Below are 110,061 nucleotides of genomic sequence, written 5' to 3'. Positions count from 1 at the left end.
ACCAGCCACTACCTGTTTGCGCTGGGCTCGTACCGCCTGCTTTACCTCTTGAACTGGCTGTGGCGCTACTTCAGCCAAGGCTTCTACGATTTGATCGCTTTGCTCTCTGGCATCTTGCAGACTGTGCTCTACTGCGACTTCTTCTACCTGTACATCTCCAAAGGTGAGTGGGCACTTGGGGGGTTTGCTCGGCTCGGCTCGCTGACGGACAGGAGTCTTAAGAGCCACGCTGGCGTCCCAACACCTTCCCTCACTTTAGGCCCTTTTTGTTTTTGTGTTGTTTTCTAGTTCTGAAAGGGAAGAAGTTGAGTTTGCCTGCCTAGGACCTCGCAGGCCTTCGTGGTTTATGGGGGAGTGTGATGCGGGGATTCTGAGGAAATCCATCTTGTAGTGACGTCGGAGGTGAAGACTGCATCTGGACACGCATTTCTTCTTACTTAATGGGTGGGATGGGTTCAAGGCTGGGGGGGGGGGGTGTTTCTACTCTGGCATCGGTGGGTGCCCAGTCAGGCTCGTGTCCAGGGGGTACCCACACCTTTCTAGTGTTAACCTTTCCGATGTTTCACTCTCACTCCCCAAACCAGGTGCCTGCAAAGCATCTCTCCTTGGCCCTAGGGGGTCCCTGTACTGTACTTAATATTTACTTACTCATTTATTATGATGTTTTATTAGCAGCTCAAATGCATTTAAACAAACGAATCAACTCTTGCAGGAATAAGGTGACCATTTAATTTTATATTTTTTTGTAATGGGGTCTCATGGTTTTTCTAGTTTTGTTTCTGGACTCCCAGTAAGTTGCAGTGCCCTCTAGTGCTGAGAATTGGAGTGAACGGTTTGGCCTCTCTTGTGAAGGGCCGGCCGGGCAGTAAACGGCACTCTCTGGGTGAAAAAGAGGACATGGTGGAAATGGACGCTGTTAAGACTTGGGATTTGGTGTTGAGCCGCAGCTGTCGGGGACTCTCAATACATAAAACAACTGCTGGACTGTCCTTAACGCGCGTCCACTTGTTTACGCTCGTAACACGGGGGAATGAACAACTTGTGTGTGACCCCCGATAACAAAGCCATAGCGAAGCTGCAGCCCGAGCTTGTTCTCTGCCACGATCAAGTCGGCCCCCTCTATCTCTGTCAGATTGACACTACACGGGGGATTCTCCCCCAAACATTGTAAGCCGTGCCCCGTCGTCCACTCTGTCCGGCCACACTCCACATGTCCACTGCAAGGCTCCACTATCCGGATGGGCGAAGGGTTAAAAGCCGAGCCGCGTTTCTAATCCCCCCCGACGGTCGGGTTTGTACAGACGTTTGGATTTTTGTGAACTTTAATAAACTTGACACGATGTTCTCTTTTTTTTACTCGTATTGTGTGCACATTTTTGCAGACACGAGGCCTCGCAGATTGTGCAGAAGAGCAGGTGAGGCAGCAGTGGGCCGACGTCACGTGATAAGCAGACCCCCCGAGCTGCAGACGTCAGTCGGGCCTTGGAGCTGCAGGAGCTTTCAATTGAGTTTGTCTCTCGGCTTCTTTTCCTTTTGCAGGTTTGAACTGTGAGGACTGGGGGGTTCAAAGCGCAGGCCCAACCCCCTGTCTGTTTGGAGCTTTCACTTCAGGTTCCCAAAATCCGGCTGTAGGTCACATGACTTGTAGTCGGAGGGGCCGTTACACTTGACAGCTGCGGTTGGTGATCTCGTTGCTTGAGGGTCTTGACGAGAAATCGCACAGCGCGACGAACTCTGTGACACCTTTTCAAAGTCTCGCAAGCTCCCCCCGTTTTCTGCCAGCCAGTGTGCTGATGCCTGATGGCGCCCATGTCAGGGGCTTCCTTCTCCTCTGTGGTACATAAAACACGGGCTGTCGGACCAGACAGCTCTCTTCTCAGTCTGCGGGGTCCAAAACACTCGGCTTCCAGCTGAGCACTCATTGGCTGACGCAGACACAGACTCCGCCCCTGACAACTTCACACAGTCAGGCCTGTTTGACTTTGTTGGGGCGACTCAGAGACGGGTTGGTGGGCAAGTCGGACGACACGACAGGTGGTCACAGGAGCACAAGCTGTGACTACCCCCCCACCCCCCAACTTGCTACGATAGAAAATCGCAGGAAAAGTTGTGCAATGTGACAAGGCCTTTAGGTGGTTCAAGATTGGCTCTGGGTGGGCGAGAGACCCCTGCGATGTACAGGTGCCTGATGATGCCCAGCCTGCGTCCCTGTGAGGTTGTGTGGCAGCACTTGGGCATTCCACACCCTGAGTGACATGGCAACGTGCCACATCAGCCCTTTTAACATAGCTGAGGTGACACTTGTGACGTGGTTCAGGAGGTGGGGGGGTCCACATCCGAGTATCTGTCGGTCCAAACGAGTACGGCGCTCACAAGATTTGATGCCAGAGCAGGGAAGACTTTTACTGAAGTTGATCTTCGCATGCAAATTAGAGTTTGTTGGTGGCACTGGAAGGAGACGAGGGTCACAGCCAGGGTCCTCCTGTGTCTGTGGAGAAGGTGGACTAAGCTGGTCCTGTCTGTATGTGTGTCCCCCCACCGTGGTGGGCTGCCATCCTCTCCAGGCATTGTTCCACTCGGCTGCCTCGTGACCTGGCTTTGGAAGATAGATGGGTGGATGAAGTCCGAATCTGAGTGTCCTCTGTATGTGTGACAGTGAGGACCACGTGGACTTGTATCAGCCACTGATTACGGGGGTCCCAGTGTGTGCAATTCAATCCCTTCACAATCTGCCCGCAGGCCCTCGTTATGTGTCTCCTATGTGACAGACCCCTCTAAAGTGCCCACTCGCTTTACTTTAATGGTGTCAGGCTTGAAGGTGTTCATCGTTTTGTGAGACCTCCAGTGTGACGGAGGGGCAGAAAGCGGAATCAGCACATTGGAATTCTGTATTTAGAGTGAACGCCTTCTGCTGTACCAGCTTCCTCCCAAGTGTCGGGGTGGTGGGCATTGGATTGATGGGCGATTCCAAATCCGCCCCCCATGTCTGTGCTTGTACCTTTGAATGGACCATAATGGCCACGTCTGCCCAGATAGGCACCAAGTCGTGCATCCATGAAATGAATGAAGGGTCTTAGACGGCAACAAACGAGAGACACTGAGAGTCAGAAAAGCCTGCGGCCAAAATGAGCTCGAGATCATTCAGGCTCACCTTCTCGATGTAAAGCTCCGGAGAGGACAGCTAGAGTGGCACACACGGGCACAGGCCCACTGATGTGCCCACCTTCCTGCCTTTGGCTCAAGTGGACCTGCGACTAGACTGGGGTGCAAGTTGAGGTCACCCTTCACTGCGCCACCACGCCACATTCACAGAAGACGCCCGTAACACAAATGATAGCCCACTGTGGTTGACTTGCACGCCCATACAGTGCCATCTTACAAAAGAAAAACGGCCTCAGCCCAAACCAGATAGACGACCTGCGTGACGTCACGGCTGGATGTTGGAGAGCAGCCCAGTGGCAGTTGAGCAGCGCCAGGGTGTGCCAGTCTGCACAGTCGGGTAGTGAGTAGTGAGCGATTCCTACCCGCCGGCTGTCAGGCCCCCTTTTAACAGGTGATTGTTGAACTTGGTGGAGCAGTTCCAGGTGCACCTCACCAGTCCTGTTGGCACGGCGGAGTGGCACACAGGGTACCTTTTTTTTTTTTACATCCCCAGCCTGGGGGCTTCTGTGTTGAGACTGCGTGGTCTCCCCGTCTCCACAAGCGTCCCCTCTGAGCGCTCCAGCTGTTTCCGGCGTTCCCACTCATTTATGTAATACGGCCCCCCCATCACAAACTGTGCGGACCCCCCTTCACTTTGTCATGTTGCAGCCTTGTGCTGAACTCGTTTCAATTCTTCTTCTTTCCCCTCATCAAGCGAAAAACAGGAGCGTAGAAATTCATTCCAATTAAAAAACTGAAATCAAGCAGGCAGACCCTTTACTCAGTACTCTGGGGTGGGTGGTCTTCTCTGCAGATCCTCTGTCAGCCTGGATGGAGACCACCGGTGGACGGCTGATGCCAGGCCTCTCCATTCAGGTTCATCCAGGCTGTGTTGGAGACATTCGGCGAGTTGACCCCCCGCCACCCCCGCGTTGTCTTTGTGGTCCTCAGGTGTCCATTAAGGTCGGCTTTCCCTCGGCGCCCACCTGTTGTATTGCACAGGGTACTGAGTGATGCCCACTGTCCTCCAGCTATGACATCAGACCAGAGAGGCTTGTTATCTCCTTCAGGTGGGCTTCACTGAGGAGCGTCTTGTGTCCTAAAGCCCTTCTGGATGTCCCCCTCGTCTCCACACCGGGGTCTTGATCAGCTCTCTTCTCCCCCCCCCAAGTTTCCATTGACGGATTATGAAGACCACTGAGCTCTTGGGAGTCGTCGGTGCTGCTCGACTTTTTGATTTTGCAGCCTTCTGCAGCTCCACACAATCCTGCCCCCGAGATCAGCAGGCAGCCCCTCCGTTGGCCATCCAGTAGATTCAGCGGACCTCAAGTGAGGCGACGACCAGCAGAGTGGGAAGCAAAGCAGAGACTCTGAACGCTCGTCTTAATACATTTGGGCTCGCTTTGTCATTCCGGGGTGTTGAGTGTCGTCTGATGAGGGAAGACTTGAATTGAGAAGATTTGAAAACAAAGCAGCAACACGACAAACTGTGAAAAAAGTGAAGGGGGCCGAATACGCACTGAAACAATATACACTGTCACAGGAGGCTGAGGGTGTGGGGGTTCAGAAGATGCCTGGAAGGACCGGGAGGTGGTCTATAGGTCCCCCGGGCCACAAGGGGGCAACCACCCTGGATGATGAGGGGACCACGGGGACGGAGCAAGGAGGCTCAAACCCACTGGGGTCCGTGCAGCCCGGGAGATCGACACGAAAGTGCAGGAAGGACCTTCCAGTGTAACGGCCGACCCCTTTACCCAGCCGGCAGCTACACCTCCAAGACCAGTGGCCTGGATGATTGACTGAGAAATAATCTTAACTATCAAGCCGTACTTCTAGCCAATTCAACTTTTCCCCCATAATCGACTGAAAAGATAAGTACAAAAACAGGATGTAAAATTAAATGGATTAAATGAAACAAGACATTCAAAAAATAGAAAACATAAATATAAATATCCCTCCACCCCAGCAACAACAAGACACCCGCAAATATAAATACAACAAAAACCCCCCCTTGTCCCTGTAACATATAAACACACAACACGAATAACAAGAATTGAATGAGATATGGAAATGAATGTGAACGCGAGTCCGGTAATAAAGAAACTGTCCTGGATGCGGTTGACTGAATTATGAAAATGAGTCGTTTGATTCTCCCCGGAAAAAATGGAGCAGCCTCACCGTGAATCCTCTGTGTGTGATGGATGATTAACTCCGACCCCGGGGTCTCTCGTGATGAGGTCCTTGAAGCAAGTCCGGCGGATGGAAAAACAAACTGGATGGAAATGTGCGATGTGGAAAATAAGAGGTACAGATGGCTCGTGGACGTGAATGTGAAAAAACAAATCTCCTTCTCCTCCTGCTGGCTTAAATAGTCCTGTGACGGCTGTGATTGATTAATTAAGGACAGGTGTTTTCCAGGTTTGCCGCTGTGGTCACCTTCCATCATCCGTCCCCCTTTACGGGGACGGCATTAACTGATACACATACAAACAGTAAACGGGACAATGAAATGAGACGCACTCAGAACTGACATTTAATACTAACTATGTGGCCCCACTACACCAGGAAGAACGTCATCAAGCACCTGGAGCACATCCGGGTGGAAATAAAAGGGGGCCGCCTTCCTACAATCGGGGACCGGGAGCAGGACGAAGCTCCCGTGGCTGGAGGAAGAGAGGCGGCCCGTGTTGAGGGTGATTGGTGCTGGGAGCACTGTGTTGTGTTGGGACTTTATAAAACACACGATTAATTTACTAAATAAAGAAGTGGTGTTTGTCTGATGGTGTTCGGACCCGAGCTCACAATGGCATCCCAGATGGGACCCTTAGCCTCCTGTGACAACATGTACAGTGGGTATAGACTAAAATGTAAGCTTTACTTACTCAGTGCAATCTCTAACACATCACAGCTACAGTTCAGAAAAATTTTAAAAAATCAAAAACAAGAAATCCTGAGATGAATAAAGAATCCAACCCCAAACTCAATCAGGTGTAAGTGCCCACCATTCCCATTGCAGACCCTGGTTACTGGCTGTGATCAGTTGTAATCAGTGTGATTAGTGAAGCTGTTCCTGGACCATTCATCACCTTGCTTGGTAGTGCAACTGACAGCAAACAACTGACTATGGGTGGCAAGCCACTTTCAAAAGATCTCAGGGACAGAGTTGTGGACGGACATAAGGCAGGAGATGAATACAAAAACATCTCAAAGGCTTTATCAATCCCAAGGATGTTCAGTAAAGTCCATCATAAAGAAGTGGACAGTGTTTGGCGCTACTAGGACCCTCCCTGGATCCTCCAAACTGGATGGAAGAGCAAGTAGGAAACTGGTAAGAGAGGCTACCAAGACGCCAATGGCCACTTTGAAGGAGTCACAGGATTTCATGGTCATTAATGGTGTGCAAGTGACAACAATTTCACACGCGCTCCACAATTGTGGCTTGTTTGGGAGGGTCACAAAGAAAAAGCCACTTCTCAAGAAAGGCCACATTAAGGCTCGTCTGAGCTTTGCCAGAATGCACCTTGAAGATTCTGATGCCAAGTGGAAAAAGGTCTTATGAGGTCAGATGAGACCGAAATCAAACTTTTTGGCCTCAATACCAAACGGTACACCAATGCAGCTCACCATCCACAACACACCATATCTACAGTAAAGCATGGAGGGGTCAGCATCCTGTTGTGGGGGGCCTGGGGCTCTTGTTAGGGTAGAAGGAAAAATGGATGGGGCAAAATACTTGAGGAAAACCTGCTACCCTCTGCCAGAAAGCTAAAGATGGGCAGAATGTCCACCTTTAAACACGACAATGTGCCGAAGCACAGACCAAAATTGAGTGGCCGAAGGAGAAAAAAGTGAATGTCCTGGTGTGGCCAGTCAGAGCCCAGACCTAAATCACACTGAAAATCTGTGGAAAGATCTTAAGATAGCAGACCACCAACGCTCAACATCCAATGTGAGCGAACTTGAACAGTTCTGTACAGAAGAGCAGGGGGCAAATATTGAGTGGGCTCAATCTAGATGTGCAAAGCTGATAGAGAAGAATCCCAACAGACTCAAGGCTGTCATTAAAGCAACAAAATGACATTGAAATGGGGGGGGGGGGGAGGGTGATCCTTTATTAATCTCAGTATTTCTTGTTTTTGATTTTTATCATTTTTCTGAACTGTAGCTGTCATATTTTTCACTTGGATGTTAGAGGTTGCATTGAGTAAGTAAAGCTGGGAAGAAATATTGATTTGTGTCTGTTTTCATTCAAGGCTGTAAAGCAAAAAAAATGGGAATATTTCAAAGGGGGGGGGGGGGAGTCTTTTCTATACCCACTGTATGTCTGCACCTGTTCATGTGATTAATTATTTAAAAATTATATTTTGTTTTAAATTCGCACAGATGGTTTTCAATGGCGGAATATTTTGGATAAAAACAAATGTATTATGAAATGTGAGAGTAAATTAATAACAATAACTATAGAAACGTGTCATGACGATTTGTTTTTGTGGCTTACGTCTTTATAGATTTCATTATTTCTTCATTAATTTCCGTGACTCCGCCCTCCTGACGAAACACCCAAAGACATGAAAACTGTCACTTTCACTCGTCAAAGTTGCGTGGGCGGGCTCTTGACGTTTCCTGCGTTTTGATTGGTGGGATATCCGCAATGGCAGTATGCGCTTTACTTGACTTGGGTAGCGTGTAAATATTGCGCATGCTCAAAGTTCAGTCTGCATCAGAAGTGCCTGCTGTAAATGTGCCACTTTATCCTCTCTACGGACAACTGATCAATCAAAACACAGGAAACGCAAGCGTCCGCTCCCTCCACCCTGAAAGTGAGTTTCATGTTATTTTATTGCCATTCCATGTGTTCGCGGTGTCCCTGAAATAAATCAAATGAAGAGATAATTAAATAAATGCATAAAGGAAGACGCCACAAACAACTGAAGCCTATTCCAGGACCCTTGTAATTACCGCTGCACGTCGCGCTGTTTTTCTTCATGTGTCGTTACTTTTCACGGTACTTTGACTCGTTCAGTTTCTCCGCTTTGCCAAAGGCTGACGACTGGCGCGTGTATTCGGCGCCCTCTAGTGGCCAGGAGTGGGAAGTGCAGCTAAGACGCAGACGAGAAGGCGCGTCTCCACGCGGAGGCTTTTGGGAATTTGGAACAAACTAGCGAGTCGTGAAGCTGAACTGGAAACTTTGACGGCTTCTTAAAGGCATCTGCTTTAGACAGTGGGACAAAAAACAAAACAAAGAGCCTTTGTGACAAGTTGGCACAAACGGGCAGCACCGAGTGACATCCAGTCGTCGGTAGGCCTGCTGCTGTTCTCCCAAACACGCACACTGTGACCCGCGTTCTCTCTTTCTTGTTTTTGCTATTAAGTAACAAAGGCTTCGCCCTGCGACATGAGGGTGAGTGACAGCTCCGGCCGCCAATCCCCGAGCCAAACGAAATGGCAGCAGACGACCACCAGGTATAAAAAAAGGCACACAACGTGGATAGCAGGCAACAAAGTGCTGAGTGCCCAGGGTGTGCCCGTCTCTGCTGCCAGCTCATAGACTCCTACTGGACGTTAGCCCTTCTTATTTTTTACTGAGGTCAACTTTGGGGGTTCATCTGTCCACATACTGGCCCACAGTCTGGGGGGTTTATGCCAACTGCTGCTGGGCAGAGCGTGTTGTGGTGCCCAAATAAAAAGTCCCCGGCCCCTCCATGTCAGTGGCACACCACTGACCACGGCTTCATTTCACTCCTTCACTCACTCACTCCTTCTCCATCTGCGGTACTACCAGGGGCAGGTGCCTGTTGGCACTCGACTACGACTTCCATGTCCTTCTAACCCTCTGATTTTGTTTTGACCGTGAGGACTGGCTGATGCCATGGACCCCCACAGTGACGGGGTCTCCATCCAAATAAAAGCTTCTGAGATGTGCTGGAAGGAGCTTTGCAGAACAAGCAGGCCCACCATGAGCTTCTGAGCACACTGGCTGGCATCTCCATGGCGCCCTCTCCACACCTTACTGAGTCCATGCCAGTGAAGAGAGGCGCCAACTTAGTGCCTAATAAAGTGGCCGTCACTACACAAAAGGCGCTATATAAAGTCATCTCCGCTCACGTAAGAAGGAGCTCAGTTAGTGAATGTCACTTAGTGGGGACAACCGGCCGAGAGTTCAGGTCTCTGCCCGGCAAAGTGGCATCCACTGCGGAAAATCACAGAATGGCCAGTTACTGTGGGATGGCATGATATAAAGTGCTAGTTAACTATAGAATGGCACTATTTAAAGTCACAGAACTAATCAGGTCTGTGTCTGTGTGGCACGGAGCGAGCGGCTCACAGATTACATTACACACGTAAAGTTAGGTGGTCTTCAAAACAAAAAGGGGCTACGTAAAAATAAAGATTAGGCATCGGACAGCAAGTCCCTGCCATTAAACCACAATGTGATCCTGAGGAGGCCACGTCACCTGTAAGCAGTGACATCGGTGACAAATGGAAAGATCTGTGTGAAACTGAACGTGTGTGTGTGTGTGTTTTGGGGGGCTGCTGACGATAAAGTAACATGGCTGGTAAATAATAATAATACATTTTATGTATATAGCGCCTTTCCCATGCTCAAGGCGCTTCACAGAGTCTTAGAAATAACAGCAGTGTATCTGTGACATTGGATACAAGTGTTTTTCTGAATAGAACAATGAAACAGATAACAAAGCATTAAATAGAATAAAGGACAATAAAACACTAAATTCAACACTAAAAGAATAACCTAATTTGTGATATCAGACACACACATGATCCTTAGCACCTGGACAGAGAGGTAAACTGAAAGAAAGGGCAGAATGTTGAGTTAAGTTAGACGCCTTCCTGAACAGATGAGTTTTAAAAGAATGAATGGAGTCCGCTGATCTCATTAATTTCGGGATGTCATTCCAAAGTCTGGGTGCTATGGAGCTGAAGGCCCTGCTGTCACCCACAGAGTGCAGGTTAGTGTGGGCCACAGCAAGATAGCCAGAATCAGAGGACCTTATTAGGCAAACAGGAGCAGAGCGATGGAGAAGGTCACTGACGTAGTCCGGTGTGAGGCCACTTAAAGCTTTGTAGGTCATTAACAGAATGTGATATTCAATCCTGTAAGACACAGGGAGCCAGTGAAGGCGAATCAGGATGGTTGTGATGTGCTCGCTGTTGTTGGTTTGTGTCAGGACTCTTGCAGCAGAGTTTTGAATCAGCCGGAGCTGTGATAGAAGATTAGAAGGGACACCTGCCAGCAGCGAGTTACAATAATCTATATGGGACGTGATAAAAGCAGGACGAGTTTCTCAGCATTAGAAAAGGAGAGGAATGAGCGAACACGGGATATGTTACGGAGGTGAAAGTACGAAAGTTTGTTAATGTGATTTATATGGGCGGAATAAGAGAGGGAGGAATCAAAAATGACACCAATGTTCCTTGCATCAGGAGAAGGTCAAGAGTGACTGAGAAGGACCTCATTTTCTTAAGTTGTGCTTTAGTGTCAGTTTGCAGGAGTTCAGATTTGTTGCAATTTAATTTTAAAGAGTTCTGCTCCATCCAGGTTTTAATTTCACTGAGGCAAGTTGTGAGCTGAGAAAACTTTGATGAAGTTCCACTTTTGACATTGAAATAGAGTTTTGAGTGTCATCTGCATAAAAATGTCCCAAAGCTATGAATGATATGGCCAAGGGGAAGCATAAAGATACAGAAGAGCAGAGGGCCGAGGACTGAGCCCTGAGGAGCTCCTTGTGTGACTGGCGCCGTTACCAAGACTACCAAACTCTTGTCTACCAGTCAGATAGGACTTGAACCTCTGGAGGGCACTGGGGTGTCCGGCTCTCTAGGTCCACGGTCTTTAAAACTGTGGTATGCGTACCACTGGTGGTACTTCAAGTCATGCCAAGTGGTACTCGTGTGGTCCTTTATTTTCCACAAATCGATGTTGCTAGAATGCCAATATGCTGCATATAATCATATATAGTAGAAGTATACTACTGTAAATGTGTGGAAGACTCCAAGCCGGCTTTTATTAGCGTGGGCACCCATTTCCTTAATCAGTTTAATATCACTTTAACGTCATAATTATAGTCATTATAGTGATTATAGTGACTTTTTCTGCAAAACAACACGGGCGTAAATTAACGATTCATTGACAGTGTGGCACTTCAGTTTACTGGTCCTTGTTCAAAAAAGTTTGAAAACCGTGGCTCTAGGTGACACAGGCAGGCACTTCGCCATCTTGGAACAGCTTGTCGAGGCATTCAGATCCAGCCTCCCCTGGTCACCACATAAAAGTGACAGAAAACACAACACTGCCTTACCTGACCTGGCAGCGCGGGTGAGGTGGCATGTGCTCGCAGCGTCAACTGTCAGAGTTAAATCACAAAGCTGGTCCAGGATGAGAAAACTACCTTCACTGACAGTAGAGACCCCGTAATACGGCTAAAGCATGAACCTGTGGTAAGGTGCCCTACAACATCAGCACTGGCGATGTGACCAGCGAGTCCCGTCACCTGCCCGCGTTCGACACAACGAGTCTGTGTGACGATTACCGTAAAAGCGGCACGTGAGACCCCATATGTGAGTGACAGCCGGTGTGCGTAAACTGCTGGGGCGTCTCGGGGGGCTTCCACAAGTCAACGAACACGAAAGAATGAACAACGTAAGGGTCCACACCAAAATGAAGACTTGTGGTGTGCGTGCGGTAGGAGCGTGAGCTTTACCTGGCCGAGCTCAAAGAAATGAAGCTCCTCGGCAATGGAGGAAGGGCTCTCACCAAAATAAATAAATACACGCAAATAAATAAACGGTACGATGAAATGTAGCAATAGATAAAAACAAACATGAATCGTGAGCACAAATCATTTCACGCGCAGTCAAACATCTTTTTGTTGCTCATTTCTTTGCACATCTATTTGTGTCAATGACGGCACAAGCACATGAACAACGCAATGAAATGAAAACCGAGAGGGCGGGCCCTAAGCAAATACTGGGCTTTGATTGGTGGATCATCGGTCTTCAGACGTCAAGCGCTGCGTTTTTAGGCAGATGGCCACACCAACTCCTGAGAAGTCCTGGAATTGAGGAACCGCAGCTTTTGTCCTGAACTCTCGTCCTCCGCGTGCCTTGGAAATCCCGCAGTTTGTGTGGAGCTGTGGCCAGAAACAGACAGAAAGGCGCTATATACGGTAAAAGACAGACAGAGAGGCACACACAGGACTGCTGCTGTACAGACGCGCCGCTGCAATAAACTCTCAAGGCGGACGAGACCACCTGAGCTTCGTGACACCACTGGGCACAAGTCAGGAATCGGACGCCAGTCTCAAATCAGCAATGCAACATAAAGGATGTTCACTTACAGTGGTGTGAAAAACTATTTGCCCCCTTCCTGATTTCTTATTCTTTTGCATGTTTGTCACACAAAATGTTTCTGATCATCAAACACATTTAACCATTAGTCAAATATAACACAAGTAAACACAAAATGCAGTTTTTAAATGATGGTTTTTGTTATTTAGGGAGAAAAAAAAATCCAAACCTACATGGCCCTGTGTGAAAAAGTAATTGCCCCCTGAACCTAATAACTGGTTGGGCCACCCTTAGCAGCAATAACTGCAATCAAGGGTTTGCGATAACTTGCAATGAGTCTTTTACGGCGCTCTGGAGGAATTTTGGCCCACTCGTCTTTGCAAAATTGTTGTAATTCAGCTTTATTTGAGGGTTTTCTAGCATGAACCGCCTTTTTAAGGTCATGCCATAGCATCTCAATTGGATTCAGGTCAGGACTTTGACTAGGCCACTCCAAAGTCTTCATTTTGTTTTTCTTCAGCCATTCAGAGGTGGATTTGCTGGTGTGTTTTGGGTCATTGTCCTGTTGCAGCACCCAAGATCGCTTCAGCTTGAGTTGACGAACAGATGGCCGGACATTCTCCTTCAGGATTTTTTGGTAGACAGTAGAATTCATGGTTCCATCTATCACAGCAAGCCTTCCAGGTCCTGAAACAGCAAAACAACCCCAGACCATCACACTACCACCACCATATTTTACTGTTGGTATGATGTTCTTTTTCTGAAATGCTGTGTTCCTTTTACGCCAGATGTAACGGGACACTTGCCTTCCAAAAAGTTCAACTTTTGACTCATCAGTCCACAAGGTATTTTCCCAAAAGTCTTGGCAATCATTGAGATGTTTCTTAGCAAAATTGAGACGAGCCCTAATGTTCTTTTTGCTTAACAGTGGTTTGCGTCTTGGAAATCTGCCATGCAGGCCGTTTTTGCCCAGTCTCTTTCTTATGGTGGAGTCGTGAACACTGACCTTAATTGAGGCAAGTGAGGCCTGCAGTTCTTTAGACGTTGTCCTGGGGTCTTTTGTGACCTCTCGGATGAGTCGTCTCTGCGCTCTTGGGGTAATTTTGGTCGGCCGGCCACTCCTGGGAAGGTTCACCACTGTTCCATGTTTTTGCCATTTGTGGATAATGGCTCTCACTGTGGTTCGCTGGAGTCCCAAAGCTTTAGAAATGGCTTTATAACCTTTACCAGACTGATAGATCTCAATTACTTCTGTTCTCATTTGTTCCTGAATTTCTTTGGATCTTGGCATGATGTCTAGCTTTTGAGGTGCTTTTGGTCTACTTCTCTGTGTCAGGCAGCTCCTATTTAAGTGATTTCTTGATTGAAACAGGTATGGCAGTAATCAGGCCTGGGGGTGGCTACGGAAATTGAACTCAGGTGTGATACACCACAGTTAGGTTATTTTTTAACAAGGGGGCAATTACTTTTTCACACAGGGCCATGTAGGTTTGGATTTTTTTTCTCCCTAAATAATAAACACCATCATTTAAAAACTGCATTTTGTGTTTACTTGTGTTTATATTTGACTAATGGTTAAATGTGTTTGATGATCAGAAACATTTTGTGTGACAAACATGCAAAAGAATAAGAAATCAGGAAGGGGGCAAATAGTTTTTCACACCACTGTATGGCTTACTTATATTTGTCATGTCTTCTAACTCGCCTCCTAACTCCACGGTTTGTTTTTCCTGTTTTCGCTTATTTAAGTGGTTGGCTCTGCTGCTGCCATGCAGCTTCTGTCTGCATCCCTAACTGGCAGCTCCTGGCATGTCGTGCCTGGTGGGTAACTGGAAACTTTACTGGTCCGCTGAGAGCAGGGCCAGATTTTCCTATAGGCTAACTAGGCTTCAGCCTAGGGCCTCAAGATCAAGAGGGGCCTACATTCAAATTGTTAGCAAAATTTTATTATCTCTCATGTAATTTACAAACTTAAAAATGGAAGGTGAAAGGGCCTCATAAGTGGAATAGCCTAGGGCCTCTTTTCATATAAATCCGGCCCTGGCTGAGAGTCACTGGGCACAACAGTGGACTGGCACACAGGAAGCTCTGCTATGGGAATTCAGCTCGACTTTGCACATCCGTGAATTACGATTGATAGTTTTAACTTAAAATTAATTCATAATTCAGCATTTGCTTATTTGGTCTCTCCTGAACATTTCAGCTAGTTGTGCCAGAGCTCGTGGCGTCTGCCCTTCTCTCGAATCCCATGCCAGTGTTATGGCTGCCTGCTTTGCTTTGTTTCATATACTTATAGATAGATGGATGTGAAAGGCGCTATATAACGGACAGGCAGCACTTTATATTATAGTTCCTTTCTTAGGCATAACCAATCACAAAGTACTTGATGAATTTCTGCTTAATGTGCCCTCACTCTCACTTCAGCACAGCATGGCGGACCTAACAGTGCCAGGCCCAGACTGGCATCAGGTATTGCTTGGCTTCATGAATGTATTTGTGGACTGGTAGATCTAAAAGGCACTATATAATCAATTGACATGAAAGACACTAATAGATAGACAGACATGTCAGTCAGCATATGGTATGTATAGATAGATCGATAAGAAGGGCACTACATAAAAGATAAGAAAGGCACTATATAATAGATAAGAAAGGCACTATATGACAGACAGACAATCCGTTTCATCCGTGAGGGTGTCAGGTATGCGGCTGTCCGTAAGAAATGGAGAAGACGGACCAGTGAGTTTTTGTTTTTCATTTTGTTCCTTTTCTTCCCAGACTGCACAGCAGACCGACACGGCACGGCACGGCACAGGCGGCTCGACTTCACGTTCACCGCTGCGTGTCTCGACGCAGAGGCGCACAAAGCCGACGCCGTCCGCAACAGTGGAAGCGCCGCTCGTTACCCAGACGCGGCGCCCACGAAGGCACGGCGCTCATTACGCAACGGTTTTATCACGAAATATTCATCAGCGACGGTCACGGTGATAATAACAACAATAGCAGCCACTCATTCTCCCGTGGCTCGAGTCTCGCAACTGGGTCAACCGCAAGCCCTCAGCGCCCGTCCGTTCGCAGGCGTTATGCAATGGCCGGGCTGTGCATTTTTTCACACACTTTTTCGCTCTCCGGCTTCACAGGTGTGCAGTAAAATTCGCGACAGATTTTTCGCTCTCTCGATTAAGCCCCCCCTCTCCACAGTGATCCGGGGGGCGGGTAGCCACACAACAGTGTAACGCATACATCGCCACCCCGCCGACGAAGGCGCAGAGCCGCTCACTTCCACACCATCAGATATCTGCACCCCATTAGCCTCAGCTCGCTCCCAGCAGCAGCAGCAGATTGTAGGCGTGGCGGGTCGCTTCAGCCAATCACAACAAAGAAATATGGCCTACATGTCCCGCCTGCCGACCCCGATTGGATACTGGGCGAGCAGCGCGTAAACTGTGTAGTTTTACAACAGTCGGTGGCTGGGAAATATTCTTAATACCGGGGGTTGGTGTTCCCACTTATTGCCAACATGCCACCCGAATCCTGCGGCTGGAGCGCGTGTGAGTCAATGTGAGTTCGGTTGGCCGTCTCGGGTGTCCACCAATAAAAAACGAGAGTGAGAAAGAGACAAAGCAGCCAGTCTGGGCAGCCAGTTTTGATTTTTTTCTTCCAAGTCCGCATGGGGTATCAATTTTTGATGACATCACCTATGATTTTTTTTACTACATGATTAATCGGAGGGGACCAAAGTAAAAGGCGCCTGTGACCAGCATCAGGTAAGAAAACTTTGCCGACTCGTCCTCCTTTTCGGCGGGTGCAAATTGTATCACATCGCCGTCACTTGCGTTCCTCGGTAGTGGCAAACTCCCCGATCGGGGATTAAAAACGAGTGCCGCACTTTTTTTTTCTTCCTCTTTTTCTGTCGCGGTTTTACATTATTTCGCTTTTCCCATTTCAGTTAATAAATGGTGAACGGAGAGGCTGACTAACGGCGCTCGCGAATAGTGAAGCGCTTGTTGTTGGGAAACAGGTGTCCGACAAGACGGGGGGATCGCGGTGAGGAGCAGCTGTCACTCACAAGAAGAATTCGCCCTTCGGCACACGAAACGACGTGGAGGATTTTCTTCAGCAGCGTGAGGTGCTCTTGCACCCCTAATCATCTGCATGCCGAATTAAAGATGATCAAAACCCGCCATCTGCTGGAACAAATGGGGCATTGTCTGCCACAAGGAGCGCCTGCGAAAGTTTGAACAATGGCCGCAGTGTGCGCCTAACGCGCTGGATCGGCTTCGAATTCGGCCGTATTTACTGATGCGGAGGCGCACTCGCATGCATTTACACGGGCGGATATTCGATTAGCTGACAGTGTGCGGCTTCTCAATTGTGTCGCTGTAACGAGTCTGCAATACGGTTAAAGTCGGGGCTTCACTAGCAGCCCACTTTCTGAACGGGGTACGGGGGTCGCAGGAAAGCGGGCCGAGACAATCCAATCTCTGTTTGTTGGTCTGCGGTGAGAAAGGGTGGTACACTCAAGTCTACGATGGTGGGGCAGGGGTATGGGGGTGTCATAAAGTGGGGTTCCATCATGCGGTGCATGAGGTGTAAGTCTTGCGCGTTCTGAGTCTCATTCCTTAATCGCAGTGTTTTGGATCAAATGGCAGTGCCGAGAAAGGCACTATACATAAGAATGACTGATTCACTTGTCGATGTGCGAATGAGAGAACATCTTCAGTGCGGCGGCTAAGTGAATGTCTTCCTAATTTATGGTCATCAGCTCTTTTGTTATTAAAGAGTTATGTAGTGATGAAAGGCACTATAAAAATGGCTGCTTTACTTGGATCCGTGACGAGTTGCGCATTTTGATTTTGGACAGGACTGGAGAGACGCCCCCTTCAGTGCCGAGGACTAGTAGGCATTCATTGTTGTGTCGTATAGTGCGTTTGTATTGAAAGGCACTATAATGCGTAGCTTGCCATTCTCAAAACGGACTGATCCATTTCAGGACTACAGGGGGTGTGAAACTAAAGACATACAGACTTGAAAGTGTGATGGGTAGCGCCAATCGGACTCCCGAGTTTAGTGTGAGCTTAATTAATAATCGAGGTAATGCGCTATGAGGAATGTTTGATGACAGGCACTATATAATCGCCGACTTACTATTTTTGGAGAGGACGAAGTAGATCCCCTCATCTATTTGGAAGACTAGGCATTCGCTGTAGTGCTGTTCATCTTTACTGACACGTTCGTCGCGCAATTGAAAGTCGCTATACTGCAATCCACAACCCGGCTCATCCATTCCGTTCGATTAACGGGGGATTGTGGAGGGGCTCGAAAATACAAAGACATAGATTTGGAAGAGTGATGGTAACGCCAATCAGAATTCTCGGTTCAGCATGTACCCAATTACTGCACTGCTTTAGGTATTACAAAGAAAAGGCAATTACACCGTGGAGAATGTTTGATGAAAGGCGCTATATAAAAGCCGAGTATGTGACGAGGCGTGCATTGAATCTTAGCCCCCGCCGGAAGAGCTGCAGGACTTTCACTTGACCGTTAAACGGGTTTTCTGTTTTAATAGCTGAGCGCCGCTCGCCGAGGCGTTGCGCTGCTTTGAATGTCCGTTAAAAATACGCTCGCCATGAGCTGCACTGTATAAAACCGAGACTGGTCGACTTGGGCGTGGGGTGCGCGGCGCATGCGCATTGTCAGTGACAGGCCAGACTGCACTCCTCATTTCCCAGTCGACACTAAGCTGTGGTTTTGGTCTGACGAACATTTGTTGCGATATGAGGCACCATATAAAATAAAATGGTTAATTGATAGGATGTGTGATGGCTACCGCTTTTTTATTTTCATAAAATCAATCAAATTCATCGTAAGCACTAATATGTGCATTGAGCAATACAGCGCTCGTGATGAAAGGCACTATATGACATATGAGAGGCAGACTAAGCAGGTATTTTGGATCATTGTGTGCCTTAACAACGCGTCACAGTAGTGCGGATCCTCTAGGGAACAATTAATTGTGCAATAACGATAAAGGCCATTTATCAAATATTGTTTGACGTGAACGGGTGATCAGTAGCATTTTTAACGTTGAAGACCAAGTGGGCTTCTTGTTTCATTACGGCGGTTTAAATCCTGCAGGGAAACATTCATTAGGCTGTGAAGTGCTCGTAATGTAAGGCGCTATATAAATCAAGTCCAATCGAGTTCGACGTTTAATAGACGTTATAACACTTTCACAGTGCGCAGAAGACTCCTTACACGCTCTTTGGCTAATATTTCAAGTAATTTAAATCTTGGTGTTAAACTTTCAGTATACTGATGAAAGGCGCTATATAATAAAAACCACTGACGTAAAGGTGAGATGGGTAAGTGCACTCCTCAGTCCCTCATGCGCATTAGTGTTGCACCACCTTAAAGACCGCAGTAAAACTTCACTTCACTCTGCTCATTCGAAGGGTCGTGACGTGTCATTTTCACACCCGCTCACGTGTTGCTGGAGCCAATCCCAGTAAGCACAGGGCCCCAGTCCATCGCGGTATTATAAAAGGCGCCATATAAATCTATTGTTCATTGAGTTGGATGAGTGACGGTTAGAACATTTGTATATTCTGGTTGAAGACCAAGCTGTCTCATTAGTTTCTAGTGAGCGTTATTACTGAAGAATGCTAACGCTTGTAGTCAGTTTTCGTTATAAAGACGCTATATAATATAAACCTTCATTGACTCGGATGTGTGATTGGTAGAGCATTTTTCATTTTCAGTTAGCAGCCCCTCATTATTAACGTAGTACTGTACATCTTGTACACACTTTTCCTTATGCTGATAAAAGGCGCTATATAGTAAAATGCATTGACCTAAATGTAAAATGGAGAGGGCATTTTCAGTAGAATAGCAAGCAGACTCCTTTAGTTCCTCCTAAGTGTCACTATTGCAGCACTTCATATTTTAGTGAAACTACAAATTACTCATTATGAAAGGCGCTATATAAAATATATAATGATTTGAGTGTGTGAGCATTTTAATTTTCCAGCAGATGACCAAGTCCGGTGCCTCTAATTCCTCCTAAGTGTCATTATTGCAGCACTTCATATTTTTAGTGAGACTACAAATTACACATTATGAAAGGCGCTATATAAAATATATAATGATTTGAGTGTGTGAGCATTTTAAGTTTCCAGCAGATGACCAAGTCCGGTGCCTCTAATTCCTCCTAAGTGTCACTATTACAGCACTTCATATTTTTAGTGAGACTACAAATTACACATTATGAAAGGCGCTATATATACTAAATATTTAATGACTTGTGTGCGATGTGTTACACATTTTAATCATCGGGTAGACGACGAAGCCGCCTCCTCCCGAGTGTTTTAAATCTTGTGGTGACTTTATCGTTATGCTGACGAAAGGGACTACAGTATATAAAACCGTACCCTGTATTTGTGAGCATTCTCATTTTCTTTAGTTTCCGTGTGTCCCACCCTGAGGGTCTCGCGTTCTACACACAGCCTGCTGAAGAGGCCGTCATTTCCAAATGTCCCCCCTGCGAAGGCCTGTGGCGCCCCCCGTCTTGAGATGTGACATGAGCCAGCGCGCCCGTAATGCACACCATCTGTAAACTGGCGCTATTTAAAGCCCTGACTTGACCTAACCGACCTAATTACTTGTTCAGCTGGACATGTCTAATGCAGCCTGACTGTCTTCTGCAGATGATGAGTTGCAAAACGCCTCTCATAAATTCTGTGCCCCTCCGAGGTGATGCGTCTTACTAATTAGCCCAGGCAGGGATGGCGAGCAGATGGCACAGTGGATCCTCTAACATACGAAATCCACAAATGCTCACTTTTAATAGTGCCTGCTGCAGGATTTCCCGCTAGGTAGGGCACCCAAAGGTGCCAGTCTGTCAGGTATGGTGCCCAGCCGAGCTCACTAAGGCTTTGGTGTTGACCCATAACACCACGTGGGGTTGGTGAGCTGGCAGGAGTGGGTGTCATACATCGGGAAGATGCCCGTCGATCAGCCCCTGACAACAGTTTGCCTCCTGTCTCTTCAAAGCCCTGGTTCATTGCTAATGCCCAGGCGTGCCATCAACTTGTTGTCAGAAACTGACTCACATCCTGCACCCCTGGTCTGGAAAGCAATTACACTTGTGGAGCGCGCGGACATTAGGATGAGTGATGAGGATAATATGAGGATGCTGGGCTTCCATTATTGGCAAAGTGCTCCCCTGGTGCCCGTCGAGTGCATGAGTTCATCTGAGCTGAAGCACAGCTTGCTGGCTGGTGTACATAGGCGGCACCCTTGGGGTGTCACCTACAGGGGTAAACAAGAATTAGGAAAAACATTAAAAAGTGTTAAGCTGGCCTCATCTGCCTTGGGTCACATTTGTGTGCCTACTTCCATTCCAGTACAGGGTCATGGGGAGTAACATGGGCACAGTGGGTATCAACCCTGGAGCAAGAATCAATCAAATAAATAAATTAATAGAAAGGGCTGGGACAGGCGAGTAGAACTGTACATGAACACAGGAGAACATGCCAGTGCCACATAACAGAACATGCCAAGTGTACACACCAAGGAATGCCAACTTCAAACACCACAACTTGCCAGCTCTGGACACTAGAAGATGTTATACCAACTCCTTATACATGAACATGAAAAATCTACATGCTAGTTGATGCCAGCTTCACACACTAGGACATGATGAGTGCATGTTCTAGAAGATGCCACCTCCACATACCAGAACATGCCAAGCCTACATACGTTGATGCCAAATCTTTGCACTACAAAATGCCAGTTCCACAATCTCAAACATTGTGTCTTTGGATGGTAAAACTTCTCATAGAAGGCATGCCAGCTAAGAACTGAGCTGAAGTTCAACAGCATTGGGGCCACAATGTCACCTGCTGTGCCACAACACCTCCCTGGCCACCAGTTAACCCAGTATATTGCTTTTGAGTGTGTGTGGAAAACAGCGCACCACAGGGGCACAGTGAGAGCATGCCAATTCCACACTAATCAAGCCATGGTTCAAGTTTGGCGAGATGCCTACACTACTCATTGTACCCCCATGCCACAGTGGGCCACTTTAGTCATCCTAAAAGCCTTCCTAATTTTGTCACAATGGCACACAGGATACATCCCAGATAGGAATCAAAGCTGCTGCCATGCCAACATGACATTCTGTTATGTCAGGGCAGTTCAGAGTCCCCAACCAACCCAACAGCCCATGTGTGGATTTATGGGAGGAAAGCCAAATCTCTCTGCCGGTGAGAGAAGAACATGCAGACATCACAGAGAGGGCACTCCTAGTCTAACCAGGGCAACTTGGATTAACTGTTTCAAATTACAGCATACTGTGCACAGAAGCACTCAAGCTAGGAATGAGACAGTTTGTCACAGTAATGCCACCTGCTACATCACCACGCCACCCTGGGACAATTTAGAGCCACCCAATGGCCCAGACTCTGTGGGGAAGAACATGTAAAGTCCATGCAGCTGGCATTTTGGCAGGAAATGAAACTGGCATTTAAGAAGTGTGGAGCAGCAATCTGTCCGCCATGCCATTCAGTTAGAGTGGGCTACTTGTGTTCTGCCAGTTACACTTACCCCTTACCTGTGGGTGAAAACTCCCAACTATATTTAGAGCTGGGAAGCAAGCTGGACTCAAAGTGCTGTGCCACAATGCCAGCCTGTACGCTAGGCAGTCCCATGCTGGCAGCTGGTCTTTCTGTATCACACAGACATGAGTAGAACATGCATGCTTCATACCCAAGATCATCTGTCTGGTGCCCAGTGCCACATCATGCCCTTGCCAGTTCCTGTGAAATGAACCCGCAGTCAGTGTGAGGCAAGGCTCAGTATGCGTAATCAGCTCATGCCATCATCTCATTGGCTGCACTCGAGCGCCCTGACTAATCGGATGCAAGTTCGAGGGCGTATGCCAAGTGAGCCGCTGCGATTGCTGTGTGTAGGTGTGGGCACACATGGCGTGCCGCATGACTCACATATGAAGTGTTTCTTCTGATTGGAGAGGTTTGTGCAGTGAGAAATATTCACCTCACCGTTATTATTATTATCCACCATTACACCCCCTTGCATTTTCTAGGTCCATTTAACCTAATATAGGATGGCATGGAGTTAGAGGCATAATGTGGCAGCAATCGGCACAAGACAAAAAATAAACCCTGTGCCAGGAAATAAAAACAAACTCTTAACAAGTTGCCAAGCCATGACTGGCACCCATGTGCCGGTCTCATCAGTGGATTACGGAGTGCCATTGGGGAGAACATCTAAACTCCATAAAGAAGTCGCCCCACCTGGGGGTTGAGCCGGGGTCTCAAAGCTGTGAGATGGCATCACTACCCACAAGGTTCACCTTCTTTTCATTGCTATTATTAAACATGAAGTCTGACTGGCTGGTAAGAGTTTACTAGTGGCTAGCACACCACCAGGCTGGCACAAGGGCAGGGCAGAGCCTTCACAGTGGAGACAGAGTTGTGCGTATGCCAGTGATGGAGCACAGAGACCACCAGAAGGCAGTGTGCCTTTAAGGTGTGATTCTTGCCGAAGAAAGGCATTAGAAAGAGGCATCAGTGCAGCCTTGGCAGAAGTACGTAGTGCCTACCCAGCGCAGCTACCCCTTTATGATTGACTTAGGAACACATGGACACAAACAGCCACTAGAGGGGGGGGGGCTATAGTCTGGTGTCCCTATAGCAAAAGTAGTGACCCCTGAAGTGTGACAGTATGCGGTTTCAAAGCCACATTATGACCAGAGTTGTGGCAAAGGCTCTGCGGGTGCAAGGAAGACTGAGATTTGGTACCATGGTGGGCAAATTGGGCGAGACATCCCACCCACATATACAGAGGTTCAGGGCCTGTACAGTCAGTGCAGCATGTTTGCAGCTACTGTATGTTATTGTGCTCCCTGTAGTTCACTTTGTTAAGGGTTCTCCTTTTCTGTGCCCTTCTTGGTGGGCTCCTGGGCACAGAGGATGGACGTCAGCATGCTGTCCTGTCATATGGACATCTAGTTTGCGATAGAAGGGCGTCCTGTCCAGGGTCGGTTTCTAACTAGCACCTGATGCTTCCCTCCTCTATGACCCTAAATTAAAATAATGAGTTTATTTTTCGTGGTGACTGAGCCACGTTACACTGAAAGTGATTTAAATCCTGTTAAAAATCCTCCAGGCCCACCATAGTGGTTTGTACAAATTAGAACGGGGCAGATGAAGCAGCTTGGTTCAGGAGGGTTATAGGATGAGGTGACTTGAAGGAGCTGGCTGGCCTGTCACCTGCTAATTTGCAATATGGTTTGCAATCCCACATACTTGACAAGAAAGCCTCCAGCCATCACATATAAACATATAAACCAACACACCGGCGTGAAACCACAGAAAGCAGTCATTTTAGAAACGTCACATAGTGAGGAAATTCCTGAACACTGATGCTGCGTTCACGTTACTTGGTCTGCAAAAAAGAACAATTAAAGATAAATGGCACTTTTAAGGGATAATAAAGAGCAAAATAAAAATATGGTACTGAATATATCACCACACTCCAAATGCACTTATGGGCAGAGCAGGTAATACGTTTTATTTTAATTAACTGACTACGGTGAAAGGTCAGCATTAACGCCACAACTCCCGACAATTCACACAGCTTAGTTCTGTCTGAGTTGTAATTCCGAGTTCGTCGAGCACTCATGTGGCACTTCTGACGTCTGAGAGCATGTGAATGCACCATAAGACGATCCCCATAACTTCTACACCAGGGGTCTCCAACCCTTATTCCCCCTGAGAGCTACTTTTACAAAATAAAAAATGGCCGAGAGCTACTTATGTTTTCTTATGTTTATTCTCATCGCTTATTTCAACCCAAACAAAACTGAATGCGCTTGTTTTGCCTGAACATTTACAAAATCTTGGTGTCCACAACTCACATTTTGCATTAAAACATCTCAAAAAATATTGAGTTCACCTGCAAGTGCATTTTGTATGTCTGTCTGCACTTTCTAGTGCCTCTCACATGACTGAATTAAAACATGAATGCTGTCAAAACAAAACAATGCAATTCCAAATCCACAGATCGGACTTATTCCTTTGTCATTTTGTCACACGTCACTTTATTCACAGGTCCAGTCGCATGTGTGATGTGTGTTTTAGTGAGTCAGATGACTGGCACTGAGGTGTGTGGTGGAGTGGAGCCCCTGAGGTTCACTCTGATGGAGTCGTTTCAATGTTCGTCTGTCCGTCTTGTTCTGAACTTTGACTTCATGACATTCATGTCAGACTCACAGAGCTATGGAGACCCAAACAAAGCAGACACGTTCAGAGCTGCTTGGTGAAGATTCTTATAGTTATCAGGCTCTGCTAAGCTCCAATAATGCTGAGACTTTAACGGCACATTATTTTCAAGGTTTACTAATATATAATATCCAATGTCTGTCTGATTGGCTCCAGCAGACCCCCGTGACCCTGTGTTCGGATTCAGCGGGTTGGAAAATGGATGGATGGATGTCTGTCTGTATGTCTGTCCGCTTTTCAGGAGAGAACTACTTCACGGATCTTGATCGGGGGTTTTCTATAATTTGCTTGAACATTCCGGTTGTTTTTTTGCGACTTCCCTCATTTCACTATGTATCAGAATTCACTTGTGGTACCGAGAAACACACAGTGGGCCGAGGGCGGGGGGTGGTGTCCCTCCTCACTCACTCGCCAGCTTCGGGGTGTGGTCCTTAAATCCGCTTAGCTAGCAAACGAGAGAACAATTGAATTCAACTTTGTTTGATATTTAAAATAAAGTTACTTCGGTCTTGATGAGTTTGAGTCCACATATTTTGCCACATTGAAAAGATGGACTGCAATTCAGATTGTGGATCGTGATTTTGTGTTAAAAGGATTGTGATATGACTTTTTGGAAAGATCGCCCACCCCTAATGTGACTAATCAAGTTTTCAAATTAATGTTGGATTCATTAACCCTTTGGCCAGCTACTAGGAAAGGGGTGGCGAGCTACTGGTAGCTCGCGAGCGACGTGTTGGAGACCCCTGATCTACACACATATACAGTACACACACAACATGAAACTGCCCTCTGGCTTGGCCTTGTCTCCATACATGTGGTAGAAAATGGAACCATCCCAGGAAAATACTCTGAATACTAACAATAATAATACTTTGAGTAATAATAATAATAATAACACTGGAGTGGGAAAAGCTATTGGCCGACAAATCTCACATTCTGGGATCAAATCCAGCGTCTGGTTGTTGTGCATGTGGAGTCAGCATGTTCTCCATGTCCTTCCACTTCACTGAAGACACGCTGGCAAGGTTGACCCTAAATTGGCCGTTTGTGTTGCTTCCTGCCTTGTGCCCAGTGCTACCCCAATTATTATTACCAAGTGCCACTTGTAATGCCCCTGACGAGATCAATACGAGCCAGCAGTCTCCTCAGAGGGCCTCGGCCAAAGGGATCGAGTGGCCCCCAGCGGAGTGGAGCTTCTCCTCTCTCATGATAGTGCAGAATTATACGTGGAAAAAAAAAAGAGAGGGAGAGAAAGAAAAAATGCGGCGAAGCAATGTGTGCCGCTGCCTTCAAACCGAGCGATTAGCCAACACTAATTTGTAGTTACAGGATTTAAGTAGCTAAATGGCTTGAGCTTTTATTATCCTTATTAAAAAGGAAATGGGATGTGTGTGGCTGCAGATTTTCATTTGCACAGGAGATGCGATGAGCCACAGACAACCACATTTCTATTCACCGCGATAAATGCCAGAGCCGCAGCTCATCGGGCAGAGGCATTTACAGTAAGAGGCTGCGTTGTGGCTAATCACAGCTAAGCTCTCGCTTTCACCGTGTTCAATTAGCCCCGCTATGTTCATCTAAGTAACAGTAATGCGCAAATGGAACTTTGAACCGCTGTGCTGTTTAGGACTCCTGTGGGATTCATTTGTGGTAGGATGGCACCTGATGCCAGTCTGGGCCTGCCACTGTTAGGCCAGCCATGCTGTACTGAAGTGAGAGTGAGGACACAAAAAGAAAAAGTTCACCAAGTACATGTGACAACCATGCCTAAGAAATGCACTATAATATACAATACTGTCTATATGTTATATAGTGCCTTTCATACCTATCTACATGTACAATTATGAAGCAAAGCAGGAAGCCATAACATTGGCAAATGATTCGAGGGAAGGGAAGATGCCACTCATGCTTTACAACTGGATGATCTCTGGCACTACTAGCTGACCACTTCAACTCTGAAATGTTCAAGAAATTCCAAATAAGCAAATGTCTGGTTTACCGGTCAGGTGAGTGCTGCCTGCTCACTCAGTGGAGTTCTAGAATCCTTTGTACCCCTTTAGTATCCCCTTTAGGACATCAACCCTCTGTTAGCATTTTCAGTTGTGTGTAGTCACTTTGCCAGATAACTCTGCACTCCTAATGGCTGGGCCCTTCCAGGCCAGTGGGGCTCTCAACCTTACTTGGTGTCTCCACTTATGCCTCGGCTCACTGTGTCTTGAAATGAACTGAGGGATTTGACAAGGGAAGGTGCATCATGATATTAATGGCCATTAAGCATCTGGGACCTGTGTCACCACTGGTGTCCCATCCACGGTTAGCTCCTGCCTGCCACACTATTCTGCTGGAAAAGGCTTCAGCCACATTACAATCCTAAATTGGAATAAACACTTTTGGGAATTCTTGAATATGCTGTTAAGAGCCTGATTTTCACCTTCTTTAATGAGAACATCCTGTGTGGAAGAGGCTTTATACAGCAAGTGGGAAGTACTCACCATGTAAGTCGCTATATACAATAACAGCACCTGATCATTTATTGAACAATCACAACCTCTCATATTCAATTCTGAAGTTGAAAAGTGCTCAGTGTGAAGGTGCTATACAGTGCAGTGACACAGCAGTCAGCACAGTGGCCTCTCTCAGCTTCAAATCTCTCTGTGCGGAGTTTGAACCTTCTCCTTGAGCACCTAGGGGTCCCACCACCCTAGAGATGGGTGCTTCAGTGTCTCTGGTGTGTTCTGGGTGAGTGTGTGTGGCTGAATAAGCCAAGATAGGCTCTAGCACTCCATGGGAAGTGGCTTCAAAACACAAACAAGAAATTCCTTTTTATAAGGGAGATTGTGCTTACCGTTTCCTCTGGTTTCCTCCCACAGTCCAAAGACATGCAGGTTAGGTGCATTGGCGATCCTAAATTGTCCCATGTGTGTGTGGGTGTCCTGTGGTGGGCTGGCGCCCTGTGTTAGCTGGGATTGGCTCCAACAGACCCCCGTGACCCTGTAGTTAGGATATAGCGGGTTGGATAATGGATGGATGGATCGTGCTTACCTTCAAAGGTGCTATATTGGTCATGGACTGATGAATTACAGAGTCCCAGTTTATAAAGGGAGAAAGAGCTCATTGAAAGGCATAATATACAATTAATTGTGCTCAGCATACATAATAAAGATCAATACGTTACTGAATCATAAAGATGTGTTGTGTCAGTCTGGTAGAGAGTGCCATTCACATACATCTACCTGCAGTATACTGTATATAACTCTGTGATGGCCACTTCTTCTTTTTGTAATTATTGTGTTTGTTTTGGTAAGGGGGTGCCAAATTTCTGCGTGGGACGACTAAAGTGTTATCTGTCTAATTATCTAATATAGTGCCTTCTCACAGCTGGGTGTCTCTTTAATATAGAGCCTTTCATATGTACAGTATATATTACACTAATCAGGTGCTTTTCATAGCGCCTTTCACAGCTATTTGTCTGATACAGTGCTTTTCAATGCAATCTATCATACTGAGCCTTTCATATTCATGTATCTATATAGTTATTATACTATGCCTTTTATATCTAATATGGTGCCTTTCACATCTATCCATCATATAGAGCCTTTCATATGTATATATCTAACTAATACAATGACTTTCATATTTGTTTATCTATCTAATATATTGCCTTTCACATTCATTCATTATATACTGCTTTTCATATGTCTATTATATAATGCCTTTCATATGTATATTTCTAATATAGTGCCCTTCATATCCATTTACATATTATGTTTCATTTCTTACTTACTTAATAGAGTGCATTTCAAATCTATCTACTATTACATAGTGCCTTTCATATCTACTTATTTTATAGTGCCTTTCACATCTGTCCATTACATAATGCCTTTCATATCCATCTATCTAATAAATTTCCTTTCACAATCATTCTTCATACAGTATATATCTATCCATTATAGTGCCCTTCCCATCTATCTGTATCATATAGTGCCTCTCATATCTACCTCTACATCTATGGAAGCCTAATGCAGTGACCAGCTGTTTAATGTACCAAGCTAGTGACATCAGACATGGCTTGCCATGTTGTGGCCACTGGATGAGCCCATTTAATTTGTCTTGAGTCACTGTCACTCCTCACTGTACGGCAGATCGTACCTCATAAATGCAACCCTGCTGGCATTAAGCAGGCTGCTGAAAGACACAGAGACGTTCAAGTCGAGTGCTGAGCCGCCTGAGGTGCCGGGACAGAGCTCTACCAAGCACAGCTTCAAGTTTCTACAAATGGATGTGCTGGCATTGTCATGTCTGTCGTTGTAATTTCTTTCTTTCTATTTCAAAGACAGGCTTAAGTAAATCGGAGCGAGAGAGAGCAATCTGCCGTGCGCCCGTCCGGAATTAATAAGACTGAGGAGGAACAAGTGAAGCGTTTAATGAAGAGACAAGCTTTTTGACAAAGTTCCTAAAAGAGGCAGGCTGCCTGTCAATCAGAGCAGCGCCCTGAGCTGTCTGTTCAGACGCTTATCACAAATGTGACGGGTGAAACAAATCAGAGGGCACATGATGAGATGTGCGGGGTGCAGCCAGAACCCTGGAAATGGGCTTCTTACAAGGTAGTGTCCCAAAAACCGGTGTCACTAGGATGTCATCTCAGGTGGACATTTGGCTAAGTACTGATGGCAAATTAAGGGGGAAATTAGCTAAAAATGTATTTTTCCAGCTTTCTCATTGGCTGGGCAATAGACACCCACTACACCTCGTCCCTTGCCCCCTGTAGCCATGCACCAGTCCAAACATCAAAATACAGGAATCAGACTGTGGCACCACCTTACAGAAAGAGGAGCTCCACTAGAGGGCACACTCATTACACAGCCCTCTAGGGGGTGTAGTTGGGGGGCAAACAGAAGCTACAAAGTGGCCTGCTGGGTTCTAAGAAGCACCCCTGTTGAGTTTTCATTTGAATAATCCTTAAAACTGAATTATTCTCAAAGACACCATTGGGGTTGGGGGGGATGGGGTTGGGCACAGATGGAGATTACCCCAGCAGCACTGTATGCGAGGCAGGAGCTGACCCTGAACAGGGCACATTAATGTGCCCACATTCACACAGGGCACAGTAACCTAAACTAATTCTTTCAGAATTTGTAAGGAAAACCCACATAGACATAAGCAGAACATGCAAACTCCACCCCAGCAGTGACTAGAGCAGGATTTGATCCCAGGATTTCAGACTACTGCACCAGCCTCAAGCAAAACAGAAATAGTGCCCAATGGTAGTAGGCCATTTTGCATACTATAGAGTAAGCAAATTATTAGATTTGCATGTTTAATGGCCTCTAGAGGGCAGCACAAAAAGCTAAACTACAAAAGATGACCTGCCAGGCAGGGTCCGGCCGTAATGACCATAAGATGCAGCGGCACACCCAGAAGTCCTCCCTGACACGTCAATCAGCTGTCCCAACAGATGTATGAATCTGTGAGGGCCAAATCACTGATTTTAATGAAGCCCCATGTATTGCAGAGTATGCTGCACAGAGGGGCAACGATGGTTGGTGGATCCAAAGGCGGACTGGCAGTTTCTGCGACAGTGTCAAGGTCAATAATTTATGGTGTCACATACTGCTGCGCATCTTGGACTGCTTGTCACCACCTTCCATGGCTGGAACAGGGGGAGAATTTCAAATTTTGTATAAATCGATTCTTATTCACTGATACCTACTGTCAACTTAACACACAATCCGACTCGCGTCACTTGCAGCTACAGGGAGGACTGGCACCAAGGTTATTCAGTTGACCATTATAGGTTACAGTGGCTATGTGAGCCCTGTGATAGACTGGCACCAGTCCCAAGGAGCCTGAAGTGTGTAAACAAATTACAAAATGAGTAGACTGATGGACTACCTCGGGTTGGACTGCTTGAGGGTCATCTTGAGTCTTCTTTTTTTGGACTGAAAGGATTTACACCTGGTGTTGTGTCGTGCGATCACCTGTGATGTTAAGGGTCTGTTTAAGTATGGGACTTCAAGGAAACCCTGTCATTTTGTGTTAGATGCAATGATAATAAGGACAGCAGACATGTTGTGTTCCACCTGGAGGCTAAATGGCGGATGAGCCAGCAGTTACCATTGCGGTCTGACCCTCCTCTCTGAGACTTCAACCCCTCCTGACCACTAGAGGCCACACAGTCCCAGTAGGAGCCGAATGGAATAGTGAGACACCAGGAGCCACTAGGTGGAGCCCTGGCCTGTTGACCCGGCTTATTTATAGTAAGGCCATTGAGCCACAACTGGACTTAAAGACCACTGCAGGCCAGGGGGTCATTAAAAGTGGAACTGGGAAGAGATGAAGAGGAAGGCAGGAGGACGACACAGAGACACGAGACAGACAGGGGCCATAGCTTGCTGTCCTCTGCTTGTTAGACAAGGGTTCAAGGCAGGGGGAGGCAGCACCAGGGAAGGACTGTTAGTGTGTTAATTTTTTGTAGTCTCCCTTTGTTCATATTAAAGTCTTACTTTTCATCAATTTTGGGGCTACAATGGCTCCCCCTATCATTTATAGTGTGTGTACAGTTCTTTGAACACATCAAGTCTTGATACAAGAGGAGGTGTTTGACATCTGTAGGATCTGGAGAAAAATGCTTATATAGTGCCTTTCATGTGAAATCCAGCCACACTGCATACATCAGATGACAGTGACTTGTCTTACATCGTGTATTTCAATTGTTGCACAGTTGACCAACCCCCCCAAATCATGTACTTTGAATTTCTCGTGTTGGTGCACTCTGGGAAAGGCGTTGTATGGAGAAAAAGTCTGAAGACCTTCAGGTCTTTTATACAGTGTCAACCGTTTGGGGTGCTGATTACAAAAAACAGAAAGTTAAGACCCTTATCGGGCACTGTCTGTCCATGTGGAAACATTCTGATGGAATTTTCTGGCGCCTTTAACATTTCAGGGGATGTTATTTGCCCCATACAGCAGGCAGTGCCATGTGAATTCTGACCAAGATGGGTCATGCCTTGTGATGGTAAAATGGGGCTTTTAAATTAAAACACACTTACTGCTTATGAATAGTTACAGGCATTATACAATTAAAACACACTACATCATTTACAAAGTTTTTTTAGTGAATCTGAAGGTGTCGAAGCATCCCACTTCTTATCATTGATGCCTGTGAACTGTATGTGCATGAAGGGCGCTATATTGTCAGCAGAGCAGGTCATCCATCTGAGGCTAAGCATGTTTGGACCTTGGCCAGAACTTGGATGTGAAACCATCTACGAAAAGCTTCGGTTGCAGCTTGAAGAGGTGTAGGTGAGGCCAGCAGGGGGCGCTTATCCAGTGGTCTGTGTGTGGACCCCAGGGCAGTGACAGGGACACTGTGCTGTTAAAAATGGGACTGTCCTTCAGGCGAGATGCAAGACCAAGGACCTAACTCTCTGTGGTCATCAAAGATCACTGGGCATCTTTTGTAAAGACTAGGACATTTATCAATGCTCTGGTTCAAGTGCCCCCCACCGCCTGGCCACCTTTCCATCCCCTATTGATTAATTAACTATTTCTCTTTCTTCCTTCACTGGTGCAAAATGGCTGCCATCATATCATCCAGGTGGACGCTACTCATTGGTGGTGGTTGAAGCGGCTGCCCGCTTCTACTCTAGAAAAGTGCTATATAAATAATTCATTATTCAAATTAAAATGCACTTGTCATTTATAAATGTTTTTAGTGAATCTGCAGATTTGATTTCCCATCATTGATGCCTGAGAATTGAATGAGCATGAAAGGTGCTCTATAAAAGGAGCATTAATATTGGCTTTTACAAACGTGTGACATATTTTAAGTTCCCCAAATCATTTCCAGCTGTGGTGAACGTGTCCCGTTGGTTAATTCTGCTGCCCCTCAGCTCCTGATAGTGTATGGTCTGCAAATTCTCCCCATTTACTCCCAACATTGTGGGGTCTGTATGTTCTCCTTGAGTGCTCCTGACAGTGTGGGGTCTGCACATTTTTCCTGTGCACTCCTGACGGTGTGGGGTCTTCATGTTCTCCTCGTGTGTTCCTGACGGTGTGGGGTCTCACATGCTCCCCATGCTGGAGGTTTGTCTCTTACATCCCAAAGATGCCCCTGCCATGCTGATTGAAGACCTGAGGCCCACCCTGAGCTGGATAAGAAAACAGATGGACTGACGGATGGGAGTTAAGGCTGCATTGCGCCCCCTCATGGAAAAATGGCAGCACTGAAAGAAACTCATGGGAATTTTATTGGAAACGTTTGTATTTCGCTACTAATCTGTTCTTGCCGAATGTAAAAACGATGCAAGTCTGCTTGTGTTCATTTTGTCATTCATTATAAAAAGTTTCCGCTCCTTCTCCTTTCCTTTCTTTCTTCTTTTAAATCTGTACACAATTCTGATTGGAGCTTCGCCTCTGCCGGCACTCGATATAGCAAACTTATTGATATGCAAAGCACAGTCAGTTCTGCAGATTTTTGCTGCCATTAAAATTCATGTCATGAACGAGCGCAAGAGGAAGGGAGAAACCAAGTGAAGGAGAGTGGGAGGGAGAAGAGATGGCCTCGCCGGCTGGTGGGAGCTGGGACACAGGGGGGCGATGGCGGCCATGTGAGAAATGAGAGCTGAAATGGTGTGTCAAGGGGTTGGGGGGTTAGGGGGGGGGGGGGGGGGGGGGGGGGGGGGGGGGGGGGGTGTACGAGGAGAACGCAAGTGAGGGAGAGCAAAAACCCCAGATTGTCATGGCCAGCGTGTCGCTGCCGGCTTCTTGGCGCAGACTCCGAGCGGCTTCGATTGCGGAGAGAGAGCAGTGTGCATGCTGGGGGTGGTGAGGGCGTCACGAAAGCCCATCCCCGTGGAAACGGAGGGTCTGAGCCAGCGTTTGATACACAAGCAGCAAAAACAGGAAAAAAAAAAAAAAAAAAAAAAAAAGGAAAGCTTCTCTTCAGTGGTGGGGGGTGCAGGCCTTCGGGGGGCTTTGCCATAGTCTGGAGAGGATCTGCTCAAAGTCTAATTATATGAACAGATGAGGAAAGGTGCGCATACTGAGACAGGGGAGGGGGTGCTGTCTCCCAGTTATCTTGTGAAAAAGACAAACATGTTTACATTGACTTACAATGATCCCACCGCAAACACACGCACACACCCCACCACTGAGTAAGGATGATCAGATTATCACACTGCGCCCATTTATTGCTCTTCACTCTTGGCAGTCTCTAATGCCAGCCCATCCTCCACTGCACTTGTATATCTCCATTTGAAATATTCGATCATTTCGCCCGTCTCTCTGACTCCGCACTAATTAGAAACATTAGATCTTCCCTCATTTATCCACTCAACCACTTTCTGGACCCCCTTTTCCATTAAAGCGCAGCTGGGAGCAGGCCAGTGCAAGACTAGTATCAGCCATCACTGGGACACAAAGTCCCGATTTGTGCTATTTGTACTGTTATCATCATTATTAATATTTCTGATAGACCCCCGCTGTTGGTGATCACATCGGGCACAATCAGAAAATGGATTTATTATTAACAAATGGGCATTGTGACCAACAGGCAAGGCATTAGATGTGTTTGCTGTGGGGAAAGGCATCTGCCATTTAAGTGTTATCCATCCATTCATTTTTCCTTCTTCTCATATTATTATTATTAATGTTGTTGTTGCCCATCTACCTGTCCATTTTAAAAACTCACTTCAGTTTAGAGTTGTGGGGTGCTACAATGACTACTGCTGTTATTATCCATCCATCGATCCATCATCCAAACCCACTAATCCAGAGCTGGTTCACAGGACCACTGGAGCCAGTCCCATCAAGGAATTGGCACTAGGCAGGAATGATTTCTGGACAGGGTGCTGACCATCGCAGGGAGAACACTAATATCTTCTTCCATATCTTTCTGTCGTATGCATCTTATGTTACATCCATCACCTGCATGTCCTCTCTCACCACATCCATAAACCTTCTCTTAGGCCCTCCTCTTTTCCTATTCCATGGCAGCTCTATCCTTAGCATCCTTCTCCCAATGTACCCAGTATCTCTCCTCTGCACATGCCCAAACCAACGCAATTTCGCCTCTCTGACTTTGTCTCCCAACCGACCAGCTTGAGCTGACCCTCTAATGTCCTCATTTCTATTCCTGTCCATCCTCGTCACACCCATCTTTAACTCTGCCACCTCCAGCTCTGTCTCCTGCTTTCTGGTCAGTGCCACCGTCTCCAACCCATATAACATAGCTGGTCTCACTACCGTCCTGTAGACCTTCCCTTTCACTCTTGCTGGTACTCGTCTGTCATAAATCACTCCTGACACTCTTCTCCACCCACTCCAACCTGCCTGCACTCTCTTCTTCATTTCTCTTCCACATTCCCCATTACTCTGTACTGTTGATCCCAAGTCCCAAGTATTTAAACTCATCCATCTTCACCAACTCTACTCCTTGCATCCTCACCATTCCACTGACCTCTCTCTCATGCACACACATGTATTCTGTCTTGGTGTTCCTACTGACCTTCATTCCTCTCCTCTCTACAGCATATCTCCACCTCTCCAGGGTCTCCTCAACCTGCTCCCTACTCTACAGATCACAATGTCATCAGCAAACATCATATAATACTTATAAATATCATACTTGTATGCCTCCAATAAAGGCTTCGGACTCCCTAATTAGGAATCCCCATTAACTCTTTTCTCCTCTAAACTCTCCCACTGGTGTATTTTATTTATATCAATGAGCCCCTCCATCATCATTTCCTTATCTTTTAACCCTCTATTGATATTATTTAGTGACTTATACCCCACTGTTAATTAATGTTTCCATTTTTAGAGCTCTCCAGTAATTTCACTTTAATTCTTAAACTGTGTTGTTATCTGACTTCCACTCACTACCATTCGACATGTATGGCTCATGAATTTTGAAGCCCCCAAACACCCCACCACTTAACACACGAGTTAGGCTGAAACTTTCACATGTCTCTCAGATTGGTGGCACCATTCTGTCATGGAGCAGTGGTGTTAGTCCATTATGAGGTTGGGGCAGGGCAGGTGTGTGAGCTCCTCATGGAGATGGAGAGCAAGTCCATTACATTACATAGCAACAGGGGTGGACCAATCGAGGGGTGCAAGTCCATCACACAGCAGGGTCACCGATGCAGCAGCAGTGTTAAACCCTCACAGAGTGTGTGTGTGTGTGTGTGTGTGGGGGGGCACTAATTTATCAAGGAGTAATGTGTGAGAGCTCATCACTGACTGGAGGCATGGTGTGGGGGGAGTTAGGCAATGCCATAGCAGTTGCACTAGTTGGTTATGTAGTAAGCATTTTAAGATGAGGTGCCACCTGTAGTCACAACATTGGCTCACCACAAGGTTGGGAATGCCAGTCCATTATAGTGGATTATCATATAGTAGTGGGGTAATCCAACATTGAGTGGACTATCAGAAAGATGCACTAATCTATCACTGAGTGGGGATTTTAGTTCATCATGGAGGTGGCTGCTAGTCCTTCATAGAGTAACAGTGTTAGCCTATCACAGAAAGGGGGCGCTAGCATGTTAGTCCATCAAATCACAAGGCTGCAGTGATAGCCCATCACAAAGTGACCGTGGAGGTGTTAGTCCATCACATAGCAATAATCACTAGTGAGTCATGGGGGAGGGGGGCGATTTGGGGACTAGTTTATTATGGAGGTGAGGCTGCTAACCCTTCATGCAGAAACAGCTTTAGCAGCTCAATGACTTGGGGGTCTTCTATCAAGGAGGTGGTACGAGAGCTCATCATGGAGCAGGGGTTTTAATCCTTTCCAGAGCACAGCTCTAGATCCATCTCAGAGTGAGGTAGTAACTGATCCAGGAGTATGTTTGCCATGTCATGGTCAGCTGGGGTTTTAGGGTATCCAAGGCCAAGAGGCTGTCATGGAGCAAGAGCAATCACAGGGCAGGTAATGCCATGAAGTGACACAGTTGGCACATCACACAGGTGGGATGTTTATCCATCACAGTGCAGGGTGTTGGTTCTTTACCAGGTTGGTCCACTACAGGACACTGTGGACTTACAAAAAAACAAAAAACAAACTTATCAGCACTAGAGATAGTCCAGAGGAGAGCAAGTATGCAGATTAAAGGACCGTGAAGTAAAAACTAGGAGGACAGACTGAAGGAGTTGAACCTTCTGAGTTTAAGCAAGCAGAGATTAGAAGGGGGCACTATTTGTAAAATAAATTCTTCAACAAGAACACGGTTGGAAGTTTGTTAATGCATATTTTGTACAAATATTAAAGTTTTTCTTCACATGGAGAACCTCAGACACATGGAATAAACTACAAAAGTAGTTTGGGGTCAGAGTACGATCTTAGGGAGCTTGAAATCTGGACTTGATGTTATTTTGGACAATCTGGGTAAGTTTTATTGGGCTGAATGGCCTGTTCTTGTCACAATTGTTCTAATTAGGGTTTTACAATAAGATGGCAGCCTATCCTATAATCACAGCATTAGCTCATCACAGGGCTGGGGAGTGGTAGTCTATCATTGCGCAGAAGTGCCTTGGATTCCATCATAGAGTGCAGACATTACTTCACTGCAAGGGAGGCTCACTAGTCCATCATGGAGTGAACGTTTTAGTTTAACATGGAGGTAAGGCTGCTAGCCCATCAATGCAGAGGCAGCATCAGCCTATCACAAAGCGAGATACTAATCCATCCTGGATTGGGATGGCAGCCCATCATGTAGCAACTGCATCAGCCTATCACTGATTGGAGTGCTAGTCCGTTATGCAGCACAGGTTGTACTCTATCATGTAGTACAGGTGTCAGTACATTGCAGAAAGCTCATCAACCATGCATGTACCCTGATGCGGGTTTGGTCTACCGTGGGAAAAGGAGGTCTTAGTCCATCGCAGTATAGGAGTGAGATTGTCTTATTTATCGCATAGCAGGGGCACAATTCCATAATGGAGCCTGTGACAATGCGGGTTCGGCTCCATGCTCCCCTCTTCTGTTAGGGAGCCTTTGAACCCAACACCGTCGGTAATGTCACCGATGAGCTAGACAGTGAGGCAATAACAATGAGCAAGGGGATGATGTAATAAAATAAAGGTGCAAAGTGCTTTTATTTAAAACAGTCAAAACAGTGTCCAAATCAAGTGCAGTCAAAGTTCAATAAATAAATAATCCATAAAACAAGTATCCAGTGGGGTTAAAACCATCCATAAATAAATCCTTTACAATCAGAGGTTAAAAATGCAGTCTCTCACTCCCTTGTTATTCTCCAGGCCCACTTCCATCACTCTCTCCCCGGCTCACCCATTTCTCTCTCAGCCGGCGGAGACCCAACAGCCACGAGCTCCTATAGTCAACCTCCATCTTGGCCTCCAAACGGACGTCACTGCCAGACCGTCGAGGTTGGCTCTCCTTCCGTGATCTTTCGCGCACCCGTAGTCGCTCCTCAGATCAAATGGGAGGACACCTCTCCTGCTCACCCCACTCACGTGCCTTCAGTGGGGCAAACTAGCCCCGGAGCACATTGGCCAAACGCTCCTTAGCGGGGCCCCAGCTCGTTCTGTCTCTACTATAGGTGGCCAGATCCTCTCACCTAGACTGCCTTTTCTCGTCATTTAACCTCTATTGTCAACATTTTCTATCGATTCTTACATTTCTCTCTCCCCATTTCTCTATATATGCAGAGAGGACATGGCAGCTGCAGCACATTAGCCCCAGGAACAATCACGGATGTGGCAGTCTCTCACCTGCACACTTGGGTGAGAAACGCCCACACCGCAGATCGCCCTGTGGCTCGCTACAGCCACCACGCCCTCTCCTTAAGCCGCAAGCGCGGTGATTATTTATTTAAAAACGAACTGGCCTTTGCTGGGAGAGCTGTGGACCCATAACACTACAGAGCCAAACTTTTAACTGATGGTGCTACACATTGTGATGCAGCAGTGTTAGCCTTTAATGGAATTAGGTTTTAGTCCATCATTATGTAAGGGTTTAAGTCCGTCACTCAACATGTGCATTAGTCCATCCCAGTGCAAAAGAATTAGTCTACCATGGATGCTAGTCCTTTATGAAAGTCATAAAGCAAATCTGACAGCTCATGACCTACAGGGTTAGTCGTCCATCATATAAGAGGAGCACCATTCCATCATGGTGCAAGGCTGTTAGTTCATCTTCTTTTGGGTTATTAGACCATTAAGGAACATGGGTAGTAGCCCATCATGGAGAAGAACATTAGAATCAATCTCATTCAGCGCGATGCTCCAGAATAACATCAAGTTCCTATAGCGTACCATACTACTCGGTAATTTACTCCATGTGTCTATAGTTCTATATGTGAAGAAAGGAACCAAAAAACAGATCGAGTAAATTTACAAGTAGTGTGGTATAGAATCGGACTTTAGGGACCTTCAAGTCATGATTCTACAATAGTTTGTAGTTGGGTTTTCTGTGACAGTTGATTTTTAATATAGCATGCCCCCCTTATCAGGAGTGTTATGTCAGACTGCCCCCCAGTCCACCATGGATTCTCCTGGCTCTCCAGATCTTGGGCTCCTTCTGGCTCAGCACTCTCCCCCCACCCCAGACTAAGAGTTACTGATGCGAAAAACGTTTTTTGTCTCCAAGGAGCATCTGACAGCTGCAGCTGATCCGGCGCTCGCGGCCCAGCGGACACCCAAGGAGTCACTTTTTTTTTTTTTTTGCTCTACCGGACTCTGAAGCTTTTCCTTTGCCAGTCCTGCCTGTAATTTGCTTTTTGGCTGCTATTAATGCACACATGGCTGCCGGGTGTTGTGGATGAAGCTCTCTTTTGTGATGAGTTCAATCCCCCACTGGTCCATTATGGAGCAGACACATCAAGCAAATGAGAGCTGTGATGTGGCGAGTGGGGTGAGGAAGACATGCCAGAGGGAGACTGGCTGGTGCAGGTAATTCAAAATAAACGTTCCCGAAGGAAAGATTTTACACTAGTGTGAAGGACTCAAGCCACCTCGCCATCTTATCACCTCAGACATTTTTCATAAAAATCTTGGGGCTCAATTTTCTTCTCTTTTCAAAGTCCAACAGTGGTATTCAATTGATATATTTTTGATATACGCTGATACTCAGAGCCTCAAATTAACTGAATCTGCAAGCCTCTGGAGTGAAAACCAGAGTACCACATAAGCACGAGGAGAGCATGCAAACTCAAAACAGATTGTGATAAGGCTAAGGTTTGAACCCAGGACAAGGGAACTGTGAGGCAGGAGTGCAAAGCACAATCAAGCTACAGGGCGAGTCAAAAAGACGTACCATATTTCAAACGTTTATTCTACAAAAATGCTACAAGATAAAATAAATTTCATTACGACACAAGAAACATACACAAAATAGATTTTTTTTTTCACTGTGTTTTAAAAATGATGTCTTCAAGGTGGTGGCTCTCATTAGCGATACACTCTTCGAGATGATTTCTGAACGCTCGCGTGACTCGTTCGGCCATTTCAAGGGGAATAGTGGAGATTATGTGGCGAATAGCGTCCTTGAGGGCTTCAAGGTTTTGAGGTCTGTGTGTGTATCCCGTCAATGTGAGAAGAAATCGCACAGAGCAAGATCAGGCGAACTTGAAGGCCACCTGACATCACCACACCACACAGGGAGATCAGCTTCCCAGGAAGCATCTCCCGCAAAACTTGCATGGATCTCCATGCCATATGAGCTGTTGCTCAATCTTGTAACCAGGCATCCACCACATCCATTTCTTCCAGGTGGGGCCGCAAAACGTTCTCTAGCATTTCAATATAACGTTCTGAAGTGATGGTAACCGTTGCTCACCTCCTCCTCAAAAAAGTAAGGGCCTTCAATGCCAAATTCTGCAACGGAGCACCAAATTGTAACACGCTCACTGTGCAGGGGTCTCTGATGAAGTTCACAAGGGTTGATTTCAGCGCAATATCGAAAGTTTTATTTACGCAGCCATTCAAATGGAAATGTGCCTCGTTGCTGCATATGATGATGGCATCTCAATGAATGCTTTGCAGAATGTTCGTGCACAACTCTCTACGGCTCTCCCAGTCTCTCTCAGCGAGTTCCTGCATGGATGGAAATTAAGGTCCTCATGCAAAGTCCTCCTCAAAGACGTGTTTGAAATGCCTAAGGCAGAAGCATGTTGGAGCGCTGAATGTCTAGGAGACTGCAAAATGGATGCCCTTACAGGTTGGATGTTTTCAGGCATTCGTACAGTCTGAGGACGGCCTGGAGATTTTCTGTTCAATGTTGTACCCGTCTGTCTAAATTTAGCCACCAACTGAAGAATTGTTTTCTGATTTGGGACGTCACCGTTAGGAGGAATGCTGAAGTGCATTCGGAAGGTGCATTGTGTAGTGATGATGGAGTCATTGTTTTTGAAGAACACTTCCGACAGCGAAAGCAACGGTGCACACCGGACCAAGGCATGTTAGGGACTGAAAACTACAAGGGATCGCCTATCAAAGGACCCCCCACACCCAATCCACTCGGCTGCCTCTACCTCGCGCAATGACCTTGAGAAATGTGGTACTTCATTTTGGCTCACCCTGTATTATACACATGTACCGGTAGAAGTTTGGCTCAACCATGAAGTGTACAGCACAGCTGCATCACATCTCCAAGTACCAGAGTACACAAGTACTCAAGTGTCACAACAAAGGGTCTGAAGTCTGGCTTAGATGCATCTTGTTCTATTGATCAGACAATGTATTAGAGGCATCTCAACAGAGGAGCTCACCTGTGGTCATTTCAAATGATTGGACATGGTTAGGAGAGGCACATACTTGTCTATAGGAGTTCCAACAGTTGTACAAAAACCAAGCCATGAGGTCGAAAGAATTGCCTGCACAGCTAAGAGACAAGGTTATGTCAAATAACAGATCTGGGGAAAGCTACAAAATATGTCTGCAGGATTGAAGGTTCCCAAGAGCACAATGCTCTCCATAATTCTTAAATGGAAGAATTTTGGAACATGCATGACTCTTTCAAGAGCTAGCCTCCTAGCAAAACTGAGCAAGGACCTTGGGTAAGAGAGATGACTAGGAACTCAATGGTCACTCTGGCTGAGCTCCACAGAACCTTGTATGGATAAAGGAGAAACTTCCAGAAGGACAGCACTTCAACAACACTCCACTGATCTAGGCTTTATGGCTGAGTGGCCGGGCAACAAATGAAAGCCCACGTGGTGTTTGCAAAGAAGGCACCTAAAGGACTCTCAAGACAATGAGAAACAAGATTCTCTAGTCTGATGGACCCAAGAACGAACTTTTTAGCCTTAAAGTGCATGTCTGGGGGAAAGCAGGCTCATCATCTGTGCAATTCCATTCCATTGGTGAAGTATGGTGGTGGCAGCATCAGGAACCTGGAGACTAAGCAGGGTTAAGGGAACGTTGAACGGAGTTTTTAAAGTTGGATTGTATAGGTGCATGCAGCGACGAATCACTTCACACAACTGTTCCTCAAATTAGCTCATGTTTTCTTATCTAGCACATGCACAGGACCGAGTGGTCACAAAATCCTGGAAGCATGCAGTTGTTAACACAAGGAACCACACATCACGACAGCTGACAAAAGTTGTCACACACACCGTAATGGACTCTTGCAGCAACACACCAAGTATAAACAGCCTTTAGTGCCCTAGCCAAAGCCCAGACTTGAACCCAATCCAGCATCTCTGGAGACCTGAAACTGACTGCTTGAGAGGATCTGTAGAGAAGAACAGCAGAAAATCCCAAAATCCAAGCATGCATAGCTTGTGGCGTCAGACAACAAATGACTTCAGGAAACAACTGCTGCCAAAGGGGCTTCACCAAAATACTGAATACTTGTGTCAGTGGGATAGTTTACTTTTTTATTTTTAATAAATTTGTAAAAAAAATGATTGAATTATTTTTTTTAGTATTGAATATTGCTTGATGAGGAAAAATATTAAACGATTTTAGCATAAGCCTACAAACATAAGAAAATGTGAAAAAAAAAAAAGTGAAGGGGTCTGAATACTTTCTGAATCCACTGCTCAAGTAACTGTGTGAACGTGTGTGTGGGCATACCAGGTGTGTGCATGGGCGTCTATCAGTGTGCTTATAGCCGTGTATTAGCATGCAGGTGGATGTACACATACAGTAGGTGCGCATTTATGTATATGTAAGTATGAGTAGTGGCGCTTTTAGCATGAACTCTGTAGTGGGCCATGACAGACGTTCCCTATGTGTGTGCCGACATCCCCAATGTAAACAGTAACATGCCTAACCAATCTTTGGTTGCTGTTTGACTGGGAAAATATTTAAGTTTACAAACCTTTCATGTCAGAAAAATAAATCTTAACAATGGGGTGCTGGTGCCAGGTCTGTCTCGACTAGCATCAGATCATTGTGATACCCTCTGGCATTGTCATCACCTGACAAAACACAGGCATAAAGATTTAATTTTAAATAAAGTAAGAGCCTCACAATCATCCATTGCTCAGGAAAATCTCTTGGTTATGAACTTCCCGAGATGAAATGGCAGCACCTCAACTTTAGAATCAAGTGGACTGAGGTTAAAAAAGGACAAGCAACAATAACATGGAGAGAGCATGCCGACGACGCACACCACATAACTTGTAGCCGCGCCAATTATTATAAGGGCAGGTGTGTGCTGGTCAGTGTACGGCCAGCAAACAATTAAAAAAAATAATTACTACATACATACTGTACATGCTTGTTTTACTGCACCAGGACTCTCATCAGACTGCTGCCTTCTTTAACATGGAGGATGGAGCACATATGGACTTCCTTGGTGTTTTTTATTTCAAAGATGCAGAATGCTGTGACTAGCTAATAAGCAAGGTAATAGTTAGACTCAACCTCACGGATTCCTTTCTTTCTGAGACACATTGCTCATTGCAGAGGAGGACAAAGCTCCCCATAATCCTGAAATGGACAAGTAGGTTGAAAATGGATGAGGCAGCTCGGGGAGTGCAGTGATTTGCTCCTGGAGACTTGGATGAAATCACTGCCCAGTAACAGTCTGTGCAAAGTTTGCATGTTCTCTCTGTGTTTGTGTAAGCCTTTCTCCTGGGACTCTGATATTCCTCAAAGACTTACTGCTGCCCTATCCAGGGTGGGGTCCTGCCCTGCAGCTCATACTGCTAGAACAGGAAATCGACTCCCTCCAGTAACACAACTGATTTTAATGATAGACGGATAACAGAACTCTGCTTTGGCCTATGGGGCTGTAAATGACATATGAAGGAGGTTCTCTAATGCTCAACTGAAAACCAGGCCATCAGTCTTCTTAATGCAATGTTAGCAGTGATGACCCTGCACATACTACAGTTCAGAGGGTGTGGGTCACAGCCCCAGAGTGGACAGCTGTCCCAGGGTGCTTATTTACTGACTGGCCCATGCTGGGAAGACGAGTCCTCCTTGGAAGGAAAGGAATCTGCACACAGGCGGTTTGATATTCCTCTGAAGTCCAGTTCTAGACCCCCCATGATTACTGCCCTTCCCGTCTCTTTTTTTGTTGATTTCCTTTCCTCCTGCCCCACTGTTCTGCTGTTTTTATACAATTCAGCTTAGCTCAGAACAAGGTCAAGAATTTAATGCCAGCAAAAGTTTCATTCATCCATCCATCTGTCCCTCAATCCATCCATGCATGAATGTCAGTCTTACCCTCTGCACCTCAGAATTATTTCACAGGTGGCAGAGTGGTAGTGCTGCTGCTTTGCAGTAAGGAGATTGTGGGTTCGCTTCCTGGGTCCTCCCTGTGTGGACAGCGCTTTGAGTAGTGAGAAAAGTGCTATATAAATGTAAAGAATTATTACTATTATTATTAATTAGAAATCCATCTAAGGCTAAACATGCTTGGAACTGGCCATTACCTGGAAGGGAGATAACCTACAAAAAGCCTGAGATGCTGTTGAAAAAGGTGGCAGTAGGCGCCTTCACGGAGGTCTGCGTGTAGAACACAATGTTCTAGTGCATTGACAAGAACATTGTGCTGTAAAAATGAGCACTGTCCTTCTAATGAGATTTAAAGCCAAGGTCCTGACTCTCTGTGGTTATTAAAGACCCCTGGCTATCTTTCGAAAAAGACTAGAGTGATTCCCGGCTAACTGTCCACCATTGCTTGGTTATTCTGTCTCAACACCCATCCCCTGTCCCTTATTGGCAACCTTCTTTCATCATCACCTAATAGCTTAATGTGGGAGTGAGCGTACTGGCATAAGAATGGCTGCCATCACATCATCCAGGTGGATGGTACACACTGATGGCAGATGAAGTGGATCCCCACTGTCAAGGTTAAAAAAACCACTATATCGATATAATTATTGTTAATTACATATCCTATCATCCATCAATCCGCCCATCAAGCCATCTCTCAAATCTATCCATTTAGCTCTCACTTCAAATCACTCCTCCACCCATCCATTCTTTCATCTATTTTTTCAATCTGTCCAGCCATTTCTCTGTCAGTCCATCTAGCCCTCATTCTTTCCATTCATCACTGTCTCCCTTTCTGTTTATTCACTCATCCCTCCATGTTTCCATGTGTCTTTCTATTCCTCAATCCAACGATCCATGTGTTACGCTGTTCCACCCATCTATTTTCCATACCTGTATTTTTTTTTTCCAGTATCAGGTGATGGGCAGCAGAAAGCATAAATCACAACCCCACCCAGAAGCGGGCACCAGTCCACAGCAAACACACTATCGCATAGGGCAAATTTAGACGAGCCAAAAAAAGTACGTAAGGGTTAGGTGTGTGAAGGGAAACCCACACAAACACAAATAGACGACTCCATGCAGATGGCGCTGCACACTGTCACTACTGGAAAGGCTTCAAAATGAAATTAAAAAAAAGGAACACATCTCTTCTTTCCCGATTCTCCATCCCCCCTGCTCGTGCACCCCCACCTCGACACTCCACATCCTATCTAGTTGCACACCCACCCCACCCCCACACTCTAAACTTCCAAAGGCAGCTTGATTAGATTAACAGGTGCAGTTTAGTTTTGGCCGGGGCGTGGGCCTCTCCTGTGCACTCACTCACTCACACACACACACTCTCCCTCTCTCTCTCTCTCTCACTCACTCACGCACTCTCGCTCGCTCACTTCAATGCCCTCCTCTACTTACCAGCTGAAAGGCCATTAACTGACGTGCAGACCAGTTTGGAAATCCCTTCATCCCTCTCTGTCGGAGCGAAAAAAGCAGTCAGTGTTCCGCCTGGAGAAGGAGAGAGCGAGAGAAAGAGAGACTGAGAGAATCATTGGTGAGTGCCGAACGACATTTATGCAGACACCACAGCCATGATTGGTGCACAGATGTATTTATAAATTTTAATATTTCTGGCTTTGCCACAAACTTCTGCATTTTAATGGACTTGTGGGTGGTGGTAGGAGTTGGAATAGGGGGAGGCTTCACATGATCCCATTTGCTGCTTCTCTATGCACACTTAAGCACAGCCCCTCTGCAACTCCACCCGCTACCCTCTTAAAGTCCGATATCTGAAAGCTTTACCACAAAATAAATAGTAGATATAACTTGATTTTTTTTTTTGTCTCTTTATGCAGTGGTCCTAGATTCCTACCTCGGGGGCCCAGCTTCCAGCTCACCTTTCACTCATTTGGCCATCTGGATTCCTGCAACGTGAAAGAGACGCCCTTCCCCAGGAGAATGAACCTAACTGGTGTTACACCAGCAGTGGGAAGAACTGAGAGCGGTACCAGACCGCTGCACCCAGGAGCTTAACCTCAAGTGCACCAACGCGCCCCCTTGCACTTCTGCATTCTGCTTTTACTTGAGACGTGGAAATACAAAAGAGGGCAACCTAAAACTGCCAGGACAGTTCAGTGAAATAAGAGAAGTGAAGTCCAGCCTGAGGAGCAGGCCACAAGGGGAGAAGGTGTGAGCAGAGCTGTCAAGGAATGATATGAGACCAGGAGGAGTGGAGATCTTAAGGGAGACAAAGAAGGAGAAGACGAGGACTTCATCCAGGGCGGCAGCACAGGGCACAGGAGGGCCTGCCAAACCATTACTGATTTTTTTATCAGTTAGTTCTTAAGTCTTTTTTTAATTGACTCCCTATATACAGTTTTGGATCAAAAGGATTTGTTCCATCAGCTTTCACTCTAAATGTTGCCTGCTTCAAATGTTTATTTTAATCGTTAATTAATAATTGGGCCTAATTAAAGGGTTCATCCTGTGGGGTGACGTGCACATTTACCTCTCCTCACACGGACACTAAAGAACAGCTTGCTTTTTTTACTTTTACATGACATCCATTCACGTTTTGCTATTTTCGTGTAAATGGTTGAGTCATTTATTTTGACGAATGGGCAGAGTTACCTTACGCTCATAAAAATTTATTATAGCTAAGCTTCTGTATTATTTCGGCTTGTTGCTCACTTTTATGTAATCATATTGTCACTACTAAACCACCATTTTTTGTTTACATTTTTCAGTCATTTATTTTCATCAAGGAGCAGTTTCGCTTCTGCCCAAAAACTTACTTTTATTTTAGATGAGCCTCAATATTATTTTGGCTTGTCGTGGACTTTGACGTAACTTAACTTTTCATTATTGTCACCCTGATGCATTAATATTTCTCATTTTCTTGTGTAAAATTGAAGTTAATTCTTACAGAGGGGTGGAGTTTACTTTTTGCTAACAAAACTTTTTCAGTGTTTATTATAGCAACATTATTGACTTGTAGATCAATGTTACGGAATACAATTTTTTAAAATTTTAGTTAATTTGTTCATCTTCTCTACATACAGCTTTATTTTTATTATTCATTACAGCTAAGCCTCAGTATTATTTTGGCTTATCGCTGAACTTTACATAACTTTTTTATAATTGTTACCGTTGTTACGCACATCTTTTTGTGTGTAAACTTCTGGGTAAATAATTTTTAGTAAGGGGTGAGGTTTAGCTAATGCCCATAAAACTTTGTTTTTAAACTTTACTATAGCTTAAGTTTCCACATTATCTTAACTTACTGCTCACCTTTACATTTAACTTTTGAGTTTTGTTAATCCTGATCCATTCACATTTGGCTTTATTTCAGTAAAACTTTAAATAATTAATTTCTACCAAGGGGCAAAATTTAGCCTATGCCCAAGAAGCTTTATTTCTGAAGGTAATTCTAGCTACGCCTCTGTATTATTTTGGCTTGGCCCTCTCTCATCGCTGTCCTCTCTGATTTACTCCACAACTCCTGGTCTGTTCTTCACCAAGCGAGGCTCTCTTCATCTCTAAACTTCACCAACTTTTATTTAGTGCGCTAAACCTGCCCACCTCCACCTGACCTTGGCACACCAGCTCAAGTCAGATTTAGGCAGGAGCAGCTGCTTACCCCATTCTCTAAGAACTTTCACAGAACACCGGCCCGTTGGCGAACATAGCAGAAGTTGCAATGTGGTCAAACTTCTTCATGCAAGAGGAAGAGTCAGGTGGAGGTCGTGGAGGAGCAGGAGGGGTCCGAGGGGGGTTTCAGGACAGGAGTCAAACGGGGCTACCGGCAAATCAGGCCTTACGGACAGCCAAGAAGGCAAGATCAAGCTGGCTTTCTTTGTGGCCATTGTGGGAGTTACTCTCACTGTTTTGGCAGTGGGAACAGAATTTTGGGTGGAGCTGAGCCCACCCAAGAACATGTACGATAATGAGACGTGTACATACATCCACTACGGTCTGTGGAAGAAGTGCCTCAAGAAACTGTGGGTGTCCGACATCGACCAGGAGAGAGACAGCTGCGGGCCAGCAGATCTGGCAGGAGGTAGGACCAAGGAGTTAGATGTCCATAAGTGCAGAACCAGGAAATGGACCAGAAATAGAAACCACATGAAAGGCTAAGGGGGTTTGAGATGACATCAAGTTTGAAAAGAATACTGACTACAAGGCTACTCTATGATGTGGAAATGGGTGGTGTTGAGGTCCACACAGGGTGAGGTACAAAGGACCATGGCAAGCCAGAATAGCATCAATAGAAAGATATGTGGAAATAGAAAAGGGGAAGGGGGGGGGGGGGGGGTAGAGGAAAGAGAGAGATGGGGAGGACTAGGATTCATTGTGCATGCCCAATATGAACAGTGTCTGGGACCATGAATCACTAAAGAACATCAGTGTAGTGAACTGGAGTATGCTTGGCATGTATGAGATAAGCACTGGACAGAACTGTTCTCCTTTAGGAATGTCCATGGACCACCAAAGAACATTGGAGCAAAGGAGTCTGGTTCTTTAAGAAGGTGTGATATAGTCACTGTAGAGGGTGTAGTCTTCCAAGCATGTTTGAGATGAAGATTGGGTGGGATTGTGGCCATCAAAGAATTTCAGACCAGAACATTTATAGTTGGTTGCGAAGCTGTGACCATGTCTTACACACACACTGTAGAGGGCTGGAAAGGATTGTGGTCCACTGGAAATGTCCATGATAAACATTTTAGTGATTGTTGCTTAGGCAGAACCATCATTAATGCTGCATGTGATTTTGCTTCACTGTGTTTATTAAACATGAACACTGAGTGAGACTATTGTCAACTAAACTGAGATAAACACCAGAATGCACTGGATGCTGCCCACCTGGCACATCTGAGATGATTACTGGGTGGAACTGTGGTCTTGTGAGGATGTCCAAGAGATTGGTAGGAATGTTGTCCACTAGGTGGCTCAAAGAGTAATGTGGACTGTGTCCATTGAACAAACTTCTGGCAAATAGTAGAGGTTGGCACTCACACCAGTAGATTCAGGGGTAGTTTCTATCCATGTGTGTACACTGTATACACTATGTGCTACGTACACATGAAAATAACCTTGACTTGAGCATATCAAATGAGAACATTCTAGAAGGATGTGGTCAACTGGACATGTGTGCCATGAGCATTATGTACGACTGTTGCTTACTAGGCATGTCAGAGATGAATTTTGGTTATGTTTTCCGTTATGTAGAAGAACAAGACCTAATGGTTTATGCACCCCCTAAAATAAGCAGGCTTCATAATTAACTAAGCAAAAGCAGATGTACTGGTGTGGTGCAACACTGGGGGGTCATTCCATGTGCACCCTTGCAGCCACTTAAGCCCTGTTACATTAGCTGATCTATTCCCGGAAGAAGAATCTCAAGTGGTTTCTGTCAAGATGAAACAGCAGGTGACCACGGTTGGGTTCTCTGTTGCTTAAAAGGCATATGACTGACAGCCAACAGCACAGCATTCTGGTAAAAGATAAAACTCTCCATGCTGATATGAGGGTAAAAAAATAGAAATGTATGAAACTGGCATTAAGGTGTCAAAACCTGAAAGCACAAAGGCCTTGGAGAAATGAGTAGCAGTAAAGTGAGGTGGGCAACCAGTGACTGAACCCATGTTGAAGGTAATTCTGACCATGGAGGACTTTCATGGTGTAGCCGCACAGTGGTATTGACAAAAATATTATCTAAATAAGTAAATAGATATGCAAACAAATAAACGTATTGTGAAAAGTGACAATAAATAATGCTACATGGACATAAATTGTTAAATGTTTTTTGTTACTAAATTTTTTATGTATTTAATTATTTCTTCATTCATTTATTTCAGTGACACCACAACAACATGAAATATGGCTGGAAATAAAACTGTCATTTTCACTCATCAAACCTGAGAAGTCTGGCTCTAGCAAGTACTCTATTATGATTGGCGTCAGTGAAGCGCATGCTCAGAGTTGTGACTGTGCACCTCTATGGTGGACACAGTACTAGAGAATGTCGCCCAGATCTGCTGTATGAAGCGGCTAATTTTAATTCATTAAGCCCAGAATTCATCAGACTGTCAAAGAGTCTGCATCTGCTGTATTTGTGGCACCTGATGGGTGAAAATTTATGTCCACTCTACTGACCACTTACCAATCAGAACATGATACTCACTAGCGCCCACCTTCTCAACTTTAGCGAGTGAAAATGGCAGTTTTCATTTCAAAATTTACTTAATTTTCTGTGTGGAGTCACTATAATAAATAAATTAGAAATAATTAAATACATAAAAATAAACAACAAAAATACTTCTAATCATATATGCTTGCATATCATTTTGTCACTTATTTGTTTAATGCCACATTTCACAATACATTTGCATATTTATATATTTAATGTTGTCCAGAATATTCCTCCATACAGTGTGGGAATTGGGAAAGATTTAAAAAGAAAGTCGACAGTGTTGGAGAGGAATGAGGTTAGAATCTGCTGGAACTGAGAAAAAAATCGATTCCCAGTCAGAGATCCAAGAGACAAAGACAGTGAGCAGAAGGGCCTACCAATAATAGCATCAATTTGGAGAAAGAAACAGACAAGAATGGGCCAAAGGGGTATAAGCTGTCTGAGCATGTTTGGAATCAGAAAGAGATCATTAGAACTGAGATCAAAGGAGCTGAACCAAGATGGGACAACTCGAATGACTGCAACCAGGCCGAAGACAAAGTCAGGAAGAATAGACAAGAGTAGGTGGTAGGTGGCAAAGGTGATAACCCAAAGAGCTGGCCAGCAGTGTATGGTACAGTGGCAGATCAAGTATGGATGGTCACCAAAATCTGGTAGAACTTTGTTCAGGGTAGAGGCCAGGTGGACAGATCAGTGTGAACTTGGCCATTACAGGTAGCCAGCAATCCACAGCATAGATTCACAGATATGGGTAGTCAAAGACGAAGACTACCGAAACAGGGCAGAATTCTGTTTAGGACAGAAATCAGTTGATCAAATGGAGAGTTTAGTGGTGTATGTGGAATGACTGATGAAGAGATTAAAGGATGTCAAGGCACAGAAGTTGTCGAGAGCATGTGGTGTAGATATAGAGTTGATCAATCAAGTATGGATAGTCACCAAAGCAGGACGTTGATCAGTTCAACACAGAGGTCAGGAGAACAGACCTGGAATTCAATTGGGTCCATAGTGAAGATGGAAAGATGGACAAAAAACTGAGAAGGAAACAGATACCAGAGCCTGCCAGTAAGGCTTCATCTTCTTGTGAGTGTGGGCTGGGTCAAGGAAAAATAATAGGAAAATACACCAAAGAGACACTGGATTGTAATGGGTTCAAGATGCAAGTCAGAGAGGGCATAGTTGGTGAAGATTTCATATGAGATGTGAAAGTGGGTATCGTGACATAGCTGTGGACAGACAGGTCAGATATGATGAAGAGAGAGAGAGAGAGAGAGGAGAGTGGATGAAACTGAAGGGTGAAAAGTTGGGCCGACCATGAACTGGCCAATAGCAGGACCGGGGTGAAAGGACAATAGAGATAGTCAAAGACTGGATGGACCTGTGCACAGAAATGGTCAAGGAAGAAGCCAGAAGCTTTAAGCAAAAGAAGATTAAGAGGAGACACGGATGAAACGTTTAAAATAATGAAGGGAATTAGTTTAGTGGATCAAGATGGTGACTTTAAAATAAGTTCATCAAGAACACCGGGTACATTTGGAAACTTGTTAAGGGTAAATTTTACTCAAACATTAGCACATTTTTCTTCACAAAGAGAACAATGGAAAAAGTGACCAAGTATTGCGGTAGACATTAGGGACTTTCAAAAATAGACGATGTTTTTGAGAAGAATTAAGTTGATGGGACTGGCAAGCTTTGTTGGACTGAATGGCCTATTCTCATCTGGACTGTGTTTAGCATTGGAGTACTAATGGTGTAGTCATAGTGGAGTTGCCCATCAGTGGTGGGGTGGTTAGAAAGACAATGCCGGAGGTGCAAATGGAGAGTTTCAGGGAGCATATGGACTTTGTAAAAGCAGGTACGAATCAGACTGAAACAATCAGGAGGCCGGAGATGCCCATTTTGGGCCTGTGATGTTAATAGGAGATGGCAGGAAGTGACCCTGCGCCAACCATTTATGATACATAGGTCAGTGTAATTAAAAAGAGACCGCGTGTACCTCACTGACTCTCTTTGCTGACCACCTTGGGTGCATATCAACACTGGCTGCATCCCAAGGTCCTCTAGTGGGTAGCTATATTCTTTACCAGTCTCCAGCATTGGAAGCTGTGGGCATTTATTTTGTTCTGCTATGAGAGGGGAAGAAGAATAGATTAAGGATGTCAAAATCAAAGGGGTTAGGGAGGGAGGGTGTAACATGCAGCTCTAAAGTGCTGCATCGTATTGAGAAAGCCCTGACTCGGGCGAGGCCACCCCCAGCACTGGCTGACCAAAGGCTTTCTCAACAGCATCTACAACTTCAAAGCCGAGTGGAATGTGTCTCTCTAACAGTTTAATCACTAAAAATAAACGTCGCCGGCTACACTCAGCTCAGCCGAAATATTTACAGCCCACAAGACTCTAGGAGGGGGAGCTTGATGACTTTTGATAGTGATGGGCCGTTTATAACTTAACAGAGCACAACAAAGACTGACTTTTTGAAACTGGAGGTCAGTAGCCCAGGCATCTGACAAGTAAGTGGGTAGAAGCAGTAAGAGACATCGGCACAGAGCAGTGGTCACAAGAGAGTGCATGGTGTGGCAGGAGGCAGCCATTGGGGGTTGTTTTCTCAGTTCAACATTCCTGCTGTCAGCAAGAGCAAGAGGGACAGGTGTAACGTCAAGGAGATGACATCTGTCTATGGGTGGAAATTAGATAGATTGGCAGACTTTACTGTCCGGTGGCTGTCTCCAACCAGCTCCTAGAGGGATCAATAGGAATTTATCTGATTGTCTTTAACTGGTTTCTGCACATGTGGTTACAGATAACTGGGGAAATTATTATTATTATTCCATATCTTGAGGATACATTTATGCAAGCTTTACAGGGTCATTAATGTCATGTGGACAGAGTACAGTGAAATTCTAACTGGCATGTGCTAATCATGCGGTGGGTTGGCACCCTGCCCGGGATTGGTTCCTGCCTTGTGCCCTGTGTTGGTTGGGATTGGCTCAAGCAGACCCCCGTGACCCTGTGTTTGGATTCAGCGGGTTGGAAAGTGGATGGATGGATGGATGTGCTAATCAAAGCAACTTAGACGTTCGATGCATAGTTTGTTGACTTGTTGAGGTTTATACAAGGAGGCAGATGAAGGACTTGTACTGACCACCAAAGCCTTGGCATGTGCAGAAGTACTCAGTGTGGGAACTGATAAGAGACAGCAGCAGAAAACTGACTTGTCTATCTACTGCCTTTAGTTTTTTATTACTCTATCTGTACATCGTCTACAGTTGTGTTCAACATTATTGGCACCATTGGTTAATTCAAGTCATGGGAGTTATGCGGTTCTTCTGTTCAAACTGAGGTGAATTGTTTATAAGGGTGCCAATCATCATGTCCAGGTCAAATTTTGTTTTGTTTTTTCAAAAATTAATATATTTAAGATGCACTGACCTCTTTTTTGTTGTACACCTTTGAGCATATTATTTAAATATTACAATGATATAAAGTTGGTGCATCTGCAATTATTTCTCAAGATATTGCACATAACAAACCTAAAATGCAGGGGTGCTAAAATATTGATAACTTTATGTTGTGTCTTTCATATCTATTTGTATCTTTATATAGTGCCTGTTATTTATTATATGACTATATCTTTCTAGCCATGTCTTCTATATATTGTCTTTATCACTCTATTATTTATTGCCTTTCATTTTTATTTATCTACAGTATATGTCTTCTATTCAGTGCCTTTCTTCTTGTATATCTGTCTATCCATTCATGAACAGAGGTGACAACAGAGAACTATAACACACTAAGGGCTGGTTAGGAACAGTTACAAGAAATGACTCACCTCTCTTACGCTCACACAGCCAGCATACATTCTCTTGCCCATAGTTCTTCATTCTGTAATTGACAGCTAGGAATGGCCACCTGTAAAAGGCAAAAGACGCACAAGGTTTACTGAGCCTCTACCACTCTTTAAACTCCACTCCAGTTCCTTCTTAGTGACATGCTGTCTCTAGTCCTGGTCTTCCTTCTCCCTTCAACATAGTGGGAGTTACTACAGCACTTAGGGACTAAACTGTGGCGGAGTCTTCAGCATAGTTAAAAGAGGCTTCTGGTGACACGTGAATGGAAGGAGTGGGGTCACAAAGTGTGGTCTCAGCTGCCAGATACTTCTGGCTTTTGTATTTTCCACTTAAAAGAAAACAGAACACATTTTGAGATATCTGGAGTTGCTCATCTGCTTCTCCTGAGTTTTTCCAATGCTGTCAGCTCAGACACAAAAAGGAGAAGGAGGAGGACAAAGAGGAGTGAACCTAGATATCAAGAGGCAACTCAATAGGAGCAGCTCAAAGACAGCAACAGAAAGTTCTCGTCTTACTTATCTATCTGTTTAGCTATGACTTTGACTAGAAGCATACTGTACATACATGTTGTAATGGTGAAGGAGTGTGAGGATTGGAGTAGATAAGTAGTACAACCTGTCCTGGCAGGGAGGCTCAAGGAAGATAAAGTCTTGGGAATTGCTGTCCCCAGCCATATATAAGTAGTTTAGGGTAATGGGGAATGCAATAAAAGGGACCACACAGTCAGAACACACATTACTGAGTCTAGAAGGGGATCAATGGCTATAGTGAGGCCCTTGCAGGACTATTTGGTTACTTTTGTTATGAACAGGGAACGAGGAGGCACTCTGGGCAAATGATCCAAGCTGCTGTATATGGTCAGCCAAGGCCAGAAGTGATTTGAGTAGAAGTACTCCGAGGTCCAGACTTAAAATAGACCACCTATCGGAGTCTGGGAAACTTGGCCTCAGGAGGATAAATGAACAAAGGTTCAACAGCTAGGAGCAGAAGGGCCAATGAGAGCATGCAAAGGTGTTGGAGGTGAAAATGTAGTGTTCCTCTTGTACTTAATGCTGTGTTAATAAAATAGCTTTGATCGACGGTCTTACAGTCCATCTGGGCTTCTTCTGATTTTGGGGACAGCTTTTTGTCTCCCCTCTTAAGACTAATAAATATATTACATTCTCAAAGACACTTAATCCAGATAAAGGGGGCTTGACCGCTATCACAGGAGCACTAGGCACAGAAGACAGGAGTATATTTGAAAACATGGATTAATGTGAGAGCTGGTTAGAGACAGCTAAAGAGTTCAAAGCTATTGATCTGTTTGAGAATTGGTAGACACAACCTCAAGAAAAAAAACCAAACAAAAAAAAACAATGAATTATCTAGGTGTTTGCCATAGGCAACTGTAGGAAATTAAACACTATTGATCTATTGAGGGGCTAATAAGAAACTGCTTCAGAAAATTAAAATCGATCTATCTAGAGTACCCATCAATCTATTTATGCTTATCGACAGAGAGGCAGAATGAACAAGAAATTCTGATTTAACCAGGAGTGCATTAGAGATTGGTAGAGAAAACTCTTTGCTTTTGATTTTCCTAGAAGTGACATGGTGGTGTAGGGGGTGGTGCTGCCACCTCATTGACCAGGGGGGCTGGATGTTATTTCCTCCCACATTTCCCATAATATGCTTTTTAGGTAAAATGGCAACTCCAAACTGGCGCAGTTAAGAGTGCCCCATGATGCCAATGTCAGAATAACATATGAGGGATAAATTATAAATAAAATGTCACAGTTCACAATGGACAAATAGTTCCATTTTTTCATGTGTGCTACACTGCTTTCTAATGGATCCAGCATCCTGGGTTCAAATCCCATTCCTGGATGTTTCCCACATGATTTATCTCCACATCTCCATGCACCACTTCCTCCCTCATCCCCAAAAATAAGCATTTTGGGTAACAGAGAGTGTGAGAGCCCCATGTCAGATTGGGGCTCTCTCCACTGTGGTTTTCTGCCGTGTGTCTACTGCTGTCTGAACAGTCTGAAGCCTCCCCCACCACCAAACCCCCACAACCCTGAACTGGGTAAGGCTAATAAGAATGTTATATTGTTGACCATTTTTTATTGTTAATGGCTAATGACAACCTCAGGAAAGAAAACAATCCAGGACCTGGTTAGAGGTAATTACAGGGAATTAGAATCATATGTACTGTATACTATAGTGCCCCTCACATGTCAAAAATTTAGAATAGCTGGTTAGAGCCAAATAAACACAATTAAAACCTAGCAAAGGTAAAAAAGTATTGAGCCATCTGTAGAGAAAACTACAGATAGTAAGAATCGTATTTATAATATAGCGCCTCTCACATCTAGTAAATTTAAAAGAATAATAATAATAATTTTTTTTTTTTTAATAATTTTTTTAATAATTTTTTTTGCATTTATATAGCGCTTTTCTCACTACTCAAAGCGCTCAGCAATTGCAGGTTAAGGGCCTTGCTTAAGGGCCCAACAGAGCAGAGTCCCTATTGGCATTGACGGGATTCGAACCGGCAACCTTCCGATTGCCAGTGCAGATCTCTAGCCTCAGAGCCACCACTCCGAAGAGGTCCTTAGAGCCAAATAGACAATTAAAACCTAGTGATCAGTGTTGATACTGACAAAGGACAGTCCAGGAAAGTAAAATAAATTTAAATTGTTAGCTTATTAGAGACAGGTACAGAAAATAAAATAATATATAGAGTATATGATCTGCTTTTATATATTTATAACTATCTAGCCAGAGAAAATGACAAATACAAATTTATCTAAGAGGTTGTTAGAGACGGATAAAGAAAATTAACAGTTATTGACCAATCATAGACAATTGAATTTTTTTTAAGTACTGTACTAGCTTCAGATCATCAAATTTAATTAAAAACAGTTGGGTTATCTAAGTCTTTAGGAGAAGAAGCCTTAGGAAATTAAAAATTTTAGATTTACCTAGAAGTTAGTGTGACAGAGACACAGAAAGTAAAATCTACCTATGCATCTATTATATGATGCCTGTCACTTACCTATTTATAACATAGTGCCTTTATTCTGTTACTTAATTATTTGAACAGTTAACTTTACACAAAAAACCTTAGAACTGGTTACTTTTCTTATGTTTGTTTTTTTTTCTATATTAGAGCACAGGTAAGTGAAGTGACTTGCTCATGGTCTCAAAGTGTCAGTAGAAGGACTTGAACCCACAACCTTAGGGTTTGAAGTCCAAAGCCTTAGCCACTATGCCACCCTGCCTTTATTCTACCTATGTTTAGAGACAATCCACAGGAAATTAAAAATTACCAACGTAACTAAGAACAGGCTAGAGACAAAACAAGCATGGGCATTGATACTACTAAACAGTAGAGGAGCTGCTTAGAGGCAGGTTGAAAACTGAAACAACACAACCCTCTGTCTGTGTCTGTCCACAAACTAGACATGGCAACAGGAAGGTGTTGCTATCTGCTGTACAACCATTAATGGAGATGGTAGAGACCAGACGATGAAATGTTGTCGATAAAAACAGACAAGGGTTGAAACCAGAAAGTCAGAACACACTATCATCAAGGCCAAACAAAAGTCCTAAATCAAAGTCAGAAGGTGAAGCTAAAGTTCTTGTACTAGGAAAAACGAAGCACAAATAAGTGTAGACGTAATTTTGAAAGAGTTACCCATTATCTCAAACACCAGGAAGGGAACTCTGCTGACCTTTAAACTGTCATACCAGTGAGTCACAGGTTATGTATGACCTCTGAAACCAGGCCCCCGGGCAGCAGGTCACAGCAACCAATCTACAAAATGGCAGCCTCTATGAAAAAAACAGAAGGTGTCAGAAAAAAAAAATCCTACTTTAAAAAGATTTTAAATTAAAAAAAAAAAAAAAAAACCAACACTAAACTTAGAATTGAATTGTATGTATTTTAAAATCCAGATCAGTGAGGAAAATAATCCAGAAAAACATAAAAGTCAAACCCACGTTAAAGCATCTGTCTATCAATGAACCTGGACATCAACTGGAGTTATCTGTCTATGCATCTCTACTACACAGTACTATATAGTGCCTTTCCTAGCTATCTGTCCTATCTATCTTATATAGGGCCTTTAAAATTCATATATATTTATATATTTAATAGCGTGCCTCTCACATTTATCTGCATGAATCTCTCTCTCGATAGATAGAGATAGATATGAAAATTCTGGTGCCATATACAGTGTATATATCTGCATTACAGTATCTTCACTCTCCATGCTATTGTTTATTGTATTGATATTTATTGTTTAGTTTTATTTTGGTTTAAATTCCATAAATTTCTTTACAAATAGTTGAATAACATGCTAAAAAAACAGACATTTGCTTCCTAAGCATTTGTGTCTGCCTGTCCCATGTCTACCGCGTATCTGCTCATGAGCACCCGACTCCCCTGAAGAGCTGAGAATGTGAAGACACTTACTGTGGGTGCCTTTGTTGTTTTTTTTCTTTACAGCAGCTTCTGGTGTTTATGGAAACGTGGAAAATGAGTCATGCCAGTAAGATCCCAGGTTGTAACATAATCATCTCTGCACTGTGCACATTGCCATATGTGTAATTCAGACTTGCGTGTTTATAACGTACAGGAAAATGCGTGTCATCTGGCCAAGTGGAATGGAAAAGCATTTCATAAACACACTGGCACACTGGAAAGCACAGATCTTAAATCCAAAAGAAATGGTCATGCGTCATTAAAGAAGTCTTACAGAAGTCTGTCTATCTGCTGCATAGTGCCTGTCACATCCATCTATCCATTATTCAGTTTAATTCATTTCTGTTCATGTTTGTATAGTTCCCTTCACTAAGTGCTATAACAAGTTCACAGGTAAACGCAGTTACAAACTTTAAACACACACCTAAACAAAGCACTTCCAAAACAATTATTAATGGAGCCCAGCACTATCTTCCCATTTGTCACACTATTGTTGGTTTCCAATTAAAGAGAGGAAACCGAAAACTCCAGTCTCCTCTTGGGGTCCATGGTCAGTTAGAACAGACCAAGTCTGACACGATCTCTCTCCTGGAGAACTTGGCTTACTGGCCACCCACCTTCTCGTTATCCAACAGTAAGGTCTGTGCTGGGCTCTCTAATAGATGACAGAATCTTCCCATCCTAAGATTTCAATGTCACAGGATCTCAGAAGTCTTTCCACAGGCAGTAAAACAGTGAATTTCACATGTGTGGATCTGTCTGATCATTCAGGAGGTGTATACCTGTTAGGTCACAAGTCTTTCTTTTGAAAGTGCAGTATAATTGTGAAGGATGCTTTATCAGATTTAGAGTGAGGATAGGTAAGTGCAGAAGTTTAAAAAAACTTATCCACAATACCCCTATGGATGATAACCCCCTATATGTCCATGTACAGTGCATCCGGAAAGTATTCACAACACATCACTTTTTCCACATTTTGTTATGTTACAGCCTTATTCCACAATGGATTAAATTCATTTTTTTCCTCAGAATTCTGCACACAACACCCCATAATGACAACATGAAAAAAGTTTACTTGAGGTTTTTGCAAACTTATTAAAAATAAAAAAACTTAGAAATCCCATGTACATAAGTATTCACAGCCTTTGCTCAATACTTTGTTGATGCACCTTTGGCAGCAATTCCAGCCTCAAGTCTTTTTGAATATGATGCCACAAGCTTGGCACACCTATCCTTGGCCAGTTTCGCCCATTCCTCTTTGCAGCACCTCTCAAGCTCCATCAGGTTGGATGGGAAGCGTCGGTGCACAGCCATTTTAAGATCTCTCCAGAGATGTTCAGTCGGATTCAAGTCTGGGCTCTGGCTGGGCCACTCAAGGACATTCACAGAGTTGTCCTGAAGCCACTCCTTTGATATCTTGGCTGTGTGCTTAGGGTTGTTGTCCTGCTGAAAGATGAACCGACACCCCAGTCTGAGGTCGAGCGCGCTCTGGAGCAGATTTTCATCCAGGATGTCTCTGTACATTGCTGCAGTCATCTTTCCCTTTATCCTGACTAGTCTCCCAGTTCCTGCCACTGAAAAACATCCCCACAGCATGATGCTGCCACCACCATGCTTCACTGTAGGGATGGTGCCAGGTTTCCCCCAAATGTGACGCCTGGCATTCACACCAAAGAGTTCAATCTTTGTCTCATTAGACCAGAGAATTTTCTTTCTCATGGTCTGAGAGTCCTTCAGGTGCCTTTTGGCAAACTCCAGGCAGGCTGCCATGTGCCTTTTACTAAGGAGTGGCTTCCGTCTGGCCACTCTACCATACAGGCCTGATTGGTGGATTGCTGCAGAGATGGTTGTCCTTCTAGAAGGTTCTCCTCTCTCCACAGAGGACCTCTGGAGCTCTGACAGAGTGACCATCGGGTTCTTGGTCACCTCCCTGACTAAGGCCCTTCTCCCCCAATCATTCGGTTTAGATGGCCAGCCAGCTCTAGGAAGAGTCCTGATGGTTACAAACTTCTTCCACTTACGGATGATGGAGGCCACTGTGCTCATTGGGACCTTCAAAGCAGCAGAACTTTCTCTGTAACCTTCCCCAGATTTGTGCCTCGAGACAATCCTGTCTCGGAGGTCTACAGACAATTCCTTTGATTTCATGATTGGTTTGTGCTCTGACATGAACTGTCAACTGTGGGACCTTATATAGACAGGTGTGTGCCTTTCCAAATCATGTCCAGTCAACTGAGTTTACCACAGGTGGACTCCAGTGAAGCTGCAGAAACATCTCAAGGATGATCAGGGGAAACAGGATGCACCTGAGCTCAATTTCGAGCTTCATGGCAAAGGCTGTGAATACTTATGTACATGTGCTTTCTCAATTTTTTTATTTTTAATAAATTTGCAAAAATCTCAAGTAAACTTTTTTCACGTTGTCATTATGGGGTGTTGTGTGTAGAATTCTGAGGAAAAAAATGAATTTAATCCATTTTGGAATAAGGCTGAAACATAACAAAATGTGGAAAAAGTGATGCGCTGTGAATACTTTCCGGATGCACTGTATCTTCTGGCTGTCCTGATCTCTCTGTCCATCCATTTTCACACCTGTGTTTTATTCAGCACTGAAGATGGAGGCTGTTCTTTACAATCAAGGAGATCTTGATAACTCTCACTGACCACTTTCAGAACCTTGTCTGAGGGCAGCGGATTCCCCTGGTCTTGACTGATGCCAAACTAAAGCCGACATATTTATACACATGGTAAGACAACTATTGGTTTACCCGTTACAATACAATACAATACAGTTTATTTTTGTATAGCCCAAAATCACACAGGAAGTGCCGCAATGGGCTTTAACAGGCCCTGCCTCTCGACAGCCCCCCAGCCTTGACTCTCTAAGAAGACAAGGAAAAACTCCCAAAAAAACCTAGTAGGGAAAAAATGGAAGAAACCTTGGGAAAGGCAGTTCAGAGAGAGACCCCTTTCCAGGTAGATTGGGCGTGCAGTGGGTGTCAAAAGAAGGGGGTCAATACAATACAATACAGTACACAGAACAATTTCTCAATATAGTAAGAAATAAAAAAATATATATATATATAAATTTTAGAAGTACAGAGCAGAATTTAACAGTAGATGATATATCCCATAATAAGATTTGTATTTGTATAGAGTCCTGGAGACCTCATCCTTCAAGCTGCCTCCCCCATTTGGCCATTCCACAGCTGAAACAGTGCTGGGCCAGCCAATCCGATGAAAGGACCCCTCTCTCCCACGATTCCTGCGATCCTCCATCTGGGATGACTTTTCCTTAGGCAGGCAAAACAACTTGGCAGGTGGGCCGTGGCACCAAGTGCCACATTTGAGTACCGAGAAGAAAAACAGAATAAGTGAGGGTTAGTATCCAATTATAACTGTCATGTTTCTTATGTTTAAGTGCTAATGACTAACAACAGAGATGCAGTCTGTACAGTTAATCAGCAGCTCTAGTCAGGATATGCTAAACTGAAGTAGTGAGTCTTCAGCCGGGATTTAAAAGCTGAGACCGAAGGGGCATCTCTTATAGTAGCAGGCAGACCATTCCACAGTTTAGGGGCCCTGTAACTAAAAGCTCGACCCCCCACTGTTATTTTATTAATCCTTGGAATCATAAGCAGACCGGCATCTTGAGATCTTAATGTGCGCTCTGGTTTGTAAGTCATGATAAGTTCAGACAAGTAAGCCGGACCTCGACCATTAATGATTTATATGTTAAAAGAAGGATTTTGAAATCTGCCCTGAACTTAACCGGGAGCCAGTGTAAGGATTTAAGAACTGGAGTTATGTGTTCGTATTTTCTTGTTCTTGTAATAATTCTCGCAGCCGCATTTTGGATTAACTGGAGGCTGTATAAAGAACAGTTTGAACATCCAGTGAACACCGCATTGCAGTAGTCAATCCTACTAGAGATAAATGCATGAATTAGTTTCTCAGAATCCTGTTTATTTAAAAAGCGCCTTAATTTCCTAACATTTTTAAGATGGAAGAAACATGTTTTGGACAACTTTGTAATATGCGCTTTAAATGACATGCTAGAGTCAAAGAACTCCTAGATTGCGGGCTGATTCAGTAAAATTGACTGGGATTCCCATTGAGTTAAATGATGACAAAATATTATTGTGATCAGCATCATTCCCTCCAACAATTAACATCTCTGTTTTATCTGTATTTAAAGACAAGTAGTTCTTATTCATCCACTCCTTTAATTCACTAACACAACTAATTAAAGACCACATTGGAGAAACTTCATTTGATTTAAATGAAAGGTATAACTGGGTGTCATCTGCATACGAGTGAAAATTAACATTATGTTTCCTAATGATAGATCCCAGTGGAAGCATGTACAGTGAAAACAGTAAAGGTCCCAGTACTGAGCCCTGCGGGACACCATATTGAACTTCTGTGTATAAAGTGTTACAGGACACTGCCTACAGCAGACCGTATGGGTTTAGAACACGCAGACACCATGTGGACTACATTAGATAAAGTAAATAAATAAAAATACTAGTGTTTCTGGACTTAGGTAAAAGGGTATTAATAATGTAACATAAAAGAGGTTACATAAAATGAAGTTTAAAAGGTGGAACAAATGATATGTAAAACTAGCTGTCCCCTGTGGCTCTACCCACGTAGTAGTGAAACAGGACAAACTTTAAAAATCAATAAAAAATTAAAAAAAAAAAAAAAAAAAAACATAATTCTGGCCAAGTGGAAAGTAGGTACGCTCCAATGTCAAACGTTGGCACTGTATCTGATCGTGTTCAGCTCTGATGAGAGAGGTCCCCCACGTGGAGTGAAAAGCACATGGCCGTGATATCTCTGGCAATCAGCAGCTACCCTCTAAAACACACGTAGCTCTGATCTCTCTCTCAAAAAAAAAAAAAGTCAAATGTTACTCCTTAACATTTTGTAGATGATAATGTCTGCTGAACAAACAGGTATCACTAGCTAAACCGAGGCAAGGTGCACTCCAACACGTGGCGAGAGGTAGAGCAACTTGAACGGAGGCTGGCACATGAGTGAGGAGGGCCCTGCCCCCCCCTTGGCCCACTGCGTCTCTCTTGGATTCACGCAAATAAATTGGTACCACAAGCAAACTATGATACTTAGCATGTTGAGAGAAGTTGCCAAATCAACCAGAATGTTCAAGCAAATTATAGAAAACAAACCTGATCTAAATCCGTTGAATACGTGATTCACGTGAAAAGCAGACCGACAGATGTTGGATTTTTTATATATCTATTCATTGCATTCGTATTCTGAGTCCCGACCTGATTGTATGGGTGGTTACCTACCAGGTAACGCATGTGGTTGGTCTGCCATTCGGCAAACATCCGCCACGGGGCCCTCTTCAGGTGCGAGAAGCAGATCATGGAATATTGTATAGTTTACTGTCAAATAATGCAAAGAGTACAAGACACGTGGTTCGCCCTTATTTGGGCTCATCAGGCGTACACACTCCACTGCTCCCCTTGCAGGGATCGAACCTCGGACGTCAGCGACAGAGACAAAGTCCCTTTACACTGTGCCATGGCGTGTAGTTCGTTTATTTGACAACCTGTAGATCGGAGTAATTACATTCATTGCATATTATATATACACATACAGTCAAAGTAAAAAATATGTGAACCCTTTGGAATTATCTGGTTTTCTGCCTGAATTGGTCATAAAAAGTGATCTGATCTTCATCTAAGTCACAGGTATTGATATACACAATGAGATTAAGCTAATGACACACAAAAAATTCTGAAGCCATTGTGCTATGGATTTGCCGCGATGTTTGGGGTTGTTGTCCTGTTGCATCACCCAGCCTCTTCTGAGCTTAAGTTGACAGACAGATACCCTCACATTATCCTGGAAAAATTGGTTAATAAACTTGTGAATTCATTTTCCCCTCAATGATGGCAAGCAGTCCAGGCCCTGATGCAGGAAAGTAGGCCCAAATCATGATGTTCCCTCCACCATACTTTACTGTAGGGATGATGTTGATATGCAGTGCCCTTTTTATGCCAAATGAAGTTCTGCTTGTTCCTCCCAAATAGTTCAATTTTGGTTTCATCACTCTGCAAAACATTTTCCCAGTACCGTTTTGGAGTGTCCATGTGCTCTTTCGCAAACTTCAGGTGTTCAGCAATGTTCTTTTTTGATAGCAGTGGCTTCCTTCTTGGTGTCCTGCCATGGACTCCTTTCTTGTTCAATGTTTTGCGTATACTGTAGTTGACTCGTGAACAGAGATGTTAGCCAGTTCTAATGACTTCTTTAAGTCCTTTGCTGTCAACTCTTCTTTACCTCATTGCTGACTTTGCATTGTGCCCTTGTGGTCATCTTAGCAGGGCGCCCACTTTTAGGCAGAGTAACCACAATACCAAATTGTCTCCATTTATAGACAACTTGCCTAATAGTAGACTGATGAATACCTGAAATATTTGAGATGACTTTAACACTTTCCAGTCTTATGTAGATGAACAATTCTCGATCGTAGCTCTTCAGACAGCTCTTTTGTGCGAGGCGTGATTCCCATCTGGATATGCTTCTTGTCAAACGCTCAAACTCAAACTTTATGGTGTTTGTTATGAACCAAAGTCATTCTAGGCCTCACCTATGAACTCGTTTCATTAAATGCGAAATTCGGACTGCAATGAGCTTTTTAAAAAGTCATTAGCTTAGGGTGCAAGTGAGGAGTTCTATTGTGCACTCAGCATGGCACTGTAGCAACTGTGCCCTGGGGGTCAAAGAAAGGCATGAGGTGCTAGCGTCTAAGCGGGTAGCCATTATCATCTGGCGCACGTAATGACATGACTGCTGTTTCAATGACCAGCACATGACACATGAAAAACTGAAGGTTCAGCCAGTTACTTCACCAACGGGCCAGCCATCACATACAACACTGTACAGCAAGTTGACTGATCAGCACCACTTTGCTTAAAATTAGTGATTCCTGGGTTGACCAGGCCATTGACAAACAGATGACGTGTGTGTTAATAGAATATAATTACTTCTGGTTAACAAAAGCAGTGTTGTTCTTGCTAGGTGCCCTCATTGCAATAGGAGTACTGTCAGTTGCCAAGATTACATTAGGAAAGCCGACCACTGCTGCAAATTTTCTTTTTATGTTGGTATGTACAACCAAATCATATGGAAACTGAATGTAGCTCCTTGTGAGTCATTTATGGCTTATAGCACAGCAGGCATGATGTAGCAGAAGTGTGGCTGACATACTCCTGACTTCTTGGCCAGTTCCCTCTGGTGGGTGTCTGTTGTCCAAAAACCAACTGTTGCTGGTTGGCATCCTACCCAGGGTTGATCCCCCCCTCGCACCTAGTGCTCCTGGGATAGGCGCAGGTTCCTGTCACCCTGAACTAAATGAGGCAGGCAGTGTGGAGTACCAGTAAATGCTTTGGACTGCAAGCCCTGAGGTTGTGGGTTCAAATCCTGCTACTGACACTGTGTGACCTAAGCAAGTCAATTCTCCTGCCAGTGCTTCAATTGGAAGAAACATTAAAAAAAAGAAATGTCACCAATTGTATCATAAATGTTGTTAGTAACTTTGGTTAAAGGCATCTGCCTAATAATAATAATTAATCATACCTAAGAATGTTACATTTTAGCTAGTTATTAAGTGATGTGACCCCCAGTGTTTAAGAAATGCAACTGCCAAGATCATGTGTGCTACCTCATTCCCTGTAACTGTGTCCCTGTGTGATCCATAGCAAGTAGCTTTACCTGCCAGTGCACACACGACAAATACGGGATGCACAAATCTGTCTTGGGATAGTCATCACTGTAGAAAGGTACTACATATAAATATTAAGCAGCAGAGTGTTTAGCCTCCCCCAGTGGTTCAACTATAAACATACTTTCTACTTCCATGACCATCAGAGTGAGTCTGAGTCACTTCACCCACCAATTCTCGCATTATAGATACTGAAGGACAAGTCTGTCTTGTGATCACTGTAGAAAGGCGCTAAACTGTCTAAAAATAAATTGGGCAGTAAGTAGTGTGGCTCTACCTAGTGGTTAGAAAATTTGCACTTCCATCCATATCACCGAGTCCGTGTGAGACCCTGAGCAAGTCACTAGTCAACATGCTAAAAATATGAAAGCCTATGTATTGTACCTATAAACTACCCTGCAACAGTGATCCTTGGAAAAAGACACTATATACAAATATTATTAAGTTGACAGTGTGATCCCCCACCTATTGCTATGTCTGTAAAGCACATTTCCCACACAGACCCCAAATGAGTCACCTGCCACCACTTCAAACATATGTGCCATACTTTTATACTGATACAGCATGATGGTCATTGTAAAGCACAAAGAAACCAGTTCACATTGAGACAATTCATTCATGTTTTAATGCCGAGTTGACGGAGTCAATCATTGTTGATGGGATTTGTAAGTTGATTTGGATAAATTCACAAGCAAACGTAACAAAAAACTTAATCTCATGGATAAAGTCCAAGTGTTTAGAGTCCTGGTGCTTCCTGTTTTGCTATATGGTTGTGAGACATGGACACAATCCAGTGACCTGAGACGAAGACTGGGCTACTTTGGTACTGTGTCACTCCAGAAAATCCTTGGGTACCATTGGTTTGACTTTGTGTTGCTCATGGAGTCCCAAATGAGGCACATTACCTGCATTGTGAGGGAACGTCAGTTACGGCACTACGGCCATGTTTCCCCCGAGGGTGATCCGGCTCGTAAGATCCTCCTTGTTGGGGACCGGACTGGCTGGACCAGGCCAAGGGGTCACCCACGTAACACCTGGCTGTGGCAGATAGAGGGTCATTTCCGGAGGGTGGGACTGGACCGTGTGTCTGCCTGGGTGGTTGCCAACCGGGATCCTGAGTCGTGTAGTGGCTGCAACAACACACTGTACCAGTGCATGCTCCCCAACTTGACTTGATGAATGGGTTGGGTTTGGGGTGGCACAGTGGATGGAGTTGCTGCTTCAAAACTGCAGAGACCTGGGTCCTATTCTCTCAAAATGCAGTTTAGACACCATATTTGAAAGCAAATATTGGTTATACTAAAACAGGTTTATTTTGCCATATTTATAAATTTATCCCATGCCATCACAGACATGTTAAATTTTGTACACTGTGCAGGCCAGAAAACTGCATTCAGGTTCTGGCCTGGATGCCTTCTGTGTGGAGTCTGCAACTTTTCCCTTTGTCTGTATGGTTTTCTCCAAGTATTCCCACCTATACTCCTACATGATGTTTAGGAGGACTGTCAACTTGAAACTAGCCTGATGTGAGTGAGCATGCCCATTGATGGACTGGCATCCCCATGTAGAACTGGTTCTTGCCTTGCACCCAATTGGCTTCAGGTCTCCACAACCCAAGCAGGTTATGATAACTTATGTAAGATACAGTGACTTTTGTGATGTTATGGTGCACTTTTCATATGTTAGATGACAAATAAGAAATAAAAGTACAGCTAACCTCAGGCAGCAGGTATGTGGGCAAAGAAAGAAAGAAGAAAGGCAAAAGATGATGCACAGAGATTGTTTCAGTATTTTAGTAGTAAACAAGCAGCCAAGGCCGAGGTGAAGTGCATCAGGCGTAGTAAAGAGGAATTAAAAATACAGACAGTGAAATAGCAGATGCTGTAAGCTTGTATTTTTCTGAGGTCTTCACAAGTGAGGAAACTGATAACCTCCCAGCAGTTAAAGGGACTACTAAGGAGGTACTGAGTGATTTGGAAATTGTAGAAAGGGAAGAGCTGCTCAGATTAAATAGGCTGAAATCAAACAAATCTCCAGGAACATATTTACCCTCAAGTTCTTAAGGAGGTTAGACAGTACAGTTATAAACCCATGAACATTTGTAAAAGAGCAAATATTAGCCACTATATACAAGGGGTGGTCAGGCTGGGCAAAATAACTAGAGGTTAGTAAGACCAATGTGCATCACAGGTAAATTTATAGAAGGAATTAATAAGGAAAGTTTGAACAGCACATGGAGAGAAGTTTGACTGAACAGTCAGCATGGGTTCAGACAAGGGAGGTCATGTTTTACCAACATGCTGGAATTCTATGAGCAAGCAACAAAAGGATACAATCAAAGTGGAGCGTAAGATATTATTTGTAAAAAGCCTTCTGAAAATCAAGATAATGCCCCACATGGGCATCAAACTAAAAGGAAGGTTAGGGCATAGTAAAAAATTGACTAAAACACAGGAAGCAGAGGGCTGTGGTGTGAGAAACCTCATCTGAATTGGGTGATGTTAAAAGTGGTGTCCCTGGGGCGTCAGTGCTGGGGCCGCTGCTATTTTCAATAAATACAGCGTAAATGATGTGGATAGGAATATAAACAATAAATTGGTTAAGACTGCAGATTATACCAAACTAGACTAACTGGCATCTAATCTAGAATCATTACAGAGGGATTTGGACAGGCTTGCGCAGATTTGTGGCTGATTAAATTTAATTGTAAGCAAACGCAAGTATTATACATAGGAAGTAAAAACATTTGAATATATAATGGGAGGTCTGAAAGTTGAAAGGACCCCTCATTAGAAGGAAATGGTGGACTCGTCACTGTCTACATCTAGATAGTGTTCAGAAGCCATTAAGAAGGCTAACAGAAGGTTAGCGTGATGTGTAGAGTCACACAGCCATGTCTTAGAAGGCCCTATAACATACTAGTGAACTAGGAGAATTCACCTGGAGTGCCATGTGCAGTTCTGGTCTCTGGGCTACAAAAAAAAAGGCACAGTGGTGCAACAAAAAGTCCAGAGAAGAGCAAAAGGGCAGATTCCAGGGCTACAGAGGATGAATTATGAGGAAGGACTAAAAGAGCCGAGCCTTTCCAGTTTAAGCAAAAGAAAGAGACATGATTGGAGTGTTTAAAATTATGAATTAGTCCAGTGGATTTACACTCTTACTTTAAAACAAGTTCATCAAGAACACAGGGACACATTTGGAAACTTAAGTGTAAATTCTGAACAAACGTAAGGAAGTTTTTCTTCACAGAGAACTACAGGCACTTGGAATAAGTGACCAAGTAGTGTGGAGCACAGTGGGACTATAAAGACATTGAAAACTCAACTTGAACTTATTTTGAAGAAATCTGGTAATTAGGATTGGCAAGCTTTGTTGAGCTGAATGGCCTGTTCTTGTCAAAAGTTTATCTAATGATCTAATTGCATTAGTTTGACAAACCAATGGTTTTGAGGCTTCCACAGATCAGCCTGCCTTGTTAGCGCAATTTCGTTATTAATAATTCCTATGTTTAATTGTCCAGTGTGAGTGAGACTGCCTGCTGATGGACTGGCATCCTCTCCAGGGTTGGTTCCTGGCCTTGCACCAAACACAAACAAAGGAACAAACTCTCTACAGATTTTAACTGGCGATAAAATGAATGGATGAAATGATACCACCTCACCCCACTAAAGAAGGGAATGATGCTCTATGAATAAGCAGATTTACTTTGAATGTGTCTGTGGGTTTTTTTTTTTCTTCTGGGTATTCTGATTTTTCTAGTAAAACAAAGAAGATGTGCCTCCAAGGGTAGTGGCCCGGTGTGAGCGAGATTGTCCAGTGATGGGCTGGCATCCTGACCAGGATGGTTTCTCATTGATGCTGTCAGGTTTGGCTCCAGTGCCCTTTGACCCTACAATTAAATTATGATGGAAGGACATTAAAACTCCCAGAAAAGAAAAAGGAAATCTCTTTAATGATAACCCACAAGTGTCCCACTAGACATGACTTCCCCTGTTCAGTACATAAAGCGCCACCCACTTGGCTACAGGTTTACTTTTGTAAGGGCTCACCGAGGTTCCTAGCACCAAATTGCTCACTTCAGTGGCCCAGTGCTTCAGTTAAAACTGAAAAAATAAAAAAATAAAAAAATCATAGCAATCAGGAGTTACTGTTTGTTCTACTGAAGTGTATCTATGGATTTCTGATGGTCCTGGGTGGTTCCTGGACAGTTTATTCTATCCCATCTTCTCTCCTCTTCAATCACATCTGACACCTTTCTACATTTTTTTTTTTCCCAGATGCTAACTGCTCTTATTTCAAGTTTTTCACAACTGGCGAGAATGCGGTCCTCTTCCACAAAAGCACCAAGAAAGGTGAGAACTAACAAGTCGGCCTTCTGGAGCACTGGGTGGTGGGGGTGTGCGGCGCCTTACAAGACAAGGCTTAGAGGAAATATAAGAAGGGGGACTCTTCAGTTGGTCACCCACAGACCAGGAGAAATAAGTGTGGAACCCCTGAACCAGCGACAGAGCACAAGAGTTCCCTTTAGGACTAAGGGGATCCGACACTTCGGCAAGGTCTTTGAAGGGATCAGTGCCCTACGCAGAGGACAACTAGTCACATATTGATGCTTTAAAAATGGAGCCTTTTAATTAGTGTCATTTGATTCTTTTAAATGGTCACTGTTGACCACTGACGTTTGGTATCAGACGCCTCGCAGTCGCTTGACGGGTCCTCCCTGCGTGGAGTTTGCATGTTCTCTCCGTGTCTGCGTGGGTTTCCTCCCAGTCTAAAGACCTGCAGGTTAGGTGAACTGGCGATCCTAAATTGTCTCTAGTGTGTGCTGGGTGTGTGGGTATGTGTGTGTGCCCTGCGGTGGGCTGGCACCCAGCCCGGGGTTTGTTCCTGTCTTGCGCCCTGTGCTGGCTGGGATTGGCTCCAGCAGACCCCTGTGACCCTGTGTTAGGATATAGCGGAATGGACAATGACTGACTGACTCTTATTAAATGGTTACTATACAACTGACATTTGATTATTTTAAATGGTCACAAATGGAAATGTAGGAGTTAGAATCTCATTACACATACAAAAACAAATGTGTTCAACCCTTGGCTTTTTTTAAATGGTCACACTGACCAGAACATATTGCTATTGTCACCTTTCACTTTTAAATGGCCACTATTGACTACTGGTGGATTCTATTAGATGGTCACTATTGACAATTGACTTCTGAGAAGAGTATCTTAAATGGCGATTACTACTGATGTTCAAAGCTACTGACTATTAGCTAACTGACATTGGACTCCTTTAAATGTCCACCACTGACATCAAACTCTTTTAAACTTACCTTCATTGACAGCTTTAAATGGCCACTGCTGGCATTGGACTCTTTAAAATGGCTGCTATTAAATACTGGTATCTTAATCTTTTAACTGGTCCCTATTTGTTGACGACATCAGACTCTTTAAAATGGTCACTGTGGCCTGGGGTCATCACTGATAGCTTCCAGGGATGCAACGCTTGTACGAGGAATTGTTGTAAATCATGGAAAATTGTAAAGTAGATGCCTTGAACCTTCCTTTGGACAGATGGACAAGGACAACTACAAATACATAATTCCAGGACGACATGTCAGCAAACCAGAGGTGGTCTGACCTTTAGCAAGAATCTTGAATGGGTTCTGAGCATTAAACTGAGTCACTGTATACCTGAGGCCGCGAGACGTCTGGGGTTGCCGATGCAGAAAGACTCTTGGGATGAGTCCCTGTAGACCCGAGGCCAGTAGTACAACTGAGATCTGACCATTTTGGAGATCAGACATGGGATCAGAGCTTTGGCCTGGGTCACCCAATATTCAAAGCCCCCCAGTGAAGCACATGTCCACTCAACTGTACTTGAGTCTGACCATCTGGAGGATGTCAGATAGGTCCAGAGTCCTGGATCAAGTCATTGTACATAGACCTGTCCCATGTTTACCTTTGATGGTGTGGCAGGTTGGATGAATTCTGGCAGCCTGTTTAGACTTGAACCTCAGGACAGACGACTACAGATTTGGGGAGTGTGGAAAGTGTGAGGACGAGGGTCTATAAAGGTAGGTGAGTGGCCCCTTCAGGACGCTCCTCATGCTCATGTATTCTCTTTTCCCTCTAGACCTTCACATCGCGGCTGCCATAATTGCTCTGCTAAGTATCACCTTCATGATCCTGGGTTCGATCTGCATCACCATGGCGCTGAGTAAGGCAGTCGAGTTCCTCCTGAAGCCGGCCTCATTCTTCTTTATCCTTGCAGGTACCCTTTATCTTAGACTTAACCAAAGTCTAGTTATTAATGTTGACCACTAAGCAGGGAGCTACCAATAGTTTAAAACTTGCAAAGCACAGTTACCCAACCAGCTTTAAGTAATCTGTTCTCAGCTGCTGTAGAATGTGCCAGAATTCCCAAGGAGACCAAGTAGTGGCAGATGCAGCATTCCAGGCTCCAAAGGCAACTATTGGGCAACTCCGACTAATGACATACAAACTGTGTCGGGTCTCAAAGTTTTCACATTCGGCCACTCCATCTGTGATGCTGCTACTTTGTAAAACACACAGCCGGACTGACTGCGACAAAGCTAATCATGAAGGAGCACAACTGTCTGAGCACACGTCATTGCTCACAGGGCGCAGCTGTTCATTTTGTCAGTGAAGCAGCGCCAGACGTCACCAGCTTTCACAAGACAGTAAGGAGGAGAATCTGTGATCATTCGAGGACCGAAATGAAGAGCACAGTTTCCCCCAAAAAAAAAAGTTTTCAGGGTTGTGGGGTTAAAGACAAGAATCAGCACAGGACTGTATGTTATTTCATCGCAAGATACCCTCGGGCACACACCTAGTTTTATTATGCCAACTATGTATCTTAAAAACCCACTCAGTCCAATTAGTTTCATGCAGGTGCCTGGGCCCAACAGAGTGGCATCTGGTTCATAAAGGGAACCAGCCCTGGACAAAGTGACATCCAATTCCAGGTAAAAATCAACGTTCATCCATCCATCCTATACTGAACAAGATTAATCTCACTCAGAGTCCCATGGAGGCAGAGCACAACCTACCCAGAATGAGCTACCCATTCACCCACACATAATAAAACCCCATTTCAGAGCCTAAGATAAGAGCACAGGATGCAAAGCAGGAACCAACTTAGAACAGAATGCCAGTCAACTTTAACTTTAAACGTGTGTGATACAGGCTGTCTAATCATAAAGTCACCTTGTGTCACTGTTCTCAATCTTTAGTTTTTTTTCATGTTTTGTGCTTCCTCAGTTCCAATACGCTATTTTTAACTTGGCGGTCTATTAGTCTTTGCTAGTACTGACCAAATCCTACTCCGACATCAATCTGTGTCCAGCAGAAAGACCTGATGGTACACAGTGGCACAAAGTAAGGAGTCCCGCACTGGTTTAGACAGAGGCAAACACAGTCAGGTGACCCTAGCCGTGCACTTTTTCGACTTATTAGCTCCATTAAAGGTTTACATGCCGAAGAGCAGATGTGGCGTAATCACTGAACACTGCATTTCAATTGTGTGCCTGCGGACACGTCAGGGACCCTGTTGTGGGTGCTCCTGTGAAGATCAGCAATTGGTTAAAAACCAACACACTGCTGGCACTGTAAGCAATGATTCCCTACAGTTGATACCCCGTGGGCTGTCACGGACATTGTAGATCTCATAGAAAGAAGTCCTCATAAGTCAGCACGGTAAACACAACAGATGGGCGTGTCATGAAGGTTATGTCACCATGTACTCCAAGGTTTGCAGGCCACTTTTTGTGTGCCACCTAGCAGCTTGGGCACAAGAGCCCACGTGGAATGTGTGGTCCATTACTAAAGATAGAATATCGCGTGACTAGAAGAGATGCTAAATTATTTCCCTAAATCCTTTCATTAAATTATATGTTTTTGGTTTTGTTCTGTTATTTACTGATTTATTTATTTATTTGTATTTGCATTTGTACTTGCCTGAACATTCTAGCAACCTGCCTTGAGTTTCTGGCTCAGGCACCGTACGATCATCTTGTGCTCATTCCAGTGTCCTCCCAAAGCCAAAGATATACATGTTAGGTTGACTGGTGGCTCTGAATCAGCCATGGATGAGCAAGTACAGTATATAATGTATAAATGCCCTAAGCTGGGCAGGACCCCCATCTGGCACTAATTTGTATCGTGTGCCCAGTGCTGCCTTGATTTCTTTTGGCTTCTCAGGTTAGTATGATGTCACAAATTATTGGATGGATGACGTAACATTCTGAAATTCAACTGATCCAATTTAGGGTATGTGGCCAGGATGGCACCAGATCCCAAAAGCACCAGCATGAATGTGGCCTGAGGAGGACACCATCTAATGAAGGGCCCACACACTGACACTCCCTAACATGCACAACTTACCACCTCCATCTCAAAAACAAGCAGGTTAGTTTGAACAGCAACTCTAAATTAGGAGGTGTGCCATAAGGAGGGCTGGCATCCCATTCAGAGTCGATCCTGATGCTGCCTGGATACACAGCTACTCAAAATGCTGTAATGAAATAGACAGTTAAAAAAATGTACGCACAGACATCTCCCGTTTACAGCGGACCACTTACTTGCCCAGAGGGCCAATAAGAGGACGCACTGATCAACACCCTGGAGCTTTTTCCGTCATGGCACACAGCTGCTTGACGATCACCTTTGGCATACTGGACCTTCTTATACTTTAACATTAAAGACACTGAGGAAAAATGGCACTAACAGGAATAAAATAGATTGGACTAAGGGACCCTAGGAGAGCAGGTTCAATGTGCCTTAAAATGTACTGTAGCTGGCATCAATCATTTCTAAGCTGCCCTACTCATATCAGCCACTGTAAAGCTTTTGCATTTCTGAGTAACATGCCTGCTCAGCCCCTAAGCTCAATTGACCTTAAACTGAGTGGGGTTGGGTTCAGGGACTGGATGGTGTTATGGACCCAACTTTAGACTAAAGCTGGAATATATTAGACAAGGAGGAAGCAGCGAAAATGCCACAATCTCGGCTGCATGGCAGTTCCTTAGTTGGCACAGCAATTGCATCTCTCTTCCTCCTGATAGAGCCATCAATACATTAACAGTAGGTTATTTTAGTGGGATGGCATGGGCAGCCACCTGACTCCATAAATCCCAGAACCTCCAGTATGTCACTGTCTCCTGCCTCACAGATTTTTTGGCTCACACATTCTGACGCTCTCACCGGCTGTAGCTTCACATTCCCCTTCTTCTCCTGGGCCTAAACAAGTGTTGGGTTGGCATTTGAGGACTGAGCTACTTGCTAACTGGATGGAAATATTATGACTGACATGTGTGATGCCCAATATATTTTTAAGCACTTGTATGTGACCTGCTGGGATCAAGGAGAGGCGGACATCTTAAGGCAGTGTTACCAAGTCGGCGGCAGTTGCAGCATGCGCTCATGAAGATCAGTCATTCAGTCTGATGTACCCAGCCAATCACTCCAACACTTCTGTCTTTAGTTGTTAAGGGCAGGCCCTGTGTACATGAGAGTTGACAACCAACAGATGCTCATCTGGAAGTACAATACACAGAATTCAGCAACAAGGATTAAGGAACACATGGGCTTTGGACCTCACAAGAAGGAGAGAAGCACATTAATTTGATGGGCCAGGACTGCAGCTGAACTCACCTTAACCTATTAACCCTTCAAACAGTACCAGCTCCATCAGGCAGCAAGCTGTAGTCTGTCAGAAACAGAGGCGAGCAAGAATGTAATGCAAAGTCATCACGCAGTCACTGAACTTGACATGCCAATGATTTTCAGTTATGCATATTGGCACCGTCCAGAAAAGAGATCAGCAACTGCTGTTGTCAAGCCTGACATACTCTACAACTAGAGGTTGCATAATGTGCCATTGGCCCTACCTAGCAACAAAGGATGCCAGTCAAGAGCCCATCATGGATGGTTACCATTCTTTTTATTGACACACTGCATATGAAAAGCACACCTCATAAACATTTGTGCCTTTAATGAGATCAAAAACACAATGTTGCTATTTTGCGTCCCGCATGGAGCCCAGCAACTGGCGTTGATGAAAAGCCAGATGAAAAGACATTAATAAAACTGAAACAACTGGCACATAGAAAGTACATTAGGAAGAGATTGTCACCAATCACTGTGTGCTAATGACAGCAACCATCTTTGAAAACTTGACTTGTGTGTCAAGCCTGCAGTGTGGCCACTGAATCCATTTAATCTCGTTTTCAGTGGCACAGGAGGTTGGAGGAAATCCATCTCAGAGCACACACATCCACGGTCACTCATAGAGGGCCAATTTAGAGCTGCCAACTGACTTAAGCTGTTAAAAAAATAATTTAAGACTTAAATTCTTAATGTGAATGTTCAAACTGATCTTCAGGTTGTTACTCACTTCTTTGGTTTCTTTAATAAAACCTCCACCTTGGCCAACTGGCAACATTGGGTGGGGCTGAGCAAATTGGTCAACTGCCAAAGCACCATCTGCTAGCTGTGACCTGTCATTTACCTGGCATTTGACTCGGTGTGTGCGTACATTGCCATAATACACTGTGGTTACGATACAATGGATAGCACTCAATTTGTGAGAGAGTGAAGTGACACTGGGGAATAACTCGATATGAATAATTATCAATGGGAATAATGAGGGCCTCCTCTTCCATGGCACATTCTGAAGATGAGGAACGCAACATTCAGGTACAACCCAAACAAACATGGTAAGAAAATAATACAAGGACAGCAACTGAGCCACAATTCAAACACAGGCCTGGGAAGCTGTGACACACCAGCGCTCACCAACCACACTGCACCACAGCTCTCAACATTTTGTCATAAACTCAATTTATTTTGTAAAAGCATGAAATCAATGAATAAACAAACCAATTAAGGTATCCAAAATATGCCACTGAAACACAGTGTAGGGTGGTACCAGAGTTATGGTTTGTATCCCAGATTCAGTTGCTTTCAATGCAGAGTTTGCATGTTCATCTGGCACTTTAGTTTTCTCCTGTACCTTCAGTAAACTGGCCAGCTATGAGGTCAGCTGATTGGGTGTGAATGCCCCATGAGCAGGTTAAAAAAACAATTAATGAAATAGCCAGCTCAGTCGCCATGCATGTGGAGTTGGCACATTTTCCTTGTGCCCATATTGGTTTTCTCTTGTTTTCCTTCCAAGCCTTAAAAGAGCCACTTGTGTGGGTCAGAGGGAGCTTGCTGATTGACAGACTAGTGCCTAGTTCAGATCTGGGTGCCCTTCTGCCACAGTCTCAGCTTCCCTTTGATCCTGTACTGCAACATTTAGCTTTTAAAATGAACAGGTGGATTGACCTAAATGTTAAAATGAAGAACTGTGAACATAAGCAGCACAGAGGACAGCGTAGCCAAGAATCAAACCCAGGTCTCTGCTGATATTTTCCCTTTCTTGCTTCTGGACATTCACTTATTAAAATGTTCCCCTCTCCCTTTAATGTGATCGATTAGCGTGGGAGGCCGTTCTCCTGCCACCCGGCACGGTGCTAATAATGACTGATGCCCTCTCCCTCCTGCATGATCGATTAGTATTGAGAGCTGCTCTCGCCATGTCATCTGTTCCATTAATATTGAGTGCCGCTCAACGTTGTAAAATGAAGAATTAATATTGACTGATACTCCCTGAAAAGAGCCTCCTCCGGCGTTGTGGAGGAGGATCGACAGGGTGGACAATACTCTCTGCACAATATTGGGGAGTGCCCTGCATGTCAAAATGTCACCTTCTACTGGATGCTGCTCTCACTTTAATGGCATCACTTAGTATTGAGCAATGAACTCCTAAGATCGGTGGCCAAATGAAGTGGACAAAGTGGATAGTGTGCTCTCCCCACGGCTAGCCAGCTGACCAGGTTTCCTTGTCACATCAAATTATCAGTCCTCACCGAGGCCCTTCACTCTGCACCGACAGCCCAAGCTTAAAAAACGAGTGTCAGACTGGCGCCTCCTGCTGACTGCTGCTGTGTGTAACCATTCACACTGCCTAATGCTCACCCATTTCAGGTCTTTAAAGTAACCTTTTGTCTTAGTCTGAATGTATGACGTGACAACTGCCCACCATCTGAGCCAGCCTTTTCCATTATGGGAACCTGGAGGGCTAGCCAGGCAGAATCAGATGCAAGAAAACAACCCTAAAATGGATGCAAGTCCATCAATGGACACTCAGTTCTACCAAGCCAATTGATCACCAAAACGTGTACATCATTGGCATTTGGAAGAAAACTAGAGTACTCAGAAAATCCATACAGACAGGCAAAGGACTGGGACTTGATCCCAGATCTCAGAAAAACCACTGTGACATAAAACAGCCCTGGTCAGCTAACCACATACTGTATTTGAATAATCTTCCTTAGTTTACTCCAAAGGACAACACAGTGGCCTGCCAGTTAGTGCTTCTGCCTCTTGGATCTAGGGTCTTGGGTTTAAATGGCATACTTATCTATCTATCTATCTATCTATCTATACTTGGGTTTCCAAACATGTGGAGTCTGCATGTCACACCTGTGTCAGAGTGTGTTTTTCTTGGTGTGGTGTGGTGTTCTCCCCACACTCCCATGGGCCCCACGCTGGACTGACTCCTGCTTAGTATTCAGTGCTACCAGGACAGTCTTGAGGTTTCTGTCCCACTGAACTGGGCCTGTTTGAAAGTTTTATGTTGAATCATACTGCCATGTGCTTTGTGATAATGCTAAGTGAAAAGCTGGTAACATGAAATTTACTAAGTGCAAAGAGATTATTTGGAACTTTCACTTGACAAGTGGATTGAGGGATGTAAATAGGGCACTAAATAAATAAATGACTGGAAGGTCTATGATATAAGAATTCCTTGATAAACCGTCACGTGGACTGTCCATGCAGAACCCTAAGAAAGCCTATTGGGAAGAGCGCTATAAAAAACTAAATTCCAAAACCAGCCTGGTCCATGTCAACTGGTCAGACTACCAGTTAGACAGAAGGAGATCACCACCTTTAGGGAATGGATGCTCATCCACAGTGACAGCCGATTGTCACATTCAAGGCCAGTACTGACTTTAGTCAACAGTCAGCTGACAGCTTCTGACCTATCAACCAGTCCTGCATCTTTCACAGCGGGCATCACGGTGGCACAGGTGTAAGCACTGCCACATCCCAAGTTCAACTCATGGACTGGCCACTGTGGTCTAATCCTTCTACTTCACTGTCCTCCCACAACCCAAAAATGTTTATGCTAAGTGGTGACACTAAATGGGCCCACTCTGGGTGTGTAGTTTAGTGTGCCATCATGATAGGCTCTGCCACTTGCATAAACCGAAAGTGACATTAAGTTGGTGGTCAAACACTTCCAGAAGTGCACAGCAATAAAATGAAACCATTTAAATACAAGATTAATGATGGGGAAATGCATCTTACACAATTTGACAGTGGGGCCACCTAGTGGCTTCAGCATGCAACTACGAACCAGTAGGTTATCAATTCAGTGCGTGGCCCCCACGGAATCACTTCACTTAACGTTGCTCATGTCATTCACGTAAAGGACAGGATGGTTCTTTACATATTAAGTGTTCAAAATGGAAAGACGTTGAAAAAAATTACTGTAAGTCAGTCTTACTTGGTTTATCAGGCAACAGTGGTAATGTGCACAATATGAAAAGGTGCAATACAACATTTTTTAGGTTTATCAGTCATTTATTGTTCTTAACTTGCAATAGTGAGACGAAATGGAAGGGCATTCTACGTATATATTTTTTTTAAATTTGTACTTGACAGTCGGTCACAATTGGTTTGTCAAATGGGAAATTATGCTATTGTGCTCAACATAAAAAGGTGCTATATCAAATCAAATTTTGTGTTTGACATTGCTTTTTTTCAATAGGCAATACTGTGCTTGTGCTCAAAATGGAAAGAAACTTTGTAAAATTATTCCCCCCCCCCCCCCCTTAGGTTTTGCGAGTTAGTCGTTATTGGCATCTGACATGGAAAGAGAGGAGAGAGGTTAGGAGCAGGGCGCTGATACAACACATGACAAACCACGTCAGGATCCCAGATTAGGACCCAAGTACAGCCATGCAATGGATGAAACACCTCAGCACCACAACAGTTCAGATGGAGTGGAACAGTATGCGGTTTTTAATGGTGGCTGGAGTGCCAATTCTGCCACCAACCCCCAGGTTTTCCCCTGCAGGTTGGAGGGCCTACATGCATGGCTGGACGCAGATTAATGTCATACCCAGGACGGAGCAATTGCGGGTTAAGGGCCTTGCTCAGTAGAGTCACTTATGGGATTCGAACCAGCAACCTTCCGATTTCCAGTGCAAATCCCTAGCCTCAGAGCCAAGACTGTCCTGTCCTCAAACCCTACAACATGGAAAGGCGCTATATAAAATGTTAACTGTTTTGAGTCAGTCAGTTGCTGCTAAGGTTTATCTTATACTGATGACTCTATTCTTCTTATTTGTCTGTTTCAGGCCTGCTCATCCTCATTTCTCTTGAGGTGTTCCGCCAGTCGGTCCTTGCCCTCCTTGACAGTGACCAAACTGTGCTGGTGCAGTACGCCTTGTCCTGGTCAGTGGCCTGCGGTGGAGCAGCTGGTGCTGTCCTCATCTTCGGTGGCATTTGTTTCATTGTCCTGTCCCTACCCAGAAGTACCTGGAAAATCTGCCTGCGTCAGGAAGAAGCCTCTTAAAATTTATGGAAAGAAGAAAAAAAAAAAAAAAAAAAAAGTGAGAATGTAACAGACTTTGGAGACTACCTACACTGACTGCCAGGAAAGTATGAGGCAGGGCCTCAGTCTTTGGACACTCCTTCAACAGACGTAAACCAGTTCAAACCGGCCCTGGGGAGGCACGGGGATGGCCTGTGGACGCTCTGTCAGTACGGGGTTTCTCTAGACTGAAATCTGCCACACACAGGAGGGTCTTGTGTGTACACACGTACATGCGTGCGTGTGTGTGTGTGTGTGTGTGTTTGTGTGTGTGAACGTATTGTTATGTAGGCATCCAAAAAATTTGTAATTTGTTTTTCCAATATGTCCGAGAAAGTTGGGGGAAGAGGGAGTCTAAAAGGGATGGGGCCAATGGGATAGGTTGTGGAGGGGAGGACTCAGTATTTACCAGAATTTAGACACCAATTTGTCATGATGTTTGCCCACGTGTGGGTCAGAAGCAACTGCAACATGAATAGCTGTGTGCTGATCAACCGAAGGGCTGGTTAGGGATTACTACAGAAACCTGAAATCAATCCATGTTTGACATAGCACCTTCATATCTACCTGCCCGTTTTCCTTTTAGAGCATTTTTCCCCGTCTGTCCATCTGTTTTACAGTGTTCTGATGGTCTCTCTTTCATACTGTCTCCTCACTACTTTTTCTATGTATGGCTTACAGTATCTTTCCTTCTCTTAGGTATCTTTCTCCCATCTATCAGTTTTATTTCCAATCTTCCCAGTTTATTTTCCACAACTTCTTATATAGTGCCTCTCTTAACTATCACAGTTTTAACAAACTGTTTGTCCTGTCTACTTATTTAAAGTAGAATCTTTCCTGACTTTGTCTAAGTATATAATATATAGTGTCTTTCATTCCTATATTTATATAGTATCTTTCCTGTCTAACTTTTATAGAGCCTCTTTCCGATCTGTCAGTACTCCATGGTGTCTTTCCCAACTTTTGGGTTTCTACCCATTTTATATACCTGTTTACTATTTGTCTGTCTGTCCTAAAACAACTACAGAATGAAAAACAGTATTGTGATTAATTTAAGGGCTGGTAAGAGAGCATTAGAAGCCTGAAACCAAGCTATGCTTTATATAACATACTTCAATTCTATCTGCCAATTTGCCTTTTATAGCTTCTCTCTTATCTATCTGTCTGTCTATCTTTCATTTTTACAGTATTCTTAATATCCGGCTCCTCCCTACCTTTAGTTCTGTATAAGGCTTATTTAGTAATTTTCCTTTCTGCCTGTTTTAGGTATCTTATATCTGTCTCTCTGTTTATATACATTCTTACTTGGCTATGTTTTACACAACTTCTTTCCTATCCATTATTTAGTGCTATGCATCTATCTCAGTTTTAATAAGCTGTTTTTCCTATCTAACCATTTTATATGGCATCTCTCCTATCTTTTTGTCTGTTTGTGAAATATACAATCTTTCCTATCTTTTTATCTATACTGTATGTATGCTTTACATAGCAACCTTTCTACCTATCTGTTCCATTTGTATCACGGCATCTTTCTTGTCTGTCAGTCTTCCATAGTGTCTTTGCTGTCAATCAGCTTTTATTATTTAGCCTTTTTTTTCTATTAGTTCCTATCCATCCACTCTAAGACCACTACAGGAGCCAAAACTTTATTGATCTGCCTACAAGTTGGTTTGAAACAGGTACAGGAAACTAAAATCTATTATATAGTGCCTTCACATCTATCATATCTATCTATGTCTGAGTTAGAGACAAATACGGTAACTCTGTACTATCTATCTGTTAAGCTAGAGACAGCTACAGGACACTGAATTGTATCTCTACATCCATTTGTGTTTTATATTGTACCCTTCCCACCTATCCACCCATCCTTAAGACTGATTGTGTCAAACTGAGGAGTTCAAAACTATTAATCCGTTTGGTTTCAAAAGTTTGAGGAAATGGGAATTCTCCTTGTACTGGGTAGAGACAACTACAGGGAGTCAAAATAGCCCAGTGACCTGTAAGAACCCCCCATGGCACACCCAAGTTGACTTGGCTCTCTACGATTAGCTTCCTCCAATTGGGTTTTACTCAAATGGCCTGACAGACATTTTATTTCCTACTTGAATGTGCAGAGCCCGGAATCAGACAGCCGAGTTTTCTTCAGAGGTTCAGCAAGTTGCTCTCTGGGAGCGGAATGAGGGTTACAGTGGTTGGGGGGTTGATAAAAAAAGATGTCAGAGGACGATAACCACAACTCCCAGCGTCTCTGGCTACATACTGACTTTGTATTTCGTGACCATAAATGTATGTATGCCAATTTCTGTTTTGAGAACAGGTCACTTTGTGACCCAGGAAAGACTTTTGTTTTGTAGGAGCCCCACTGATCTTCTTTTGGAAATGAAACCACTAAGACTTTGGACAACGGCTGCTTTGGAACTGACTGATGATTTGTTAATGACTCTGCCATGGGCACTCCTCGACTTTAATATATCATGTTTGGACACTGGGAGGAAAGAAGAAGAAATCGGCATCCAGTTTGGTTTTCACTGGGCCAGATGATCATTTATGGCCAGCTTTTTTCTCCTCTCTGCATTGTCCAGTGAACCCACCAATCCTCTGGCTCCATCCAACGTCTCTATCTTGTGTCACATTCTATTTCTTATTTTTAATGACATCTAACCCAAGAAGTCACTGAAAGTCCACACATCAGCTCTGTGTGCCCCTCCATCCAGCCAGTGACACCCAGACACTGTCCACTACAGACCCAAGAGGGGGATCAAGACAGCTGAGCAGACAGACAGGCCGGGCTGAGCTATATACAGTGAGCTTCCGAGCGTGTGAGGCTGTAATAAAGTGTGTTTTTTTTTGGGGGGGTGGGGGGGAAATCATGGGCACTGTGAAACAACTAAAAATAGGCGTCCCACTTGTGAGGGGGCATCCAGCCAAGACGCTCACAGCTGTCCATGTGTGTCCAGTACAGCAGACACACGACTCTCCCAGAACTGTGCTGTATCTCTCGGACTATTGCAGTTGTTCTTCTTCTGTTTTAATTTGTTCCTTTTTGTTCTTTTGGAAATGTGCATGTCTTAGCAGAAGCCGGCCAGAGCATGTGCACGGGCTCGGGGGCGGCATGACCGGCTTGCCCCCTTCTATGTAACGCAACTCTACCTGGCAAGGACTAGGAATGAGGTGCGATGAGAGGGATTAACCAAAAATATTAAAAAAAAAAAAAAAAAAATATGAACGACAGTGGGTTGAATATTCTTTCTGCCCCTTCATTTGCTTCTTGGGTCCATGATCACGTAAGAAGCGAAATAGAAGATTCCAGGAAATGAAAAGAAAGAAAAGTAAATCCGAGCCTATACGTCATTTGAGATCAATGACCTTTAGGGCTCAAGTGCGGTCACAAATCCTGCTTGTTATACGACCACTGGTTCCGCTCAAGACCTCTTTGGTTAGAACAGGCCGGGCACATTGGTAGCGGTGGTGGTCTTTTTGGGTCATAGGAGAGATAAATACACTACATTGGAAAAAACCTTAGCAGTTTGGGTGGGTAAACCTGTGAGGGCCAAAATGAAAAAGGAAAAAAGGGTGGGCAAAACACAGTCACCTATCACTGAGCAAATAAATCGTTCTACAATATGAGAATAAGCTGTTGGCAAGGCTGGCATGGTGGTGCAAACCTGTGTGTTTATATAGCACCTTTCACCTTGAACACAAATCCCAATGTGCTCAACAAGTTGTTACTATTTATTGTACAGGCAGGCTAAGTGACCTCCTCAGAGGAGGAGAGAATCACTGAATCTGTGGTTTTATATAGTGCCTTTCATAAGGAACACCAAACTCTAGATGTTTACCAGGTGCCGCAGGTTTATTTCTCTATTTTAACAAATATAAGTATCACTTGGGATCAAAAGAGTGGGCCAGTGGTTGGGGATGAAACCAACTGACCTAAATTGTTATACAGTGCTTGTCACCGTTAACACAAATCTGCAGGACACTTGCATACAGATTTATACAAATGAAGCACTGGTAAGTTAAGTGAATGCACTTGGGGTCAAAGAGAGGGTCAGAGGTTGGGACTGAAACCATGTAGCTTTATATCGCACCTTTCACCGTTACCCCCAATCCAATAAGAGATGTGATGTGCTTGTTTCTATACTTCTAGAACTTAAGTACTGCCAGGTTACGTGGATTAATCACTTGGCATCACACAGTGGAACCGAACAAGCAAACCTGGTTTCATATAGTGCCTTTTAGAGTAAGCACCAATCCCAGGGCACTTTAGAGTTGCATCACACAAACATATTGAACTGAAGTACTGGAAGCTTAAGTGATGCTTAGAGTGGGTGAGACTTGAGGACTGAATGAGAGAACTTGTGCTTCGCAGTGAACACCAACTCTGAAGTGCTCTCTTTTTGCACAACGTACGCCGCTACGGCTTGAGTGACTCATTAGGTGTCACACAATCAGAGGAGGGGGAACTGAACCAGTGAATAAGCGGGTTTATATAGCGCCTTTCACAGCAAACACAGAACACACTTGCTTCTCTGGTGATACAATTCAAGTACAGGCAAGTCAGGTGACATTCTGAGGGATGTGCATTCAGAAAATGTTGACTATGATCGTATGGTTTAAAATTGCACTTCATCAAGCCAAGGCACTTTAAAAGGAGCTTCCATTCTTGAGACATGGATAAGCGACCCGATAAAAGCAGTGCCATGAACAAGTGCAGGGGATTAAACCAGTAACCATCATATTCAATTCAGTTTATTTTGCTAAAGCTCTTTTTGCTGAGTGCAGCTGCAGAGCCCCACAATGAGTTCTTAGGTAAAATGCAGATACAAACTTTACAAACAATGTAAATGAAGCCGAGCAAGGTCTGTCCGCTAACTACTTCTTGAACTACACAGTACCTTTCAGGGTAAACATCAACCCCTAGGTACTTAACAGCTGAAGTACACTCAATATGTACAGTATGATTCAAAAATGTGGTCACAAAAGACTCACTCACAGGTGTACACTGAATCATGGTATGGGAAAGAAACAATGCTTGAGAGCCAATATGTTGTTTTTGGTTTGGTGCTGTGCATTATAGCCAAACATCACCACTTTAGTCTTGTCTGTCCAAAGGACATCATCCCAGAAGTTTTGTGGTTTGTTCTGATGCAACTCTAAAAATCTAAGCCAAGCTGCCATGATCATTTTAGAGAGAAGAGGCTTTCTCCTGTCAACTCTTCCACACAAGCCATATTTGTTTGGTCTTATTTTCTACTTGCACTGTCATGAACTTTAACATTTAACACACTGACTGTAGAGTCTCAGATGGAGCTCTTGGGTTTTTTGCAATTTCTCTGAGCATTTCACAGTATGACCTTGGGGTGAATTTGCTGTGACATTCACTCCTGGGAAGATTGGCAACTGTCTTGAATGTCTTCCATTTGTAAATAATCTTTCTCACTGTAGAATGATTGACTTTGTTTGGAAATGGCCTTATAACCCTTCCCAGATTGCTGGGCAGCAACAATTGCTTCTCTGAGATCACTGCGGATGTCTTTCCTCCTTGGCACTGTGAACACACACCTGAATGCTCCAGACCAGTAATCTGCCAAAACGTCTTCTTTCATTGAGGTGGTCTCACTTGCTAATGACCAATTAATCAAGTGCATCCGATTAGCACTACCAGGTTGCTACTTACTATACCTTCTTAATTCCTATGGAAGCAATAAGGGTGGAATTTGTTTTTCACAAACTGCTTCTGCATTTCGGCTTCATTTTTGTTAAGTAATGACACAGTAATATGTCATGTGTTGTTGTTCATCCGAGGATGTATTTACCTAATTTTAAGACCTGCTAAGGGCCAGATGATTTTGTATTATGACCTAATACCTAAAACCTTAGAATTGAAAGAGGGTGCACTTTCTTTTTCACATGACCGGATATGCCTCCTGTCATCTCTCACAAATGTAAGTTCACATTTTGGTGACAGTGTAAATGTAAAAACGTTAAATAGCATTTAATTTGAAAGGTGTTGTATCAAATTGAGCTTGGTAAGACTATCATCAAGTTCCTGTCTAGTGCCAAAGGCTGCTGGGATTGCCCTATGTCTCCCTCAATTGTTGAACTGGGTCAAGTGTGTTTGGATGGAGGAGTAGAAAAAGACTCCTGGAAGGTTACAGAAAAGTGCCCGACTGCCCCCCACCCAGTTCAGTCTCAACACCTGCCAATGGTCAGACAATAAAAAGTGCAGACCTGAATAATTGCCCCAGGATCAGTTGGCTGTGAAAGGCACTGTATAAAACTGAAGGTTCACAGTGTGATACACACCACCATGTGGCCAGTGGCTGTATGTACAGAAATATGGAATTTACCAGACATCTGAAAATGGTTCAATGTGACAAGGCACTATTTTAAAGCACAATCCCATAGATCCTCTCTCTCCACACAACTGTTCCACTGTGTGACACTAAGCAACTAGTTTACCTTTCCAGCGTGCCAATTTCATTATAACTATGAGCTGCAAGCCACTATTAGTAAAAGCTTTACTGTAAATAAATAAATAAATAAAATAATACAATACAATCTCTTTCAGAACTTAAACGTCTTGGGTACTTGAACCATCTTTTGTCCCATGGGTGTAAGGAGGTGACCGTGAAGATTGAACAGATGGACAAGCCTTTTTTACCAGATCATTAGATAACTGTGCCTCTGCATAGATTTACCAGGGCAGGGATGTCATTCTGCCTGGAGATCAACAGATGGCAGCACTGCTTGAGGGCATTTTTCCCTAGCTGAGAGTGCTGACCACCTCCAGTGAGGGGACGGGCAGAGAGGTATTGAAAACAGTTGAACACAGGGTTCAGTGCTAACACCTTACAGCTCCAGGAGACTGGGTTCAAAGCTTGGCTTGGTCAGTGTGTGGAATTTGCTTCTTCTCTCAGTGTCTTCCTCAGGTATTCGAGTCAGCACAAAGACAGACAGACTTTACACAGTGACTTGAACTACTGGCTGAATGGGACCAACACTGAATTCTGGGGGTTTAGCCAGTGGATGGTTGCATACATCCACACAGGGTTTAAGTGAAATTAACAGCTTTGGTGAAGACTTCTTCCTGACTTCAAATGCCACATCCAGTCAGATCAGTCTAATCTGGAATGTAGGCACCAACATCAATGGTGCATGTAAGGAAAGCGTTCTGCAGTGGACACTAGTCCACCCCTGTACTTTCTTGCAATTTTCACTGTAATTAGCATGCAGCACTGCATCAAAGGGTCATAGCCATGCAAGTCATTTAGGACACTTGAGCACTAGCTGTGTAAGGTGCTATATTGGGCCACAAAGACTAATGAATTTCAATTCCACTGCCTTTTCTTCTTAATAGAGACAAATGCTTACTTTTACTTGAGCTGTTCTTTTTTTCTTCTTTGGAAAAATGGTGGCTTGTTTGTAGAGTGCGGCATTACAGCTTCAGGAAGAGGAGCTCAAGGTCACAGTCACAATCTGGATAGCACACTTGTATAGCCAGATATGAACAGCATCAACTGTTACATAGAGAGTCCGATAATATATTTAGCTTTTTAGAAGAAAAATAGAAATCACAAACAGAAGCCCCTCAAATACAAAAATGAAGAACATTTCTGACTTGACTAAAGACAAGAAAGCAGACCCCATGAGGCACTATAAAAGGTGTATGTCCAATGGTATGAAGAAGCCACAGCTACATTTCTTGACACACATCTGCTAAATAACTCGCTGGCTGTAAGTCCTCTATGACAGTATGCAGTCATGGCCAAAAGTTTTCAGAATGATGCAAGTATTGGTTTTCACCAAATTTGCCGCTTCAATGTTTTTAGATCTTTTTGTCATGGGTTTTTATTGTATACTGAATTTTAATTACAAGTATTTCATAAGTTTCAAAGGCTTTCATTGACAATTATGCTAAGTTTATGCAAAGTCAATATTTGCAGTGTCAGACCTTCTTTTTCAAGACCTCTGCAATTCACCCTGGCAGGCTGTCAGCCAACTTCTGGGCCAAATCCTGACTGATGGCAGCCCATTCTTGCATAATCAATGCTTGTAGTTTGTCAGAATTGGTGGGTTTTTGGATCAACCAAAAATTCTCAATGGGATTAAGGGCTGGGAAGATTCCTGGCCTTGGACCCAAAATTTTGATGTTTTGTTCCCCGAGCCACTTAGTTATCACTTTTGCCTTATGGCCCGGTGCTCCATCATGCTGGATTGTTCATTGTTGGTCACCAAACTGTTCTTAGATGGTTGGGAGAAGTTGCTCTCAGAGGATGTTTTGGTCCCATTCTTTATTCATGCCTGTGTTCTTAGGCAAAATTGTGAGTGAGCTCACTGCCTCGGCTGAGAAGCAACCCCATCCATGTGTGGTCTCAGGATGCTTTACTGTTGGCGTGACACAGGACTGATGGTAGCACTCACCTTTTCTTTTTTCCAGATGCCCCAAACAATCGGATAGGGGATTCATCTAAATGACTTTACCCCAGCAGTCCTCAGCAGCCCAATCCCTGTACCTTTTGCAGAATTTCAGTCTGTCCCTGATGTTTTTCTTGGCTTCTTTGCTGCCCTTCTTGACACCAGGCCAAGTCTTCGCCTCACTGTGTGTGTTGATGCACTCCCACCTGCCTGCTGCCATTCCTGAGCAAGCTCTGCACTGGTGGTGCCCCAATCCTGAGCCATGATTAAGAATGGTACCAATACATCCTTCAAGAGCAACTTCTCCCAATCATCCAAGAACAGTTTGGTGACCAACAAATGCCTTTTCCAGCATAATGGAGCACCAGGCCATAAAGCACAAGTGATAACTAAGCGGCTCAGGGAACAAAACATCGAAATTTTGGGTCGATGGCCAGGAAACTGCCTAGACCTTAATCCCATTGAGAACTTGTGGTCAATCCTAAAGAGGTGGGTGGACAAACAAAAACCCACCAATTCTGACAAACTCCAAGCATTGATGATGCAAGAATGGGCTGCCATCAGTCAGGATTTGGCCCAGAAGTTGATTGACAGCCTGCCAGGGGTGAATTTCAGAGGTCTTGAAAAAGAAAGAAGGGCCAACACTGCAAATATTGACACTCTGCATAAACTTTCAAAGGCTTTCATTGACAATTACGTTAACTTATGAAATGCTTGTGATTATACTTCAGTATACCATAAAAAACATCTGACAAAACAACACTGAAGCAGCAAACTTTATGAAAACCAATATTTGTGTCATTCTCAAAATGTTTGACCACAACTGTATTAGAGAGAGGAAGTGCAGCATGGTTCATAATTACCATCAGTTTTGTTTTCATTCTGTCAATCCCTACCACCTCAGGCAGGTCCAGAGTGTGTCCCATAACTAAAACTGCCTTTATAATGTGATTTTTGATTCAAATAGCCATTCCCTTTAGTAGTGACCTAGTGTTGAAACTCTTTGATGTGGTGAAAGTCAATCAGTTCACTGGTTTGCTAATATCGATTTCCAGACTCTTAAACATCTCTACTGGACACCTCTGGCTCATCCCCTTATCAATACACCCCCATTAGCGCCGAATTATCTGAGAATCTCGGCAAGTGACCTGACCTAGTGATATACTTATAGCTGTCTACGGTGTACAGGGTGAACAGAAAAGGTAATACAACTGTTCCTTGTGGTGGTCATGTATTGCTCAGATAGTCCTTGAACATCACAAACTGCATGATGATGAGTAGAAAGAATCCACTATTCAGGACGCAAGCGGTTTTGTCTGTATTCCATTTCTGAGTTGTGGGCAGAACCTCTCCTGGTTCAATGCAGGAGCCACCCTTGACTGGAGTGCCAGGCTCTCACAGGGCACCCTTATAATGTGTGAGCTTAGACTCTCCAGTCTGACCAACATGTTTTTCCTTAGCATGTCCAAACAGACCTGGGCCACTGGATTAAAAAAAAAAAAAAAAAAAAAAAAAAACCTACTCGACCACAAGGACAACAAGTGGCATGCTGAGGTCCCAAGAGTTGCCAGTCCACCACAAAAGAATAAAGTCAAAAGACAAAGCTTAACACGGACATGCAGGAAAAAAAATATCTGGTTAAGTATTTGCAGGGCACCATTTCTTCTATAGTACTAGGAAATACTGTTGAGGTGGGGAGTGTCATTAAAAATTAAGCTGGAGTGTGTATCTAAATTTTCACCTTACTATAACTTTTTAAAGTAAAAATCAATAGTAATAAAGTACATAATCAAATTACACTTTGCTTTTTGTATTGTGGCCTACATTTTAACTGGAGAAAGAGGAGCGATAAAAAGCATCACTGTGACTTCCATTGCCCTGATCTTAAACTCCTCAAAGACTTCTGCTCTATCAACAGACAACTGGAGCAGAATCAAACCACCATTGGCAGCTGTATGTAAAGCCTCCCACACATATGTACTATTAAGTTAATCTTCTTTGATAACTTCATTTACTGAAAAGTACTATCATACCATCCCAGCAGATTTAATTTTCTAATTAACATTCAATTCTCAGATTTACATTTTATTAAAATCTTTAATTCACAAATATATGTGGTGCATTCTGGAGGGAGATGTTTTCATGCATTTTTACGGTCAGCAATGTATTTATTTCCCAGAGAAAAAAAAAAAGCTATATAGCAAGACATTGTCATAAAATGACTTGCATCTTATTAAGCCGCCATTACACTACACGACTTCCAGTCAGAGGTGATGTCAAACTTGACTGCAGTTGCTGGTCTCACCATCGGAGTATGTCATATTACACAATTAGGAATCTCATGGGATGACAAACTACAGAACTCTATTAATGACTTTCCAGGACAGGTTCACATTTCCAAATTATCACGATTTTGTCACATTCAAATGGGGTAGGTGCTTTATGAATGCTTTCCAATTAAGTTTTAACCATTTTATTTTTTTTCTATCTTCCATAAAGTTATGGAATGTAAAACACAAGACATTGCGCCGGTCTTCTACTTGTGATGTCCAAAATATAATAAAATAATAATTCTTTACATTTATATAGCGCTTTTCTCACTACTCAAAGCCCTCTCCACACAGGGAGAACCCGGGAAGCGAACCCATAATCTCCTTACTGCAAAGCAGCAGCACTACCACTGCGCCACCTGTGAGGACATATGCACTCCCATACTCACTCAAATCACACACAGTGACTCAGGGATAAAAACCAACAACTCTGAGACTTTATATAGCACCATCCACAATGAACCGCATCACAAGATACTTCAGGAGTTGAACATATTTATTTCCACATGTTTACAAAGCAAGTTGTGAAAGATTGTAGCGGTGCTACATAGTTAGTGTTGTCAAATGTCAGTACTGAGTGCGTCTCGTTTCCATTGTCCCGTTTGCTGTTTGTGTGTGTGTGTATCAGTAAATGATGATGGAAGACCACCACAGCCTCAAACCTGGAAAACACCTGTTCACTATTAATCAATTACAGCCGTCACAGGACTATTTAAGCCATCAGGAGGGAATAGCCGGAAGGAAGAGAGAGAGAGAGAGAGAGAGAGAGAGAGAAGAGAGAGGAGAGAAGAGAAGGAGACTTTTTCATTTTCACGACCACGAGCCATCTTTACCTGCTGTATTCTACATCGCACATTTTCATCCAGTTTGTTTTTCAACCCACCGGACTTACTTCAATACCCTCATCACGAGAGACCCCGGGGTCGGACTTCATCATCCACCACGCACCGAGGATTCACGGTGAGGCTGTTCCATTTTGTTCCGGGAAAATCAAACAACTCATTTATCATTAGTTCAGTCAACCGTATTCAGGACAGTTTTTATAACCGGACTCAAGTTCACGATCATTACCGTATCTCATTCATTTTTTGTTATTCGTGTTGTTTGTTATATGTTACAGGGGCAAGGGAGGGTTTTGTTATATTTATATATGGTGGTGTCTCGTTGTTATTGTGGTGGAGGGATATTTATATTTATGTTTCTTTCTATTTTTGCATTTGTCTTGTTGTTTCATTTAATACATTTAATCAGTATAATTTTACATATCTGCATTTGTGAGTTTATATTTACACCATCGATTGTGGGGAAAAGTGTACTTTGTTAGAGGTACGGCTTGATAGTTAGATTCATACTCAGTAAATTATCCAGGCCACAGGTCTTAGAGGTGTAGCTGCCGGCTGGGTAAGGGGTCGGCCGTTACAAGATCAATGGATGTACACCCTTAACAATTCTAAAATGGCCCTTTACTGGGCTATATGGTTCTTCATAGAGCCACTGAAAGAGAACCACTTCATTCTGTGAAGGGAGCTTTGCATATCAAGTTGGTTCATTGGGCTTTAAAAAGGTTTCTAATACGCGAACAAAACAGAAATATAATGTACCATCAGGATGCACAGATATGACAAAACTGCACTAATTAATTATGATTAACAAAACTACAAAAGTATTTTGTATTGTTGACTGCATATGCTGTATTCTGTTTCCACACCGTATGGAAGAACCACAACTTAGCAGTTTTCCATGGAAACACTTAAATTGTTAAAGTGAAATTAGCAAATGCTTCATTAGTTGAAAAATAAAAAGTTTAGTGTTTCAAACAATATTGCTTACAATAAAGATACAGGATGCTTATTTAAAAACTAGCTGTGTGAGCCCATGTGGTTCGTTTTACGGATGTGCTCGCCCCCCATGTCTATCATCAGCTAAGCGAGTTTCTCTCTCTCTCATTTGTCTTTTCTCGGCGGTTTCATTTTGGCGCTTCACGATGCAGCCTCGCACTTCCGGGTTGAACAGACACACACACACACACACACACACACACTTCTACACGTAGACATTTATACATTAAGATTTGTAACTGTTTGTAACACATTAAATACTAGTATTCAAATAAATATAAAATAAAATGCAAGTATAACCAGGGCTGTGGAGTCAGAGTCGAGGAGTCAGACAATTTTGGGTATCTGGAGTCAGGGTCAGAGTCAGCAAAAATGTACCGACTGAGTCCTAATAAATTTAAATTGTAATGGAAAAAAAAAAAAAAAAAAGCAAGTTCAAATGTCCCATTTCACAGACAATAGTCATAATTAAGTACTTCTCTGATGTAAGAATAAAGCTCAGTGCATAGTTGTGTTACTACTTGTGTGAAGTTTAGCCAAGCTATTATACAACCTGACACTCACATAATGTAATCTGGATTATGGTACATTACAAAAAAAGTGTTTTCATTTTATTTCAGAGATAATTTGTTTAACAAGTTCATTTGAGTGTAAACAAGTGTAATGATGTAGGTGTGTGCTATGACCTGATGTGTGTTCAGGGGTTCTTGTCTTTTGTTTAAACTGGCCAATATGGTAGAGAATCAGCTTCCTAGCCAGTAGTTCTGTGGTTAAATGACGTGCATGTTGTCTTCCTTCAATCAACATGGAAAACATATTAGCATATTAAATACAGAGGAGTCGGGGAGTCACAGTCAGAGTCAGAAGTACCGGAAACTAAGGAGTCGGAGGATTTATCCACCAACTCAACAGCCCAGAGTATAACACAAACATTTTTTTCCATAGAAATCTTTCTTCTCAAGACCAGGCATCACCACAACTCGCCGTTCTAAAATGTAGGAAAATGTTAAACATGGAGTTCTGCTGTATTAAAAAAAATTGAAAGTATATGTACTGTAAAATAAAAATACAATTTGAAATGATACTAACTCAAGATTAAGACGTTCATGTAAACCCAACTTGATGGTTCTACTTTACTGGTATGTAAAACTATTAACTGTAACAATATTAACATACAGCAATCTCAAGAAGCATTTAGATGGCATACATGCTGCTGCTAGTGTTGAGCAGTCTAATGCTACTAAAAAAACGGTTTCTGTACTGGAAGTTAACATTTGTGATTTTACAGAATGGGGCACAGTCGTTTGCGCTGTAGCCTCGCTGATCCAAAGTCCTCCATTCTAATCCTAAGCAAACTCAGTGTCACCTGTGGAGTTTGCACATTCTCCAGGATTCGTTGTTTTCTCCCACATGCTTGTCAGGTTGACTGGTAGGAGTGTAGCTATGTGCATGAGCACCCCGATCCAGGGTTGGTTCCTGGATTGCACCCATAGCTGCCACAAAAAGTTCCTGGGCACCTGCGTTGAATAGAGGAGTTTAGAATATGGTATGTAATGTTACATTTTTAAATAAGATATGCTCAATCTGTCCATCAGATTTGCTTATTTAGGTAATGGCCTCATCCATTTTAAGGCTGGTTTCTACTTTGGCTCAAGTGACTATCACTTTGTTCTCGATTCCAACCATCTTTTGTGTGAAGGGCTGCATCCTAAATTATGTCTTAGTAGATGTCTTCAGGTATGTGATTTACTAACTAAAGGAATTCAGTTGGATAACTATAATGGATGCTTTTGAGAATTATGAATATCATCATCAAGTCCCAATGGAGCCTTGCCTGGTTAATCCCCTTAGCCTGACAGATGCACTTCTCTGTGCAGCACCAAATACAGTTATGTCTATTTGTACCGGTGGCGAGACCAGACCTGCAATTAATTAGAAAATCTAGGCAGCATGTCCTTTGATTCAAAGTCAACAGTAGTCACAACATAATGTAATGTTCCCAAGTTTTAATTTGATTCTGGAGGACGTAAACAAACCACAGATAAGGGCACTGGTCAAAAGACAGAGTCCAGTCATGCCAACATTCACATGAGTACTAGCACTCAAAGAAAACCAAATTGACTTTATTTTTCTTCCGAGATGAAGCTGCATAGTACTTTAAATAAGCATTACATGGGGACTTCTGGAGTCATTCTGCTCAAATGTTTAACAGATGAGTTCTATGCACACTGGAAGCTTGTGGTGGTTCAGTTTTAGTTTTTTTTTATTTTTTTGCAAATGTATCTCCCAGTAAGGTTATTAGATATTAACCATTTTTTATCCTGTTACCACCACTGATTGTGCGGCTTCTCACCATTTAGTTTTGTGATGACTAGAACTACCCAACAGGAGCAGATACTCACTGTCACACAACAGCATTCACACCTTTAAATCTCACTGGTTAGTTCAAGTTAAGAGTCTGAAAATTCATGCCCTTTAAAACTGGAATAAAATAAACCCTTTAAAATACCCTTATTAATAAGAACTGAGTGATTTATACAAACAGAGTGCCATCTAAAAAAAGAATATATAAAAATGCTAATCATTAGTTATGAAGTGAAATACCAATAACTATAACTGATTAATAAAAAAAACTTATCACTCACACACACAATCATGAACAAAGGAATAGAACATCAACTGTGAATTTCAAACAGAACACCGGACCGGTCCTGCCCACCCCCCCCCCCCCAATACCCCAGGCTTACTTAAAGCCACCTTTGAATCAAGCCCTTCTCAAAATAAGTACAAACACTACACTCTCTTACATATCAACACCCACAGACTTCCCTGCTTTGATGAACACATGGGGAACATTTGTGCCATCAGTCACTGTACAACAACACAGCCACAGTTATTAAATTCACCTCAGCTATGACTTTGGCTGGCCCCCTCAAAATTTTCCTGGCCCCCCTGCTGAAAGTTTTCTGTAGGCGTCACTGCAGACAAGACCAGTTTAGAACTGCTAAGTTACCAGAAGAGTCTCTGTGAGAGATCGGAGGAAAGCCCAGGTAAACACAGAGAGAGGACCTGCACACTTCACACACCTGGTGACCAGGGCGGGATTCAGACTAAAGATGTCAGATGCTAATTACTGCGTCACCACACTACCTTTCACAATACATGCTATTCCCTTTTTTTTAAACTGTGCCTATGTATACTCAAAATCTATTATGAGGAGTTTCCTGTCCGTCAGTCACCTTAATCTTTGCTTATTACTGTACATGGTATATTTGACAATAAAAAGACTGCTCTTTTGCCATCATGTCTTACTATGCAACTGTTAAACTGCATATAAACAGAGCAGTTTTGCATTTTGAATGTTTTCATGCCTCCTTGTGTTTTCTCATCATTAAGTTTAATTGCATTCTGCATTTTACAATTTTTACCTTCTATAATGAGAATTAAATCATTTTAAAAATAACAATGAACAGTACCAATTAGAAAACAAATCACTCATTCTCTAATGTCTCCATCCCACTTGGACGTCTCAGTAGCCTACATTTTCTTAATGATTACTCATCAATGAACAACGGCATAGGTCAAAAAGAAATGATGCGTCAACAGCACTTGATGAAAAGCATGAGAGGAAAACGCACTTAGACGTGACAGAAGGTAAAATGACACACGTAACAGGGGTATCCATGTGTCTATATTCTAATCCTGTTTACAGGAAGTCTGGGGTCACACCGTGGCTCTATTGGCACAAAGCAGAAACAAAGGCTGGTCTAATGCAAGCATTAACACCAAGGCAATTTGGAGGCTCCATATCATTTCCGCCACACTCTTCTAGGGTTATGTGAGGGCATGGAAACTGGACAGTGACCAGGCCAGGATTCAAACCCAGCAAGTGTGAGGCAGCAGCACTAACTACTGCACCAACATATCATTAGGACTTGCAATAGACATAGGAATAAACTAAGTTGTGTGCTTCACTGGTGTCACAGCTACATAGGTAACCGTTATCTCGGTTTGTACCAGCCAAGTGAACATGAATGAGATGGCAACCCAAGTTTGGTAACGTGCCATCTGTTGTCCCTAAATTGCCAGCCCAAGTGCATGCAACGGTATGCGAGTTCCAGGCTTCTGTAGCAGTTTAGCTTACCTTCAGGGAGGCACCAAAATCTGAAAAAGGAACGAGGCAGCAAGTGAAAGCCATTTCTATTCAAACAATGAAGTACCAAAATAGTACCATCCCATGTAGCCTGCTCTTTGGACTCACAAGACACACCTCTACAAATACAACTTCCCTGTCCATCAATCTCCAACTCTGACTTCTCACTCTCTCTATACCAAATTACTTCTTTGCACCAGCTTGTCTCCATTACTGCCACCCCTTTTTTCCCCCCTTCTCTTTATTGACTTTGCCCATTTCTTCCCTCCATACAGTAATTAAGCAACCCAGGGTCTCCCCTAAGAGATGTGTGCAACCCTCAAGCAGGAGGGAGTCATTTCCTCTTCTGTTTTGTCATCTTAGTGTGGGACGCAAACATGCCACTTTACACAAAAGAAAGGAGGGGCTTGAAAAGTCAATTTATCCATTACAAAATCCACTTTGTTGAGTTTAAGATCTGCAGGTATGCTTCAGGAACCATCAAGTAAAGGAAATGAGCAGGAGAACAACACTCATGCAAAGAAAGCTCAAACAGAGCAGAATTGTTGGGTTCAATGCCCAGCTGAGACCTGCAACCAGATGGACACATGGAGAATAAAACACTGCATGTGGACTATACAGAAAGGAAATCACATCTTATGGCTTTGTTTCAGATATGGAAAAATGCAGACACTGATGGGTGTCTGCATGACTAGTGCCTACCTATTGTATAGTGGCTTTCCTATCTGTGATTAAACATTGTACACTTGGTGTTTAGTGCAGTTCCAAGATTTTTAGGTAAGAATGACAGAAGCTTTTGACATGGTTCTAGACAATAGTGATACATCAGATGTAAGACTTTTACTGTACTCTATACATGTGGCAATGATGACCCTATCATTTTATTTTATAGTGCTTTTCAAATCTATCCATCCATCGGTTTGTCTCTCTTATACAGTGCCTTTCATGATGCAGTGGCTAAAGAACTCTAACACAGCATGATGTTTGGAGTCAAACTGAACTTTTAATAAGGCTGCCAAGTACAGTGTGGCTCAGGGAAATGGGAAATTCTGGAACTAGGTGTTGGCGACACTGGGGTGTTGGCAGTTGTTTGGGACCAAAGCGACCTCGTTTAGAACCCCTTGCCATTAGGTGGTATGCAACGAGTGTTCGCTATGAAAGCCTTTAATAAGAATGGTGATAGTTTGACCACAGTGCAAAGGGAATGTCACCATCATTACCAGTTAGGACGTCATGATCGTGTCCCATCTGCTCATGCGATTACAACATGGATGCGTAATTTCAATGAAACGGGTTCAGCCTTAAAATAAAGAAGTCCCCAGGTGCAGCCACTTTGCATACTGCCCAATAATCAATGACAGCTATTCAATGATTGTTTGGAAGGCGCATAATTTCACGCAACGGTGACATTCCATTCCCCAGATCTTACCGTTAGTGACTTTTTTTCTGTGGGGACATCTTAAAAGCCAAGTGTGCTGCCCCACACACGTCCTGCAACCAGTGCTGAACTAAAAAGGAGGATTAATGATAAAATCCCTGGCATTCCTCTTGACATGTTATGTCGAGCAATGCAGAATTTCCACAACAGGCTGTCAAAATATGTACGGAGAAATGGACAACACCTTCATGATGTTCTCTTCAAAACATAAAATGATTATTGATTACCAATATTAATTGTATATCTTGTACAATACATTTAATCATTAAATGTATTATGTAATGTGTTTATTCGTGCATTGAATATCAATTGAAAATTTCCCATTTCCCTGCACCACCCTGTACAATCCCCCCACCCCCTTACCTTGTCTGCAATACAATACACAAATGCCCAGAAAAACCTGTAGCACAGCTTTGATAAAGAGGTTAGACAAACAATCAATAATAATAATAACAATATTTGCTGTTATCCATTCATTATTCATCCATCCATTAATTCAACTTTAGGATGGCGAGGACATGGAGACTATTTTGGCATCACCCAGATTGCTGTAGAATGGACAATCATAATTCTGGGACAGCAGAAAGTGTATGAAAAGCGATCTACAATCTACCTCATTTACAAGTTTTATTCAGGACTGGAATGGCCTGTAAATGAACTCACTGGATAGAAAGCTGTGCTGTGAAACACTTAATGCATTGCTCTTATTTCAATTCTATAATTTTTGTTTACTTTCCTTTTTATGTTATCTAAGTGTATAACTCACTTTATCATCTTAGTTTAACATGCCCAGACAGCGTGTCCACAGAAATGAAGAAAAAACCCTTGGAAAGATGGCGTGATCTGCACATACCTCTTGATTAAGGTTTTTAGGCAGAGCTGTCCATCACCAGTTCAGTTTGCCAATTATCTGTGCATATCTTCACAAGGTCTGGAATCCCACATATATCTTTTGCCATAAAAGAATGGATTGTCTGGGGTAAGAGACAAAAGAGACATCAGAGAGACTCCATCCAACTGAACATTGAGGATGCCATCTATGCATGAGCCTGACTGCAGGATGACAACAACAATTATATAGCACATTTTCATAAAGACAATGTAGCTTAAAAAGTGCTTTACAAAATGAAACCAAAGGAAGTTAATGTAAAACATATACAAACAAATTAGGCAATAAAGTACAGTGTGTATGTAACAAACAAAAAGGTAAGGACAGCCTTTAGATTCAGTTAACACTCCTCCTGTGATGTTACCATTATGGAAAGTATTGGTTAACATTTTGACTCTGAAGCAAGGGTGTATGATTAGTGATTAGCATCCACACTTTGCCATTATTTGTTATTCATTTACATTTTCTATCATTTGTATTTTTCTGCTTATATTATTCTGGTTTAGTACCACTTTGCTTTTAAACTTCCATATTTTGTCTGCACATTTTCTTTCAGTGAATGATGTAATGATGGAATACAGGGCACCTAGTGCAGGAAGATTGCCACTTCTTTCCCAGGGGGCCAGCAGCTGAGGAAGTCCACCTCCAGTAATAAGCAACATAGAAAAGGAATAACACACTGCTGGTAAGTGGCAATAACCGAGGTGCATCAGCCTCAAGTGGCTAAGTTTATGTCCAGGGACCAAGGTGTGTCAGCCTTTAGTGGATATACAGGGACCCCAGTGTGGTGTTTATGCAGAAGCTGAGGAGTTCCTCTGTGGGGAACTGAGGAGCAGAGCTGCCACAAACAATTATATTGTAATTGACTAATCTAATGACTAATTTTGCCCAAATAATTAAAGTATAAATGAAGTATTGAATATTTATTGAATAATTTTAAATATGGAATTTGAAAATAAGCAAATCAGGGTATTAAACTAAATTAACCCCAAAAAGACGACAAACAAGAAAACACGGTTAACAATAAAATATTTAAGTCAAAAAATGTTTTTGATTAATAATGGATTAACAGAACTTCATGTCAGCAGTCCAACTTATAACACATCCAAAAAAATTAGGCTTTTGGGTCCTTTTAAACCTCCGTGTTACAATGGAGGAACGTGAACATGTCCACATGCTCAGGCTGGCTCTATTCTTTGGGACTGCATTTCCAGCGGCTGAAAACAGGCATTTGGAAGCAGTAGATGTGGCAGGTATACACACCAATATATTTTTGCCAGAATAGCCAATTAAACCTTGCCTTATTACGTTTCCCCCACTGCAGCGGGTTTGCAGTTAGAATCTCCTTTCTCGCCATTTGGCTGACTGTGCTTTCTTGTGCATCTTCTGCATTGTCATTCTCACTGTCCTGTTGTTCTGAGTCAGACCCTAGTAGTGAATCCAGTAAAGTCATTGGCCTCTTCTCCTCCTTAGCATGAGCTGACTTTTTGATCTCATTGGTGGACTGTTGCTGCTTCTCCTCCTCTCCCATTACCTTCTTTGCTTCAAGTGCAAGTGCTTGCACTTTCAGCTGCACTTTGAATTCTTCTTCTGGAGACAAAATTTAAGTTTACGAAATCTGGGGTCAAAGGCCACAGCAGTTACATTTATGTTTGCAGCATCACTTCATCTCCAGCTGCCATCTTTTAATAATTTCTTGTGAAACCGTCATCTGGAATGCCTACACAGGAGAACTGTCAAAGGTTGTATTCAGTGTGGACTTCAGGAGTCCTTTGAGTGCAGGTAGAACAAAATACCGGTGTACAAGATGGGGGTGGGGAGTTCAGAAGGGACGATTGGTCAATTAAGAAAATATGATTTATTTTTTACTTGATTAGTCTATTATGTTGCAGCAGCCATACTGAGGCGTGATCGGCTGTGCAGGCAACACTCAAACAGTGCTTTGGTGGTTAAGGTGTGTGTGTGTTGTTCTGAGTAAATGTGTTAAGCTTAGAGTATGCAGAAGCAGGCCAACACATAACAAACCTGTCTCCACTAACCCCATGATAATACACTGCTCAAAGCTGGGGCCAGCCCATCAACCTTGACAACCCAAATTTACAGCCAACCTCACACACGTTTTTGGAATGTCAAAGAAAGCCTGTAGTGAAAAACCAAAGTCCACAGTGACAGCGGCCAGGCCAGGAATTGAACCAGAGTCTCCCAGACCTGTATGGTAGCAGTGCTAACCACTATGCCACCCTTTCACCGGTTCTCTGCTGCTCCAGATGTAATCTTTCATGTTCTTCCCTTTGGAAAGCAGACATGAGGAAAAGAAAGATCACAAAACAGCAGTCTCATGATTCCTCCTTGACGTCAGCTCTCCTGGATATGTGCTTCTGTGTTAATCCTCCCAATTCCTGATGGGATTGTTAGCCTTCCTATGACGACGCTTTAGGAATGTCCAGCTATGAAATTAGAAAGGTTAAATGCCAACTGCAAAGGCATAATGAGGCCAAAATATCTGCAAAATGTGGAACCTCTCCTCTGAAACATAACACTTAAAAATACCAGATGTGTGTGATTTGAGATTCAAAAGGCCCTATTTTCTTTGAGAAGGCCCTCTGCTAGCAAACTTATTGCAATCACTTTTCTGATTAACCTTGAACACTGTGTAGATAAGACTTAAATCTAAGAACTTAGTTGGTCATTTGTCAAAAAAAAAAACAAAAAAAAAAACTGGTGCACAGTGGTCAGAGTTGAAGCCCCACAGATTCATGAACACAGTCGGTTCTTTGGTCCTCTGCACCCAAGTGGATTTACATAGGAGTACTATTTTTTGCTGTGTGCAGCTTAAGATGGTTGGTGACCTCAGATCGAGGTCAGTATAGGAGTTAGGTAACGGTTAACAGACGTGGACTTACTTCCCACCCAGGACTGTTTTCTGCTTTAGGCCTTGTGCTGCGGGAGGGACTCCTGCTCCATAATTTAGAGGGTTTGAGACTCACTGACTGATCAATGGCTCTTAGCAATTCCATAATTTAGCCACTAGAGAGCCACACTGCCAGACAGGCAAAAACTTTACACACCACGGGGCACTAAAGTTAAGCATTAACTTGTATAGCATCTTTCCACTGTGAAAGTGTATTTTGATGCAAAGTTTTTACAAGTGAGGGAAGGTGGGATCATTAAATCAGTAAATGGTAGGATATGAATGACTGCCCATTCATCTATTTTCTTAACATCTCAGCAAGCCAGAGGCTTGAGAGAATTCACTGCATTTGATATCCTCTTTTCACACAGTTTACTTTTATAAAACCCCTTTACCAAGACACCTCAAGCTCATTTCACAGAATTTCATGGATTCTTTATTTCTTCTGGCAGCTGAAGTAGCTGGCTCAGATGACACACAGAGGCAGAAGTGGGAAATGAGCAGACAAAACCAAAAACTATTAATGTATACAGCGTCTTACCATTCAAGTACAGCACTAGTGCTTTTGTATTTCTACAACATGAGCGCTGGCATGTGGAATGACTTGTTCAATGATTCCACTCAGGTCACACAGTGAGCCAATAGGGAAATAACACAAACAAAAACTTTAATATAGTGCCCCTGCAAGATCAAAGTCATTATAAGACATTTTCACGTGCAGCACACGGTTTCCATATTTCAGCTTGAGCACAGTCAGGTGGAATGAGTAATGCTGGTCATGCAGTAGGCCTATAGGGCAAATTAAAGTAAACAATCTTTATTTTCTGTAATCTTTTTCCAAAATTAACCTTTTGATAAAGCACTTTTCAAGTACAGCATTAGTGTTTTGGTATTTCTGTTTGAGCACTGACAGTTTTGGTGATTCACTCAATGCAAATTCAATACAATCTTTACTTTATGTACCACCTTTCCATAATGAGCTCCACCCCAAAATGTGCTTCACGTTGAGTACTGTTGGAACAGGCTGGTGACGAGAGTCCTTTGGGTTTCAAAGTAAGCCATGGGTAAAAATTAAACAAACAAACAGGCAAGTGAATTGGATTTTTACAGCCCCTTTCCACAATAAAACTCAAACCCCTGGCATTTTTCAGGTAAAGAATCCACATTTTTGTTTATTATTGACCACTCACTACCTTACTTGTAAAATGTAAAATATTTGATATCTCTTGCTTTACATTGTGGACGAAGACTTAGACAAGACAGCAGGTGTGGTCATATAGCAGCTTTATTTTTCATCGGCACAGTGAGCAGAGTTTCAGAAAAACAGGCAATCAATATTACATGACAGCGTCAGGACTCTTCTGAACCCCGTCTGTTGGGTGGGGCAAAGTTTTTATACCCCTAGAATGCGTGATTTAATATCATTATGAAATGCAACAGTCGACACTTTTATTATACACAATCCTTGAGCCCCTTCAATGCCCCCTGTGCAACTTGATTTCTTGGCCCCTTTGTTATGGCGTTCAGATGTAAACTAAGGGAAAACGTGATAAGGCAGACTCATGTGTGGAATGCTTAGACCTTGAGTCCTTTGGACAAATATTTTTCTGTTTGCTCAGCAAAGCATGCTTTTACAAAATGTAAAGCTTCCTTCTGCTTAACTTCTCAGACATAAATTAGTACAAGGGAACGAAGAGAGCATTCATCTTCCACAACATGTGCCATCTGTGTTCAGCCTATGACGTTCCTTGGTACCCTCATGTGTATGATCCCCTCTCTCTCTCACTTATATTCCTATAAAGCCACCTTCTTAGCCTCTCTCATTTTGAGCTTGGTTGCTTGGCTCCTGTCTGCTTTTTGACTACCACCAGTGCTAGACTTTCCCCCAAAACATTATTTGTATTCTTACAAATACTTCCCATCTCTGAAGGCGACTCTCAGAGTTCCTCCTGCACCTCCTGAGTGTCCCTGTGTGTGTCAACCTCTCTTGCTCATCGCTTCTTCTCTCGATCGCATTTGACTGAGCAACCAAAGCAAAACTGACCAATCAGACTGTTCAGAAGGACCAGACACATACACTCGCACACATTAGCATTTTATTATACAGATAGAACAGATCACTCAGTGACGGTTCACACAGTGTTGGGAATCTGCCAATCTATTTTATATTGCATTTTTCCCATAGTGGACACCACCCTAACTTAATCTATACAAGGAGAGTTTCACATTTGTACAATCCGAGAAGTGGAATGTAGAATGACTCACATATTGGCAAGAATATGAAGACTGTCTGCACACTTGTCACTCATGAGCACAAGGTCATTCAATTTTCTAGCACACATATCCAGTTCAAGATCATAGACAAACAGAGTCTGTCGCAACACAACTGGGCACCAGCCCTATGTGGGTGCCAGTCCATCAGACTTCACTTACATGGCCAGTTTCAAACAAGCAGAATTGTTTGATGCAGTGATGAAGAATATAGAAGCAATCCCCAAACATGTGATTACAAAGACTACACAAAGGTCAGAAGCCTGTCTGAATAGAAGAAAAGCACATGACTGAGCTAAGAAAATCAAACGGGACGTGGCCACAGGCAAACTGCTCAAGGGTTGATTTGACCAATAGGACATGAGTACAACATGAATGAGGGCAGTGGACACACCTGTAGGTCATGGCCATGACGTGAAAGGGCACAAAGAGGGCAGGGTTGCCATACCAAAGGGAATACCCCATTTTTAGGGGAAATAGCAGGGCAGACAAAAAAAATAACAGTGGGGGATTTAATACTTTATTTTTTTTTAATAAATGTGAATTACCTTCCTTTGGAATTAGACTTCTACATCTTCCAAGTTTTCATTAAACTTAAATGCTTGATAATATCATAATCCAGCAATAACCAACATAGTATACAGGAATTTTGTCATTGCTGCACACACACATCCAACCAGTTATACATCAGCTTTGAGGAATCCGAGTGGTCTGGGATTGATGGACCATCTGACCGTAGCATACTTGTTCCACCTCAGCTTGTACTCAATCCTGTTCAATATTCTAACTTTATTAACATGACTCAGAGCTCAAAATCAAATCTAGGGCTGGTATTCACTTTCAGATTTCTGTGAAGTTGTCAGTTTTGCAAGAATAGAATGGAATCTTTGACATGTATTTTAGTGTTACAATTAACATGTGCAAGGACAACTCCTAAAGCATCAAGCTAGAGGCAGAAATTCAGCAGTATAGTTGGTGCCTTTATTACGAGGAGGAGTCAAGCTAAAGTTAGAAAATGGGATTTATTAGAAAACTGATCCATGTCATTTCTCAATGTAGTCTCCAGTCTCCTCGATGCACTTGCGCCACCTGCCTGGCAGTGCCTGGATTCCAGCAGAATAAAAGGTTTTCTCTTGTCTTTGCAACCACTCGTGCACCCAAGTTATTGTCACACACTACATGCCGAGGGGTACTGCAGTTACTAGTGCAAATTACTGTGACTTGCCGGAAACCAATGTGAAGCCTGCTATTCTATCCAAGTGGCGGGGACTGCTGTCTCAAGAAGTTCTTTTGCTGCAAGACATTGCCCGCCCACCAACAAACTGCTAAGAACACATCCTCCTTATCCTCCAGATTTGGCACCGTGTGATTACCACCTTTTTTGGACGGCTAAAAAAACATCTGGGTGGTCATCGATTCAAGACAGATGACGACATTAAGAAAGCGGTGCACGAGTGGTTGTGAGGACAAGACAAAACCTTTTATTCTGCTGGAATCCGGGCACTTCCAGGCAGGTGGCGCCAGTGCATTGAGAAGGCTGGAGACTCCATTGAGAAATGACATGATCCGTTTTGTGAAGGTTCATTCCATTTTCTAATAAATCCCATTTTCTAATTTTAGCTTGACTCCCCATTGTTACCTTTACTTTATAAAAACTTTTGGCATGTAAACTAAATTGTGATTACATATTACATTTGTGTTAAACACTATTTTGTTACTTCATTTTACATTTACATGTATTTGCTTAGCAAACATTTTTATCCAAAGTGACTGCCAAAAAATAAACAGATTTTAAAATGAAGAGCGCAGAACACTGCCTTTACATATTTAGAGTGGTGTCTCATGAGATTATCTTATTTTATATATATATATATATATTAGATATATATATATATATATATATATATATATATATATATATATATTAGATAGATATATATATATTAGATATATATATATATATATATATATATATTAGATAGATATATATATATTAGATAGATAGATATATATTAGATAGATAGATATATATATATATATATATATATTAGATAGATAGATATATATATATATATATATATATATTAGATAGATAGATATATATATATATATATATATATTAGATAGATAGATATATATATATATATATATATATTAGATAGATAGATATATATATATATATATATTAGATATATATATATATATATATATATATATATTAGATATATATATATATATATATATATATTAGATATATATATATATATATATATATATATTAGATATATATATATATATATATATATATATATATTAGATATATATATATATATATATATATATTAGATATATATATATATATATATATATATTAGATATATATATATATATATATATATATATTAGATATATATATATATATATATATATATATTAGATATATATAGATATATATATATATATATATTAGATATATATCTAATATATATATATATATATATATATATCTAATATATATATATATATATATATATATATATATATATATATATATATATATTAGATATATATATATATATATATATATATATATATATATATAGATATATATAAAAATCTATATATCTATACACATACACATATACACACAGTAATGCACTAAATCACTAAAGAACACATTCTGAGATTTTTAGCGTGATTAAATAAAAGATTTTAAACTGTACTTGATAACAAAGGTTCCCATCATTTGTTAATATTCTTTATGTACTGCAAGAACATGGCATTCTTATGCAGATGGTATACAGAAATGCACACTGAAAGCTGGAAGGGATTTTTCACCAGAAGGATTTAAAATATTTTACTACAACTGCAGCCACTGCTAGTTAGCCATCTTGGGCAACAGTCAACTTATACAAGTGACAAAATCTCTTTATAATAGGACACTGTTCCATGCTTTTCTGATTTAAAAAAAATAGCATTTACACAGTATGTAAATTATTAAACAAACTTATGATATCCATTTTTGCCTCACTTTTCAGAATAAGGAAAACTGGTGTGGTGATGGGGTGGGGGGTGACTTTAGCACCTGACCACCCTTAAAGAGGAAAAGCTTGTAAAGAGCTGTTATTAATTTTTTCATCTTTTATTGTTGTAAGTAGTAAGAGCTATGGAAATATGGTGTGTTGATAAACCAGTGCCTAACTATGGGATATTAATCATTCCAAAATTACATGCAATCCAACGTGTTACCAAAATTGCAATGCAACATAATTTGAATTCATGACCATATATCACGTGTCTAAAAGCAAAGCACACAAACGCAATGCATCTTTTCCGAGTATTGCATTCCAACTCAAGACCACACATTAATCATGCGAAACATGACTGCAATCAAATGAGCAATAAGAATCAAAAGGTGGGGCAAAGTGGCGTCAACAGGTGAGGTAAGGGGCATTCCAATTACGAGTGTGTTCACCCACCTACAAAGATGGAGAATGGGGAGTCGATAAGGCAGAGGATTCACCATCACTTTGAACAACTGGAAGCTGGTGATTTAGATGATTTCATTCTCTTCCATGTCAACTGGTTATTGGAAAGGGCTGGTGTAACAAAAGCAGCAACAAATGAACTTCTAACTGCAACAGTAACATCCTTAGAACACATTCAAGAGCTAAATGTCTCAAAAAGCCACAGCACACCATTATATAGATCATCAGCTAGGATGTCCGTACACCAGTATTCCCCTAAGTATGGTTTGTGTAAATTCATGCAGAAGGGATGACCATACCAGCTACTGCTAAACTCATTGACATATTGGTCAAGAATATCAGAAGAACGGAACAATACGATAGAAACTGTCTAAAGTATGTGTTGTGCTTGCCTTCTTACTCCAAATGTGGATGCCCCTTGCACCACCTTTTGACACTGATTTGTCATTTTATTACAATCACTTTTAGCATGATTAATTTGTTGTGAATCGAAACGCAATACAATTGGGGCAGTTAATAAGCAAAATGCAATAGGTCTGCTTTGCTTTTATTTATATGTAATCTATGAATAAGCATTAAAACGCAATAAGCTTTTGCAATGCATTTTTAAAGTGACTCATAAAATTGTGTACCATAGTGAAAAATAAATCAATTAATTGGTTAATAGATTTGTAATTATGACAATAAAATGGCGCTAAAATGAAATGCATCATCATGATTTAACATGTTGGAATACATTTAATTTTTGGCACTGAAAAATACGAAAAAGAAAATTTCTGCAGCACTGCAGGAAGTCGCGGCCTCTTCCAGATAAGCCAGAAGTGAAGCAACTCATCAAAACTGGAAAAAAAAAAATCAGTAGTAGTCCCCCCTCGACTTTCTC

The 110,061-nt window shown here is 43.2% G+C and overlaps 2 protein-coding genes across 2 annotated transcripts in view; both read left to right on the top strand.

Moving 5' to 3' along the window:
- Positions 1-1,349, top strand: part of LOC114666653 (ER lumen protein-retaining receptor 1-like) — a 20,639-nt gene extending 19,290 nt beyond the window's left edge. Inside the window, exons 4-5 of the mRNA XM_028821592.2 lie at positions 1-163; positions 289-1,349. The exon at positions 1-163 is cut by the window's left edge and continues 90 nt beyond it. Coding sequence (XP_028677425.1) covers positions 1-163; positions 289-323 — 198 coding nt within the window. The 3' untranslated portion in view covers positions 324-1,349. The remainder of the gene's footprint in view (positions 164-288) is intronic.
- Positions 1,350-15,906: 14,557 nt separating this feature from the next.
- On the top strand, positions 15,907-83,134 carry cacng6b (calcium channel, voltage-dependent, gamma subunit 6b). Its single transcript, XM_028821353.2, is given in 6 exon segments — positions 15,907-16,217; positions 46,304-48,222; positions 48,225-48,507; positions 70,996-71,070; positions 72,848-72,985; positions 81,204-83,134. Coding segments are annotated over 5 exon segments (789 nt in total). The 5' UTR covers positions 15,907-16,217; positions 46,304-48,147; the 3' UTR covers positions 81,422-83,134.
- The last annotated feature ends 26,927 nt before the right edge of the window (positions 83,135-110,061 follow it).

The sequence above is a fragment of the Erpetoichthys calabaricus genome, chromosome 16 (genome assembly GCF_900747795.2).
Source record: "Erpetoichthys calabaricus chromosome 16, fErpCal1.3, whole genome shotgun sequence".
Lineage (NCBI taxonomy): Eukaryota > Metazoa > Chordata > Cladistia > Polypteriformes > Polypteridae > Erpetoichthys > Erpetoichthys calabaricus.
The sequence above is the reverse complement of the archived record's forward strand: the minus strand, read 5'-3'. Positions and strand labels throughout refer to the sequence as shown.